Source organism: Lactuca saligna, chromosome 8 (genome assembly GCF_052625555.1).
Source record: "Lactuca saligna cultivar CGN05327 chromosome 8, ASM5262555v1, whole genome shotgun sequence".
Lineage (NCBI taxonomy): Eukaryota > Viridiplantae > Streptophyta > Magnoliopsida > Asterales > Asteraceae > Lactuca > Lactuca saligna.
The window spans coordinates 256,144,882-256,289,060 of record NC_136424.1 but is presented as its reverse complement, the minus strand read 5'-3'; positions in this window follow the sequence as shown (position 1 = coordinate 256,289,060).

The following is a 144,179-nucleotide window of genomic DNA, read 5'->3' as shown; positions in this document are numbered from 1 at the left end:
CCGATTTCCGCGATTTCAGGTGAGTTCATACCCCTTAATGAACCTTTCAAATGTTTTATATGTTTTAGGGGGGAGATACAACTTGAATATACATGTTTATGAAAAGTTATACAAAACTATTTTTCAGATTTCAGAGTTAATCACATGTGATTCCCAATCTATAGTTCAAATCACATGTGATTTATCGCTATGCTTTATAAATAAGTCAATTGTTTTCAAAACTATCTTGGATTAAGAAACAAGTTTTAAATGTTCCTGTCGTACAATACTTTTGTTAAATAAAACTCCTTATGAGAATGTAATCATACTAATATATTTATATATGTAAGACTTGAAAGACTTAGGACCGATAGCTCACCTTATTTCCTGTTTCTTGTTTGATTGTGGACTTAGGGTAGTAGTTATCCATCCGACTGTCATTGATTTCTTAATTATATATCTCATATATTAGTACAGATTATGAGTACTTCTTAATTCATTAATTACCTGAATCACTACTTGACTAGAACCACATACACTAAATTAACTATAATGGGTATAGTTAAGGACTCTATCCCTAGTTTCCACTATTACTCTACACTACTATAATTCTCTATATTATGAAGCAATACACTAATAAGAGAATGCAATACAAGTTATACGAAAGATTACTACACTATAATACAAGAGGATGCACTAATCATGAGATAACTCACTAATCCACTACAGGATACTCTATACGCTATTCACTATGCCCGAAGTTTTCCGACAGGAAGACGACACTATATGTATAGATCTATACGGGGCAGACGCTATTACATCCCGACTGATAACTTCAGTCCGAGCCGCTCAGGCCCAGGGATGCTTTTACTCTACTACACTATGCATGACTGGGAAGGTCATGGGGATCCGCTATTACTCACACTATTGGGAACATACAAGAAAGACACTATAACCGCACTAAAATACTAAAAGAAAGATGAAGTAATATCCTAAAGTAAATAAGTATCTAATACTAAAGGATGCTGCACCACTATCATATACTCTAAGAATAACTCACTATATTACATTACTTAATGGTGAGTCACTATTACACTTCTATGATAAATGACATTCAAAGATAGAAACAGCATATTTCTTAAAGATTTTCACTTACTATACAGTTCTGGAAAATATGGGATTTTCTAGGTTTTACCACTATTTATGATTTCAAACTTCAGTTTTCATACTAATGACTCTAATGCTTTTCATACAAGTACTCACACTAAAACTCTTATGAACTCACCAGCTTTATGTTGATATTCTTTTCAAAATAACTTGTATCTTCAGGTCAAAGATAGACAGGTACAGCAGCAATTTTTGGAGAAGATGGAGGACACAAGACCCATCTCTTATTTTTGTTTACTTTTGGTGTTTGTCAAACATTACAAAACACACTTGTAAATACACTTACTATATAAATGAAATGGTTGTATGTTTCTTGCTTTTACTATTATACAATTGTGATGATACTGTACACTACGTCATCCACCCCGAAACGTATTCCGCCGTTATCGGTTTTGGGGTGTGACAGATTGGTATCAGAGCATTGTTTATAGTGAATCAAGTATATCAACCTATAAAAGATATACGAACTATAAACACTTTGGGACTAAAACACTCTGACCAAGGATATATACTGTTAAGCATCTAAAAGATTTAACTAAGTATATATACACACATCACTATAAAACACAGAAGCCAGTATCATCCTAGAACGAAACAAAAGTATTAAGATTGTCGGATAGCACAATTGAGCTTAGAGACATATAGTCACATTTAGGGGGGATGTAGCCTGATCAACTACGTCTTCCTGGGAGTGACTAGCATGTGCCTAAGTTTGGTTGTGGTATTGCAACAAGTCTAAAACTTACCAACACTACCACAATAACGTTAACATTAGAATACTATAGGAGTATTTTGTACCTCTAAAAACATACATCTGTGAGAACTAAAAAGGGTCGTTACTGATGGAGCAATAGTTGCTAAATGGATACTTTCCGGTTACATGTGACTAGGGCGTTATAGACTTAGAATCTGTGATCTTTGCTTTACTTCCTGTTCCTTGTTTGGTTGTGGATTTAGAGTTAGGGTCACTTATTCGACGGACTATCCTGCCCCAATCACATGTAATTAGTATGCATTATGCAAGTATTGGTCCAACTCGTGACGACCGTCTTATAAGTAATTTAGGTTAGTACGCCTATTAACCTTCTTTTCCCCTCTTCTCGCATAGATACCATGGCTGGCTTCCACCCTCCTGGCGACCCGTACTACCCAAACCAGGGTAATGGGGGATGGCTCAGTGAAGAGTCGGACGATGATCACCCAATCCCCTTGGATGACCACTGAGCAGAAGGCTTTCCGGATAACTCCGACTCCGAGCCAGAAGTTAATAACCTACCCCCTGGAGTCCCAAACCCCAACCCCTGTCCGACATTTCAGGGCCCCACTCCTACGTGGGCCATATCTTTGCACAGATGGAGCGAAGAACAGGGTCAGCCCACGCCATACAATGGAGACCGAAGTTTCTACAACATAAACGAAGGTGGATCAGCAGATCAGGTTCTGCCCATCATGATCCGAAGGATTGCCAGGAATGTCGAGCAAGGTCAAGCTGCAATAGGTCGAGTTGTGGAAGTGGATGCCAACTCAAATCTCAACACAGTTCGCATCCGTCAACTCGAAGAAGCCATGGACATGACAAGGAGGACTAACGAGGCTCTGCAGCACCAGCTGGCTGCATCCCGAGCTGAAGTTAGAGAACTCCGTGCACGCCAAAGGACTCATGATCGACACCTTCAAGAAGTTATGCGTCAGCTAGCAGAACTGAGGATTCACCCGACAAGTAACCGTCGCCAGTAGAAGACGTCTAGTTACCTCTATCTTTTGTTTAATGGATTAACCTATCCACTCTATGTTTCGTAGATCTATTATCTGTAAACATTCCTAGCTTGAAAGTACTCTAGTCAAACCTCTAAACTGCCAAACCTTTTCTCTATGGTATGATGTAAGACCTATTGCTAGGTCAAATTTTCATGAACTTGTGTTGCATCATGGATACCAATATATTGGCAGTTGATTTCTCTATTGCTATAACTCTCATCTTGATCTTGGATTATGTTGATTTAGTCCACGAAACACTCTATTTATATTCGCAATAGACCCTTACTATTTCTATCATTTCTATACTTCTTCCAGTAAAGGATGCCTCCATGAAAGCGTCCCGCTAGAGGAAGACCTGCAACTCAAACCCCTACTCCACCACCCCCTCCTCCACAGATCGATCCGGTGTTATTTCAAATAGCGGTAACGGCGGCCGTGACAGCAGCCATGGCCCAAATGAATTCTGGGGATGCGAGCGGTGGTAACTCCAGGTTCGGTGAAGTCCATCATCGAGTGCAGGGATGTACTTATAAGGATTTCATGAACTGTAAACCCACCTTCTTCGATGGTACTGGAGGAATTCTGACATTATCTCGATGGTTCGAAAGAACAGAAGCTGTATTTGAGATGTGCTCTTGCCCCGAGGAGAGCAAAATCAAGTTCGCTACCGCTACCCTTACCAACAGGGCCTTGACATGGTGGAACGGCCATGTTAGTTCACTTTCCTTGGTCACAGCCAATGCTATGGGCTGGGACACTCTGAAGGACCTCATGAAAGGAGAGTACTGCCCTAGGGGCGAAATTCAGAAACTTGAGGAAGAACTCTGGAACCTCAAGATGAAGGGGACCGATATAACAGCTTATACGGCCAGGTTATGCGACTTGGCAGCCATGTGCCCCAATATGATCCATATAGAGAACAAGAAGATTGAACGGTACATCTGGGGTTTGGTGCCCCCGTATCAAGGAAATGTTCTAGCTTCACGCCCTACAACTTTTGATAGCGCCAAGGAATTGGCCCAGAGTCTGATCAACCACGAAATCTCCTCCACTCCGGCGACAGCAACCACAACAACCACTGCACCGCCCGCTTCATCTGATAGAAAGAGGAAGCGATGGGATAAGATGAAAGGCAAGAAAACTCAAACCTCCTCAAAGGACCAACAAATTGTGGCGGTCCATGCTGCCACCACCCCGACTACTCCAGCTGCTCCAGCCCCGCCAAAAGCTTACAGTGGAAACTTGCCCAAGTGTCCCAAGTGCCCTTTCCACCACAACGGCCCCAGCCGTGAACTGCAGTGTTCCAACTGCGGTCGAAAAGGCCATACTGTCCGATTTTGTAAGGCCCCTCCCAAACCTATCACGCAGGTTCCTGGTACGAGAGTGACCCCAACTTGTTATGGCTGTAGAGAGGCGGGTCATTTTAAGAGAAACTGTCCAAAGGCCCCAAATGCTGGAGGAACTGGAAGGCTACTCGCTATCGGTCACAATGAAGCGGTAGCAGATCCCACAGTAGTCACGGGTACGTTTCTTCTCAACAACTCCTATGCCTGTGTCTTATTTGATAGTGGTGCAGAAAGAAGCTTTGTAAATCATAACTTTAAACACTTACTCAAACAAATCCCTCAACCACTAAAAGAAACATTCGTCGTAGAAATGGCTAATGGGAAAACAGAAAGCTCTAGCGAAATCTACATAGGGTGCACTCTTATGTTAGACGATCACTCATTCCCAATCGATCTTATGCCAGTCTCAATCAAAAATTTCGATGTCATTGTTGGTATGGATTGGTTGAGTCTCCATTGCGCCGATATCCAATGTTCCGACAAAGCCATTCGCCTGAACCTTCCAAATCACGAAACCCTCTTGATATATGGAGATAAGCCGAGTACGAGGCTTCGTATCATCTCCAGTGTTCAGGCTCAGAAATACTTACGCAAGGAGTATCGCGCCTTTCTTGCCCGTGTCGTTGACACTAACCAGAAATCGAAAGATCCAAAAGACATTCCCGTAGTATGTGATTTCCCTGATGTCTTTCCGGAGGATCTTCCCGGCCTACCTCCCAAACGTCAGATTGAGTTCAGAATCGACCTAATTCCAGGAGCTACCCCCGTAGCTAAGTCGCCCTACCGTCTAGCGCCTGCCGAAATGCAAGAACTATCCGGTCAACTCAACGAACTGCTCAGCAAGGGCTTTATAAGACCGAGTTTCTCACCTTGGGGAGCTCCGGTCTTGTTCGTGAAAAAGAAAGACGGATCGTTTCGGATGTGCATCGATTATAGAGAACTCAATAAACTCACGGTTAAAAATCGCTACCCCCTCCCTCGTATCGACGATCTGTTTGATCAACTACAAGGAGCAAGTTACTTCTCCAAGATTGACCTTAGATCTGGGTATCATCAGTTACGGGTACTCGAGGAAGATGTTCCGAAGACAGCTTTCCGAACCCGCTACGGACACTTTGAGTTCGTAGTGATGCCCTTTGGACTGACCAACGCCCGCGCAGTATTCATGGACTTGATGAATAGAGTGTGTCGTCCATACCTGGATCAGTTTGTCATCGTCTTCATTGACGATATCCTCGTTTACTCTTGGAACGAGGAAGAACACAAGGATCACCTACGACAAGTCTTGGAAACGTTGCGATCCGAAAAGTTATATGCGAAGTTCTCTAAGTGCGAGTTCTGGATCCGAAGAGTCGAATTCTTAGGTCACGTAGTTAGTGAAGAAGGAATTCATGTGGATCCCTCCAAGATTAAAGCTATTGAGAACTGGTCAGCACCGAAGACTCCTACGGAAATTCATCAATTTCTAGGCCTCACTGGCTACTACCGTAGATTCATTCAAAACTTTTCTCGGATTGCGAAACCTCTCACTATGCTGACACAGAAAGGAGTACCGTTCGACTGGGAGGAAAGACAGGAGAAGGCATTCCAAACCCTGAAGCGAGCCCTATGCACCGCACCAGTATTATCCCTTCCCGAAGGGACAAAAGATTTTGTCGTATACTGTGATGCATCCAACCAGGGGCTCGGTTGTGTCTTGATGCAACGGGGTAAGGTTATCGCATATGCCTCGAGACAGCTAAAGAACCATGAGGCGAGCTACACTACGCACGACCTCGAATTAGGAGCGGTTGTCTTTGCGCTAAAAATCTGGAGACACTACTTATATGGGACGAAGAGTGTGGTGTACACTGATCATAAAAGCCTTCAACACATAATGAACCAAAAAGAACTCAACATGAGGCAGCGTCGATGGGTCGAGCTACTTAACGATTACGACTGTGAAATTAGATATCACCCGGGAAAAGCCAATGTAGTAGCAGATGCACTGAGCAGGAAGGAGTATACTGGTCGAAAGACCAAGTCGTTGACGATGACTATTCATTCGCATCTCTCCACGCAGATCAAAGAGGCTCAGCTGGAAGCCTTAAAGCCCGAGAACGTGTTGGGAGAATCTCTACGTGGAATGGATAAAAATTTGGAGGTAAAGGGTGAGGGAGCCTACTACTTCATGGACCGGATCTGGACTCCACGCCATGGAGGTTTTAGAGATTTGGTTATGAGGGAAGCGCATAACACTCGCTACTCCATCCACCCAGGTTCAGATAAGATGTATCTGGATCTCAAAAAGCTATACTGGTGGCCAAACATGAAAGCAGAAATCGCCACATTTGTGAGTAAGTGCCTCACTTGTGCGAAGGTCAAGGTTGAATATCAAAAGCCTTCAGGACTCCTTCAACAACCCGAGATACCAGAATGGAAGTGGGAGCGGATCACAATGGACTTTATAACCAAACTTCCCAAGACAACGGGTGGATTAGATACTATTTGGGTCATTGTCGATAGGTTGACTAAGTCCGCACATTTCCTACCCATCAAGGAAACGGACAAGATGGAGAAACTCACTAGAACATACATTAAAGAAATAGTACGACTATATGGCATCCCTATCTCTATTATCTCAGACAGAGATAGTAGATTCACCTCTAGGTTCTGGCAATCGTTGCAAGAAGCACTAGGGACGAGGCTGGACATGAGTACAGCCTACCATCCGCAGACCGACGGATAGAGTGAGAGGACGATTCAAACCTTAGAGGATATGCTGCGAGCTTGTGTAATTGACTTCGGTAAGTCATGGGACACACACTTACCTCTTGTGGAATTTTCTTATAATAATAGTTATCATACGAGCATCAAGGCAGCCCCATTCGAAGCCCTCTACGGACGCAAGTGTAGATCCCCTCTGTGCTGGGCTGAGGTGGGTGACACTCAACTAGCTAAAGGAAGAGTTCCTAATAGCTCTCTCACTGGTCCGGAGATCATTCGAGAAATGACCGAGAAGATTGTACAGATACGCGAACGACTTAAAGCTGCTAGGGATCGACAGAAAAGCTACGCCGATAAACGAAGAAAACCCTTGGAATTCTAGGTGGGAGATCGAGTCATGTTGAAGGACTCACCCTGGAAGGGCACGATACGCTTTGGAAAGCGTGGAAAGTTGAACCCAAGGTACATAGGGCCTTTTGAGATTCTCGCTAGAATCGGCCCCGTAGCTTATAAACTCAACCTACCTCACAAACTAAGCAACATACACCCTACCTTTCACGTCTCTAACTTGAAGAAATGCCTGTCAGACGAGACGCTCGTAATTCCCCTTGACGAGATTGAGGTCAATGAGAGCCTCAACTTCGTGGAAGAACCTGTTGAGATTATGGATCGAGAAGTAAAACGAACGAAGCAAAGCCGTATCCCAATTGTGAAAGTTCGGTGGAACGCCAAGCGAGGATCGGAATTCACTTGGGAACGCGAAGACCAAATGAAACTCAAATACCCCCATCTCTTTGCGTAGTTGTACTGTAACTCTTATATGTATAAATTCTAAAATTTCGGGACGAAATTCCCCTAACGGGGGAATGATGTGACAACCCCAAATCTATTCCCGTTACAAACCCTATTTTCACTAACGGAATGCGTCATTATATGTTATTTCTCGGTATTGTTCGGGTCATCAATAAATAAATATTTAGTTAATTATATGTTCCGGCATTATCATGAGTAATTATAACGTGCAAATGTTAACCCCGTTTAACTAAATAAAGTTATATTACTTTTCAACCACTTCACCCGGGTAAAAAGTTTTAACCCCGTTAAACTTTAGCATCGAGTAGCCGTGTATCGAGTATAATACCCGAGACATATAAAAACACTTGAACACTTCAATTGGACTCTTTTACCACAATTACACCTCTCTCTCACTACTTTCTCTCTCTAGACCCGAAATCGACTCCAAATCCGCGAATTTCTGACTTCCAAACGTAAGGATCCATCCCCTAACTTAATATAATCATACTTTACTGCTTTTAGAGTCCAAAATCATGAGAATCAAGGACCATAAAGGAGTTTACGGCCTAAGAAGCTCCTTAGGCCGTAAACCCCCAAAATCATGCCAAAGATCAAGTTTTTCCTCATGTTAAGCTAGCATACTAATTAAGGCATGTATCTAGAAGGGATTGGACACTAAAACACATGGATTAGACATGCAAAAAGGATTTTACGGCCCAATCATGTGCTTAGGCAGTAAACACCTCAAACACCCCAAAAACACTTGTTTAAAGCCCCAAAAACTCATCTAGGGTGTTTGGCAATTTAGACTTGACAACAAGGAAGGCTTAAATGCATCAAACAACATCATTTGATGGCAAAAAGAGGAGTTTACGGCCAAGGCTAAGCTTGGGCCGTAAACACCCATATTTTTGTGTCAAACAAGTCCCAAAACCCCTCAAATGCTTGTAAGGAATTTAGTTAAGGCCTTTGGAAGTGTGTTGTACCATTTAACTCCACATTTGGACACAAAATGAAGAGTTTACGGCCAAGGGTGTCCTTGGGCCGTAAACTCCCCAAAAATATATGCCAAATTGTCCCAAACTCACTATATGGCCTTCTAGGATTTATCTAAGGTGTATGAGACTTTGTTGTACCAATAAAACATACATCTTGAAGGGTTTACAAGAGTTTACGGCCCAAGAACAAGTCTTGGCCGTAAACTCCCCAAAAATGTCACAAATTATGATGTTTAATCCCTTAAAATAGTCCAAGACACATACCACTAAATCAAGGAAGTGAAATAAGACCTTAAACATACACTTTGGAGTTCCACAAGAGTTTACAGCCTAACCTAGGGGGTTTACGGCCGTAAACTCCCAAAGGATGGCCTTTGGGCCATAAACTCCAAGGGAGTGAGCTCGTGGACCCTCCCGTAAATCATTCATGACTTTGTACCACTATCGGGAACCCCTTCTAGGCCTTAAAACCCCGAAAACGATACTAGAATGTCCAAATACTATAATGAAAAGCATAAGATGATTAACTTCTTGTAAAATACATATTTCATATGACATTAGGGTCCTAGGAGGTGCTCAAGAGGTTATTGGGTACCAAACGCTCAATCGACACTTTTACCCGATTTACCCGATTTACCCGATTTCCGCGATTTCAGGTGAGTTCATACCCCTTAATGAACCTTTCAAATGTTTTATATGTTTTAGGGGGGAGATACAAGTTGAATATACATGTTTATGAAAAGTTATACAAAACTATTTTTCAGATTTCAGAGTTAATCACATGTGATTCCCAATCTATAGTTCAAATCACATGTGATTTATCGCTATGCTTTATAAATAAGTCAATTGTTTTCAAAACTATCTTGGATTAAGAAACAAGTTTTAAATGTTCCTATCGTACAATACTTTTGTTAAATAAAACTCCTTATGAGAATGTAATCATACTAATATATTTATATATGTAAGACTTGAAAGACTTAGGACCGATAGCTCACCTTATTTCCTGTTTCTTGTTTGATTGTGGACTTAGGGTAGTAGTTATCCATCCGACTGTCATTGATTTCTTAATTATATATCTCATATATTAGTACAGATTATGAGTACTTCTTAATTCATTAATTACCTGAATCACTACTTGACTAGAACCACATACACTAAATTAACTATAATGGGTATAGTTAAGGACTCTATCCCTAGTTTCCACTATTACTCTACACTACTATAATTCTCTATATTATGAAGCAATACACTAATAAGAGAATGCAATACAAGTTATACGAAAGATTACTACACTATAATACAAGAGGATGCACTAATCATGAGATAACTCACTAATCCACTACAGGATACTCTATACGCTATTCACTATGCCCGAAGTTTTCCGACAGGAAGACGACACTATATGTATAGATCTATACGGGGCAGACGCTATTACATCCCGACTGATAACTTCAGTCCGAGCCGCTCAGGCCCAGGGATGCTTTTACTCTACTACACTATGCATGACTGGGAAGGTCATGGGGATCCGCTATTACTCACACTATTGGGAACATACAAGAAAGACACTATAACCGCACTAAAATACTAAAAGAAAGATGAAGTAATATCCCGAAGTAAATAAGTATCTAATACTAAAGGATGCTGCACCACTATCATATACTCTAAGAATAACTCACTATATTACATTACTTAATGGTGAGTCACTATTACACTTCTATGATAAATGACATTCAAAGATAGAAACAGCATATTTCTTAAAGATTTTCACTTACTATACAGTTCTGGAAAATATGGGATTTTCTAGGTTTTACCACTATTTATGATTTCAAACTTCAGTTTTCATACTAATGACTCTAATGCTTTTCATAGAAGTACTCACACTAAAACTCTTATGAACTCACCAGCTTTATGCTGATATTCTTTTCAAAATAACTTGTATCTTCAGGTCAAAGATAGACAGGTACAGCAGCAATTTTTGGAGAAGATGGAGGACACAAGACCCATCTCTTATTTTTGTTTACTTTTGGTGTTTGTCAAACATTACAAAACACACTTGTAAATACACTTACTATATAAATGAAATGGTTGTATGTTTCTTGCTTTTACTATTATACAATTGTGATGATACTGTACACTACGTCATCCACCCCGAAACGTATTCTACCGTTATCGGTTTTGGGGTGTGACACTTGAGTTGAGCGAGAATATGGCCCTTTAGCTCGAAAGTAGCGGTTGCGGGAATTGCGGGTTGCACAAGTCCCAGGCCGGTGTCATCACGCATCCACTTCTTCCATTCCCCCATGGGGATTTCATCGATATTAGCCATAGCGGTAGCTAAATTGTCTTCAAAGTCGGATGTGTGCTCGTATGTGGGTTCATCTTCTTCCTCGGTCTCGTACTCGGTGTCTTTTTGAATTGGGTCTTCGATTGTCAGCGAGGCACTGGATGCTCCTGATTTGTTGCTCCTTTTCTTGCTGAAAATGGACTTGAGGTTTTTGAGTGGTGAGTTCTTTGAAGAAGCGGATTCTCCAACGGTTTTGCCTTTGCTCTTTCTTAGTGCGGTGTCCGGATCTTCAAGAGGGGAACCAGAGGTGTATCAGATCCTCGGGTCATGAAACAACTGCAAACAAAATAGAAAACACGTAAAAAGAACAAAAAAAAAAGTATAATAAAATTAAAGTTGAATTAGCGTCGTACTCGCCGAGTCTGGGCGAATGCACTCGACGAGTTCAAGGTAAAATCAGTTATATATATATATATATATATATATATATATATATATATATATATATATATATATATATATATATATATATATATATATATATACTACCTAATGACTTAAACAGAAATTAACTTTGTATAAGATAAATCTCACACAAAGGATCGATTGAATTAGATTTTTAATGCTAATATTAGAACCGTTCCCCGGCAACGGTGCCAAAAACTTGATGTGTGTGAAACTCACTTAGTTTTAAACCTACTTTTAATTATCAAATAACACACAAAAGGCAGTGAACCTATCAATTGTGGTATAGCTAAATAAGCAGGGTATCGAACACACTAATTTTATCTAAGTTAATTAAGAAGTAGGGTTTTTTTCTCTAGTTTTACAAGACTAGAAACTTACTAACTATTACTAATTTGAGACTAGAAAATAACGACTTAACTAGATTCAATAATTGGAAAGGAACTTCTGTTTAGTCCAACTTGGTTAACTCTATGGTTGATTTCAAGGTAATAGTGCAATGGATTAATTCTTTCGTTGGTTACCGATTCAAGTGATTAGATTTGTGTTCACTACCCTAATCCTTAGCAAATAAACTAACTTAAACAGTGGCCAATTGTCTAATTTAATTATATTCACTAGATTAATTATTCGGGTTAAGTTAGACTTGCCATAGTTAACTAATTTATTCTTTTTAATTAACTTCTTGTTTGATGGTCATCTTACAAGCTTGCACATGAATTTACTCAATTTTCTTATTAATTCTAGTTTCATATTCATTAATCCTAGACATATAGTATAGTGATCACATAACATATGAGGTCAATAATCAATAGATGTTCATGATAATCAATTATCTTCCTATTAACAGAAAATTAATTATTATTCACACACAAGGTTCTTTAGCAAGCTAAAATAACAAAAATTCACCAACTTGGAATTAATCCTACCAATCAATCAAACCGTATTGTCAACTTTGTATCCCCAAACAGAAGTCTAAAGGTTTTAGTTCATAATTAAAGTAAATAACAGCAAACAAACAAAGTCAAGTTGTTTAATCATAATGATAAAACAAAAGAATAAGTGGAATGATGAAATTTTGCCTTAACTAGTCTCCGGAATTGAATTCTAGCTTCCTTCGTCGTCTTCTAGGGTTTTTCTGGCTTCTCAATCGTAGCAAAGTACTTCTGAATCATCCCAGAGCTCCCTCCAATCGATCTGTGCAATTATCTTTAAATATACGAATCGACTCGTCGAGTCCCTCTCACATTCCCCGTATTGCGATAACTCTCTGGGATCCCGAGTCATTATCTTCCCGATTCTTCGATTGGACTCGCCGAGTAGGCGATCTGACTCGCCGAGTAGGTGCCATTTTTAGTGTTTTTCCTTCTTTATTCCATTCTCGATCTTCTAACTGTTTCTCCGACTTCCTTTCGCTTCCGAGCGTCATCTTTGTACTGAAAAACATAATTTAACACTTTTAAGTACCTTTTGTCCATAATATGCGATAATTAAGCTAATAAATGAATAAAATGTATACTTAATATGAACTAATTATGCACATATCACTTATCATGAGTCTCGCGTCTCACGAATGCCTCACAACCCAAAATCTTGATGTGGTCTAGTTTGGGTACTTTACCAGTTCACAGCTCATTAGGAGTTTTGGCAACATTCTTTGTAGGGACTAGATTAAGGATATGGGTGGCAGTCTTTAAGGCATACCCCCAAAATGAGATTGGTAGCAAAGCTCAACTCATCATGGAACGAACCATATCCAACAAGGTTCGATTACGCCTCTCAGCCACAACATCCAACTGCGGTGTCCTGGGAGGTGTCAATTGTGAGACAATCCCACATTCCCTAAGATAGTCGAGGAACTTTGAACTAAGATACTCACCACCTCAATCAGATCGAAGCATCTTAATGTTCCTGCCCAATTGATTCTTGACTTCTTGTTTAAACTCTTTAAACCTTTCAAAAGTCTCTGACTTATGCTTGATTAAGTAGACATATCCATATCTACTATAATCATCAGTAGAAGTCAAATAATAACGATTAACATCCCTTGTGGCATGTTTGAAGGGTACACACACATCCGTGTGTACGAGATCCAACAAACCTTCACCCCTCTCACAAGAACCTGTGAAGGGTGACTTTGTCATTTTTCCATGTAAGCATGATTCTCAACTATCATCTGAATTTAGGTCAAATGACTCCAAGACTCCATCCTTTTGGAGTTGGCCTATGCATTTCTTGCTTATATGTCCAAGACAACAATGCCATAATAATGCTTTATCCAAGTTATTATCATTCACAGAATCAATACACAATACATTATTTCCTAAGTTATCAATCACAAATACAGTTACATACACACCATCACAAGGTAATGCTTTAAAATAAAGAACATTATTAATGAAAGCATTAATCGAACCAACTTCAATATCAAATGAAAAGGTAAAACCTTTTTTATACAATGCATGAAAACAAATAATATTTCTTGCCATTTCTGGCAAGTAACAACATTTATTCAAATCTAAACTAAACTCACTACTTAGCGATAAAGTATAAACTCCAATCTTGGTGACAGGTGAAGCTTTCCTATTCCCCATGATCAAGTTTATTCTTCCTTTCTCCAGATTCTCACTTCTTCTTAGTCCCAGAAAATCAAAAAATATATGAATACTACAACCGGTATCAAGGACCCAAGAGTTAGAATAGGGTGAGTTATTAGATAAGATAGTTTAAATACCTGCATGGCTGGGTTTAACTTTCCCATCCTTTACATCTTGCTGGTACTTTGGGCAATTCTGCTTCCAATGTGCCTTTTCATGGCAATAGAAGCATTCAGCCACTTTTGGATCTGCAGAAGGAGTGACGAAACCTTTCTTGGTTCCATTTGAAGAGGAGCCTTCAAGAGTCTTACCCTTGGTACCCTTCGAGGGGCTCTTCCTCTTGTTACCCTTCCCATTCCCGATTGCCAAGACAGGGGCAGAGTTGGTAGGAGTAGGAGTAACAACCGATATACCCTTAAGACCACTTTCCATGGTCTTTAGCAGTCCTTGAAGTTTGCTGAGTGTGACCTCTTCCTTATTCATGTGATATGTCATGCGGAATTGATCATAGCACGAGGGTAAGGAGTGGAAAATGATATTTATTGCAAGCTCCTCCGGGAAGTTCATGTTAAGCTTTTGTAGGCGGTCCACAAATCATTACATTTTCTGCATGTGGACTGTGATGGGTTCACCATCCTTCATCCAGGTTGTTATCATGGAGGAGATTATTTCATACCTCTATTATCGGGCACTTTGATGGTATCTTTCCATCAAGTCTTGATGCATTTCCAAAGGGTATAAGTCCTCATATGACTTTTGGAGTTCTGCTATCATGGCGACCATCATGATGCATGCCACTTTGGTGGCATGCCTTTCATGTGCCCGGAAGCCAGTGATCTTATGGTGAGTTGCAATGGTCTCATCAATCTCTTTAAGCTCCTTATCAAGGACATATTCCGTGTCCTCGTAGCGGGTAATTGTCCTGATGTTTCTGATCCATTCATTGAATTTGGATCCATCAAAAGTGACTTTCCCACACAAGTTCATAATGGTAAAGGAGCCATTAGGATTAGAGCCAGAACCATCATTGTTTGAAGACATCTGCGCAAGAAGAAAGACAAGTTTAGTTTAGATATAAATATATTATCCTTAATAAAACACCCAAATGTAATATTAAGGCTAGGACCCAATCACAATATATTATACTTAGAAGAGGCATGTCGTAATCTAAGTAATAACATATTTGAAAGGTAGGTGAATGACGATTCACCAATTTCCACCAAAAATGAAATATTAAAATATTAAGTTTTTAATTTGGTTCTTAGAAATTCCTCGATTCTTTTGAGATTCAATAAACTTTTCAAAGGCATGTTTCAATATCGAGTGTGTCCTCCAAGTTTTGTGACTGGGATACCGAGGATCACAAAACGAGGTGTGAAGTAACAATGCAAATCACTTAGTACCCTTAATGATTATGACTCAATGGATGTGCCGGTTAACCACATACGCTCCACCAATACTATGATAAACCTCAAGTTACCCTTTACCTACCTTGTTAAGTCCAAGTTAATGTGTCGGTTGACCACACACGCTCCACTAACGACGTAAACAAAGTGTAAAGTGTAGTTTCATGGATTAGCACCTTATTCACATTTTCCTAAAGTAACTACGATTGAGAATTTAATAAAACATTTAGTTACTTTATAAGATTCATTATACTTTTAATAAAAATTTATAAGTCCTTGTCCTATCCGTTCGGCTAACGACCCTCCACCGATCAAGGAAGTGGTGGGTAAGAGTGGACACCCATTAAGTTTCCATTTTATAGGCAAAAACCTTATACCCCCCTTATAGACCGGCTTCGTGAATGAGGTGTACTAGCGGTAAGACGAATTGATCTTATACATACATATATATTATTAACTGATAATATTATAAAGTATAAGGGTTGAATTTTAACTTTTAAAATTCTAAGGGTTGGAACAAAAGTTTTAATCATAACTTTACTTGTTCCAAAACTTGAGGGCAAGTTTTGTAAACTTTGAAAACTCTTCATTTATCATAACTTATGAATTGATTTGAGAATTAAAAATGAAGACTATTCATTTTTATAACTCTTGTGTTCTTTTAATGGCTTTTATTAAAGTGTGACCTTTGGTTTTCCATAACTTGAGGACAAGTTAAGCACTCCATTAATGTAACATTCGGATTCCCAGGTATATTATTTATTCATTTATTTTTGGAGTTTGTGGAGGGACTCGGTGAGTTGATGCTCAGACTTGCCGAGTAGGGTCGCGAATTCTCATTCTGATTGATGACCGGACTCGACGAGTTTAAGGTTGGACTCGGTGAGTCCGCGCTATTTAATGAAATCCTAATTTCTCAGGTTTGAGACCTATTTAAAGGCCCTTAGGGCCGTCATTTTCATCTATCAGTCCCTTGAGAGAAACCCTAGAGCACTTGAGCGTTTTGGGAGAGAGAGAAGGCCATTGTTGACCTTTGAAGCATTGTTTAGCAAGGAAAAGGAGGTTCTAGCCAAGAGGAAGCAAAGGAGGTGGACTTTCTGTGGATTTGGAGCTCAGAGCATCACGTTTGAGGTAATATCTTGGCTCCCCTTATGTTGTTATGATGATCTTAGGGTTTTAGGGTTTCTTGGACCCTTTATTGGCTAGATTTTATGTCCAATTCGTCCCTATTTGTGATGAGGTTTTAGATCTGGATCCATAGAGGTCCACAGAGCTTTACTCATCAAGCTATATGAAAAAAATGGGAGTTTTGGCCATGGGTTATGATAAATAGGGCTAAAACATCATATAGGACAAAGACTCATCGAGCGTAGGGAGGGACTCGACGTACCAAGCGGGACAAAGAGTTAGTGGACACGTGTGTACTCGCCGAGTCGCCAGAGTGCACTCAACGAGTTGGGTCAAAGTTTGACCGTTGACTTTTGTTGACTTTTAGAGTTTGGTCAACAATGGGATCTTTGAGTCAAGAGGGGGGTAAAATAGTCTTTTACCCTTCTGAGGGTGCCAATAGAGGGTTGAGTCTAGTCTTGGGAGCTATATTTATGAGAGTATTTACTTTATGTGAATAGGCGGAGGCTAGGCAACATTTCTACCGAGTCAGAGATTTACCGAGACGTCTGAGGTGAGTCTGCTCACTATGCCTTACCCGATAGGGTAATTATGTGTGACCGAAGGGTCTTATGTGTATGATATATATCTGATGTAAGTTATATGTGATATGATATGTGATATGAGTATGATGTGGGCCAGAAGGTCAAGATGATATGGACTGGAAAGTCAACTGAGTCTGGGATGGAAATCCCCTGAGACACTCGGATCGGAAGATCCTATGGCCTGGAAAGGCGTATGTCCAGTATGTGGTATTTTGGGGAACTCACTAAGCATTTATGCTTACAGTGTTATGTGTTATGTGTTTCAAGTACCAGTGATGATCGCGGGAAGGCGCCGACATGATTCGTACACACGCACATTGAAGTTTATATATATTTTGATCTTGGGGTTTGTACTGATACAATGTTGACAAAATGCTTTTATTGATGCTTACAAATGATATATTATGGTTTCCAAAAGTGAAAAAAAATTATTCAAATTTTTACGGTGTTACAAGTTGGTATCAGAGCCTTGGTTTGAGGGATTCGGATGCATCTTCGGGAGTATTTGAACTCAAACAGAGGATTTGAGGAATAATAATAAAGTAAAATTTTTGAAAAAGAGTAAAAAGAGTTTTGAGACAAATAGAGTAGAGCCTTGTGTACGATCAGCCAGCGCCTGAACGGTGATTTCCCAAAATACCCTCATAATAAGTGTTATCAGATATGCTATGTTATGCTATATGATGAATTACGATATGCATGCTAGAGTAGACTAGGTATTCTTATTAGGACTTGAGTGGCCTGATATATGATGCGTTAGTCTAGGAGTTTTGCTGCTAGAAATGCTTAAGAGTGTTTGGATAGCAGCGAGGTGCTTATGAGAGATTTGCAAGTGAGTAGCACATGATAGAGAGATTAGAGCACTTGGGATTTGGGGCTCAAGGAGGAGGACTTGGGATGAATGATGATGCAGTATGGATGGTAGTATTGGGCCCATACTACTGAAGATACCGGGTTGGCGTGCAGTCCAAGTAAGAATCCTTAGGGCACTAAGGAACAAGTGGGGTGGAGTTATCGAGTGTGATTATACTCAAGTGGGTCCCTAATATTCTTATGTTGTATTTCATAGGGAGATAATGGTTGGGACACGCCACACACCAGAGATCAACGGGACGAGTGATGAGGAGATCCGTAGGATCATTCACGAGGAGGTGACTGCGGCCATCAGGGCTGAGATTCCAGAGATGTTCGGGTCTAGTAAGACCACCTTGATTGAGACTTTTAATGAGCGGTGTGCTTCTTTTTCTGATGTTGTTGTTGCCGCAGCCACTGCGGCCATTGTTGCTGCCAGGCCGCAGGGGGTGACACGTTGTTTTACCGGAACTCAGCAACACAAAGCCACCAGAATTTGATGGGACTCAGGATCCGATAGCCGCGATGAGGTGGATTTATGACATGGAGGGGTGCTTCTACACATGTTCATGTCCGGAGCATCTGAGAGTTCAGTTCGCACTGAACCAGCTTCGCTTGGGGGCGAAGGACTGGTGGAAGTTCGTGACAGCGCAGTATTCCTCAGCAGAGCTTGTTGCGGTGACCTGGGAGAGGTTCACCGCTATGTTTCATGATTAGTATGTTCCCCTGGTGGAAAGGAAGCGTTTGGCTCAGGAGTTCTTGAAGCTCAAGCAGGGTACTAAGTCAGTTACTGTGATTACCCGGATGTTTCATGAGAGGGCGATGTTCTGCCCTTAGCACGTGTCGACCGAGCAGGCACGTATGAGCCGATATCTAAGCATTTTGAGGAGAGACATCCGTGAGTTTGTGGCAAACTCATCATACCGGACATTTTCTAAGCTTCAGGAAAATGCCCGGAAGAGGGAGATTGAGTTGGAGACGCATGCCAGGGAGGAAGCCGAGTCTCATAGGATGGATCGGCGGCCGGCACATTCTCAACCGGTAGCCTAGCGGGCCAAGCCCGCCGATTCGAGGTCTGGGACTCAGAAGCGATGCACTAGCGTAAAGTGCGGCAAGGGTCATGATGGAGTTTATAGGGCTGGTGCTTGCTACAAGTCTGGCAAGGAGGGGCATATCACCAAGGATTGTCCCAAGGGATTCATGGTCTGCTTTCATGCAACCAGACTGGGCACCGGAAGGCGGAGTGTCCACAGTTGCGAGGGACGACACGGGGAGCATCTCAGGGATCTGCCCCTACTGCTATGAGAGCTAGTGAGAGTTTTTTGGTGAGATCTGAGGCGCCGAAGGCACGAGGGAGGGTGTTTCAGCTGACAGCGGAGGAGGTCCGTGCAGCACCTGACGTCGTGGCTGGTATGTATTCTATCATGTATTCATTTTTTATATTGAGATATTGTGCTTATATTATGTTATGCGTAGGTACTTTTCTTGTAAGTTTTGTACCTAGCCTAGTGTTATTTGACTCAGGTACGAGTCGGTCTTTTGTATCGTTGGTGTTTATGCAACACATTAGTATTAGTCGAGAGGCGTTGAGTAAACCTCTGAGAGTTTCCATAGCGGATGAGAGAGTGGTGTATGCCACCGAGGTGATTCGAGGTTGTGTACTTGAGATTTTCGGGGTAGAGTTTCCGATCGATTTGGTTCCCATTACAATGGGAGATGTCTGTGTCATCGTGGGTATGGACTGGTTGAGCTGATTTGGAGCGATCATCGACTGCGAGCGACAGTTGGTGACCATGCGAGACCCTAGTGGGGGAGTTCTTACAGTGTACGGCGAGGGTACACGTTCTGGGTCGGTATTTTGTTCAGCCGCCAGGGCGAGGCAGAGTCTTCAGCAGGGATGTAAGGGATTTATAACGTATGTGATGGACACGAGGGTTAATTCAGAGAGACCAAGGTCAGTGGAAGAGGTTTCGATAGTGCGTGAGTTCTCGGATGTATTTCCAGAGGAGTTGTTGGGTGTGCCTCCCGTGAGGCAGGTAGAGTTCAGTATCGATATGGTCCCGGGGGCTGCACTTCTCACCAAGGCGCCCTATCGCCTTGCGCCTCCCAAGATGCAGGAGTTGTCCTTGTAGCTTCAATAGCTGCAAGGGAAGGTATTTATGCGGCCAAGCAGTTCTCCGTGAGGAGCACCTATCCTTTTCGTCAAGAAAAAGGATGGTTCACACCGGATGTGCATTGATTATCGGGAGTTGAACAACCTGACGGTTAAGAACCGTTATCCGTTTCCAAGGATTGACGATTCGTTCGATCAGTTGCACGAAGCATCTTGGTTCTCCAAGATCGATTTGAGGTCTGGATATCATCAGGTGAGGGTGTGAGATGAGGATGTACAGAAGACAGCGTTCAGGACTCGTTACGGGCATTAGGAGTTCATGGTGATGCCTTTCGGACTCACCAACGCACTAGCAGTGTTCATGGACCTCATGAAAAGGGTATGCAGACCGATATTGGATCGCTCGGTGATCTTATTCATCGATGAAATTGTGGTGTATTCAAGATCTAGAGAGCAGCATGAGGAGCATTTGAGGGAGATCCTCGGGGTTTTGAGATCGGAGAGGCTTTATGCCAAGTTCTCCAAGTGTGATTTCTGGTTACGAGAAGTCCAGTTCCTGGGACATCTCGTTAACTAGCAAGGGATATTTGTCGACCCGGCCAAGATTGAGGCAGTGATGAGTTGGGAGGTGTCGAGGTCACCCACGGAGATCAGGAGTTTCCTAGGACTGGCAGGCTATTATCGGAGATTTATCAGGGATTTCTTCAAGATCGTCGTGCCACTCACTAAGTTGACCCAGAAGGGTGTAGCTTTTGCTTGGGGTCCAAGGCGGTGGGCCTCCTTCGAGACACTTCGCCAGAGACTATGCGAAGCCCCGGTGTTAGCCCTTCCAGAGGGAATGGAGGATTTTGTGGTATATTGTGACGCGTCAATATCAAGGTTGGGAGCAATGCTTATGCAGAGAGCGCATGTGATAGCATATGCATCAAGGAAGCTGAAGCCTCATGAGGCAAGGTATCCTACCCACGATTTAGAGTTGGGGGCAGTAGTGTTCGCCCTCAAGATCTAGCGTCACTATCTGTATGGAGTCCGGTGTACCTTATACACGGATCACCAGAGCTTGAAGTACTTGATGGATTAGCCCAACCTGAATACGCGACAGAGGAGATGGATGGATGTGGTAAAGGATTATGATTGCGAGATCCTGTATCACCCGGGTAAGGCTAACGTGGTAGTCGATGCCCTGAGTCGTAGGGTGGAGAGTGTTCCGATGCAAGACATTTGTATGAGATTGTCGGTGATGACTCCGGTGTTGGACACCATTCGAGGAGCCCAGGCTGAGGTCGTGAGTCCAGAAAACCAGAAGAGAGAGCGAGTTATCAGACAAGTATTGGAGTTCGTTACCGATAGCCGAGGGCTTATGACTTTTCAAGGTCGGATTTAGGTACCGTTTGTGGGCGGGACGTGTACCATTTTGATGGAGGAGGCTCATAGATCGAGGTTCTCGATCCATCCCGGGGCCACTAAAATGTACTTGGATCTGAAGAAGGAGTATTGGTGGCCCTATATGAAGAGGGACGTCGCGTGGTTCGTTGAGAGGTGCCTAACCTGTCGTAGGGTTATGGCCGAGCACCAGAGACCGCATGGTAAGTTGCAGCCATTAGAGGTTCCCGAGTGGAAGTGGGAATAGATTACCATGGATTTTATCACCAAATTGCTGAGGACTACTAGCGGTGTTGATGCAATTTGGGTGATTGCGGACAGATTGATGAAGAGCGCTCACTTCCTTGCTATCAGTTAGAGCTCTTCCGTTGAGAGGTTAGCAGAGGTGTACGTGAGGCAGGTGGTATCCCGACATGGAGTGCCGATCTCCATTGTCTCAGACCGAGATATGCGTTTCACTTCCAGATTCTGGAAGAAATTTCACGAGGAGTTGGGTACTAGGCTGCATATTAGTACCGCATACTACCTACAGACTGACGGACAGAGCGATCGAACAATTCAGACGCTCGAGGATATGCTCCGGGCATGTGTGTTGGATTTCGGCAGGAGTTGGGATACGTGTTTTCCCTTGGCGGAGTTTTCCTATAACAACAGCCATCATTTGAGCATTGGTATGCCACCCTTTGAGCTGTTGTATGGGAGGAGGTGTCGGACCCCCATTTGCTGGGGAGAAGTAGTACTGAGATCATACTTCAGACGAATGAGCAGATACAGTAGGTCAGGCATAGGTTGTTGACTGCTCAGATTCGTCACAAGAGTTATGCAGACAGGCGCCGGTCTGAGCTCGAGTTCCAGGTTGGCGACTTCGTACTCCTGAAGGTCTCTCCTTGGAAAGGAGTGATCCGATTCAGGAAGAGGGGAAAGTTGGGGCCCCGATATATTGGTCCTTTCAGGGTGATCCCGAGGGTAGGAAGGGTAGCCTACCATTTGGAGGTACCTGCAGAGTTGGGTCAGATTCATGACACCTTTCACATATCTCAGCTAAGAAAGTGTATTGTCGACGAGTCGGCAGTGGTGCCATTAGAGGATATTCAGGTGGATGTGAGCCTGAACTATCTTGAGAGACCGGTGGCTATTAGGGATCAGAAGATCAAAGTTCTGAGGAACAAGGAAGTGCCTCTGGTGCAGGTCCAGTGGCAGCATCGGAAGGGGTCAGAATTAACTTGGGAACCGGAGCGTAAAATGCGTGAGCAGCATCCAGAGTTGTTTGTAGAGTAATACTTCGAGGGCGAAGTCTGATTCTAGTGTGGGAGAATCGTAACATCCGGATTCCCAGGTATATTATTTATTCATTTATTTTTGGAGTTTGTGGAGGGACTCGGCGAGTTGATGCTCAGATTCGCCCGAGTAGGGTCGCGAATTCTCATCCGGATTGATGACCGGACTTGGCGAGTTTAAGGTTGGACTCGGCGAGTCCGTGCTGTTTAATGACACCCTAATTTCTCAGGTTTGAGACCTATTTAAAGGCCCTTAAGGCCGTCATTTGCATCTATCAGTCCCTTGAGAGAAACCCTAGAGCACTTGAGCGTTTTAGGAGAGAGAGGAGGCCATTATTGACCTTTGAAGGATTGTTTAGCAAGGAAAAGGAGGTTCTAGCCAAGAGGAAGCAAAGGAGGTGGACTTTCTGCGGATTTGGAGCTTAGAGCATCACATTTGAGGTAATATCTTGGCTCCCCTTATGTTGTTATGATGATCTTATGGATTTAGGGTTTCTTGGACCCTTTATTGGCTAGATTTTATGTCCAATTCGTCCCTATTTGTGATGAGGCTTTAGATCTGGATCCATAGAGGTCCACAGAGCTTTACTCATCAAGCTTTATGAAGATCAATGGCAGTTTTGGCCATGGGTTATGATAAATGGGGCTAAAACATCATATAGGAGCAAATAGATGTTGGTTGTGCATCAAGATATGGACTTTACTTGACATTCATTCTTGGGGAGGCTAGATCTATGTATTAGGGCCATAGATCTGACCTCAGGAGGTCAATAGAGTTTGTGCATGGCATGAACTCGACGATTTGTTCTTGAGACTCAGCGAGTAGGGTTAGGGTTTCATGTAAATCACTTAGTGAGTAGACTTGCCGAGTTGGGGGATAACTCATTGAGTCAGAAAGGGATAAGAGGACAGGAGTTCGAGGCGATACTCGCCGAGTTGTTCTTGAGACTCGACGAGTTGAGTCGAGGTGGCCCCGCGATTCGTGCCAGATGTGACTCATCGAGAGTAGGGAGGGAATCGACGTACCAAGCGGGACAAAGAGTTAGTGGACACGTGTGTACTCGCCGAGTCGCCAGAGTGCACTCGACGAGTTGGGTCAAAGTTTGACCGTTGACTTTTGTTGACTTTTAGAGTTTGGTCAACAATGGGGTCTTTGAGTCAAGAGGGGGGTAAAATAGTCTTTTACCCTTCTAAGGGTGCCAATAGAGGGTTGAATCTAGTCTCGGGAGTTATATTTATGAGAGCATTTACTTTATGTGAATAGGCGGAGGCTAGGCAACATTTCTACCGAGTCAGAGATTTACCGAGACGTCTGAGGTGAGTCTTCTCACTATTCCTTACCCGATAGGGTAATTATGTGTGACCGAAGGGTCTTATGTGTATGGTATATATCTGATGTAAGTTATATGTGATATCATATGTGATATGAGTATGATGTGGGCCGGAAGGTCAAGATGATATGGACCGGAAGGTCAACTGAGTCTGGGATGGAAATCCCCTGAGACACTCGGATCGGAAGATCCTATGGCCTGGAAAGGCATATGTCTAGTATGTGGTATTTTGGGGAACTCACTAAGCATTTATGCTTACAGTGTTATGTGTTATGTGTTTCAAGTACCAGTGATGATCGCGGGAAGGCACCGGCATGATTCGTACACACGCATATTGGAGTTTATATATTTTTCGATCTTGGGGTTTGTACTGATACAATGTTGACAAAATGTTTTTATTGATGCTTACAAATGATATATTATGGTTTCCAAAAGTGAAAAAAATTGTTCAAATTTTTACGATGTTATAATTAAAACACATTATGATCATCAATTAAACTACCAAGTAGGTTACAAACAATTCCTATAATCATCTAATCTTCATAAGTTCAAGAAAATGAATATGAACATTTCAAGAATCATAAATTACTCTCAAAACTTGTAATTTTTGATAATTGCCATTGTAAATGGATTAGCATAAACATTACACCATCTAAAACAAGTTTTAAAACACCAAAACAGTTTAGGGTAATGTTTCTAGTCCATTTCCAGCAACAAAAGTCGAAAATCTGCTGTCAGGGCCTCCTACTCATCGAGGGCATGAACCTGTTCGATGAGTAGGATGAATTTACACTTGGATTCGTCGAGTCCCCCCATGGACTCGGCGAGTCCACTGCCCAAACAGCAAGTTGTTTAGATTTTTAAACCATTTTTGCGCAAACAACAAACAAAAAAGCCTAGGCTCTGATACGACTGATGGATTTTGAGCATTCTAACATTTCCTAAGTGTACGTGCAACCCTAATAAACCTTGGATCTATGTTTGTCTAAAATTCATGAAAATTTGATTTCCAAGGTTCTTGATTCTATCTAGCATACATGGGGAACATTTAGCTTAAATGTAAGACAGAATAACATACCTTTTTGTTGCTTTTGATACCTTGAAATCTTGTGAGCTTAAAACCCCAAGTGTGATGCCGCAAATGCTTTAAACAACACCAAATGTTATGGAGTAAACTTGGAGAGAAAGTGTAACACTCAAAAATCAGCTCTATCCCTCAAGAATGCATGCATAGCCGATTTTAGGAAACATGAGCTTTATATAGTATGTTGCATTAGGGTTACACCATGTAAACCTAATGTAACATGACTCTTCATTTTCATGATCCATGGGTTAACTCAATGGAGCATCCATGGAGCATCCTATAGGTGAAACCCAACTTGATAATCCATGGAGCCTCTTAGCCCACTATATAAGTTATGGATGATTTACATAATCAACCCATATATTTTATTAGTTATCTTTTGATCACTTAATTCATTCTCGATCAAACTCATTAAATAATATTATTAATATATTAGAACTTATAATATATTAATAAACAATAAGTGTTATTTCTCTCATTTAGTTTATCCAAATGCATGGTCCCATGCAACCCAAATGGACCATGCCGGGTCGGGTCAAGTACATACTAGAAATAGTTATGGACTTAGACACCTTATCCAACATATCCATGGGCTACCATATGGGTTAAGACCAACATGAAGGACTATTTATCACAAGCCCACATAAATAAGAATGAATGATTTACATAATCAATCCCCATATATTTAATTAGTCTCTTTTGATTACAAATTTAGTTCCAAATATTAAATAATATGATTTCATATTAATATATTAGAACTTATAATATATTAATATAAATCATAAATAAGCTTTTCTCATTTGTCTATCCAAAATGGACCATGCTACTCTCGGGTCGAGTACATACCAGTAATAGTTATCGGCTTGCACATCTGTCCATATGTTGTTTCCCGATTTCCGATTTATGATGACTAGCTAATTGAACAAATGAAATCAGTCTAGGCTTGGCCAAACACTTAGGGGTGTCATCACAAAATCATCGAGGGGCCCACAAATATCGCTTTTATCCCTCTAAGGGTAAAAGCAATGGATAAACTTCGACCCAAATGCTCGCTTTCACTTACTTATCAAATCACACACAACAATATGTTTTATAACATCCAAGTTACTGGTGCGTTTAGATATGTCAATGTGCAACCGACTTGCAACTAAAACTCACAGTTCTCCGTTTTAAGAATATAAGATATTATCGTCTCATGATCACTCGTGATAAAATCCGTGAAGTGGTTCAAATAAGCGTGGGTTGAATCCAATACTCGAATCTTATTCCAGGAGTACTCATGAACACTGCAACCACTTTGTACCAGACAAACTACAGACCCATTCATTACAGTCTTGCCTCAATACATACATCCAAAGTATGATCGACTGTGAATGGTTTCAATAATCTAGTTATTCGGGAAGTCAAAACATGCAAAGGGAAACACAAGAACAATACTAATCATATATGGCTCCGAACCTTTTGAGCCATATTGATTACTCATTATTCATTGTTTGATGTTTCATATAATCAACTTAATACTTGAATTGAAACAATAGTCATGCCATGCTCCAAGCATGCACACTATGTTTGTCCAAACAATAGTTATGTCATACCCTAAGTATGCACATTATGTCTGTCTATGATCCTTACTTTGTGAAATAGATCAATTGAACATGATTCCAATGATGCTCATTTCACAATACCAAATCCTTATTGTAAATGTAAGAATATCAAATTCTTATCATTTACTGTAATCTGTTAGATTTTAAACTCATATGCATTGATCCTCTTGTAATGACTATGCATAAAAGTCACAAAGTCTTGGAAACAGACATTACAAAGTATTCCAATGGAGATCAATTCCATGGAAACGAAGTCTCACATTCAAAGTACATTCCTTTGAACATCATTCTTGCATTAAGTTTTTCTAACTTTCTCATCTATTCTTCAACTCCCAATATGGAAACATTCCATATTTTCCATATTACAATTCATTATTAACAGACTCCTGTCTATTCATAATAATGTCAATATGGTCCATCCATTACTATACTTCTAATTGTCCTTAAGCAACCAATCCTTGGCAAACCTTAGATTGTCCTTAACAGTTTCTCAATCGCTTTCATTATAACCGATTCTAGTCCTTTTTCCCTCTTAATTCCCTAGGCATTTGGAAAAATTAGAACACGAAAATATTATAGCATATGCAATCGATCGTATACCCGAAGCATATGGGAAACGATTCATAGTGTCTAACATAAGGACATGATACTTGATCAGACTTTTGCTATAATATTTCTATTTGTTATGTTCTCAAAATTTTGATTATGAAGAGGGATGTCATAATCATAATCAAATTTTGAGAATGCAATTAACATTTACATATACAGAATTTCCTTATTTTGAACCATTCCAACATAACATTCGTATATATTTTTGACTAAATGTGATTAAAATATCAATCTATGCTTTTAGAATTGAAATGAAGTATAATTTCCTCTCCCTTAATTATAGCAAAACACCTTTTCAAACTCTGCAACTTGCAAATTGAAACTTTTGTTTTCTATAATTAACATTGCTAACTTTCCATATTTACCATAATTTATTATGCTCCCACTAGCATAATAATTACATCCTTATTAGCATAATACTTATGCTCCCACTAGCTTTGACATGTACTCAGAAATCAGCTGGACTTCAAGAAATCAACACTTTATTAATTTTCATTACCAAAGTTCAGATTTTTGACAGCAGACGCTTCGATAAGACCTTATCTAGGCTTCTTAAACTTATACACATTTCATTAGATAGCTCGCATGTGTGTCTAAACAATTTAAGAACTTATAGCAATAAGTCTCTAATGTTTAGACCTTTTATCATTTCTCACAATTCGAATTATGAAAAGGGTTGTCGTAATCATAAGTAAATTTGAAAATGCAAATATCTCAACTACTATCTCCTTAAAATCTACTTAGTGAAAGCGTTTTCTCACCATCATTTTCATGAATCGAAGAGAAACCTTATGACACTTATATTTTATAGTGTATGTGTTCATATCCATGTGAATTTTTCAAAACCATAATAACAACACAAGGTTAGTGACAAATTCAAACTCATATGGACTGAACAATTAAGAACTCATAGAACTCGCATGCATAGTCAACTTTAACTGGAATAGGCACAGAAACAAGAATGTGTCAACACGATAGGTTGCAAACCTCAAGTTGTGTAATAGTGATAAACAATAGGCTTTATGCTTCATTAGTTCTTGAAACTTTCAAGACCTTTAAGACTCCCACTATCCTCTTGACATATAAGATTCTCTTGTCAAGAATCATTCCTTGACAAACAGATATTCAAGTGTTAGTGCGGATTCTTATCAAGATAAACACTTCATACCATTGGTCTTAGTTGGTCTTTGTCCTTACCAAGACATCATAACTTACCAATTTCAAATGTACAAGAGAAAAAATATTTTACTCTACATTTGATGAGTGTTTCAAACTTTTTTATAATTATGTCACTCAAGGTTAGAATCTTGGAGCATGACTTTAAGACTTGTTTTTGGAACGAAGTATGAGTCATCTTCTTGATTTAACCACTTCAACAATTCATGATTCCTCTTCTTAGCAATAAGAATGCACTAAGATGTCCTTACAGGATCAGTTGTGATATGGTTTCGCATAATCATTAAGATGATGATAAAACATGATACTAAAGTACTCTGCCATCTTTTCAGATTGGAGAAACTTTTACCTTTCTGCCTAATTTGATTCTTCTCATTCGTTCTACCATACATTGAAACTTTTCCAATGTTTCCGAATTATACTTAAACTTGTAAGTATAACCATATTTACTAAATTTTAGTAAATCATGACGAATAGCCTTATCGATCTTTGGGGTGGACTGTGACCCGTGCACAAGAATGTGTACTTGATCCCTTAGGCCTTCACTTGACACAAATATACATGTGATCAAGGAATTAGTCTTAATTTGCCAAAGACGAAAATTCTCATTCATCATACAATACAACTTGCATGATTCCAAGTTTCTGTCCAATTGAAACTTAGGTGATAAGAATATTTCCTTATTTGGTAAATTTAGACACTACCACAAATGAAAGAATGAAATTCATATTTCCAATATTGCTAGAAACATACAAACATCAATTTTTTATAAATGTCATTGCAAGGAGATATAAAATAAAACAAAATTTTATTTATTTATAAAATGCGGAAAAAACTTTTTCCATACAAATGCAATTACAAATGAAAACTATTTTATTACATATTTCCTAGAAATCTATCATAACTCCTAAGCAGCGGCTCAAAAATCTGATCTTCGAACCATGCCATTGAAATCAATCTTCGCGACCAGATTCGGAAGACTCTTCTTTTATGCTTCTTTCCTTTTACATGATCCTACAAAACATCAAAATAAAAAATAGTCACATCATGTATTAAGAATCATCAATTAGGAACTTAATAGAGTTAGATAGTGGACTTACCTGAAGCAGAGTAAAAAATTTCTGATTCTACCTTCTCTCAGATCTTTTAGGTAGTCAGGGTAGCTTCGCAACCAATGATCCTTCTCTTGGTAATAGAAACATATAGACTTTTTGGGAATGGTACACGGGACAATCTCAAACTTAGCCTTTCTCTCTACTATTTGGTCAAACGGGTTGACCATGGCCAATCCCTTTCCAATGGGAAGAGAAAGCTTTTCTGGATTTCCAATGTTACCATTCTCAATGTCCATGGAAGTTTGAGAAGTAGAACTTCCACCCAAATTTGCTTTTCTAGTGCGCCAAATCATTGCCGATTCAGCAGTAACAAGCAAATAGGTAAAATCAATAAGGGCCATGTCTTGGTCTGCCACATAGTAGTCCTTAATGAACTCACTATATGACTTAGGAAGTGATTGAAGAACCCAGTTAATAGCCAATTTCCTTGAGACTTTGACACCCAATACTCTCAGCCTGTTAATATGTGACCTTATCTCTAAGACGTGAGCACACACAGGCCTTCCATCTTCATGTTTCATTGCAAGTAGGGCTTGAGTGACCTTGAAATTTTCAATTCTTTGAACATGTGGGTTAGGGAGAATTATTGGCGGAGGTGGAGGAAGTGAAGTATGACTTCCACGATCCAACCGTGGGACATCATCTTCAAGAGGAAAGCTTGTTCTAAAAGGATTTGGGAAGACCAAAGTTGTCCGAACTAGACATCTAAAATGGGAGAAATTCAAGTTAGTTGACTTAAGTCCTTAATATAACACCCAAATGAAATATTAAAGCTAGGACCCAACAGAATATTTTACAATTTGGAAGAGTGATGCCATAATCCAAACTGCTAAATATTTGAAGGTAGGTAAATGAAGATTTACCATTTTCCACCACGAAAAGCAAAAAGTAAACTTTAGGTTTTAAGTGAATTGAAATTCCTAGATCCTTTGAGATACATTGAAAACTTCCAATGACATGTTTAAATCTCGATTGTGCCCTTCAAGTTTGTGACTGGGATGTCGAGGATCACAAACAAGGTGTGAATAACAATGCAAATTAGTTTGGTACACCCAATGTTACAACCACCTAATCAATGTGTCGGTTAACCACACACACTCTATTGATCTATAATTAGCATCAAGCTACCCTTTTCCATGCACTGTCAGTCCAGATTAGTGTGTCGGTTAACCACACGCGCTCCACTAATGGCTTAACAAGGTGCAAAGTGCAATTTCATGGGTTAGCACCAAATTCACATTTTCCTAAAGTAACTAATACTGGAAATTTAATAAAGGTTTAGTTACTTTATATTTATCATTAGACTTTTAATGAAGGGGGAATTAGAGTCATATCCTACCCGTTCGGCTAACGAGCATACACTAGTCAAGGAAGCGGCAGGTGAGAGTGGACACCCATTAAACTGTCATTTTATAGACAATAACCTTATACCCCCCTTATAGACTCGCTTCATGAATGAGGCCTACTAACGGTAAGACTAACTTTTACTCTTATACATACATACATACATACATACATACATACATACATACATACATACATACATACATACATACATACATACATATATATATATATATATATATATATATATATATATATATATTAAACCTATAATATTATAACAGTATAAGGGTTGAATTTTAAACTATTTAAAATTCTAGGGTTTGGAACTAAAGTATTCAAAAGTGTAACTTTACAATGTACAAAACTTGAGGGCAAGTTTTGAACAATTCAAAAACTTTTGGAATCCACAGCATATGAGTTTAATATAGGTTTTAAAGACTTAAATGAAGAAACTTTTGAGAATCCATAACTTGAGGACAAGTTATAGAGGTCATAAAACAATTTATGGGAAAAAGACTCTTCAAGTTTATAACCTATAGCTTTAATGATTCTTTAGAAAAAACTTTTGGTTTTCCATAACTTGAGGACAAGTTATGGAGTCCGTTAAAAATCATTAAGATCACCAATTAAACTAACAAACATGTCAAGAAAAACTATGATCTAGATTAAACTCATATGAACAAGTCAATTCAAATTAAACAATTTTCATGTAATTAACCTAACCATTAAACTAATACAAAACATGAAACTTTTGACAATTTTCTTTTGAATTGGATTAGTATGATTGTTACTACATCAAAAACAGGTTTATAATTTGAAAAACAACTTAGGGTAATGATCCTAGTCCAATTCTAGCCAAAAACCTCGAAAATTTGCATTCTGGAGCACCAACTCGTCGAGTGTATGAACAAACTCGACGAGTTGGTCAGTTTTTTCCTTGGAACCGGTGAGTCCATCAGTGGACTTAGCGAGTCGATCAGTGGACTCAGCGAGTCCACTATCCAGAACAACAGAAAATCGATTTTTAAGGCATTTCCAAGCATGTAGCGTCAAGTATAATTGAAAACAACCCTAGGCTCTGATATCACTCTTGGGTTTTGAGCATTCTAGCACTCCTATGGTGTACACGCAACCCCATGTGCTTTGGATCTATGTTTTCTCTATTATACATGCATATATTCAAAATTCGAAAGCATCATCCTAACTAGCATACGATGGAGTATCTATACTACAAAAGTCTAGTTAGATGACATACCTTTAGACGGAGCTTGAAGTCTTGAACCTTTAAGAGCTTAGTTCCCCAAGTGTTGCACCTCAAATGGAATCACATAACACCACCAACAATTGGAATAACTTGAGAAGAGGTTACTTGGTTCACTCTATGAAATCGACTTTGCCCTCTTTGTGTATCTACTAGTCCATTTCATGAACCATGGGCTCCTTTATATAGTGTGGCTCGTTTAGGGTTACACCATGTAAACCCTAATGTGCATGACTTTCCATTTCCTTCATGATCTATAAGTTTTAACCTCCATGGAGTATCCATGGGTTATCACATCTGTTAAGCCCAACATGGAGGACGATGGATCACAAGCCCACATATATAAGAATGAATGATTTACATAATCAATCTCCATATATTTAATTAGTCTCTTTTGTTCACCAAATTAATTCCAAATTAATTCTTGATCAATAATAATTAAATAATATGATTTCATATTAATATATTAGAACTTATAATATATTAATATAAATCATAAATAACATTTTCTCATTTGTCTATCTAATTGTTCTGATGCCATGCAACCCAAATGGACCATGCTACTCTCGGGTCGAGTACATACCAATAATAGTTATGGGCTTAGACATCTACTCCAACAAAGGCAACCACACCCTCATTATCACAGAAAATCTCCATATGCTCCTTTATGGCAGGTACAACTCCAATGTCTCCAATGATGTTCTTTAGCCATATTGCCTCCTTCGACGCTTCGCTTGCTGCTATGTGCTCTGATTCATACAATGAATCAACTACAGTCCCCTGCTTGGAACTTTTCCATGTTACTGCTCCTCCATTTAGGGTAAATACCCAGCCTGAATGAGAGTGAAAATTATCTCGGTCAGTCTGAAAGCTGGCGTCACTATACCCTGTAACTTTCAAGTTAACACTCATACCAAGGGTAAGGATCCAATCCTTAGTCCTTTGTAAGTACTTAAGAATGTTCTTTACTGCAATCCAGTGAGCTCTACCAGGGTTCCCTTAATATGACTAACCATGCTCAAAGCACAAGCCACGTCAGGGCGAGTACACGTCGTAGCATACATGATCAAACCAACGGCGGACGCATAAGGTATTCGACTCATTTCTACTATCTTATCCTCGGTAGATGGACTTTGAGTCTTACTCAACTTGTGTGATAATAGTCAAATTCTGGTCAAGTCTAAGTCGAACAAAGTCATCGAGTCAAACCGGTCAACTCAATTAAACCTTGTATATTAGCATTTGTGTTATGTAATTACTATATAACTCACTATTTTAATGAGAAAACATCACTTGGAAAATTCGTGTCTTTAATTTTCCCTAGCCTTAGTGCTAAACAATGAACAAAAACAATAAAACAATGTTGCATACTCATCGGGAGTGTGTAAGATCCTAAAACATGGCTTAACGGGGTTCACGGACCTTGCGTTGTGGAGCCAAACACTCATAATTGTCACACATGAAATCTCTCTCAATTGTTTTCACTCTATCTCTCCAAGAATGTCAAATCTCTCCCAAATCTCTCTAAGTATGTGAAATCTCTCCCAAATATCTCTTTGTATGATAAATCTCTCCAAGAATGTCAAATCTCTCCCAAATATCTCTCTGAATGCCAAATCTCTCCAAGTATGTCAAATCTCTCCCAAATCTATCTAAGTATGCCAAATCTCTCCAAGTATGACAAATCTCTCCCAAATCTCTCTCAAAATCTCTCTCAACTTTCTATGATCACTCGGGGCATCCCGACCCTCAAATTTGGCGAAAACACCCCAAAAACGGAAGTCTACGCGAAAAACAGACTTAAGGAGCCGAAACTCCTTTTAGGAACCGAAACCCCTCTCAAGGAACCGAAACCCTCTCAGGAACCGAAACCTCTTAGGAGCCGAGACCCTCTCAACCGAAATGGACTGAGTGCTCTGTTTATTTCGGTCTCCTGATCATTCCAAACCGAACCTGACTTTCGGCTCCCCTTCTCACCTTCGGTCAGAGGAGACTCCACTTCGGTACGACAGGCGAACCTGCGCATCCGAGGACTTGAGCTTCTGTCCGAGGAGCAAGCATGCGCATCCGAGCCCCACTCTCGGTTCCTCCTCCTGCTCTCGGTTCCTTCTCATGCTCTAGGTTCTAGTGGCTAGGACTGAACCCTCGGCCAGAACTTCGGATTTTGATAGTTTTCACCCGATTTTCGATGTCTTTAGCATTTTGAGCCTGTTTTTCGAGATTTTAACGTGGAATTTTCTCACAAACTCATATTTTAACATAATAAGCCCCAAATAATCATATTTTAATTATATTTTGGGGAAAATCCTTGTCTAAGAATAAAATCTAGTAGGTAAGATTTATGGGTGGAGTGTTGACTTTGCCTTAGTGTATGACACAAGCAACCTCCCCATACCTCCATGGTACAACCCCTTGTCCTTCCACCATACCTAAGTCATGCTAATGTACTTTATCATCATTTCCAACCATTTCCCACATTCTTAGAGCTGGAACATCCACCCTCTCTCCTCACTTCACTCATTTTCTCTCATTTTCACCACAAGATCAAACACTTTTCTCTCAACTCTTCTCTCTCATTTTCCAGATTTCCAAGGATTTCCTTCTATTATTGGTAAGTATCTTCATTATCCTTATGATTTTTACACTTCCTTCTACTCAAATCATAGATTGCTTACACAAATATCGTCATATTTGTGTTAGATCTTCGAATCTTCAAGCACCTCCCAAATGTTCTTGAGGTGAGAACTTCTTTTCTACATCATCCATCTACTGAAATCACTCAAGGTGAGTTCATACCCCTACATTTTCATGTTTTCTCAAGTTTTTAGGGTGGGGGGGGGGGATACAAGTTAAAACACCAAGAACATAACTAAATTTTTCTAACAGCCCTCATCAGAAAAGTTTGACTCCATTCACGGACTGTTTTAGGCAACATAAAAATTTTTATTTTCAAAACTATTTTAGGTGTAAGTAGTTCCAGTTCTTAGATTTCAAATGACTACTTTCATATCTCTATACGATTTTTCTACAATTTATGGTGATTTTTACAAAACTGTTGATCATTTCAAACATCAATCCGGACCGGTCTGTGATTATGGACTTGGTCACACAAGTTAGAGGTCACTAAAAATTATGGAAAAATTTATGAACCAACTAGACTCATTTTCCAAACTCTCATAAGTTACAGAACTTGATTTGGATATCTTATGAGTTTTCTACAAATTTTACAATAACAGTTACAGAAAATGTTATTAACAGAAAAAGACTATAAATTTCATTTCACCTTGTAACATGTTGAGCAAGGTATATATATCATTATATGATTATGTGTTGTTGCAATATATGACATTTTTGTATTCGTATCTAGATATACAACAGTTAAGAAAGGGATTTTTACTAGATAATGCATAGAAATAACCACGTGTTATAATTAAAGTACACCCATTGCATACAAATGTTTTATTAAACTATGTTAAGTATAGTTTATGTATTTTACTATTTCAACCCTTGTTTTGATAAACTATAATAGGTATAGTTTATGATACATTACAAATACATATATTTCAGAAGGGTACATTTATACAAAAGGGAACTTTCATTACGTTAAGTGTAAATTCGTTAATGACTTTGTGAGACATCCCCTTCGCATTAATCATAAGTCATGTATTGTAACCAGAGTCTCCTAGAGGGAGAGCGTGATAGTTGTATATAGATCTATATTGGGCATGACAAACCCACACCTGAGCTGCATGCAACAGCTAGATCAGCAGGTCTGAGGTGACAAATGTCATAACAGTTCCAATGCCTGAAGAACGTTGTTTTCAGGCCATCTAGGTCATAGCATGGTTATAATAGCTCACAGAAAGTATTAACAAACATAAGAATTTACGGGAATTTCATTGACATCATACGCGTTATGTTGAATTAAACTCATATTATTTTCTGTAAATAAGGAAGAATACTTATACGTTGCGGTCTTTGTATATTTTTAAGACTATATTACATATTTTTAAGGAAAATTATCGGAATTTTCTAGAACAACCATACATTTACGAGACAAGGTTTTCATAAATTGCATACAAAAGCTTATGAACTCACCAAATATTTGAGGATGGGACGTTAAGGCATCAAACATTTCATATTTTGTCAACATATTGTAATTGATTTTGAAACATTTAATTCCTACAATGATGTAACTTTTTCAATTATATATATGTTGGTTGTGCTTGCTTAAATCACTATTGCATTTGTTGTTATGATACTACACATGAAGTCCTCCACCCCCGGACGTTTCCGCCATCCTTGGTTTGGGGGTGTGACAACTTGGTATTGCTTTGGACCGGCAAATCCCGTTTCATGGAATTCTCCATGCTAAAACGTTTCAACACCTTTATCCAAGTAAGTACTTTGACGAAGTCTTATTAGTCTTTTACTCCTATTTCTCAAAATCCTTATCCCTAGAATATAAGCAACTTCTCTGAGGTCCTTCATAGAGAAACACTTCCCAAGCCAAGTGTAACATCCCAAAATTCAAGACCAAAAAATTCATTTTGATTAACTTATTATAAAACCAACAGTATAAGAAAACATCCATAATAACATATCATGTCAAAACGCAAGTGTCAATAATCGAAGCATGTTATCATAAAACAATATCAGAGTGTAATCCCAAAGATCTCATGTGCGGAAAACGTAGTGTGATGCGCTGCAATCGCCGACTCCTTTCCTTTGAAAATGAAGTAGCTGAAACCAAAGCTGAAAACTATAAGCATGAAGCTTAGTGAGTTCACTTATCATACCACATACCATACAATCACAAACTGTCAGGCATACCGGGGTTCCCGACCTACCCCATGTCAGTCATATCTGGGTTCCCGATCTACCCTGCTGAGCATAACAGGGTGCTCAACCTACCCCTGCTAGGCATACCAGGGTGCCTAACCTACCCCTGTCAGACATACTGGGGTGTCCAACATACCCCTCCGGTTTATCTTAACCGGTTACGGGGACAATTTCACCCCTTACTACTACCACATAAAAATATAACATAATCATACTGTCAGACATACCGGGGTGTCTGACCTACCCCTTGGCCCTATCGACTAGATATTAGGACTATTCCCCTTGCTACCACTATCACATAACATCATATCATGAATATACTGCTACACATGCATGGGTACTGACTACCCCTTCAGTATCTTTCAACCAGTATCTGAGGACTATTTCACCCCTACTACTACTAACACATATATCAGAGCATCCTAGCACATAGAGCATATCAGATAGTTCCAAACCAGACAATTATCACAAAGACAATCATCGCATACATAGTCACATACTGGTGGGTCGATATTAGTGCCTTAGACCCACCTCTACTGGAATGTAACTCACCTCATGCTGTTGAAGTCCCGCGGACACAATCCCAGCTGGTGGATGACAGATTCCCAAACTGTCAATATCAAAACATCACCCAATTAATAATTGGGTTCCAACACAAAAATCATAAGTCCAAGTTTGGCGCAAAAGACTGTTTTACCCTTATCTTAGCATGATTTAACTGAAGGCCCAATCAAAAGGCCCAAAAGTTAAACTATGAATCAAAGCCCAACATATGGCCTAATTTTCCAAATTGGGCCCAAACCTTTACATGGTCTTATTCTAAGGCCCAACCATTTAGTCGAGTCCAAACATTTGTCATTTCTAATGGCCTAATATCTCATAATCATAAAGGCCCAAACTATGGTCTAATTTTTCAAATTGGGCCTAAGCCCTTTACATGGGCCTTGCCTTAAAGCCCATTAAATAATTCTAGTCCATATGCTTGATTTTGGATGACCCATTAATAGCCCAATCATCAAGGCCCAATAGAAAGGCCTAACATAAAGCCCAAGTGAAATTAGGGTTTCATATAAAATGACAATTAGGGTTAAGTGTTTCTCACTTAACCCATTAAGGACTTAATCCATTAAGTCCATCATCTATTTGGTACGTATGCTTCCATCCTTTTGTCTGTAAGGTTTTAGGGAATTTAAAATATAGATAGGGGAAGTGTATTGATTGTAATGTCAAGCTGATTTTTCAAGGTTTTGCTGATGTGATATACCCACTGTTTGTCATCGGAGGTTAGGTCGGAAAAGGGGTTTATCAAAGCCATCTGAAACCCACAAATGGTTTAAATCATTCAAGTGTTCTCAACATCGTATTTTTGACTTTAAATGATTGCATATTACTTTGACTTTAAATATTGAATACTTTGAATAGGTAGAATGCTAGGTAATTGGAGTTAACCTGGAAACATGTTAGTTTGGAGGTCAAACCCCTATTTAACACATATGAAAATTGAATTTTAAGGATCTATTACGCATAAAATAAAATAAAATAAAATAAAAAAACTTGAATGACTAAATATATAAATTCATCAAACTTTATTGTGTTACATTGTCAAAAAATGGGATATGTATTTCTTTTTATTTAATGTATTTCTACAAACAATTTACAAACAATTTTGTATTATTCAAACGAGAAATATAATCATACCATATAATAATATAACTACTAATGTTAAATAGTCTTTTATTATTATTTATGACAAAATCAAAGAGCTCAAAGTAAATAAAAAATTACTAATAACATGACATGTATTAAGAAAACGAAAAATCAATATCCTTAAAATAATAATAATAATAATAATAATAATAATAATCAAATAGATATCATATCATATTATTTAATAAATAATTACATACTCCTGTACCATTTCAGTCTTGACTTTTGACTGGAAGGCGATACATTCCCGCCAAAAATCAATCATAATCTACCCATTTGACCGGATATATACACAATCAGATTCGACTTTCTAACTAGGATGACCCAATCCCATCTCTTCACTCTAAGCCCTAAAAATTAGAAATCTGTTTAAAATTCATACACTCTAATTCATCCATTCCAGCTCGTAATCATCAACATATCATCAAAGTTCATTCCATTTGTATTAAGATTTTGTTAATGTTCTCGATTTTGTTCATGTTCATAACTTCATTTTCAAACTCGAAGTTGAAGAAATTTCACAATCTGGGGCCTTTAAAGTTAATTTTTTATCATGATACCTTACAAATTGTGCAGTTGACCCATGTACTTACAAACTTTTGTTAGAGATTAAGCAATTTTTTTTCTAACATCAGGTATTTTTTTGTTACGACTCTACTAGCAAACAAGTTAATAGCAACAGCACCATTGCTCCAAAGACGTAATTACAACAAGGGAACTGCAGGGGAGAATGGTTCTCAAAGTCCCAAGGAAACAATATACTTAATTGTTTGTGTGTGTTTGTGTTACTATTTCAGAAAGATTTTTCGACTCTTATGTGCCTCTTTGTATGAAGTGTTTGGGTCCGAATTACTAATTACTTGTCAGGGCATAAAACATATCTGTGATTGTATGTGTGTAGGTATGTGACTGGCTATATGAAAGTATGAAATTAGGATGCTATGAAAATGAATCAATGAAAATATGATGCAGGGTAAATAGAGATAGTGTTAAAAGTAATAAAAGATAAAAGTTATTCTGGTTAAACACATGTTTGGTGTTATGGTTGAACTGAAGGGTAAATAAGAAATTTTGAATAATGATTGATTTGCAGCTTTTTTACCATTATTTTGGTAGTGGATTTGGCATGTGTATTAATTTCAGCTAGCATATTGTAGTTATAAGTATGGATCAAATTCACATATTATAACTCAATGCCTCAGCCCTCAAATCTCAATACATTCTTACTTAATTCATTTCTCAAAAAACATGGTTGTTGAAAAACAAGTTATGTCCTTGAGTCATAAATGAGGGTTACAATTAGAAAACGGGGTTATGTAATTTTATAGCTAAAAGACTTGGTTCCTTTCTTTTAACGGGTTTATTTAATTTGAACATATACCTTGGTTTCTTATCTTTAACCGGACCTTATAACACTTCCCTTTATAATACCGGGTTTTTGCATAATAGAACCCGTTTTTTTTCAAAACCCGGGTCCTATGTAGTGTGTATTATGTGCCTTTTGTAGTAGTGACAATATCCTAATAAAAAGCTGAAAGTGTAATGCTATTATTATTTAGAATTTTAAAGTAGAATGACTTGGTAAGAAAATAATTAAAAGTACGATGTTGTGATCTTAGTTTTAAAAGGCATAAAGCACTTTGAGGCGATTAGCCACCTGGGACCCTCATTTTTTGAGGCGTTTCAAATCAAGGGATTCATATACACGAGGCGCTTATATTTGCAAAATAAATTTAGAGAATCGTACCTCATAGAAAAAAACAGCTTAATAATCAATTAGATGCATTATGTGTCACCACGTGCACTACATTGTCCTCTCCTATCTCTTCCACCATATCATCAAGCATTTTAAATAATCTGTTTGTGGAACTCTAAGCTCATGTGTGCTTGGTGGTATGAATCTTGTAGTTTATGATCAAATTCCTAGATAATTAATATTTATGATCAAATGTCTTAGGCGCAAGAACAAGAACAAGACATTCACATTAGGAATATACAAAATTTAAGGGCCAAAAGCGTCATATCCATACATATACTCACAATATTAATAAAATGGACGATGAAATGACATTTTTTTAAATTTAAAATACAAAAGAAACTAAAAATAACTAATAATTATTGTATAAAATATCACCTGATTGACAAAATCACACAATTTAATTAAGTAAAAAACCCAAAAATCTTGATAAAAACCAAATACTTTGAAATTCAGAGCCCTAAAGAAATGAATTTGGGCTTCACAATCCTGTTGAGAAATTTCCATGGAGTTCTCATGGCTACGTAATTCATTATATAAAAGTTATGCCCGTGTACAGTTAAACCACTTCCTCCACATACATGAACTTTTAGCTTGTTGCTCAACCTTAGCCTCGACCTTCACCTCAGCCACGATAGGGACCTCAAGTTCATCAACCTTATCCTCATCTTTGTTGGTGATTTTGATCATCAATGTTATTTAAGTGTAATGAGATTACTTTGTGTTAACCAAAAATGATCTTGATAAATATTAAACAAGTAAGGAAGGTGTGGAGTACACACTTGTTTAAGTTTGATCAAGTTTCAAAGTACACTGTCATTTAAGGGCGAAGCCCCTGAACGAACGGGGGTCCGGGGGCAGCACCCCTGGGAGCAGGGTCCAAGGGGCGGCAGCCCCTGGCGGGGTCCAAGGGGCAGAGCCCCTGGCTGGGATCGAGCTGCCAGAAAATTGATTTTTCAGATAATTGACTATTGGTTTGACCCTTATCCATATATCCGTTTTATGACAGTTTTTATGGTTTTATGACAGTTTAAAGCTGTCATATGACAGTTTTCAGACAAAGATATTAAAGTTGGTTTTGGTCTCATTTTCTGGGACATATGAAAATATCATCAAACATTCTCGGTTCTTGTCTCTCTGAGTCTTATCCAATTGAAGATTTGCGAGTTCCACCAAGTACTTCGATTTGAAAGTGATAATCACAATTCTCAGAATTTCCAAGCCTTTCTACACCCAAATTTCTAACATAAATCGAAGTATTCTGTGATCATGGCAAGTGGCAATTTTGTGAAGGATATGACAAGCAAGTTTGACAAATTGAACAAGTTTGAAGGGCAAGATTTTCGTAGATGGCAGAAGAAGATGGACTTTCTCCTTACCACTCTGAAAGTGGTATATGTTCTGAGTACACCCATGCCAGTCTTACCAGAATCTGTTGAAGATGAACCTTTGGAGGCAACAAGAAGGAGATCAAAGTGGGAAAATGATGATTACATATGTCTTGGTCATATTCTCAATGGTATGTCTAACTCTCTTTTTGATATCTATCAAAATTTCGAATCTGAAAAAGAACTGTGGGATTCTCTTGAATCCAAATACATGGCTGAAGATGCTTCTAGCAAGAAGTTTCTTGTCAGTAACTTTATGGGTTACAAAATGATTGACTCTAGGGCTGTTATGGAACAATTCCATGAAATGTTAAGGATCCTGGGACAGTTTGCTCAACACAATCTGAAAATGCATGAAGCCATTTATGTGGCTGTGATTATTGACAAACTGCCCCCTTCCTGGAAGGATTTTAAACACAATCTGAAACATAACAAAGAGGAATTAACTTTGACTCAACTTGGAAGCCATTTACGGATTGAAGAGTCCTTAAGGACTCAAGAACTTGATAACAATCCCAAAGGCAAGAACCAAGTTGGTTCCTCTTCTATGAACATGGTGGATGGAGAAGGATCAAAGAATCAAAAGAAGTCTAATGGAAAAAGGAAGTTTAAAGGAAAGGGTGACAAGTCTTCCAACAAGAAGGCTAAAGTGGTGTGTTGGAATTGTAACAAACCGGGTCACTTCAAGAAAGATTGTCGTTTGCGTAAAGTGAACAAGGATGGTGCAGGACCAAGTGGATCCAAGGATCCAAAGAAGCAACAAGGTCAGATTTCTATATTCATGAAGAATTCTAAATATATTCAGAATTATATTTCTGTGATTTCTGAAGCATTTTATGTGCAGGATGATAATGTTGCATGGTGGGTTGATTCGGGAGCAACAAGTCATGTTTGCAAAGATCTACATTGGTTCAAGGACTTTCAACCAATTAATGATGGATCTGTTGTGAAGATGAGAAATGTTGCAACTGAACCAATCAAGGGCATAGGATCTGTTTTACTTACTTTTACTTCTGGGAAATGTTTGTGTTTGAAAAATGTTTTATATGTTCCAGGGATTCGTAAGAATCTCGTGTCTGAAATTGTATTAAATAATTGTGGTTACAAACAAGTATTAGAAAGTGACAAGTATATCTTTTCAAGACATGGTTCTTTTATAGGATTTGGATATGTATGTAATGGAATGATTAGGCTAAATATTAATTATCTTTTTATTGATAAGTCTGTTTGCATGGCTTCTACTAGTACTAGCAATAATTTTAATAAATATGAATTTTGGCATGCTAGACTAGGACACATTCATTACAAAAGATTAAAAGACATGTCTAAAATGAGTTTAATTCCTTCCTTTGATATGCAAAATAATGAGAAATGTAAAACATGCATGCTAACTAAAATCACTAGACAACCTTTCAAAGATGTTGTTAGGGAAAGCAAGGCGTTGGATCTAATACATAGTGATTTATGTGATTTCCATGCAACACTATCACACCCCAAAACCGAGAACGGCGGAAACGTTCTGGGGCGGAGGACGTCATGTAATGTATCACAACAATGTAAAGTAGTAAAGAAGCAACAACATCATCAATTGCATTAATAGTATAAGTCTCAAGTACATGTGTGTTCTTTCATAATATACAACAATAAAATGAATAATCAGAAAATAAGATGAGTCTGGAATGCTCCGTCTTCACAAAACCTGGTCGTCGTACCTGTCTATTTGCGACCTGAGAATACAAGTTATTTTGAAAGTGAGTATCAGCAAAAAAGATGGTGAATTCATAAGTATTAATGTGTTTTTGATTTGTAAAACTTGTAATGAAAGACTTGATATTGTTCTGAAAGAAAGTTCGTATAAGTGTGGAAATGTTTGTAAGTAATCGAAACCGTTTGGTAAACCCTAGAAATCCCTATGATTCCTATCAGTATAGATGAAATCTTCTACCCAGACCTAGTTGTTTTGGAAGTAGTCTTCTACCAAAACCCAACTGTTTGACAATTATTATTAATATAAGAAATTGTATCCTTTGGTACTAGGATACTCAAATACGATTCACCTCATTGGTTATGTGGATGAGTCACAAGATACTGGTAATAATATAACTAACTTACGTATTATCCCATTATACTAGGATAACTAACTTTTGTATTATCCCTTTATACTAGGATAACTAACAGTGTTAACTTTAGACATCCGTAGATGTACATTTACCTCTATTGCTAACAGCTGAGTGTAGGAATAGTTAATCCCTTAAAGTATACCTGTAATGGTATCAACCGAAGACATCCGTGGATGTACATTTACCTCTGTAGCTCATAGAGATTCTAGGAATGGTTAATCTCGTAAAGTATCCTTTGGTACTAGGATATAAAGTCCAATATATCTCGTCGATGATGTGTTTGTATCACAAGGTAAAGATATAAAGGAGAACTATATAACACTATCTAGACATATAATATGTAATAGAAATTTTCCATATAATGTCTATGTAAAAGTATTCATGTAAGAGTATTCATGTAAACGTACTCATGTGTGACATCCCCAATTTCACGGCCAGAAAAGACCGATTTGTTTATGCTTTGTTTTATAAAATCAGAGTAATCTTTTGATTAAAAAGAGTTGCAGAATTTGTTCCCAGAATAAAATATGATAACCATTTATCAAAACATTTCTCGAAAAGAATGTATTTTCATTAAATAATAAAACCTTGGGATGTCATGTTCGATACAGACCAAAAGCATAAACAATATAAAATAGACCTTACAATAGTTATTCAACTACTGGTCTATAATCCAAAATCTCTCGTCAAGTCCACCAACTTATACCCTTGTGCCATTACCTGTAATGAAAAGAAAACTGAGTGGGTCAGGCTTGGGAGCCTGGTGAGCATATAGGGTTTTCAACCCACAATAATATAATTATTATATGTAATCAGCAAACAATCAACCCAATTACCCATCCCCATTATCTTCTTAAGGTTTTACCCTAAGAACCAACTATCCTTCATTCATTTATTTGTAAGGAATTTGACACGAATTCCATTACTGCCAAAGCTTTATTTATCAAGTACTAAATCCATAGTTATCTGGTGCTAACTCCATAGTCACCAAGGTTCACTTAACAAGCGCTAACTCCATACTCGCTAGGGTTTACTCAACAAGCGCTAACTCCATAGTCGCCAAAGTTAGTCAACGTGTGCTAACTCCATAGTCGCCAAGGTTTATACAATAGGCGCTAACTCCATAGTCACCAACTATTCCATCTACCTATGTTCTACCCAACAATTTTGTAGATATAAATACTTACATAGTTTAAATCATTTAACACCTGTATAAAATCCAATTTCCATGCCCATCTCAAATAGACAAATAATATATAAACACATAGCACGTATTTCATAGCAAATACATCATATTTATGTGCTAGAAGAAAGTAACTACACACTCACACATATAAACAACAATAAACTTAATACACTCAAACCATACTTGTATTATTATCGTGTTTATGAAAGGTAGTATACACTCACTTGATCAGAAGATTATCGGACAGCACTACGACTTGCAGATGTAGTATTCTTCGGTAGATCTGGAAGATCTCCACAAAAAATCGAACTTCTCGCGGGCAGAGCTTCGGCTCGGGAACCGCACTTCTCGGGATCTTCGGGATCTCGGGACTTGCTTCAGGGCTCGAGAATAATACCGGGGCTTTGGGGTATTTCTGGCACGCAAATTGAGGCAAAACGGGAGAGAGAATGGAGAAAAATAGCAAAGAAGCCGGCTGCCCTCGCATCCTATTTATAGGAGGCTGGAGCCTCGGAGTACGCGGGGCGTATGCGTCCGAATTCGTCACTGCATGCGTCTTCCGAAGCCACTTGATGCGAGTGTCGACATCCTCGGTGTACGCGGGGCGTACTTTGGATCGGACCGCTGACTCCTCTTCGGATAATGCCGGGGTTTAATAATTAATTTTAATTATTAATTATTTAATAAACTTCGGAAATTCATATCTCCTTCATACGAACTCCATTTTCGACGTTCTTTATATCCACGCGAAGGTGAGACAACGCTCTACAACTTTAGTTTAGACTCCGTCGACTAATTTTGATTTTATTTTTATTATTTATTTTTAATAGGCCGGGACATAAAATTTCGTTATAAATTCATAACTTCTTCGTTTGACGTCCATTCTCGCCTAACTTTTTATCACTTTGATACTAACAACGAGATCTTCGATTCTCATGTAGATCGGTAAGGCTAAATATCACTTTAACGTAAATTCACTTTTTACGTCATTCAGCGTTGTGCCGGTTCTGTCGCAAAACTTTAACAAGTCATAACTTCTTCGTTATAACTCGGATTTTGGCGTTCTTTATATGCATGGAAACCTTGTAACATATACTACAACTTAGTTAGGATTATTCATCCTATATAATATTCTATCAAAAAGTCATTTTTGATGCTTATTGTCTCTAAATTGACTAGCCCTGATCTACGGGCGTTACATCATGTAAGTGTATCTATGTAAAAGTATCCCTATAAATATATCCATGTAAGAGAAATCTCTGTTAGAGTATCCTTTCATATAGCATGTAGTCTAGACTCATGAATGAACTGACTCTGGTGTAATTTCTTGTAATAGGAATAATGTTTTGTATCCCCTAAACTATTCCTATAATAGTTTACTAGAATGTAATTGATGAGTGTCCAAGTAGATTTATACACTCTTGCTACTTAAGAGCGTCAGAACAGAATTAACTGATGGAACATTTATGACTATATATGTACACATGATATATAACTAATATTTAAACGATCTTCGGACGGGTACCCGATATCCCACCAGACCACATCCAAATCGAGGAAAAGGAAATAGGGTGGATAGCCTTCCTAAGTCTTTTAAACATTTCTTATATAACTATACATGTAGAGGCATGCAATTTATAATATAAAAGCATAAAAGAAGTTTTGTAAAACCGTTGAAAAGTCTAATAAAGAATTTGTGACTTGATGTCAGTTTATAAAACGATTGAAAGTATTTTGTTTGATAAGACAGTTTAAGTACACGGAAAACCACTGTTTGAAAACACCTTTGTAACCGAGTTTGAAAGGAAGCTTACAGTGTGTAAGACAGTTTTATAAAGAGCTTTAATCATGTAAAAACGTTTACGAAAGTCATTTGAAGTAATATGTTTAGTAAAACTGCTAAACTTGTAGTAAATCCATTTGTATACTAGTTATAAATCCTATATGATTGATTTATTACAAGTCTCCCAAAATATTGATGTTTTTCGTGCCAAAATAATCGTATGTTTGTAGTACCAAAGATGGACACATATACATACAGTATAAGAAGAGTATTTGATTCATATATATATATATATATATATATATATATATATATATATATATATATATATATATATATATATATATATATAACAGCACTTTTCATTTCAAAAGTTATGATGTTATCGTGATATATTTTTCTTACAAAAGCTTCCCTATAATTGTTATAAATCTCATATGATTCCGTTGATAAAAAGCGTATAATGAACTTTATTATATAACACACGACAATAATCGAGTATATAACTTGTATCACCCCCCCCCCCCCCCCTTAAAAGCATATAAAAGTATTTATAAAACATTTAAAAGTATAGTTTATAGGGGTATGAACTCACTTGATTGATTGAAGAAAGTGTGACGAAAACCGAGCAGAAATTCTACTCGAGAAAGTGGATCTCTCGAGATTCTCGGGAAATCTCGGGAGTCTCGGGAGTGTAAACCTTTCTTCCCACCTTGGATATCAAAATCGGGCCTTTGGGATGACTCCGAGGGTTGACACGCAAAGCTTCGGCGCGAGAAAGGAAGGAAATTAGCAAATATGGCCGACACCCTCGCATCTCTATTTATAGGGGTCTGAGAGGTCTCATTACGCGGGGCGTACGAGAGTACGCGCTGCGTACTCATGCGTTATGCATAAGCGCATCCTCGATCGAAACATCGGAGCGACGTGGACGAACCGGAGCCTAGCATCCGAGTACGCTAGGCGTACCGACTATTGGAGCGCTGACTCGTTCTTCGGATAATATCGGGCCTTAATTAAATTTATATTTTAATTAATTAGTAAACTTCAAAAATTCATATATTTCTCATACGAACTCCATTTTCGACTACGATCTACAACTTTCGTTTAGACTCTATCGGCTAGTTTTGAATTTATGTTTAATATTATATTTTTAATAGGTCGGGACAGGAAAAGTCCATTAAAGCTCCATAACTTCTTCATCCGATGTCCGTTTTCGTCAGACTTTTTTCCGTTGCGCTAGTATTCTTGAGCCCTTCGATTCTCATTTAGATTGTGTCGGCTAAAAGTCTCTCGATCTCTATTTCGAGTTTTTACCTGTCTACTGTTATATCTGTAACTTAGAAAAATTACAACTTCCTCATACAAAGTCAGATTTGGACGTTCTTTTTATGTACGTTTACGGTGTGATGATATCTAAAACTTTCATTTAGATACCTAAGGCCAAAAACTATTGTATTGAAACTTTGCATTTTACGTTTATCAGTATTGCTGGTTTTGCCGAGAATCTTCGATTGGCCATAACTTCTTCATTATAACTCGGATTTTAGGCTTCTTTATATGTATGAAAACCTTGACACGATTCCTACTACTTTATTTAACCCAAATAAGGTTTTAGGAAAGTTAAATTTTGACATAAATTTGACTTGCGTTCCATTATATTGCCTCGAAATATCAGGTTGTTACATCATCCCCCCGTTAGAGGGAATTTCGTCCCGAAATTAGAGTTTAAATAGAATTGATAAACATGCTACGAATAGAAGTTTTATTTGCTTCTCATGTTTCTTAAGTGAACTCGGTTCCTCAATTGGCATTCCAGCGAACCCTTCACTATCGGTACACGACTTTGCTTCTTTCGTTTGACTTTACTGGCATGATAACTCTTCTTGGTCGAACGTATGTTGAATGTTTTTGTGGACTGTGATAATAGTACATCTTGTACCTTATGAGTATTGTCTCTAGATCTTCAAAGTAATTACCGCTGCCCTTGACTCAAGATCATGTGTTGTATAGTTAACTTTCTGCGTCTTAAGCTGTCTTGAGGTATAGGCAGTGACCTTTCCTCTTGCATAAGAACGAAACCAATTCATACTGATTATGAATTCAGAACCTGGTGGTTGATTAGATGTCGTGAAGATCCAAAATAAGGTATGGTTACTCATGAATTAAGGGAAAAGGATAGGTACTTTTGTTCTATCTGTCTTCCTTGTCCCAATCGACAGAAAGGGCATGTGTTGGGCTTCTAAGTTTTTTCGCATGGCAGCACGATCACTCGTAGTCTTGGGCAGTCTCTGTCCTGATGTTCATAGTAGAACCCATACCATGTTCATCAATCACAGTCTTGGGTATACGAGTCGTATATAAATAAGCTTGAAACTGTGGGTCTTTGGATTGAACTTGACGTACTGCATGAGTGGTACTTCGGGGCGGTTTGCTGAGTTTTTCTTCGGAAAGGATGAGAAACATGAGGTGCTCTATGCACGAGTACTTTGGTGTTCTGGTAATGACGGCTTCACTGGAAAGACGATTTCGGAGGAAGAGATGTACGTATGAAGTTGTTTTTGTGAGGATCAAATTGAATCAATTCGTATGATAATGTTGGAATCATTAGGAAACTTAAAGACATTAGGTTTGAACATAAGACGTTTACAGACAAAACACAACCGTGCAACCACCAATAGAGTTACAGTACTTTAGACTACTACAAGACTATAGCTGCGAATAGGGTATACTAAAAGGCAAGTATACGCAGCAAGAGTATCCCTATACCAACGGGATCCCGCAAAATATAAGACTCTAGTTGCACTAGTTTTACACATGCTTTAAAAAGACATACATAATACTGACGATTGGAAGTGAACCTATACTATAGTAGGGTCCTTCGTTGCTTCATTCCATTCTGAGGTCAAGCTCCTCCGGATTCGTCGTCGTCCTTCTCTGTTGGACAGTCCCTCTTGAAGTGTCCCATTACGCCACATAGATGGCATATTCGAGAGATTTCAACATTGGTGTTTTGAAGTAATGTGTTGGGTCCGAGTCCGGCAGCACTTGGTAGTATGTCCGTTCTTGTTGCATTTAAAGCAGTGTGTTGGATATTATTCCTTTTATATATCAGCTCAGATACCGATTTGTTGGAAATATAACAATCTGATCACCACAACAAAAGGCTCGGTTACCAGTGATTGTGTGATAGATATATCAGTTTAAGATATAAGATATATATATATATATATATATATATATATATATATATATATATATATATATATATATATATATATAAGAATAAGAATTGCGGAATAATTATAAATATGAAAGCTGTAAATGACTGAAAGCTATAATAATATAAATGACTGTATTTAAATGACGTAAAGCTATAAATAATATAAATGACTATATTTAAATGACATAAAGCTAAAATAAAGTATATAAATATATAAATATATATCAAGTAGGTTCGTCAATAAATTGACTAAACTGGACTCATGGAGCGACTAGTCGATATTTGTTCTTTGAATGGACTAGTCGATATTGGGACTCTTGGAGCGACTGGTCGATATTTGGTCTTTGAATGGACTGGTCGATATTGGGACTCTTGGAGCGACTGGTCGATATTTGTTCAAAGATCAATCCGGCCTTAGATAAGTAACAAAATATCATTTAAAGCTCGATTTTATGTAAAACAAGTGTTTACAAAAGGGTACAAAATATATGGGTTTATGTATTTGTATTTGAGGTATTTTTGGGTAAAAACATGCACACGGGTCGTGTAAGATAAGGCACAAGTGACACGGGTCGTGTAGGAGGGTTTTGGAGGGTTTTCTTGATGAATGATGCTGACACGGGGCGTGTTGATTTAGCCTTGCTGAACACGGGGCGTGTTCATGATGCTGATGCTGACACGGGGCGTGTTGAGGTTCAAAAGTATGAAGAAGGCAATCAGAGAGCAACACGGGGCGTGTTGATTTTGCCTTGGTTTTTAACACGGGGCGTGTTGATTGTGTGACAGATATATCAGTTTAAGATATAAGATATATATATATATATATATATATATAGATATATATATATATATATATATATATATAGATATAGATATATATATATATATATATATATAAAAAGAATAATAATTGCGGAATAAGTATAAATATGAAAGCTGTAAATGACTGAAAGCTATAATAATATAAATGACTGTATTTTAAATGACGTAAAGCTATAAATAATATAAATGACTATATTTAAATGACATCAAGCTATAATAAATTATATAAATATATAAATATATATTAAGTAGGTTCGTCAATAAATTGACTGAACTGGACTCATGGAGCGACTGGTCGATATTTGTTCAAAGATCAATCCGGCATTGGATAAGTAACAAAAATTTCATTTAAAGCTCGATTTTATGTAAAACATGTGTTTACAAAAGGGTACAAAATACATGGGTTTATGTATTTGTATTTGAGGTATTTTTGGGTAAAAACATGCACACGGGTCGTGTAAGATAAGGCACAAGTGACACGGGTCGTGTAGGAGGGTTTTGGAGGGTTTTCTTGATGAATGATGCTGACACGGGGTGTGTTGATTTAGCCTTGCAGAACACGGGGCGTGTTCATGATGTTGATGCTGACACGGGGGGTGTTGATTTAGCCTTGCTGAACACGGGGTGTGTTGAGGTTCAGAAGTATGAAAAAGGCAATCAGAGAGCAACACGGGGCGTGTTGATTTTGCCTTGGTTTTTAACACGGGGCGTGTTCGTGTCAGAGTTAATTTCGGGATTTTTGTGATTTGAAGGTAAGTTTTGTTTGTGATGTTTTGGCTAGGGTAATGGTGTTATGGTGTTTTGAGGATGTTTTCAAGGTTGTTTAGAGGTTGGAAGGAGGTTGATATAAGGTGGTAAAGGTGGTGAAATTTCTTATGAAGATGATGATGAATAGTGATGGGTTTTGAGGTTGATCTTGATGCAAAAGGTTTTGGGTTGTTTCATGGTTGTGTTTTGGTGTTTTGATGTAAGGAAAGTGTTTGGTGGTGTATGATGTGATGATCAAAGGTGGTGAAGATGAAAAACCTTTAGTTTCAATGAAGAAGATGAAGATGGTTGATGGTGTTCTTCATTTAGCTTCTTGTTTGATCTTGGTGTTCTTCACTTGGCTTCTTGTTTGATCTTGGTGTTCTTCATTTAGCTCCAGGGATTTGTCTTTGTTCTTGAGGAAGATGAAGATTTGTGATGTTCTTGGGAGTGTTTGTAGTTTGTAGAAGTGTTACAATATTACAAATGAACACACACACACACACTACATACTCACGTATACATATATGAGAGAAACAAATATCTTCTTCACTTGAGTGTTTTTTGAAAGGAATTGGCTGGTGTATGCAAGTTGTTTGTAGAGCTAGGAAGTGTAAGTTGTGTGTCTTGACTTTTCCTTGTTGACTTTTCAACTTGTAGACTATTCAACACATATACATATATATATATATATATATATATATATATATTACATACATATATAACACATACATATATATAATACATATATATACATACGTATATATATATATATATATATATATATATATATATATGTATGTATATTGGTGAAACTTTTTAGTCACACAGCTAATTTTCTCGTCTATTCGCGTGCTTTCGTATATTCCGTTTTATCACACATTCATGCAACCTGAAATAACTGGTAATATTTGTTAGATTGTATAAAAACAGTTCATCTTATTTCAGTTATGGTCACATACAAGGTTACATAAGAACATTTTTCAACAATTTCCCCCTATGTGATCATTGCTGAAATAAGGACATGTATGATATAATCATATTGACAGTTTAAATTTTGAAGATTCGAGATAAACGATTTGTCAATAGATAAGATATATATAAAACCATAGCAATTGATTTGAAAGTTTGTGACTTGGTTTAACATATCTTATGTAAAAGTTTTTCAGAAATTTGTTTCCGAATCAAAGTCTCGGGTTCGGTTATCAAAGGGTAGCCATATATGTATCTAAAGAAAATTCTTAAGATTTTATAGCATTATTAATGACGACAAGTGGTTTAACAGGTTAATTCAGATGAACGCTCATAGGTATAGCTCACACTTAACTTGGGTGTTTGGTTGTTCTGGCAGCAGAACAAGTTAATGATCACTAAAAACGAGTGATATCTCTCTCTGACGACTCACACTCATATTGGAGGTGCTCAAATATGCTTTTCCTGAAAGGTTACTTAGTCTCATTATTAGATAATCAATCACATCAGACTGGTTTCGACATTACTCAGCGGGTTTCTTCATTCATACCATTTAAGTTCACTCTCTCTCCGTCGGGAAATACATGTAGAGGGGTTTAGCAATTTTCATAGTGCAGTTTGCAACTAAGAATCTTCAGTGATGAAGGCTACTATATCCCGGGAAATCCATTGTTGTTGCAGCTTTTTCTTTGATGGTATCCTTTTTGTTGATCAATATCTATTTGTTGTAAAAGGATATTTTGTTTTAGCATCGAGAATTTGCTACATTTGAGAAAATTGAGATTTTTGAGAGTATCTATCTTGCGGGATTAAGATATCCCTTTTTGTGAAAAATGGTTAAAAACAGATCACGAGATCTTTTGATGTTTGCTTTGAAATAACCATTTGGTTGAACTTTGTTTGAAAATACCAAATGTAGAGTTTTTTTTTGTTTTGTTTGGTATTTCTTCGGTGAATGATTTAGCTTTCTTGTTGATTCTTCTTTATCTTGTTTCGTCTTTTCTTGTTGATGGATCACGGGATCTCAAGACATCATTTTTGGTTGGCTTATATCTAGGTAGGGATTAGTGGCATAAAAGACAGTTTGTCTAGTATGTAAGAAATGCATGTATCGTCCCTGGTCATTTTGATATCTAAGCAAGAATGAGACCGTGACAAGGTATAATCGGATATACCTTATAAGCAATAGTGACCCACCTAAGCTCACAAGAAATGAATTCCACAATGATTCAGATTGATGAGGCACAAATTCTCACATGGGTTTTTGTTTTTATCTGAACCTCCTAACCTTATGTCCCTTTTTTAAAATTATCAATAATGAAATAAAATTGAAGGAAATAAAGTTATGTACATTATGAAAAGTAGGAGATTTGTACCTTCACTCCAATTGAGAATCAATATGACTTAAAATCTTCATCGAGCATAAGCATCAGAAAATTAAGTCAAAAGACGATTAATCACAAGGTTCTATAAAAGCTTATTACGGCAAGTCTTTTATTATATTTTTGAAGATTTGTTTTTCTGAATGTTTTTGGAAATATTGGTTATTTCAATGTTTTTGGTTTTTTTTTAAAAGAAAGCAGTTTTCAAATGTTTTTGAATTTTCTTTTTGAGTGAAAGTAAACACACTTTTGTACAAACAAAAAGTAAAAGTTTAAGGATGGATGTTATCTGGATTTAACATTCCTAGACGGCCTAGGAAGTATTGAAACTTCGTTTAATCGAGAGCCTTAGTGAAGACATCGGCAATTTGATCTTCAGAGTTGATGAAGTGTAGTTTGATTTGACCCTTTTGAATGTTGTCTTTGATAAAGTGATATCGAATGTTGATGTGCTTTGTCATGGAATGGTGAACGGGATTGTGAGAAATGGAAATTGAATTGGTTGAGTCACTAAATATGGGAATTTGTGAGATTTTGAAGCCATAGTCATGTAGTTGAGTTTGCATCCATATTACTTGTGAACAACAGCTGGCGGCCGTGACGTATTCAGCTTCTGCTGTTGATGTGGACACACAAGTCTGTTTCTTTGAAGTCCAACTCACTAGTCTACCTCCTAGGAATTGACAGCTACCAGATGTACTCTTCCTATCTAGCTTGCATCCTCCGTAGTCTGAGTCGGTGAAAGCATTCAGCTGAAATTCGGATTTAGCTGGATACCAAAGGCCAAGTTCGGGAGTGCCTTTAAGGTATTTGAAGATGCGTTTCACAGCAACTACATGGGATTCCATAGGATTTGCTTGGTATCTGGCACAGACACATGTAGAAAACATGATGTCAAGTCTGCTGGCAATGAGGTACAAGAGTGATCTGATCATTCCACGATATCTTTTCTGGTCAACGGGTTTGCCATTTAAGTCTGCATCAATTTTGTATCCAAAAGCCATTGGGGTATTTGCGGTATTGGATTTTTCCATTGAAAAACGAGTGAGTAGGTTTTTGACATAATTCTCTTGGTTGATGAAAATGCCATCAGTTGACTGTTTAATTTGAAGTCCGAGAAAAGTAGTCATCTCCCCAATCATGCTCATTTCAAATTTGCTCTTCATTAGATCTGCAAACTTAACACTTAAAGATTCATTAGTAGAACCGAAAATAATGTCATCAACATATATTTGTACGATTAACATATGTTTATTAAAGATTTTATGAAAGAGGGTTTGATCAATTGATCCTCTTTTAAAACCTGATTCTTCAAGAAAGGTTGACAACGTGGCATACCAAGCTCGAGGTGCTTGTTTCAAGCCGTAGACAGCTTTCTGCAATTTAAAGTTGTGATCTGGAAATTTGGGATCTTCGAAACCTGGTGGTTGTTGGATGTATACTTCGCGATCTATCTCTCCATGTAGGAATGCACATTTAACATCCATTTGGAATACTTTGAAATTCTTATGTGCAGCATATGCAAGAAAGATGCGAATTGCTTCAATTCGGGCAACTGGAGCATATGTTTCATCGTAGTCAATTCCCTCTTGTTGTGAATATCCTTTGACTACAAGACGTGCCTTGTTTCGACAAATGATTCCTTGATCGTCAGTCTTGTTTCTGTATACCCATCTTGAACCTATAACAGTAACATCGGGTGGAGTAGGAACAAGATTCCATACGTCGTTTCTTTCAAATTCTGCTAGCTCTTCTTGCATAGCTTTTACCCAAACTGGATCTTTTATAGCAGAATGTATGGTTTTGGGTTCAGTCGTGGATAAGAAGGCTCCAAATAAACATTCATTTGTGGATACGCCTCTAGTCTGAATGCCTAAGTTGGGATCTCCGATGACTTGGTCTGTTGGATGATTTCTGGTCCACTTTATTAAACGATTCTCTTCCGCTATAATAATTGGAGTTTCAGTATCCCATTGTTCTTCTCCGGGTGTTTCATCTTGGAATAGGTTTGAAGGTTCCCCCATAAATGATGCATCGGGATTGTTTTGGCTATTTGGGGATGGGGTGTTTAAAGGAGGATTTGGTGTTTATTCCAAAGAGGAAGTATGTGTTGGTGGTTTCCCCTCGAATTGATTTGCATCATTTTGGTTTGTTTGTGGAATTACTTCACTGGGTGTTCCTGTAGGGTCAATTAAAGTAGTTAGAAGTTCAGAATTGTAAGCGGTTTTTGGTTGTTCAAAAAGCAAATCAAGATCGATTTCAATGTCTATGTCAGGAGAAGGTGTTTGTTGAATTGGATTTTGAAAAATATTTTCAATCATTTTTGAACCAAAATGTTCACGATCCAATTTCCTAACATAAAATTCATCGAAATGAACATCGGTAATTTCTTCAATTACTCTAGTATGTTTATTTAGTACTCGATAAGCAGCTGAAGAAAAAGAGTAACCAAGGAAAATTCCTTCGTTCGACCTTGATTCAAATTTTGAAAGGTGATCTTTATTATTCTTTACGAAGCATCGACAACCGAAAATATGGAAAAATTTGATGTTTGGTTTTCGGTTGTTAATGACTTCATATGGTGTTTTATGAAGATGTTTATGGATTAAGGAACGATTTTGAGTATAGCAAGTTGTGGCTATTGCTTCTGCCCAGAAGTATTGTGGCAGATCAGCGAAGATAAGCATTGATCTTGCAGCTTCAAATAGAGTTCGGTTCCTTCTTTCGACAACACCGTTCTGTTGTGGAGTGTATGGGGCTGAGAAGTTGTGTTCAATTCCTTTGTCTTTGAGAAATGAATCTAGAGTATTGTTTTTGAACTCTAAACCATTATCACTTCGGATTCTTCGAACAGGTCGTTTCAGCTTCAGCTCGATTTGTTTGATGAAGTTGATCATCTCTTCAGGTGCTTCTGATTTTAGTCTTAAGAAAAAGACCCAAGTAAAGCGCGAGAAACCATCAACGACAACAAGAATGTACTTTTTCCCTTGTATGGTTTGGGTTTTGGTAGGGCCACAAAGGTCTATGTGCAACAACTCTAGTGGTTCGGATACACTAGATTTTGAGATGCTTTTGTGAGTGGATTTGGAAAGTTTTCCTTTTTCACATGCAGCACAAAGAGTTTCGTTATCAGGCTTCCGAAGTGGTAGCCCTCGAACAAGATCATCGCCGATTAATTTGTTGATGTACCCAAAGTTTAGATGGGAAAGGCGGCGGTGCCATCACCAACTAATATCTGCTGGGGCTTTACATAACAAACAGATATCGGGTTTACCATAGATAAGATCCATGTCAAGTGGATACATATTTCCGGCACGGTCAGAATCAACTATAACATCTTTGGTTTTGGCGTCCATGATCAAGCTTCGTTGTTTAGTAAAAAGAACTTCAAGATTGTTATCACACAGTTGAGAAACACTGATGAGGTTGTGTTTCAGGTCATCGACGAAGGCAACTTTCTTTATGGTAAAATTACCATTTGTTATGTTTCCATAACCTTTGATTTTTGCTTTCATGTTGTTGCCGAAGGTAACATCTTGATTGGTTTGTATAGGTTTGAAGTCACGTAAGTAGTTCCGGTTTCCTGTCATATGCTTGGAGCAACCACTATCAATATACCATGTATCATCATTGGGTTCTCCAGCATTAAGTACCTGCAATCAGACAAAAAGTTTAGGTACCCAAATCTGAATGGGTCCTGGTTTGTCAGTTGTTATTTTGGGTGCTTTTCTTAATGAATTTCTTTTATCATTTGACTTCACATTATTGTAATGGTTTGGTTTATGATGATGGAATGGTTGAGGTTTGATTTGATCTATCAATTTTACCCAAAATGTGATTTGTTTTTGAAAACCTGTGGGTTGATAAGATCTGTGATTTAGTGAAAGATATCCTAGATGTGAAGGTTTGTTTGAAAAGTTTTCTTCATATCTGGGATGTGATGGGCGATTTTGAAAAGCTTTTTGATGATGATGGTTTGAAACTTTCTGATGTGATGGTTTTTGAAAGTTCCTTGAATGATTTAAAGTAATATCTTGAAAGCGGTTTTCAAAAGGTTTTTGAAAAGATTTTGGTTTTTGTTTGGAAACCTGTTTATGAGGTATGACGTAGGGTTTAACTGGTTTCTTTGGTTGTTTTTCAAAAATGTTTGGCTTGATTAGTGGGGTTTTGTTGAATTGAATGGACTTTTTGCTTGTTTGTTGTTTCTTGGAGTATTTTTGTCCCAGACTAGTTTTTCCAACAATTGATGAAGTCATTGTAGGAAAAGCAGTTGGTATTGAAGTACTACCATCCTCATAAGAGGAATTTTCTCCATTCAAAAAGTTTTTGAGTTTAGTGGTTCCATCGGTATGTTTGATTTGGTGAGTTAAAGAACTTGCAGAGTCTGTTTCAGAATTTACAACTCTTTTGAAAGACTTTTTGGAAACGCTGAAAGCAGTATCATCTGGACTACAGTTGATAACTGTTTCATCATCTGAATCTTCCTCATTAATAGATGTGAAAAGATTAGGTAGAGTAGATTCAGAGTTTTCACAATTCGTCATGTTTTCCTGTTTTCCTTGTTCAATTTCAAAGGATTCTCTTCCAATTCCTAGTCTATAATTCGTATCAATTTTGCTAGTTCCCAAGGTGTTTGCCTTGGTGAAAATATCATCACTTAGCTTTCTGGCAACTTTGATAGAATCCATACTCCATATCAGTCTTTTATTCTCGGTTTCAAGAGAATTGATTTGTTTTAAAGAATTAGTCAACTTTTCATTTAAAACATTGTATTTGTCAGTTGATTCTTGAAACTCTTGTTTCAACTGAAGGATTTCCATTTCTAAAACATCTTTTATTTCAGAAGAAATGACTGACTGATTTTTTAGTTCCAAATCCCTTTTCTGAATTAGGGTCTGATTTAATTGTTCCAAGACGTGATTATAATCTTCTGATTTTCTTTCAACGTCTCTTTCCAATTTTCTTTTCGTTCTTGTTGATTCTCCAAATTTGAGTTGCAAGGTTTGTAACTCAGATTTGCAAATATCATAATTGACCATTGTGTCATGATATGTTTTGAGATCAACTTCCAGACTAGTCTCAATTTTGGTTATGTGGGACTCAAAAATTGTTTTGGAAAAACCAAGTTCAGAGATCATAGACCATACCTGTTCTATGACGTTTGGAGCTCTTGAAGGTATTTCAACACCAGCTACGAAGCAGAAGTTTGATTGTGTTGGTTCGTGTTCAGCTTCGTCATCAAAACTTGGCCAGTATTCCACACTTGGTTCATGGATTGCCATCAATGCTCTTTGCTTTTCTTGGTTTTCTAGTTTCTTCAATTCATCGGCTCTTTGAGCATAGTATGCTAAGTCTTTGATTTTGGTTTTGTTTTTGGCTCGACATTCTCTGCCATAGTGATTTGTTCCTTTGCAGTTGTGAAAAATGATCACTTCTTCATCACTATCATCCTTTTGACTTTTAATCGGAAGTCTTTCAGGTATTTGACTTTGGGTTTGTTGGGAAGGTTGAGAATGGTTTTGTTGGAATCCAAAATTTTGGTTGTTTTGATTGTTGTAACCTTGATTTTGGAAACCTCTGTTTTGATTGTGAAAACTGTTGTTTGGATTGTGATTATGACCTGAGTTGGGATTGTTTTGAAATCCCTGGTTTTGAAAACCTTGGTTTGAGTTATTTTGGAAAGAAGGTCTTTGAGAATTTTGTCCAAAGTAAGGTCTAGGTTGAAAACCTGAGTTGTTATGACCAAAAGATGGTCTTGGTTGAAAAATTGAGTTATTTTGTCCAAAATATGGTCTTGGTTGAAAATTTGGTCTAAAATTTGATTGACCATGATTTGGGATAAATCTCTGGAGATATGTGTTTGCAACCAACGCACACAGTTGTTGATAATCTGCTTCATCATTTGAATCAGACTGGAAGGCTTGGTTTTGAAAAGTTGTAGACACAAGTGCAAGTGGTCCTCCAAAAGCTGTAGTGGTTGGTGGGTCAATCGAGGATTCATACGATTGAAGTTCTCCATACAAGTTGTACAAAGTTTCAGTATGAATAGCTGGATTTCCCTGAATAATGAGTTTAACCATTTTCCAGCTTTCGAAAAGATTGTTTAAAAACTGGAGATTTATCTCGTGTTGTGTCTTTTTGATACCCAAATTGTTCATTTTAACCATAATCAAATTGAACCTATCATGAGCATCATGGATGGTTTCTGATGAAAGCATTTTGAAATTATCGAATTCATTCAAAACAGATGTTCTTTTGTTTCCGATAATTCTTTTATTTCCACAAAAACAAATTTTCAAATTCTCCCAAATTTGATTTGCGGTTAACAGTATAATGTCATCCATTTGACTTAGAATACTGTGAGGTATTCCAGAAACAAGTTCATTTTTGGCTTGGAGTTCCAACTTTTTTGTAATTTCAGCTTGAGTGGCTTGATTTGTAGCAAGAGTAGCCATATTTTCTGGAGTAACAAATGTTCCTTCTACACACTTCCGGACATCTTCATTTATAGCATTAAGATGAAGATTCATACGGCCAACCCACGAATTATACTCTTCAGGAATAAGTATGGGTGCCCGTGAACCAGATCCTAAGCTATTTGCAATGGAGATAGAGTTCATGTTGGAGTAATTTGCCAAAGACATTTTTTTTTGAAAGGATTTTGAACAAGTGATATTAAAATGAAGTTTTTAAAGAAAAGCTTATGGAAGGTTTATAAACGCTATAACCAAAAGTTTTTCGACAAAAATTTCAAGGTAAATCACACAAGCTCTGATACCAATTGTTGGATAGTCAGATACCGATTTGTTGGAAATATAACAATCTGATCACCACAACAAAAGGCTCGGTTACCAGTTATTGTGTGACAGATATATCAGTTTAAGATATAAGATATATATATATATATATATATATATATATATATATATATATATATATATATATATAAAGAATAATAATTGCGGAATAAGTATAAATATGAAAGCTGTAAATGACTGAAAGCTATAATAATATAAATGACTGTATTTTAAATGACGTAAAGCTATAAATAATATAAATGACTATATTTAAATGACATCAAGCTATAATAAAGTATATAAATATATAAATATATATTAAGTAGGTTCGTCAATAAATTGACTGAACTGGACTCATGGAGCGACTGGTCGATATTTGTTCAAAGATCAATCCGGCATTGGATAAGTAACAAAAATTTCATTTAAAGCTCGATTTTATGTAAAACATGTGTTTACAAAAGGGTACAAAATACATGGGTTTATGTATTTGTATTTGAGGTATTTTTGGGTAAAAACATGCACACGGGTCGTGTAAGATAAGGCACAAGTGACACGGGTCGTGTAGGAGGGTTTTGGAGGGTTTTCTTGATGAATGATGCTGACACGGGGTGTGTTGATTTAGCTTTGCAGAACACGGGGCGTGTTCATGATGTTGATGCTGACACGGGGGGTGTTGATTTAGCCTTGCTGAACACGGGGTGTGTTGAGGTTCAGAAGTATGAAAAAGGCAATCAGAGAGCAACACGGGGCGTGTTGATTTTGCCTTGGTTTTTAACACGGGGCGTGTTCGTGTCAGAGTTAATTTCGGGATTTTTGTGATTTGAAGGTAAGTTTTGTTTGTGATGTTTTGGCTAGGGTAATGGTGTTATGGTGTTTTGAGGATGTTTTCAAGGTTGTTTAGAGGTTGGAAGGAGGTTGATATAAGGTGGTAAAGGTGGTGAAATTTCTTATGAAGATGATGATGAATAGTGATGGGTTTTGTGGTTGATCTTGATGCAGAAGGTTTTGGGTTGTTTCATGGTTGTGTTTTGGTGTTTTGATGTAAGGAAAGTGTTTGGTGGTGTATGATGTGATGATCAAAGGTGGTGAAGATGAAAAACCTTTAGTTTCAATGAAGAAGATGAAGATGGTTGATGGTGTTCTTCATTTAGCTTCTTGTTTGATCTTGGTGTTCTTCACTTGGCTTCTTGTTTGATCTTGGTGTTCTTCATTTAGCTCCAGGGATTTGTCTTTGTTCTTGAGGAAGATGAAGATTTGTGATGTTCTTGGGAGTGTTTGTAGTTTGTAGAAGTGTTACAATATTACAAATGAACACACACACACACACACTACATACTCACGTATACATATATGAGAGAAACAAATATCTTCTTCACTTGAGTGTTTTTTGAAAGGAATTGGCTGGTGTATGCAAGTTGTTTGTAGAGCTAGGAAGTGTAAGTTGTGTGTCTTGACTTTTCCTTGTTGACTTTTCAACTTGTAGACTATTCAACACACACACACACACATATATATATATATATATATATATTACATACATATATAACACATACATATATATAATACATATATATACATACGTATATATATATATATATATATGTATATTGGTGAAACTTTTTAGTCACACAGCTAATTTTCTCGTCTATGCGCGTGCTTTCGTATGTTCCATTTTATCATGCATTCATGCAACCTGAAATAACTGATAATATTTGTTAGATTGTATAAAAACAGTTCATCTTATTTCAGTTATGGTCACATACAAGGTTACATAAGAACATTTTTCAAAACAGTGTAACGGACGACAACTATCCAGATGATGGAAGCTGCACTTATTGCATTTCGGTAGGTTTCCGGCATACAGCCTAGCTGGTGTAGGGACAATTAGGATACCAGAAGGGATGGTAGTAGGGGTATAGATGTCGTGGTTGCGAAGGTTTCCACATGTTGTTGTCTTTTGCTCTCCCCTTGGGGTGATTTTCCTTTAGCTTTAGCCCAGAACTTTCGTTTGTTATTTTTGGGCTTGGGATTCGGGGTTTCGTGGTAGTTTGTTGCCCGTTGAGGTATTTGATTGTGACTTGGATTGGAGTTATTGTTAACAATCCCGCTAACATTCGCGTTGTTAGCGTTAAGGTGGGTCAGAACAGCTGACACGGTAGCCGAGACTGCAGCTTGAAAGGTAGCTGCATCAATCTGAAGAGTTGGTGTTTGGTTGATGGGTTGATCGTTTTTCTTCTGCGACGTGATTCTGTTACATGGAAAGAAAATGAATTTGTGAGTGAGAATGGTTGAACCTGGATGGACTTAGATCGCTTAAGTAAAGAGTAGAAGTATGTTCTTGAAGTTTTGACCTACATCTCTATGATGCAGTCCTAGTACAGATTAGAAGTATGTTCATGATGGTTTAACCTACATCCCTATGATGCAGTCCTAGTTCAGAGTAGACGTATGTTTGTAGAATGGTCTTTAGATGTTTTTCATTCAAGTTGAGGCATTATAGGTTGGTGGATAATATGATCCAACCTTTAAAAGAGGCTTGAAAATGATTTTGGAGTTAAATTACCATAGTCCAATAACTTGACTAGATGGGGTTTCAGATAGACTCCAATGGTAGTAACATGAAGGTATTTGAACAAAGAGTAACACGGTGGTTAGTCGACTTTCGAAATCATTGATGTTTAAGATGTAATAGGTTTGGGGAAATTGACCTTGTGGTAGGTCATACATCATATCTGAAGTAGAAAAGTCTTTGACAGCATACAAACTTAACTAAAAGTACTTATAGTACAAGGTAGTCACATAAAAAGTAGTACACAAAACATAGACAGGAACATGGTTCTTTAAAACAAAGAAGGAAGTAAGGTATCTCCAACTGGTGATGGTCACCTTATGGTGAACCCTTAGGTGACGTTTCATATCAAGCAGGCATCTCTCGTACACCCTCTGGCGTACTTGGAGCTCTATGACTTCAGCTCGGGTTTCAGATAGTGCTTGCAGCAGGGTTTCATGGTTTCTCTCAGATCTCTCACTAGTGATCAAGGTGATTGGTGTGAATGGTATGCATTCTTGCATTGGCATTAACCTCTTTGATACGTTGAAAAGTCGTCCTGTCTTGAATTTCGTTTCGGGCAACTCTATGGGTTTGAATTGGCAAGATTCGGTCTGTTGAGCTCCCATTGCTCAGGTCATAAGAGTTTTGGTCACCATTAAATGGCATGGGTTGTTCTTGCTCTTCGCTCCCTGTTTCCACGCATTCTACCCAAGAGCGTCGGGCTTTGAAAAAGTCGGACGAGGGTTAGGAATTGGAACGGGAGCTGTCTAGGGTAGGTTCTCAACCTTGGGTTCGAAGTTATCAACATCCGAAAGGTTTTTAGCATGGTGATCATTCAAGGGATTGGATGATCACTCTTCGGTTCTTTTTCAAACCATCTAACATTGTCTTTGTTCGGGAAGTACGGGTTGTCGTGGGGATGGAGTCCAGCCATGTTATCTACACTAGAATTTGGGTAAAGAAACAATTACTAGACGAACTATCTAGATAAATATTAGATAATCTTCATTAGTTACATCATTATTTGTAAAGTGCATACCAGTTATATGTAATCAAAACAGGACCGACTTTGGAATAAGTGAACTCAACTCCAAATTCACAAGGAACAGGGGTAAAGCAGAATTTCACAGATTCTAAGTCTATGACATCCTAGTTACATATAACCTTAGTATATCCACTTAGAAACCATCAACTTAGTAATAAAGATCTTTTTTAGTTCTCAAGTAAGTAATTATAGTAACACAAAATACTCCTATAGTATTTTATACTTAGGTTCTGTAATAACGTTCTCATTGTGGTAGTGTTGGTAAGTTTTTAGACTTGTTGCCACATCACAACCATTCTTGGGCATATGCTAATCACTCCTCGGACCAGCAGAGTTGATCAGGTTATGCCATTCCCAGGACTGACCATACATCCCCAAGCTTGCTTGTGATATTCAACAATCATAATAATTTTGTTCTTGTCATTGTGACACTGATTTTAGTATGAATGCAGGCACATATACTTAATTAAATATTTTATTATTTAAAAGTATAAACTCTAAGTCAGAGTATTTTTAATCCCATTGTATTTATAGTTAGTATATCTTTTATGGGTTGATATACTCAATTCACTATAAACAATGCTCTGTTACCGATCTGTCACACCCGAAAACCGAGAACGGCGGAAACGTTCTGGGGCGGAGGACGTCATGTAATGTATCACAACAATGTAAAGTAGTAAACAAGCAACAACATCATCCATTGCATTAATAGTATAAGTTTCAAGTACATATGTTTTCTTTCATAATATACAATAATAAAATGAATAATCAGAAAATAAGACGAGTCTGGATTGCTCCGTCTTCACAAAATCTGGTCGCCGTACCTGTCTATTTGCGACCTGAGAATACAAGTTATTTTGAAAGCGAGTATCAGCCAAAAAGCTGGTGAATTCATAAGTATTAATGTGTTTTTGATTTGTAAAACTTGAAATGAAAGACTTGATATTGTTCTGAAAGAAAGTTCGTATAAGTGTGGAAATGTTTGTAAGTAATCGAAACCGTTTGGTAAACCCTAGAAATCCCTATGATTCCTATCAGTATAGATGAAATCTTCTACCCAGACCTAGTTGTTTTGGAACTAGTCTTCTACCAAGACCCGACTATTTGACAATTATTATTAATATAAGAAATTGTATCCTTTGGTACTAGGATACTCAAATACGATTCACCTCATTGGTTATGTGGATGAGTCACAAGATAATGGTAATAATATAACTAACTTACGTATTATCCCATTATACTAGGATAACTAACTTGCGTATAATCCCTTTATTCTAGGATAACTAACAGTGTTAACTTTAGACATCCGTAGATGTACATTTACCTCTGTTGCTAACAGCTAGGTTTAGGAATAGTTAATCCCTTAAAGTATACCTGTAATGGTATCAACCGAAGTCATCCGTGGATGTACATTTACCTCTATAGCTAATAGAGATTCTAGGAATGGTTAATCCCGTAAATTATCCTTTGGTACTAGGATATAAAGTCCAATCTATCTCGTCGATGATGTGTTTGTATCACAAGGTAAAGATAGAAAGGAGAACTATATAACAGTATCTAGACATATAATATGTAATAGAAATTTGCCATATAATGTCTATGTAAAAGTATTCATGTATAAGTATTCATGTCAGAGTATTCATGTAAACGTACTCATGTAAGTGTATCTATGTAAAAGTATCCCAATAAATATATCCATTTAAGAGAAATCTCTGGAAGAGTATCCCTTCATATAGCATGTAGTCTAGACTCATGAATGAACTAACTCTGGTGTAATTTCTTGTAATAGGAATAATGTTTTGTATCCCCTAAACTATTCCTATAATAGTTTACTAGAATGTAATTGATGAGTGTCCAAGTAGATTTATACACTCTTGCTACTCAAGAGCGTCAGAACAGAATTAACTGATCGAACATTTATGACTATATATGTACACATGATATATAACTAATATTTAAACAACCTTCGGACGGGTATCCGATATCCCACCAGACCACATCCAAATCGAGGAAAAGGAAATAGGGTGGATAGCCTTCCTAAGTCTTTTAAACATTTCTTATATAACTATACATGTAGAGGCATGCAATTTATAATATAAAAGAATAAAAGAAGTTTTGTAAAACCATTGAAAAGTCTAATAAAGAATTTGTGACTTGATGTCAGTTTATAAAACGATTGAAAGTATTTTGTTTGATAAGACAGTTTAAGTACACGGAAAACCACTGTTTGAAAACACCTTTGTAACCGAGTTTGAAAGGAAGCTTACAGTGTGTAAGACAGTTTGATAAAGAGCTTTAATCATGTAAAAACGTTTAAGAAAGTCATTTGAAGTAATATGTTTAGTAAAACTGCTAAACTTGTAGTAAATCCATTTGTATACTAGTTATAAATCCCATATGATTGATTTATTACAACAAGTATCCCAAAATATTGATGTTTTTCGTGCCAAAATAATCGTATGTTTGTAGCACCAAAGATGGACACATATACATACAGTATAAGCAGAGTGTTTGATTCATACATATATATATATATATATATATATATATATATATATATATATATATAACAACACTTTTCATTTCAAAAGTTATGATGTTATCATGATATATTTTTCTTACGAAAGTTTCTCTATAATTGTTATAAATCACATATGATTCCGTTGATAAAAAACGTATAATGAACTTTGCTATATAACACACGACAATAATCGAGTATATAACTTGTATCCCCCCCCCCCTAAAAGCATATAAAAGTATTTATAAAACATTTAAAAGTGTAGTTTATAGGGGTATGAACTCACTTGATTGATTGAAGAAAGCGTGACAAAAACCGAGTAGAACTTCTACTAGAGAAAGCAGATCTCTCGAGATTCTCGGGAAATCTCGGGAGTCTCAGGAGTGTAAAAATTTCTTCCCACCTTGGATATGAAAACCGGGCCTTTGGGATGACTCCGAGGGTTGAAACGCAAAGCTTCGGCGCGAGAAAGGAAGGAAATTAGCAAATATGGCCGGCACCCTCGCATCTCTATTTATAGGGGTCTGAGAGGTCTCGTTATGCGGGGCGTACGAGAGTACGCGCTGCGTACTCATGCGTCATGCATGAGCGCATCCTCGATCGAAACATCGGAGCGATGTGATCGAACCGGAGCCTAGCATCCGAGTACGCTGGGCGTACAAGGGTACGCGGGCATACCGAGGATCGGAGCGCTGACTCGTTCTTCGGGTAATATTGGACCTTAATTAAATTTATATTTTAATTAGTTAGTAATCTTCAAAAATTCATATCTTTCTCATACAAACTCCATTTTCGACGTTCTTTATATCCACGCGAAGGTGAGACTACGATCTACAACTTTTGTTTAGACTCCGTCGGCTAGTTTTGAATTTATTTTTAATATTATATTTTTAATAGGTCGGGACAGGAAAAGTCCGTTAAAGTTCCATAACTTCTTCATCTGACGTCCGTTTTTGTCAGACATTTTACCGTTGCGCTAGTCTTGTTGAGCCCTTCGATTCTCATTTAGATTGTGTCGGCTAAAAGTCTCTCGATCCCTATTTCGAGTTTTTACCTGTCAGATTTGGACGTTCGTTTTATGTACGTTTATGGTTTGATGATATCTAAAACTTTCATTTAGATACCTAAGGCCAAAAACTATTGTATTGAAACCTTGCATTTTACGTTTATCAGTATTGCCGATTTTGCCGAGAATCTTCAATTGGCCATAACTTCTTCGTTATAACTCGGATTTTAGGGTTCTTTATATGTATGAAAACCTTGACACGATTCCTACTATTTTATTTAACCCAAATAAGGTTTTAGGAAAGTTAAATTTAGACATAAATTTGACTTGCATTCCATCATATTGCCTCGAAATATCGGGTTGTCACAAACACCTTCCCTTGGAAACAAAAAGTATGTTGTTACTTTTATTGATGATGCATCTAGATATTGTTATGTCTATTTGCTACATTCTAAGGATGAAGCACTTGATAAATTTAAAATTTATAAACAACAAGTTGAGCTTCATAAAAATGAATTAATAAAAGTCATGCGTACTGATAGAGGTGGTGATTATTATGATCCAATTTATTTTGAATCAACTGGAATAATACATCAAACCACAGCTCCTTGTACACCACAACAAAATGGTGTAGCTGAAAGAAAGAATAGGACTTTGAAAGAAATGGTTAATTCCATGTTGTCTTATTCTGGATTAAGTGAAGGGTTTTGGGGTGAGGCAATGTTAACTGCATGTTACATCTTGAACAGAACTCCAAATAAAAGGAGTAAGAATACTCCTTATGAACTTTGGTGTAAAAAGGTACCAAATTTGAGTTATCTCAAAGTTTGGGGTTGCAGAGCAGTTGTAAGGCTCACTGAACCCAAAAGGAAAACATTGGGTGAGAGAGTTATAGATTGTATCTTTATTGGATATGCCGAGCATTCCAAAGCTTATAGATTCTATGTTTTAGAATCTAATGACTCTGTTTCTGTTAACACTATTATAGAGTTAAGAGATGCTATCATTGATGAAGAAAGATTTACATCTATACCTAGACCAAGGGACATGATTCAACAATCTTTCAACAAAAACACAACTCAAGTTTGAGATGATTCTGGGGGTACAAGTTCTGTGCCTGAACTTAGAAAGAGTACTAGAGCTAGAAAAGCTAAGTCGTTTGGATCTGATTTTCAACTTTATCTAGTTGAAGGAACAAGGAATGAGACTATATGTCAACATCAATATTGTTTTAATATTGAGGAGGATCCAAAGACTTTTAGTGAAGCTATGGGTTCTAGGGATGTTAATTTCTGGAAAGAAGCAATTCAGCATGAGATTGATTCTATCATGCATAACAATACTTGGGTATTGTCAGATTTACCTCCTGGTTGCAAGGCATTGGGAAGTAAGTGGATCCTCAAAAGGAAAATGAAAGTGGATGGCACAATTGATAAGTATAAAGCCAGATTGGTTATCCAAGGCTTTAGGCAGAAAGAAGGAATTGATTTCTTTGATACTTATGCTCCTGTTGCTAGAATTTCCACTATTAGATTATTGTTAGCTCTTGCAGCTATACATAATCTTGTGATTCACCAAATGGATGTGAAAACTGCATTCTTGAATGGTGACATAGATGAGGAAATCTACATGAAACAACCTGAAGGATTTGTTATGCCTGGTAATGAATATAAGGTGTGCAAATTGAAGAAATCATTATATGGTTTGAAACAAGCACCAAAACAATGGCATCAAAAGTTTGATGATGTTGTCTTGTCTAATGGTTTTGCATTAAACCAAGCTGACAGTTGTGTAAATAGAAAATTTGATACTTCTGGTAAAGGAGTCATGATTTGTTTATATGTAGATGATATGTTGATATTTGGTGCTGATTTGGAAGAAGTTGATAAAGCTAAGAAATTCTTATCATCTAGTTTTGATATGAAAGACATGGGGGAGGCTGAGGTAATTCTTGGTATAAGAATTAGAAAAGGAAAAAAATGGGATTTCAATTTCTCAATCTCATTATATTGAGAAGATATTGAAAAAGTTTAACTTTGAGAATTGTTTTGCTGTTAGCACTCCTATAGATCCTAGTCTTAAGCTTCTACCTAATAAAGGATCTCCAGTGTCTCAACTTGAATACTCAAGGGCTATTGGTTGTCTAATGTATGCCATGATTAGTACTAGACCTGATATAGCTTATGTTGTGGGAAGAATTAGTAGATATACTAGTAATCCTAGTTCACATCATTGGCAAGCTGTGAGTAGAGTATTCAAGTATTTGAAAGGGACCATAAATTATGGTTTAACTTATAGTGGATATCCTTCTGTTTTGGAAGGTTATTCAGATGCCAGTTGGATTAACAACTTAGAGGATCACTCTTCTACTAGTGGTTGGGTGTTTCTTATTGGAGGAGGTGCCATTTCTTGGGCATCCAAGAAACAGACTCGTATTACTAACTCAACTATGGAATCTGAGTTGGTTGCATTGTCTGCTGCTGGTAAAGAAGCTGAGTGGCTAAGGAATTTGATTTATGAAATTCCATTATGGCCCAAACCGATATCTACCATTTCTATAAGATGTGATAGTGCTGCAACTTTGGCTAAGGCTTATAGTCAAGTATACAATGGAAAGTCTAGACATTTAGGTGTTAGACATAGCATGATTCATGAGCTCATCATGACTAGTGTGATATCTGTGGAGTTTGTAAGAACTCAGTTGAATTTGTCCGATCATCTAACCAAACGGTTAGCAAGAAATCTTGTGCACAAGGCGGCTGTAGGGATGGGTTTGAAGTCCACTTAAAATCTTTTATATTGAGATACCCAATTCCCATCTAATGTAATATTAGATGCTGATTTCAATGTGGAAAGCTTGATATTTGAAGATTGGAACACATTTTATCATCATCCCAAGGTATGTGTTCAGTATTGCAAGTTAAGAAGGTTGAAGTTTTATTTCTTAATAGTTCTTTGAAAAATTGCATTTTCAGGTGCAAGAACAAAAGAACTACCTATATAAGTATGAATTTTAGCTGCTTCAAGAAGTTGGGACTTGACTTTGATATACTTATTGAAGGATGGGACACAAGCTAGTAAATTATAGTGTCAAGTTAGAACTTATGAGAATGTAAATTGTTGTGTGTATTATCTTCATGTATTCACTATGAATAGAATGGGTTCAATCCGTAGTGACACCCTAATATTCGGATATTTGGAATGAATAATATACTAATGTGAAATTCAATCGTCACGACATTTCATTTATGCATAAATTTGTTGTTGTTATGTTTCATTTTAAGTTAATCAAGATTACACTTAAATGGGGGAGGTTTGTTGGTGATTTTGATCATCAATGTTATTTAAGTGTAATTAGATTACTTTGTGTTGACCAAAAATGATCTTGATAAATATTAAACAAGTAAGGAAGGTGTGGAGTACACACTTGTTTAAGTTTGATCAAGTTTCAAAGTACACTATCATTTAGGGGTGAAGCCCCTAAACGAACGGGGGTCCGGGGGCAGCACCCCTGGGAGCGGGGTCCAAGGGGCGGCAGCCCCTGGCGGGGTCCAAGGGGCAGAGCCCCTGGAAAGGATTGAAGGGGCAGAGCGGGGTCCAAGGGGCGGCAGCCCCTAGCGGGTGCCAAGGGGAAGAGCCCCTGGCTAGGAGCGGGGTCCAAGGGGCGACAGCCCCTGGCGGGGTCCAAGGGGGAGAGCCCCTGGCTGTGCACAAGGCGACTGTAGGGATAGGGTATGTTACTATATTAAAAACTGCATCAGAAAATTGATTTTTCAGATAATTGACCATTGGTTTGACCCTTATCCATATATCCGTTTTATGACAGTTTTTATGGTTTTATGACAGTTTAAAACTGTCATATGACAGTTTTTAAACAAAGATATTACAGTTGGTTTTGGTCTCATTTTCTGGGACATACGCAAATATCATCAAACATTCTCAGTTCTTGTCTCTCTGATTCTTATCCAATTGAAGATTTGGGAGTACCACCAAATACTTCGATTTGAAAGTGATAATCACAATTTTCAGAATTTCCAAGCCTTTCTACACCCAAATTTCTAACAATCTTCAAGGATGAGATCATTGCAGGTAGATGTTCCAATTTCCTGTCTTTCAATATTACAAGGTTACAAATCCTTTTATTTTCTTAAATCATGGACTAATTAACAAATTTGATGAGAATATTAATGTGATGAGAGAAAGATGTGGGTTAAAAAACTATACCTCGTGTATGTGAGCAACTATGGTTGGTTTCCTTTGGGATAAAGCTGTAAACAACATTTTATCTTCAGATGAAAATAGAAAAAAAAATATTACGTTAGCTATCATTTGCGTGCATCCTGTTGTAGAAAGCAGTTTATAGTTAGTCTCCTCAATGCGTTGGGTAAGATCAAATATTGAAATTTATGTGATCCAAAATATCAAAAACTTGATCAATGGATCCCACAAATCGACCCATTTAGGTGGATCAATACTTGGATCGATCCGATTAAAATTTAAAACTAATTTCATATTTTATAGATATAAACTTTGATTTTAATTAATGAACTCTTGGCACACAAAAACTAGATAAAAAATAATACATAGGATACAACAAAAATTATTTAATAAACAGAATGATATCTGTAACAGCCTGGAATTTCAGGTATCACTTTAAAACTATTTTTGGGGCATTTTAGGAAGGGACTCGGCGAGTTGGTGCCTGACTCGCTGAGTAGGACCACAGACTGGGTCGCGGGTTCGCGACTGGACTCGACGAGTCCAGAATAGACTCGGCGAGTCGACGCTGTTCAGCAGAAACCCTAGCCGTTTGGTATGGATCGTATATAACGCCTCTTAGGCCGTCATTGTCCGTTTTTTTGGCCGATTGTGAAGAAACTAAGCATCTGTGGACGTCTAGAGGAGAAGGAAGGGCTATTGGGACCTTGAAGAGATTGTTAGGCAAGAAGAGGAAAGGTTTTGGCCAAAGGAAGATCAAGGGGATTGAGTTCTGAAGTTTGGAGACACAGAGAATACGTTTTTCAGGTAATACTTCAGATCATTCCTGTTATTTTGATGTGTTCACGGATTTAGGGTTTATGAAACCCATTTGGTGATTAGATAGGTTATAATGTTGTTACCCAAGCGTTTATACCCCAGTAATAGAATGTTTAGAGGTCCAGAAAGTCCCATGATTGCATATTTCGGGACCATGCGTATTTCAGGAAGCAGTTGATCGACTGCATGGCATGGACTCGCCGAGTCCAATGATCAGACTCGGCGAGTAGCTTGAAGATCCACTGGGACTCGCCGAGTTGTTCTTCAGACTCGGCGAGTAGCTTGAAGATTTACTGGGACTCGCCGAGTTGTTCTTCAGACTCGGCGAGTGGAGTTGGGGTGGCCCCGCGATTCTTCCACGAGGATCTCGTCGAGTCAAGTGGGGTACTCGACGAGTAGAAAGGGGACAACAGGGAAAGATGGGGAGGACGTCTAGACTCGCCGAGTCGCCCTTGCACTCGAGGAGTCCGGTCAAGTTGACCGTTGACCAGAGTTGACCTGCATGTAATTTCGTAGGGTCAGTTGTCTTGAATGATAAGAGTATTAATAAGGGTATATGGTATTGTAGGGAGTCTGCAGATCGGCGGATCGAGTGCGAGTAGTTTCAAGAGTTGATAGCTTACATTACCACGAGGTGAGTCTTCTCACTATACTTCACCCAGAAGGGTTTGACTGTGAGACCGGAAGGTCGTATATGATATGTGTTATTTATGCTATAAATAGAAAGGTAGTTGCTATGCATGATATGTATGTTTATACGGGCTGGAAGGCAATATGTTATGTGACAGGAAGGTCAGGTATGATGTATGATAAATGTGCTATGTGTGTTGTATTAAATGTATTATATGTTGTAAATGTTATGGGCCGGAAGGCATTATACTATGGGACGGAAGGCAATATGATACGGGCCGGAAGGCAATATGTTATGGGCCGGAAGGCGATTATGTTACGGGCCGGAAGGCGAAGTGTTGTGGACCGGAAGGTCAAGGCCTGGAAAGGCCTATATGTGTAAGTCGTATACTAGGGAACTCACTAAGCATTTATGCTTACAAGTTGTTATGTATGTGTTTCAGGTACTAGCGAGGACCATGGGAAGGCGCCGGCATGGTGCATACACACTGCTGCTATTTGAGATCCTGGGGGATTTTATATATGTATTTGATATGAAACATGAAATAAAGGCTATTGGTTGAATGAAATTACTTTATTTTAAATGAAAATTTTATTTGAAAATTTGCGTTGTTACAATATCTCTAACGCCCGTAGATCAGAGGTGATCAATTTAGAGATGATAAGCGTCAAAAATGACTTTTTGATAGAAGATTATTTAGGATGAATAATCTTCACTAAGTTGTAGTATATGTTACAAGGATTTCGTACATATAAAAAACGCCGAAATCCGAGTTATAACGAACAAGTTATGACTTGTCGAAGATTCGCGAGAGAACTAGCACGACACTAAATGAAGAAAAAAGTGAATTTATGTTGGAGCGATTTTTAGCCATAGTGATCTAAACGAAAATCGTAGTGTTCGTTAAACCGAGAGGGTGCATAAAAAAAATGCCCAAATCTGACTTCGCATGAAGAAGTTATGATTTTCCGAAGTTTCAACTTAGCGGTATGCAACCCAAACACTCAATTTGAGATCGAGTGATTTCTAGCCGAAACAATATAAACGAGAGTTGAAGATCTCGTTAATAGTAGTGCAACGGTAACAAGACAGAAGAAAACGGAGTTCAGATGAAGGAGTTATGAATTTCGAACGGAGTTTTCCTATCCCGACCTACTAAAAATGATATATTAGCAATATACTAAAAATAGAGCGAAAATTAGCCGACGAAGTCTAAACGAGAGTTGTACAACATAATCTCACCTACGCGCCGATATAAAGAATGTCGAAAACGGAGTTGGTATGCGAAAGTTATGATTTTCTGAAGTTCGGGGCGCGAAACCCCGAGACTGTCAGAGACCACGACGTGAAATCAGTGGTCACGACGTGGCATGTCTTCTGACGCCTCCTGGAGTCTGCCAGACCCAACTTGCGATGACGCATGCAGTGACGATCAAGCCCACGACGTGAAAGTACTGTTCACGTCGTAGAAAATGAGAAATTTGCCCTATAAATAGAAATCAAGGGCCAGCCGATTATGGTTGGTCCATCTCTTCTCTCCCACTCCTGATACACTCTCTAAGCCATATTTTAACCCCTGAAGCCCCGGTATCAACCCTGAGACCTGAAACAAGTCCCGAAGCTCGAAGATCCTGGGAAGAAATGAGTTTCCGAGCCGAAGCTCTGCCCGCGAGAAGTCCAGTGTGTGAAGATATCTCGGTTTCACTGAAGAATACTAACATTGCAAGCCGTAGTGTTGCCCGATCATCTTCTGATCAAGTGAGTGTATAGTTACTTTCTTCTAACACATAAATATGAAGTATTTGCTATGAAATACGTGCTATGTGTTTATATATTGTTGTTTATTTGAGATTTTGGTGGAATGGATGAACTCTATAGGTTTTAATGAGTTAAACTCTATATGTATTTTGTAACTACAAATATGTTGGGTAGGACATGGGTAGATGAGATCCGTGAATATGGATCAGATCAAGAGGTTAATTTTAGATCCGTGAGTAGGGATCGGATCAAGAGGCTAGTTTTAGATCCGTGAGTATGGATTAGACCAAGAGGTTAGTTTTAGATACCAGATTATGAATTAGGTAAAGAGATAAAACTTGTTTGTAACGACCATAAAATTCCAACCAATTTAAACTTTTCAAAAACAACCCGATTTCATTAAATCATTATAAAAAGGTTTTCAATAAAATTATTTCAGAGTCTTCCCAGAATCACATCACAAAACATAATCATGAGGAGCGGTACGATCATGCCTTTGCCTTGCCACGGTCTCTAGAAGAACCTGAAAAACATTAAACCACAACTGTAAGCCCCAAATCTTAGTGACATATCCCCAAAATACCAACCACATATAGCATACACGCATAGCATGCCATAACATAACAGAACACGGAACAGCCATGCACTTTGGGTCTACTGTGTAACTGGTCCGCCGCACCGGCCTTCAGTCCACCTGGTCCACCCTCCGAGTCTAACCACATACGTCGAGTCTACAGTGTGATTGGTCCGCCCGCACCGGGCCTTCAATCCACCTGGTCCACTCTCTAAGTCTACAGTATGATTGGTCCGCCCACATTGGGCCTTCAATCGGCCTGGTCCACTCTCTTAGTCAACAATATGACTGGTCCGCCCGCACTAGGCCTTCAGTCGGTCTGGTCCACTCTCGGAGCCTCGGCACATCTGGTTTGCCCTCTTGGGGCCTACAGCCTATACGGACCACTCGCTGGGCCTTCGGGATAACCGGTCCGCTCTGGGTATGTTGGCCTACAACACAAAGCAGGTCCCACCTCAACCCAACCCCAGTCCAACAACTATGTGCACATAAACATTCAATCATATAACATATCACATCCAATCAAACCGATCTAACAGATCACATAGCATAACATCATCCTAACTAGGATACCGACCTAACCGGTCACTAGCATATCATCATCCTATATACCAGGATACCGACCTTAACCAGGTCTCTAACATATACCATCCTAACTACCAGGTTGCAACATAGCAAAGCAATAACATAACAACGATACCGGGATCACAATCCGATAAAGGGCCGGCCTTGGTGCCGTAGACCCTGTTGATATAGTGAGGATAACTCACCTCGCAACTGCTGACTGAATAGATAAACCCAAGCTGCTCCGACCACTGATACGATCTCCAACACTGGCCAACACCAAAACTCTGAACTCAAAACAAAAGCCAAAAATTATCAAAATGACCCTGGAAATCAACTGGTCAACCCTTGGTCAAAGTCAAAGTCAAAGTCAACCCATGATTAACTCTACTCGCCGAGTCAACCCGATGACTCGCCGAGTCCCCACGTACAGAACTTCCCCAATCCGCGACTCAACTCACCGAGTCCAACAACTTTGTGTCCTTTCACACTCGACTCACCGAGTCATCCCTTGACTCACCAATTCACAACTCAACCAGAAGAAAGGTTAGGACCTCACGACCAGACTCGCCGAGTCCAAGAACAGACTCGCCGAGTCCAAGGCTATCTGTAACCAACTCGCCGAGTTCCTGCCCATATTCAACCAACTCGCCGATTTGTTCTTCCAACTCGTCGAGTTCTAGCCTATCTTCAAGCAACTCGCCGAGTACACCCTTGTGACTCGCTGAGTACCCCTAGATCTGAAACCGTACAGAGGCTTTCCAAGCCATACTGAGGCTTTCCAAGCCATGCAAAAGCTCTAAACCATAAATCTACTCTTTTACTAGCCATCCATCACGTAAAGTGGCAAACTTTACGTGGATCCAAAGAGATCTAGGCATTTTACACTCTAGGGCTAGGGTTTGGGACAAAAGAGCTTCACCAAATACTCAAGAATCGGGACTTTATGACATATTGGACCATCACAAGCTTATATATGAAGTAGCATCCTCAGATCCAAGCTTCTATCTCAATTTAGATGTCATATCAACCACCACACATGAACCCATGAAGAAAATAGCTTAAGGATATGGTTCCTTACCCATGGAATGAGCCCAACCAACTATTGATTCCTGATCTTCCCAAGCTTCCTGATACAAGCCTCCAATCTTCAAGCTTAAATCACCAAAGATCCTTCTCCAAGCTCTAGTTCACTCAACAATGGGGGTCTCCTCACGAATTTAGGGCTTCTAGAACTTAAGGAATGGTAAAAAGGCTGGGGAGAAGATATGATGTTCTTTATATAGGGCTCAACCCTCGAAACTAGGGTTTTCTCCACTCAGCACCAACTCGCCGAGTCCATCCATGCTACTCGCCGAGTTGGTCACTGAACACGCGACTAGAGTCGCGACCCTACACGCCGAGTCCACTCGTAGACTCGCCGAGTTGCCCTTTCCCATTTACACTTTTAGCCCTTCAACTCTAGTCTTGATATTCTGGGATGTTACAATTCTCCCCCATTTAAATTAGGCTTCGTCCTCGAAGCCTACGGCAACACGACTCCAGAACTACTATCGCAATGCACCATCTGGTATTAACCAGACCAGGTTCCTCAAAGCACAACCACCCAAACCCAAACCTAATTTTCCTGCCCGCGGTGTTCTGATCACCGCCTCAAGCCGGCCACCGGCCTCGTCCTCTGACAACCACACTTACCAACTTATCAACTGAGTATCATTCCATGATACATCAGTCGCTCCAAATCACAACAATCACTCGACTCATACGAGTTCAAAATAACCATGAACCACCGGAATTCCCGGTCTGAGCCCAACTTTATCCACTCCATGCTGACAAGATGACACATCCTTCAGCCAAAGAACAACTCCCATGACTTTTCCGCTGCAATCTCATACCCATGCTGAACTGGCTCTAGCATCTTCGGGTTGGGAAAACCCGATACACTGACAATACCTACAAACATCCCCTAGGATGAATTTGTACCACATACACAAATCCTTGACCAAAATCAAACTGGAAATCCAAGATTCCATCCCTGCATTGCTTCCGAGCCTTTTGGCTCTACACCCACGGAAATTTCTTCCGTGACCTCAACAAACATCCAACCCGAATGTGATTACATACCACAGCCGCAGACACACTACTCATCAACCATGATTAGAACACCCCAAACATAACTCTACACTACTGCTTTCACTTCCGTGAAGTTATACTCCCTCTCGGAGCTACATTCCTTTCCCTTTCCTTACCAAGGAAATCCACTTGGCCGTCGTGTCACTATAACAAGTGTCACGATGCTCACCCAATACTACACCATTCTCTTATAGCATAATCGCTATCCTATGCACCACACATGCTCTAGATCCGCTAACAAGGACTCTCAAGTCCATGCTCTACCTTCCACTCACCATGATCAATACCCGGGGCCAGACCTTCTGACGCTAACACGTCGCGACATACTCAATTCATTTCCTTTTACCGATGTATCAACACATGCAGAGTCTTCAGCATGATTGGACCGCCGTTCCAGGCCTTCAACCCATGTGGACCACTCTCGGAACCTTCAACAGGTCTGGACCGCCCTCCAGGGCCTTCAGCCTGTCTGGACTGTTCTCCGAGCCTTCGGCCTAACTGGTACGCCCACCGACCTTCAGTCTATCCGGACCGCTCAAACAACATTCAACATCCCGAATTACCCCTCCAGGAAAACTCTCCTATGCATATTGTTCTAACCCTATAGGGTTCCGAACTCTATCTCCATCTTACATACTCAATCCCGGCCCGATCCCAGGCCTTCCACAATCAATCACCCCTGGTCTGTATCCCGCCCCGCATACCTTCCACTTACTCATACTAGCCTATACTCTTGGCTGACATAACCACTGCTGAATCCCAAGCAGCTAAGCAACCTCTCATGCCTATCGACCTTCCGAAGAATTTTCCAATTCTCCCATACTTAGGGCACTGACTATCCACCACCGGTCGCCATCACCAACCTCCCTCAACAACCCTACACAACACAAACACTTACACGCGAACTGATTCCCACTAGAACAAGCAACCTTCACAAAATTACATATCAACACAAATCATCTTGGCTTGAAAGAAACCCGATCTTCAGCAACCACTCCTCAGACTGCAGATGATACCCGACATTCGGACTAAAAGCCAAATTCCCACTAATAACCCTCATGAATAATAACTAAAGAAATTCCCAACACCAAACCCTTAACCATACCATAACCCTCAAGGAACAATGAATATAATACCATAAACCACACAACGAGACTAGCAGATATACAATCCTCCAAAATAATCACAGAATAACAAGACATCAAAAGAGAAACATACCCGCAGTTGCATCCGGCACTGCCCTGACCTCCTCTGTTGTAAGCTGAAAAGCACGACCCTAAGCCCTTACGGCCTCCGCTCTACCCTGACCTCCACCCGTAATCCTCAAAGTGCCCGGTGTTGGAGCCTACACCGGTCCTGCAGCAACCTGTGGACAGTTGACCCTCAAGTGTCCAACCTGATGGCAATGACAACAAATCCTCAAATCCCAAACCGGCGCTGTCTACCGACAATCCCTCGCATAGTGCCCCTCATTTCCGCACTTGCGGCATGCACAACCGGACATGAAAACTTCGGTGTGACCCTTCCCACACTTCCCACAAGTGTGGTTGCTCTGATCTCGCAATCTAGAATCAACGGTCTTGGACCGTTTCAGCGCCGGCTGCGACTGCACCGGAGCCTGCCTCTGCTCTCGCAACTGTAACTCAATCTCCAACTCACGCCGCCTGGTGGCCTCCTGCAACTCTAACAAGGTCTCACACCTCTGCGTAGACACAAACTGCCTAATGTCCCTCTTGAGCATACTTAAATATCGGGTCATCTAAGCCTGCTCTGAAGCAAAGTCAGGGCAAAACATCGCCCTCTCAGTGAACATCCTGGTGATCTCCGTCACCGACTCCGAATCCTGCTTCAGCTCCAGGAACTCCTGAGCCAATCTTTCCCTCTCAACCCGCGGAACATAACGAGTGCTGAACATCTCCCGAAATGGATCCCATGAAACCGCAGCTCTCTGCGCATCTGAATACGACCCCGTGGTCAATCTCCACCAATCCTTCGCCCCGAGCCTTAACAGGTTCAGAGCACACCTCACCCTCTGATCAGCAGGGCATGAACACGTGAAGAAACACCCGTATACGTCCGACAACCATCTCATAGCAACAACCAGGTCTTGAACCCCATCGAAGGTAGGAGGCTTCGTATTATCGAAGTCTCGATACTGAAAACCCAGACCAGCTCCTCCCCCTGCCGCTGCTACAGCCGCTGTAGTCGCCACGGCAGCCATCTCTGTGAGGGCCGCATAGCGCTCATCAAAATACTCAACCACGGCGGTCTTGATCGACCCAAACAGTTCCGACAACTCAGCTCGGAACAACGCAGCAACCTCATCATGCAGGATCTCACAAATCCTCGCATCTAACTCGCATGTGCTCAACTGACCAATAACCTCGGGCGGTACTAACCCGCCCTTAACTCTCTCTCGTGCTCCCGATCCTAACCCGGATCCACTCTCAGCATGCCTCGGAACCTCCGTACTAAAAAACACCATAAGATCTCAGATACATCCCACAAACCCGGGAACCAACTCCCAGCCAAACCCTAGAGGTCATGGTTTCTTTGATACGCGTATGGGTCCTGTGCTTTCAATAGTACGGGCCCATACTACCTTCCACACCTACCCATATTTGTATCAATTATACCATAGCATCCTAGTGAAGAACATACATAACAAGAACTCAACCCTCACTACTAGAGGAACACTGGAAATCTCCTACAAAGGAAACCTTAGGCTAACAGGCATCATGAATCAGGCAACATTATCATGAAATCCTGAAGATCCCCAGCCTAGTACTAGCATGCTGTTCTATGAAAGCTCAAAACAAATATCATGTATGGAATTTTGGGGTTACTTACTGGCTCCGATTGATCGTACCTCCGCGTCCTCCTTCACGCATTTTGAAAACCATTTTAAATTCTCTTTTGAAAACCCTCCTCGATTTGAGACTGGATTCACATGAATGTTCCTCCAATTCACTCAAACCAAGGCTCTAATACCAACTTGTAACGACCATAAAATTCCAACCAATTTAAACTTTTCAAAAACAACCCGATTTCATAAAATCATTACAAAAAGGTTTTCAATACAATTATTTCAGAATCTTCCCAGAATCACATCACAAAACATAATCATGAAGAGTGGTACGATCACGCCTTTTCCTTGCCACGGTCTCCTGAAGAACCTGTAAAACATTAAACGACAACTGTAAGTCCGAAAGTTAGTGAGATATCCCCAAAATACCAACCACATATACCATACACGCATAACATGCCATAACATAACAGAACATAGAACAGCCATGCACTTCGGGTCTACTGTGTGACTGGTCCGCCGCACCGGTCTTCAGTCCACCTCGTCCACCCTCCGAGTCTAACCACATACGTCGTGTCTACAGTGTGATTGGTCTGCCCGTACTGGGCCTTCAATCCACCTGGTCCACTCTCTGAGTCTACAGTATGACTGGTCCACCCGCATTGGGGCTTCAGTTGGCCTGGTCCACTCTCTTAGTCCACAGTATGACTGGTCCGCCCGCATTGGGCCTTCAGTCGGTCTGGTCCACTCTCGGAGCCTCGGCAGATCTGGTCCGCCCTCTTGGGGCCTACAGCCTATCCGGACCACTCGCTGGGCCTTCGGGATAACCGGTCCGCTCTGGGTATGTTGGCCTACAGCAGAAAGCAGGTCCCGCCTCAACCTAACCCCAGTCTATCAACCATGTGCACATAAACATTCAATCATATAACATATCACATCCAATCAAACCGATCTAACAGATCACATAGCGTAACATCATCCTAACCAAGATACCGAACTAACCGGTCACTAGCATATCATCATCCTATATACCAGGATACCGACCTTAACCAGGCCTCTAACATATACCATCCTAACTACCAGGTTGCAACATACCAAAGCAATAACATAGCAACGATACCGGGATCACAACCCGATAAAGGGACGGCCTTGGTGTCGTAGACCCTGTTGATATAGTGAGGATAACTCACCTCGCAACAGCCGACTGAATAGATAAACCCAAGCTGCTCTGACCACTGATACGATCTCCAACACTGGCCAACACCAAAACTCTGAACTCAAAACAAAAGCCAAAAATTATCAAAATGCTCCTGGAAATCAATTGATCAACCCTTGGTCAAAGTCAAAGTCAAAGTCAACCCCTGACTGACACTACTCGCCGAGTCAACCCGATGACTCGCCGAGTCCCCATGCACAGAACTTCCCGAATCCGCGGCTCAACTCGCCGAGTCACCCCGAGACTCGCCGAGCCCAGCAACTCTGATTCCTTTCACACTCGACTCACCGAGTCATTTGTTGACTCACTGATTCACAGCTCAACCAGATGTATCCGAATCCCTTAAACCAAGGCTCTGATACCAACTTGTAACAACGTAAATTTTAAAACAAAGTTTTCACTTTTGCAAACATCAAAAACCATCGTTTAATATTCCCAATTCAAACGTGAACAATGTTATCATAACAAAATACATCCCATGATCATAAAAACAGTTTCTCCGATAGTGTGTACAATCACGCCGGCGCCTTCCCACGGTCCTCGCTAGTACCTGAAACACATAACACAACAACTGTAAATATAAATGCTTAGTGAGTTCCCCAAAATACAACTTACGTACATATGCCTTTCTAGGCCCTGACCTTCCGGTCCGTGTGTCTAAGGGGACTTCTGTCTCGACTAGGTAAACCTTCCAGTCCTACCTGCGTCAAGCTTACGGTCCACATCACAACACCTTCCGGCCCATAACATATACGCCTTCCGGCCCATAACATAATGCCTTTCGGCCGATATCAAGCACATCATACATGGCACATATAAACGATTAACTTGTCACATAATAAAACCTTTCCGGGTACAATATAGTGAGAAAACTCACCTCGTGGAAAGTCTAAGATCTCGCGTACTCGCTAACTCCAAATCCCAACGACGACTCTAGCTCGCCTAATCATAAAAATATCATTTTAATAATCAAATACTTCCACAATTAAACTTTACCCCTCATCATCATTCCTCAGAGGGTAAAAGACCATTTTACCCTTCCTTGACCCAAAGTCTTCATGTTGACCAAAACCCTAAAAGTCAACAACCTTGTGAGTAGGTGGGGCGTACTGCTTGATGTACGCGGGGCGTACATTGCCAACCCATGGATCGGGGTCTCCACCCAGTACGCTGCGCGTACTGGGAGTGACGCCCAGCGTAATCATCAGACTTTAACATACTTCATTTCTGGTCTTAATCGGTTAATCCATTACTCCAACTTCTAGATCCGACTCTGTTGATGCATCTATACCCATAAAGTCGAGACCTTTAAGCCTTGGCATGGCTGTAAAGGCTCCAACACTTCTTAACATCATTCTATTCCAACTCAAGGACCTTTACCTCATGCGTGGAGTAACATTCATGTCCAAGATATCATTTTTATGAGTCTACAACTCTAATAGTCCAGAAATATGATGGATCTAAGATTATGGAGACCAGTTGCACAAAAAGTCTCCACCTTTGGGACTAAAACCCTAGAAAATGGTACTTGAAGCATATAACATGAACCATATGTCAAGATCCGAACTTTTTACGTGATAATGAAGCTTCAACCTTTGCAAAGCTCAGATACACACTTGAACACCACTTCTAGCCTTCCCAATGAGATCTTCTTCTCCTTTGCTACCTTGGAATGGCACCACCAAGCTTAGAATACTCACAAAATGGCCTAAGAACGAATGCACACTCTCTTTAGGGTTTCTCTCCAAGGGATGGTGGCTGAGAAGTGCATCTACACATTCCTTTTATAGCCCTCCGAATGGATTATGGTTTTTAGGTCTGGACCGGTTACGCCCAGCGTACTCAAGGGTGAACGCGTCCAAATGAAGCGCGCGAGTACGCGCAGCGTACTCCTGGTACGCCCAGCGTACTCGCCTAACATGCAAGCCCTAAATGGCAACAAAGCAAAGATGCAGGGATAAATAGAAAGATACCTGGAGTTCGGGCTCCCATGTTAGCTCGGACCCCTTCCAATGTTGCCACTGCACTTGTACCAAGGGTACCTCCTTGTTCCTCAGAACCTTAACCTTCCGATCCCTGATCGCCACTGGTCTCTCCACATAGTTCAGGCCTGCATCCACCAGAATATCATCCTTGTTATGGATCCATCCTTGTTATGGATCTGCCCCAACTCAGCAGGTAGATCCAACCGGTAGGCTACCCTGCCTACCCTAGCAATTACCCTAAAAGGTCCAATATATCGGGGTCCCAACTTTCCCCTCTTCCTGAATCGTATCACTCCTTTCCAAGGAGAGACCTTTAGGAGCAAAAGGTCACCAACCTGAAACTCGAGCTCGGACCGATGCCTGTCTGCATAACTATTCTGGCGCCTCTGCGCGGTCAACAATCTCTGCCTAACCTGCTGAATTTGCTTGGTCGTCTGGAGTACAATCTCCATGCTACCCATCACTCCCTAGCAGATAGGGGTGCGACACCTCGTCCCATACAACAGCTCAAAGGGTGGCATACCAATGCTCGAATGATGGTTGTTGTTGTACGAAATCTCTGCTAAGGGTAAATAGGTGTCCCAACTCCCTCCAAAATCCAAAAAACATGCTCGGAGCATATCCTCAAGCGTCTGAATCGTCCACTCGCTCTGTCCATCCATCTGCGGGTGGTATGCGGTACTGAAATGCAGCCTCGTACCCAACTCCTCATGAAACTTCTTCCAAAACCTGGAAGTAAATCGTACATCCCGATCTGAAACAATCAACATCGGAACCCCATGCCGCGATACCACCTCCCTCACATATAATTCTGCCAACTTCTCCACAGAAGAGCTCTCACTTATGGCTAGAAAATGAGCACTCTTCGTCAATCTATCCACAATCACCCAAATCACATCGAATCCCCTCGCAGTCCTCGGCAATTTGGTGATAAAATCCATGGTAATTTGTTCCCACTTCCATTCGGGAATCTCCAGCGGCTGCAATTTACCGTGTGGACGCTGGTACTCGGCCTTAACCTGACGACAAGTCACGCACCTCTCCACGAACCATGCAACATCCCTCTTCATACAGGGCCACCAATACTCCTTCTTTAGGTCCAAATACATCTTAGTAGCCCCGGGACGAATCGATAATTTCGATCGATGTGCTTCCCCCATCAAAATAGTACGCGTACCGCCCACAAACGGTACCCAAATCCGACCCTGAAAAGTCATGAGTCCCCGTCCATCCATAACAAATTCCGATACCTGACCGACAACCCGCTCCCTCTTCTGGTTTTCTGGTCTCGCAGCCTCAGCCTGAGCTCCTCGGATGGTGTCCAAAATCGGAGTCATCACCGTCAACCTCATAAAAATGTCTCGGATCGGGGCGCTTTCCGCCCTACGGCTCAACGCATCGGCCACTACATTTGCCTTGCCCCGGTGGTACAGGATCTCACAATCATAATCATTCACCACATCCAACCATCTTCTCTGTCGCATGTTCAGATTTGGCTGATCCATCAAGTTCTTCAGACTCTTGTGGTCCGTGTATATGGTACACCGAACCCCATAAAGATAGTGCTGCCAGATCTTGAGGGCAAACACCATAGCCCCTAGTTCCAGGTCGTGGGTGGGATATCTCGACTCATGAGGCTTCAGCTGCCTCGAAGCATACCCTATAACGTGTCCCCTCTTCATAAGCATCGCCCCCAACCCCGATATCGATGCATCACAGTATACCACAAAATTCTCCATCCCTTCCGGGAGTGCAAGCACTGGGGCCTCGCACAATTTCTGACGAAGCGTCTCGAATTAGCACTGCTGCTCCGGTCCCCATGAAAATGCAACACCCTTCCGAGTCATCTTAGTAAGTGGCACGGCGATCTTGGAGAAATCCTTGATAAACCTTCGATAATAGCCGGCCAATCCTAGAAATCTCCTAATCTCAGTGGGCGATCTCGGCACTTCCCATCTCAATACTGCCTCAATCTTGGCCGGATCGACCAGTATCCCTTTCTGGTTAACAAGGTGCCCTAGAAACTGGACATCTCATAACCAGAAATCACACTTGGAGAATTTGGCATACAGCCTCTCCGATCTCAATACTCCAAGAATTTCCCTCAAATGCTCCTCATGTTGCTCCCTAGACCTCGAATATACCAAAAATATCATCAATGAATACGATCACCGACCGATCCAGCATCAGCCTGCACACCCTGTTCATAAGATCCATGAACGCAGTCGGGGCATTGGTGAGCCCAAAGGGCATCACCACAAACTGGTAATGTCCATAACGAGTTCTGAATGCAGTCTTCTAAATATCTTCGTCCCGAACCCTCATCTTATGATAACCCGACCTCAAGTCTATCTTAGAGAACCAATATGCCCCCTGCAACTGATCGCACAGATCATCGATCCTAGGTAACGGATACCGGTTCTTGACCGTCAACTTGTTCAACTCCCGGTAATCGATACACATCCGGTGTGAACCATCCTTTTTCTTGACAAAGAGAATCGGTGCTCCCAAAGTGAGCTACTCGATCGAATAAACCCCTTTCCCAACAGCTCCTGAAGCTGCAAGGATAACTCCTGCTTTTCTGTTGGAGTGAGGCGATAAGGCGCCTTGGCGATGGGCGCCGCTCCCGGAACCAGATCGATACGGAACTCCACTTGCCTTTCCGGAGGCACGCCTGGTAATTCTTCGGGGAACACATCCGAAAACTCACATACTACTGGAACCTCGTCAACCAAAATTGGCCTCCCCATGGCCACTCGAGTGTCCATCACATAGGCTATGAATCCACTGCAACCTTGTTGCAAACTCTGCCTCGCCCTGGCAGCTGAACAAAACGCTGACCCACACCGGGTCCCCTCGCCATATACAGTAAGCACTCCCCCACTAGGGTCTCGTATAGTCACCAGCTGTCTCTCACAATCAATGACTGCCCCAAACTTACTCAACCAATCTATGCCCACGATGACGCAGACATCCCCCATCGCTATTGGAATCAAGTCTATAGGGAACTTGACACCAAAAATCTCGAGCACACATCCTCGAATGACGTCAATGGCGTATACCGCTTTCTCATCCGCTATAGAAACCCGCAGGGGTCGACTCATCACCTCCCGATCAATACCGATGTGCTGGCTAAAACCCAAAGATACAAAAGACTAACTCGCAACCGAGTCAAATAATACCAAGGCAGGTACATAATTCACAAGAAAAGTACCTACGCATATCATAATATAAGCACAATATCTTAGCATAAAAGTAAATACACGAAAGAGTACATACCAGTTACGACATCGGGCCCCACACAAACCTCCTCTGCAGTTAACTGAAAAGCTCTCCCACGACCCTTCGTAGCCTCGGCTTTCATCGGCTAAGTCTCAGTAACCCTAGCAGTAGGCGCAGATCCCTGGTGTAGCTGAGGCCACTCGGCCTTCCGATGGCCGGTCTGGTTGCAATGAAAGCAAACCATAAATCCCTTGGGGCAATCCCTAGCAATGTGCCCCTCTTGCCACACTTATAGAAAGCACCCGATCGACAAGCCCCCTCATGACCCTTGCCGCACTTTCCGCAAGTGCTGCCCTTCTGACCTCCTGTCCTCGAATCGGCGGACTTGGTCCGCTTGGCTGCCTGCTGGGACTGAGCTGGCCGCCGATCCACCCGCTGAGACTCGGCCTCCTCCCTGACCTGAGTCTCCAACTCGATCTCTCTCTTCCTAGCATTTTCCTGGAGCTTAGCGAAGGTCCGGTATGACGAGTTCGATACGAACTATTGAATATCCCTCCTCAGTTCACTCAAATATCGGCTTATCCGAGCCTGCTTGGTGGACACCTGCTTAGGGCAAAACATCACCCTCTCATGAAACTTCCGAGTGATCACCGTAACCGAATCATTACCCTACTTGAGGGTCAAGAACTCCTGAACCAACCGATCCCTCTCCACCGGGGGAACATACTCGTCTTTGAACATAGAGGTAAACCTCTCCCATGTCACGGCTGAATGAAGTTCTCCGTCACGAACTTCTACTAATCCTTTGCTCCCAGGCGGAGCTGGTTCAAAGCGAACCGTACCCTCAGATGCTCCGGACATGAATAGGTGTAGAAGCATCCCTCAATATCAGCAATCGCTCTCATCACAAGGATCGGATCCTGCATCCCGTCAAACTCGGGTGGCTTCGTGTTGTTGAACTCCCGGAATAGCAACGAGTCACCTCCCTGTAGTCTGGCAGCAGCCATAGCTGCGGTAGCTGAAGCGGCTGTGGCCTCAGTCACCGCGGCGTACCGCTCATCAAAATGTCTCCATTAGAGTGGTCCTAATAGACCCAAACATCTCCGGAATCTCGGCCCGGATCGCCGCAGCCACCTCCTCGTGAATCATCTGATAAAGCTCCTCGTCACTCACACCGCTCGTACCAGGTCTGTGGTGTGGTCCAACCATAATGCCTCTGAAATACAACATAAAAATATCAGAGACTCCATTGAGCTTAATCGCACTTGATAACGCAACCCTACTCGGTCTCCGATGCCCAAGGATTCTTACTTGGGTTGCCCAATGACCCGTTGTCTTCAGTAGTACGTGCCCAATACTACCAACTACACCGCATCAGCATTCACCCCAAGTCCTCCTCCCCGAACCCCGGATCATGAGTACTTTATTCTTGCTATGCACTAGCTACCCACTCGCTCTCAAAGCCTCTCATAGCAGCAGTTCCCCCTAGACTAAGGCATCACAAATCAGGCCACTCTAGTCCTAATATGAATACCTAGTCTACTAGCATGTGTATCATATCATAACATATCTCATAACACATATTGTAAGAGTATTTTGGGGATTTTACCATTCGGGCGCTGGCTAACCGTACATACTGTTTCTCCTTTGGTTGTTTCGAAATCCCTTATCAAACTTTTATTGCTTTTATTATTTAAATTTTCCTCAAATCCTCGGTTTGAGTTCAGTTACGCCCGAAGGTGTATCCGAATCCCTCAAACCAAGGCTCTGATACCAACTTGTAACAACGTAAATTTTAAAACAAAATTTTCATTTTTGCAAACATCAAAAACCATAATTTAATATTCCAAATTCAAACGTGAACAATGTTATCATAACAAAATACATCCCATGATCATAAAAACAGTTTCTCCGATAGTGTGTACAATCACGCCGGCGCCTTCCCACGGTCCTCGCTAGTACCTTAAACACATAACACAACAACTGTAAGCATAAATGCTTAGTGAGTTCCCCAAAATACAACTTATGTACATACGCCTTTCCAGGACCTGACCTTCCGGTCTATGTGTCTCAGGGGACTTCTGTCCCGACTAGGTAAACCTTCCAGTCCTACCTGCGTCAAGCTTACGGTCCACATCACAACGCCTTCCGGCCCATAACATATAAGCCTTCCGGCCCATAACATAATGCCTTCCGGCCGATATCAAGCATATCATACATGGCACATATAAACGATTAACTTATCACATACAATGCATATAACTCATAACATATCCGACCTTCCGGTCACACAATAAAACCTTTCCGGGTACAGTATAGTGAGAAAACTCACCTTGTGGAAAGTCTAAGATCTAGCGTAATCGTTAACTCCAAATCCCAACGACGACTCTACCTCGCTTAATCATAAAAATATCATTTTAATAATCAAAGACTTCCACAATTAAACTTTACCCCTCATCATCATTCCTCAGAGGGTAAAAGACCATTTTACCCTTCCTTGACCCAAAGTCTTCATGTTGACCAAAACCCTAAAATTCAACAAAAGTCAACCTTGTGAGTATGTGGGGCGTACTGCTTGATATACGTGGGGCGTACATCGCCAACCCATGGATCGGGGTCTCCACCCAGTACGCTGCGCGTACTGGGAGTTACGCCCAACGTAACCATCAGACTTTAACATACTTCATTTCTGGTCTTAATCAGTTAAGCCATTACTCGAACTTCTAGATCCGACTCTGTTTATGCGTCTATACCCATAAAGTCGAGACCTTTAAGCCTTGGCATGGTTGTAAAGGCTCCAACACTTCTTAACATCATTCTATTCCAACTCAAGGACCTAGATCTCATGCATGGAGTAACATTCACGTCCAAGATATCATTTTTATGAGTCTACAACTCCAATAGACCAGAAATATGATGGATCTAAGCTTATGGAGACTATTTGCACAAAAAGTCTCCACCTTTGGGACTAAAACCCTAGAAAATGGTACTTTAAGCATATAACATGAACCATATGTCAAGATCCGAACTTTTTAATTGATAATGAAGCTTCAACCTTTGCAAAGCTCAGATCCACACTTGAACACCACTTCTAGCCTTCCCAATGAGCTCTTCTTCTCCTTTGCTACCTTGGAATGGCACCACCAAGCTTAGAATACTCACAAAATGGCCTAAGAACGAATGCACACTCTCTTTAGGGTTTCTCTCTGAGGGATGATGGCTAAGAAGTCCAGCCACACATTCCTTTTATAGCCCTCCGAATGGATTAGGGTTTTTAGGTCTGGACCGGTTACGCCCAGCGTACCCGAGGGTGAACGCGTCCAAATGAAGCGCGCAAGTACGCGCAGCGTACCCCTGGTATGCCCAGCGTACTCTCCTAACATGAAAGCCCTAAATGGAAAAAAAAGCAAAGATGCAGGGCTAAATAGAAAGATACCTGGATTTCGGGCTGTTACAATCCAGGAGTATGGATTAAGACTAAGTTAATTGTCCCTAGTTCGGGAGTATGGATTGGGCACAATTATTGATCTGGGAGTATGGATCAGATCAGGATTAAGGTAAAGTTAATTGTCCCTATTTCGGGAGTATGGATCAGATAAGGAAGTTAGTTTTAGATCCATGAGTATGGATCAGGTAGTTTAGATCCGTGAGTATGGATCATTGGAAAAGGTTGATGGGTTTTGGTCATAAGACATCCTATGTGCTCATACAAACCCTAATGCTTGGATCTAGGTTTCTCTATTGTACATGCTTTGAATCCAAGACTATAAACCCTAATTCTAGCATATGGAAATCGACATTAGCATATAATTAGGTTTAAGATGTTACCTTGATTGTTATGTAGCAATAACAATCCCAATTCCTCCTTGAATTGACTTTGGAATGCTTAGAGTCACAAGTGTCACTCCTCTAATGGCTTACAAACACTAAGAGCAAATGGAGAAGGTATAAAGAGAGAGGAGAGAGGTTAGAATTCTTCCTTAGGACTTCTTAGGAAGAGATACAAGAATTCATGAGCCTTAGGGTCTTTATATAGGTGTAGAGATAGGGTTTCAGTCATTATCCATATCTGGTTGCTTATCCACAAAGCAACCCATAAGATAATCCTTGAATCCTTATCATAGTCGAATTCTAAGGCCTTATCACCTTAAATTCGTCCAACCTAATAATAAGATAATCCTTACCTTATTTTGTAACTATCACATAATTACAAATCAGCCCCTCTAGTTTAATTAATTACACTTGATCACAAAATGAATTCCTAATTAGTTATTGACCAATATTAATTAAACAAATATGATTTCTCCTTTAATATATTATTCTTATAACATATTAATAAATCATAATAACCTCTCTCTCTTTATTTATTTCTCCAATCAAGTTGCTTTGGTGAAGGCAACCCAAAAGGACCATGCACCATCGGGTCAAGTACATACCAAAATAGTTATAGACTTAGACACTAATCCAACAGTCTCCCACTTGGATAAATCTAACAACTATTCTGCGTATGACTTCAGATCCTGATCTGCAATCGTAGCTTTCCAAAGCCGCTATCAACTCTGATCCTATCAGATACGCGTGTCCTTAGATAACGGATCATATATTCATCCATTCTAGATATCGTCTAAGATATGATTTTTAACCATTCTCTTTGTACTATATCTCGATTTCCGATTTATGACGACTGACTAATTGAACAAATCAAATTAGCCCTAGCTCGGCCGAGCATTTACGTTTGTCATCACTAAACCATCGAGGGGCCCTAAGATATCGCTTTCATCCTACTTTGGATAAAAGGAACGGATAAACTTTGATACAATGCTCGCTAGCACTTACTCACCAAATTACACACAACAATATGTTTTATAACACCAAGTTACTATTGCGTTTACATATTATCAATGTGCAACCGATTCGCAAGATACAACTCACACATCTCGGTTTCAAGAATATAAGATGTTACCGTCTCACCAATCACTCGTGATATAATTCATGGAGTGATCCAAGTGAGCGTGGGTTTAATCCAATGCTCAAATAATATTCATAAGCACTCATGAACATTGCAGCAACATTTGCTTATGTCTAATACTCTTCTAGACTATCCACACACCAATTCACGATAGTCTTCATTCATATCTACTTCCAACATATGAATGACTGTGGCTCGTTCGAATAATTCGATTCTTCTTAATAAACTCAATTATTCTGGAAGTCAAAACATGCAAGGTGAAACACAAGAATAATACTAATCCCATATGGCCTCGAACCTTTGATTATAAATAAAACCCCTTTTATTTATCACCATATCGATTACTCATTATTTGTCGTTTCGGGTAATCAACTTGTTACTTGAATTATTACACTTGTCCCATGCTCCTAGCATGCACACAATGTTTACCTATGGTTCTTACTTTGTGAAATAGACAAAATTGAATACATTTCCAATCATTCTCATTTCACAACTCCAAATCCTTTTTCTTAAGTGTGAGAATATCAAATTCTCGCTACTTATAGAATATGCCAGATTCTAACACTTTATGCAACGATCCTTTCGTAATGTCACTGCATCAAAGTCACAAAGACTATTGCCAATGATATTACAAGTTCTCTAACGGAGATCGTTACAAGAAAATCCTTAGATATGATGTCTCTCACTCAAAGTACATTTCTTTGAACATCCTTTTCATATGACAACTCATTCTTAATAGAATCTTATCTATTCATAATAAGGTCGATATGGTCCATTCAATACCATGCTTCCAACTACTCACAAGCAACCAATCCTCGTCGAACTTTGGATTGTCCTTTGATGGTTGTTTAATTATTTTAGTCAAAACCAATTCTAGTCCCTTTTTCCCTCTAAATGCGCTAGACATTTGGAAAATTTTAGAATAGTCAAACATTAAAGCATTTGCAATCAATCTTATACCCGAAGCATATTGGACACGATGCATACTGTTTTATTTGCTATGTTCTCAAAATTCGAATTGTGAAGAGGAATGCCGTAATCATAATCAAAATTTTAAGAACACACTATGTACCTTTGACTAAATCTATTAATGTTTCACAACCTAATCCTTTATATTTGAAATGAAGCATAATATTATCTCCCTTAATTATAGCAAAACAACTTTACAACCCTTACGACTTTGCAAGGTATAACTCTTGTTTTTCTATAATTAATATTGCTAACTTGCAATACTTTCCATAATAATCATACAATCATAACTTTTATGCTCCCAATATCATGATGATTACTATAAAATATCACATTTATGCTCCCACTAGCTTCGACATGTATTCATAAACATCTTAACTTTCAGAAAGACAATACCTATTGAATTTCTTAAGTCCATGTTTCTAATACTTAGTGCTTTGATAATCTTTTATCAAGGCTTCTTGAACTTATACACCTTTGCCTTAGATAGTTCATATGTGTGTCTTAACAATTAAGACTAATTGCCAAACCTCACAATTCAAATTATGGAAAGGGATACTGTAACCATGATCGAATTCGAGAATGCAATTTTACAATCACTATCTTCTTAAAATCTTTCTTAGTGAAAGCATTTCCTCACAATCATTTTCATGAAGGAGGAAATCTTATGACACTTAGATTTAAATGGTGTATTTGTTCCTATCCATGTGAATTTGTTAAAACCAAAGTTTACGACAAATTCAAACTCATATGGACCGAGCTTTTTTTAATCTTGATTTCTTGCCTTATGGTAGCACAGCTGCCCACCATGTCTTCCAAGTAGTTAAGCAGCTCACCTTTTCCTATCAATGTACCTTTGATTGATTAAGGTGCCTTGCCTTTTATGCGTTCAAGATGAGAACTCATACGACTCACATGCATAATTAACTCAATTGGAACAGCACAGAATCAAAATATTGTCAACACGATAGGTTGTAGACCTCAACTCATGTGCTAGTGATGATCGATAAGGTTTATTTGATTTGTTCTTGAAACCTTTCCAGACCAATAAGACTCCCACTGACTCCTTGACATATAAATTTTTTTTTTTCAATAAACATTTCTTGACAAACAAATATTCAAGAGGTAGTGTAGTTTTTATCAAAACACTTCATAAATTGGTCCTAGTCGATCTTTGTCTTATTCAAGACATCACAACTTTCCACATTTGATGAATGTTATAAACCTTTAATACTTTTCACTCATTGTCACAATCTTAACTTTAAGACTTGTTATTGGAATGAAGTATGATAGACTTCTTGATCTAACCATTTCTTCAATCCTTGATTCCTCTTCTTAAACATACAATTGTACTAAGACTCACTTAGAGGATCAATTGAGATATGATTCTTAATCATTAAGACCTATCATAAAGCATAAAAGCTACTCTCCCTTCTTCTTAGAATAGACAAACTCTTATCTTTCTGCCTACTTGATTCTTCTTATTCGTTCTACTATTGATCTAAACCCTTTAATCAATTCAGAATTACACTTAATCTTGTAAGTATAATCATATTTACCAAACCTTTAGTAAATCATGACGAATATCTTTGTTACTCATATGGTGGACTTTGATCAACACACAACTTTGTGTGCTCGATCTCCTAGTCCTTTCACTTGACACTTTGTCAACGAATTTGTCTAATTTCCAAATATGAAATTTCTCATTCATCATGCAACCAAGTTGCATGATTCCAAATTTCAGTTCAATTGAAATTTGGGCGATGAGAAACTCTCCCTGTTTGGTAAATTCTCGACATTTCCATAAATAATATAACTAAGAATCATATCCATTCGTTGTAGAAGTATGCAAACATCAATTTTCATAACGATTTCATTGCAAGGAAGTAAACAAATAAATAAATAACTCAAAATTTATTTTATTTATAAAAGCAGCGGAAAACATTTGTCCTTACAATGCAAAATCTATTGAAAACTATGTAAAAGGAAAATTTCTAACAACTCTATCATAACTATCTATGCTCAAAATCCAATCTTCAAGTCCATGCGATCGAGATCCATCTCTTGTGATTAGATTCATCTTGCTCTCTTATCAAGCTTCCTTTCTTTTCACCGATCCTGCAAAACATTCAAATGCAATCTTATCGCATCATGTATTAAGAATCAATGAATAGGAACTTAACGGAGTTAGATAGCGGATTTTACCTGAAGCGTAGTCATACTTTTGACTCTCTTATCTCTTAGATCTCTTAGGTAAATAGGGCAACTTCGTCTCCAATGCCCCTTCTCTTGGCAATAAAAGCAAATTGACTCTTTTGGAACAACACATGGAACTACTTCAGACATCTCCTTTCTCTTATGATCAAACTTTTCTATCATTGCATGTCTTTCATTGCCATTGTCTATATCCATAGAGATCTTGAAGGCAGATTCACTAATCAAATTTGGTTTTCTATTGCGCCAAACCATTGCTGATTCAGCAGCAATAAGCATATAAGTGAGATCAATAAGGGTCACGTCGTGGTTCATCATATAGTACTCTCTTACGAACTCACTACACGAGTTAGGAAGTGTCTGAAGAACCGAATCAACAGTTATCTCTTCACCGACAACGGATCCCATCATTCTTAACTTATCAATGTGTGACTTCATCCCTAAGACGTGTGCACACACCGACTTTCCTTCTTTATGTTTACTTGCCAAAAGGGCTTGAGTGATATTGAACCTTTCAATTTTACAATCTTGTGGGTTAGGGAGAGTAATTTGAGGAGGAGGAGGAAGTGAAGCATGATTTCTTGTTCCTTGATCGAATCGTGGAATATCATCTTCATGTGGAATGCTTGTTCCACGGGATTTGGGAAGACCATAGTTGTCGAACTTTGACATCTACAAAACGGGAGAAAACAAATTCAAGTTAGTTGATCGATTGAGTCCTCAGTAAATCACCTAAATGAGATACCAAGGCTAGGACCCAACATAATACGCTACAACCTAGAAAAGGGATGTCGTAATCTAGTTGCAGAATATTTGAAGGTAAATGAATGACGATTCACTAATTTCCACCATGAAAAACGAAAAAAAAATTGAAGTTTTAAATCTATGAAAACTCCTAGATCCTTTGAGATTCATTGAACTTTCAATGGCATGTTTAAATCTCGATATGCCCCTCTTGTTTGTGACTGGGATCCTGAGGATCACAAAGCGGGTGTGAATAACCATGCAAACTTACACGGTGCCCTCACATGTTACAGTCACCTATTCGATGTGCCGGTAAACCACACACGCTCCACCGAACTATGACAAACATTGAGTCACCCTTTGCTACCTTTGCTTAGAGCCATTTAGTGTGCTGGTAAACCACACACGCTCCACTAACGTCTTCGCAAGGGCACAAAGTGTAATTTCATGGAATTGCATCAATTCACTTCTGCCTAAGTAACTAAGATTGGGAATTAGAAAAACATTTAGTTACTTTGTATTTCATTATACTTATAATGGAAGGTTTCGTCCTATCCTACCCGTTCGGCTAACGACCCTCCACTAGTCAAGAGTGCGGTGGGTAAGAGTGGATACCCATTCAATCGTCATTTTATAGGCAATTTCCTTAAACACCCCTTATAGACCAGCTTCATGAATGAGGCCTACTAACGGTAAGATTAACTTTTACTCATACATATATAATGTTAGACTTTTAATGTTATATATACAGTATAGGGTGTATTTTACACTTTTAAAATACTAGGTGGTCAAATTTAACAATTATACTTTTAATTGAATTAAATTGTAAACCTAAATTTTTATGGATTTATTAAACCTCCTTTAATTATACATCTTAATCAATTAATGAAACCATAAGGGAGTGATTTGAACTTTTCAAAACATTACTAGGGTTTTAGAATTTATCATTCCTAATCAACTTTTAATCAACTTTTAAATTCCAAGACTAGAGGGCAAGTTTTGAAACCTTTTTCAAAACATTAGGGTTTTAACTATTTAAATTTCAAAACTTCAAAACTTTTGGGTTCAAATTTAAACTATAAAACCTAAAGGGGAAAATATGAAACTTTTCATAACAACAAGGATCAAATAACAAATAATTTTAAATTAACATTTAATCACATAATTATCTATATTTGATTTATTTAATGATTTCTTGCATAACAATTTATCAATTTACTCAAAATAATTAATCAATTATCTTATAAGGAAACAATTATCTTATTAATTGATAAATATCCTCATTTAGATCGAAAATATAGTCAAATATATCATATAATCGGATTAATATTGATCTAACATGATAAGGTAACTATCCATATGCAAAAACAGCAAGAAATCTCGAGATAAGCATTATCTGACGAGTTAACTCGTCGAGTCACCCTGGACTCGGTGAGTTCAGCTATGGACTCGGCGAGTCTAGCCTCTAAAACATCAAAAATCGAATTTTTTAGGTACACAATGCATCAATACAATTGAAACCATCCTAGGCTCTGATACCACTGATGGGTTTTGGTCATAAAACATCCTATGTGCTCATACAAACCCTAATGCTTGGATCTAGGTTTCTCTATTGTACATGCTTTGAATCCAAGACTATAAACCCTAATTCTAGCATATGGAAATCGACATTAGCATATAATTAGGTTTAAGATGTTACCTTGATTGTTATGTAGCAATAACAATCCCAATTCCTCCTTGAATTGACTTTGGGATGCTTAGAGTCACAAGTGTCACTCCTCTAATGGCTTACAAACACCAAGAGCAAATGGAGAAGGTATAAAGAGAGAGGAGAGAGGTTAGAATTCGTCCTTAGGACTTCTTGGGAAGAGATACACGAATTCATGAGCCTTAGGGTCTTTATATAGGTGTAGAGATAGGGTTTCAGTCATTATCCTTATCTAGTTGCTTATCCACAAAGCAACCCATAAGATAATCCTTGAATCCTTATCATAGTCGAATTCTAAGGCCTTATCACCTTAAATTCGTCCAACCTAATAATAATATAATCCCTACCTTATTCTGTAACTATCACATAATTACAAATCAACCACTCTAGTTTAATTAATTACACTTGATCACAAAATTAATTCCTAACTAATTATTGACCAATATTACTTAAACAAATATGATTTCTCCTTTAATATATTATTCTTATAACATATTAATAAATCATAATAACCTCTCTCTCTTTATTTATTTCTCCAATCAAGTTGCTTTGGTGAAGGCAACCCAAAAGGACCATGCACCATCGGGTCAAGTACATACCAAAATAGTTATGGACTTAGACACTAATCCAACAAAGGTTAGTTTTAGATCCATGAGTATGGATCCGGTGAAGAGGATAGTTTTAGATCCGTGAGTAGGGATTAGGTAAAGAGGAAAATTTTAGATACGATAGTTTAGATCGTGTCGCTGTGAGGATCGATGGGGTGGGATAAAAGTTGCCTTTATATGGTGAAATTGTACAAGGTTGAATGTTCTATATATATAAATATATGTTATAATATTGTGGGATGAAAACCCTATATGCTCACCAGGCTCCCAAACCTGACCCACTTAGTTTTCTTTGTATTACAGGTATCAATACGAAGACATATTTCACTGAGAGATTAAAGGAGATGTAAATCACTATTGTAAATAAATCTATGTTCTGTCTTTGCTTATGTGTCTGTATCAGAACATGACATCCCGAGATTTTGTTATATAATGAAAATACATTTCTTTAAAAAATGCTTTGATAAATTCTTGTCATATTTTGTTTTGGGAATAAATTCTGCAACCGTTTTCTATGAAAGATTACTCTGATTTTTAAAAACAAAGCATAAACAAATCAGTATTTTATGGCCGTGAAATTGGGGACGTCACAGTTGGTATCAGAGCATTAGTTTAAGCGAACTAGGAATTTGTAGGATTTCTAGACTTAAACTTAGAATGCTAAGTAATGATCGTGAGGAGTATGTCTAAAATATTTTAGGTAGTACACCTAAATTGACACAAGCACTAGTTTATTTTAAGGATGATTCCTAAAATGGTTTTATGTGCTAAATGTTTTGACTGATAGCTATATTGATGCTATTATTTGTTCGGGTCTATGGTCTGTTGACGACCGGATCTAGAAATCTTATGTGTGTAGGATTCTAAGTGTTTGACTACGATATTAGAACTAGTATGTAAACGTTTCGGAGTGATAAGGATGATTTAATTATCTATCGTGTTTGAGTATCTGAATTCACCATATCCGGTGTGTAGATCAAAAATGGTAAGAACCGGAAGTGGAGTTGGAAATGTGAACGAAGACACAAATCTACCACCTATGATTGAGTGAGTACTTGTTGTAGACCCAGCACATGAGCGAATAACAATAGCTGGTGTACAATTAATGATTCAGATGATGTTGGATAGTCAAATGGATGAAACTGGACGTCTGCTTCGGCAGAATCGAGAAGAACTTCCAATGCCGATTGAACAGCCCGAGTTGAATGAAAGGCATTCAGAAGGAGGTAACTTCAGTGGGATTGTTGGTCAAACCAACCCACTGTTGGTCAGACAAAAAAAACAAGCGGGAGGAATTGATGGGCTTGGATGCAAGTACAAAGACTTTTTGACTTGTAAACCATCGACCTTCACTGGAAAAGAGGATTCGATCGGAGTGATGGATTGGATCTCAGAAAAGGGGCTAGCCTTCATGACGTGTGGTTGCAGAGACAAGTTGCAGATCATGTTCGCAGTACGTCAGTTCAGAGGTGGCGCTGTTCGTTGGAGGAACACTGTGGGAAGACCCTAATCCCTAATGAGCCACTGCAACTGACTTGTGCAGAGTTCTTGGTCCAATTCAAGCGCAAGTATTGCTCGGCCCAAAATCTTCTATAATTGTAGAACAAGTTTCTGACATTGGCAAAAGGAAGCATTTCAGTTGATGAATACACTAATTCCTTCACAGACAAGATGGAGTTTGCTTTGTGCATCATCCCAGATGAGCTGACTAAAGTTGACCGGTACGCGAAGGGACTCCCATGGGAGTATGCGGTGCCAGTGCATCAGGCACTTACTCTAGAGACAGCTATCTGGGCTACTAAGTCTGTGGAAGATATGATTAAGGGAAGAACCACCAGCATGGTTGAAGTTGGTGAGAAAAGAAAGTTTGAAGGATCCTCAAGGTCCAATGAGAAGAGAAAATTTTCGAAGACTGGTTTGAAGAAGTTCGAAGATGCACAATGGTGTGATAAGTGCAAGAGGAAGCACATTAGGAGATGCTCTAAAGAAATATCCTGCTTCAAATGTGGGAAGACTGTTCATTATGCCAGTGAATGCACAAACAAAAAAGAAGCCTACTTTAAGTATGGCGAAGAAGGACACTTCAAGCAAAACTGCCCAAGAAGGGAAGAGATTACAAAGCCAAATGTGCCGCCAAAGCCAAAGGCAAGAACATTTCAAATGAACCTTGATGAAGTAGATGATAACGCGAGGAATCAAGGATGAGGATTTTATATCCAAAGATCAAGTTATGAAGTAGCAGTGTGAATAGTAACTTATGGTGTAGCCTATTAGAGGCATAGTATAGGGTGAACTTGAACTTTTGTGTAATAGTTTCAAGAAAATAATATAAACCCTAGTTCTGTTATATGGTGTGTTGAATAATTGTATGATTTTCTTTTATGGTGACTTGGTCGACTGCAGGACAATACTTGGGACAAGTATGAGTAGGTGTGAAAGGTAGTAGATACAAATACTACCAGAAGCACATGACTCACACTTGATCCGGGAAAGTCACAAGGTAACCAAGAAGCTATAATTGATTCCATTTTATCCGAGTGTGCCATTACCCTTTTTTTGGTAATGACCAGTTAGATGGTTGTTATTCCGACCCTAGTGGTCATATAAGTTTGAGTTCGACTGCGAGGAGTATGTTACATGATCTAGAGGACCAAGTTAGATGTAACATCTGACTTAAGTCCGAAGGTTGAAATTAATGTGATCGATAGTATCGCGCTCCTTGTTAAAAGAATTTTGCAGGTAGAAATGCTACATGCTGAAATGTGGATATATCACATTAGAATATGAAGGAAGGTATATTCCATTTTGGAATTTAACTTTAAAAAGACTGAGTCTAAGCATCACATCATGCAATGAGAGGTCAATAGAGCACGACCCATCGGTCTGTTGCAATAGATAAACGAAAGTACTTATCCTAAGATGAAGATGGAGTCCACAATAAGGACTTATTTTGTAACTTGAAGGTTATGATTGAAAGTACAACATAATACGAAAATCAGATGCATGATTGAGCATCGCCTACAGTCAGGAAGCCCTAGAGTTGGGAACTCATTCGAAGAAAACATAGAAGTTACGGTTATTACCTAGGATGAAGAAATAACATGTGAAATTATTATGCAAGTCCTATTTCGTTGATGATTGCGGGACGTTAGTCATCCTAAGGGGGAGATAATTGTAACGCCCGTAGATCAGGGATAGTCAATTTAGAGACGATAAGCGTGAAAAATGATGTTTTGATAGAAGATTATTTAGGATGAATAATATTAACTATGTTTTAGTATATGTTACAAGGATCCATACACATAAAGAAAGCCGAAATCCGAGTTATAACGAAAAAGTTATGACTTATCGAAGTTTCGCAACAGAACCGGCACAACACTGAATGACGTAAAGTGTGAATTTACGTTGGACCGATTTTTAGCCTTAGTGATCTAAACGAAATCTGTAGTGTTCGTTAAACCGAGAGGGTGCATAAAAAGAACGCCCAAATCTGACTTCGCATGAAGAAGTTATGATTTTCTGAAGTTTCAACTTAGCGGTATGCAACCCAAAAACTCAATTTGAGATCGAGTGATTTCTACAAAAAACAATATAAACAAGAGTCGAAGATATATTTAATAGTAGTGCAACGGTAAAAAGACAGACGAAAACGGAGTTCAGATGAAGGAGTTATGAATTTCGAATGGAGTTTTCCTATCCTAACCTACTAAAAATGATATATTAGCAATATACTAAAAATAGACTCACAATTAGTTGATGAAGTCTAAACGAGAGTTGTAGAGCATAATCTCACCTACACGCCGATATAAAGAACGTCAAAAAAAGAGTTCGTATGCAAAAGTTATGATTTTCTGAAGTTCGGGGCGCAAAACCCCAAGACTGTCAGAGACCACAACGTGAAATCAATGGTCACGATGTGGCATGTCATCTGACGCCTCCTGGAGTCTGCCAGACCCAACTTGCGATGACACATGCAGTGGCGATCAAGCCCACGACGTGAAATTACTGTTCACGACATGGGAAATGAGAAATTTTCCCTATAAATAGAAATCAAGGGCCAGCCGATTATGGTTGCTCCATCTCTTCTCTCCCACTCCCGATACACTCTCTAAGCCCTATTTTTACCCCCCGAAGCCCCGGTATTAACCCCGAGACCCAAATCAAATCTTGAATCCCGAAGATCCCGAGAAGAAAAGAGTTTCCGAGCCGAAGCTATGCCTGCAACAAGTGCGGTGTGTGAAGATATCCCGGTTTCACCGAAGAATACTACCATTGCAAGCCGTAGTGTTGTCCGATCATCTTCTGATCAAGTGAATGTATAGTTACCTTCTTCTAATACATAAGTATGAAGTATTTGCTATGAAATACGTGCTATGTGTTTATATATTGTTGTTTATTTGAGATGTTGGTGGAATGGACGAACTATGTTGGTTTTAATGAGCTAAACTATATATGTATTTTGTAACTAAAAATATATTGGGTAGGACATGGGTAGATGAGATCCGTGAGTATGGATCAGATCAAGAGGTTAGTTTTAGATCCGTGAGTAGGGATCAGATCAAGAGGCTAGTTTTAGATCCGTGGGTATCGATTAGACCAAGAGATTACTTTTAGATACGAGATTACGGATCAGGTAAAGAGATAAAACTTGTTATTAGTCCAGGAGTATGGATTAAAAATAAGTTAATTGTCCCTAGTCTGGGAGTATGGATTGGGCATAGTTATTGATCCGGGAGTATGGATCAGATCAAGATTAAGGTATAGTTAATTGTTCCTATTCCAAGAGTATGGATTGGGTATAATTATTGATCCGGGAGTATGGATCAGATCAGGAGGTTAGTTTTAGATCCGTGAGTATGGATCAAGAAGTTTAGATCCGTGAGTATGGATCATGGGAAAAGGTTAGTTTTAGATCCATGAGTATAGATCGGGTTCAGAGGATACTTTTAGATCTGTGAGTAGGGATCAGGTAAAGAGGAAAATTTTAGATACGAGAGTTTAGATCGTGTCGTTGTCAGGATCGATGTGGTGGGATAAGAGTTGCCTTTATATGGTGAAATTGTACAAGGTTGAATGTTCTATATATATAAACATATGATATAATATTGTGGGATGAAAACCCTATATGCCAACCAGGCCCCTAGCCTGACCTACTCAGTTTTCTTTGTATCACAGGTATCAATACGAAGACATATTTTACTGAGAGATTAAAAGAGATGTAAATCACTGGTGTAAATAAATGTATGTTCTGTTTATGATTATGTGTCTATATTGGAACATGACATCCCAAGCTTTTGTTAGATAATGAAAATACATTTCTTTAATAAATGCTTTGATAAATTCTTATCATATTTTGTTTTGGGAATAAATTTCGCAAACGTTTTCTTTGAGAGACTACTCTGATTTTTCAAAACAAAGAATAAATAAATCGGTCTTTTCTGGCCGTGAAATTGGGGACATCACAATATCTACCTTTATCGTAGGTACGGTCTCCAACTAATTTACGATATTTCATGTAAAAAATATTAGGGCTTGTAGTGGAGATCTGGATACCAACTAGGATCGTGAGAACACTTTCCGAACTGATATTTCTACCCTATGCCTGGATTGCAAGAAATTCAGCCTAAGATAATCCAAATGGACACTTACGATTCTAGGAACAGAAATCGTAAGCTAATTTGATAGAGATATTCTATGAGAATTTGATGAAAACGAGAGCTAAAATTCGTCACCTTCTTCTAAAGAGGAAGAACCATTTATATATTAAACGAGATTAGGGTTTCATTAGGGTTGGGTCGTCATTAGTTGTTTTGGAAGCAAGTCAGGATAATCTGGATTAGGGTTACCTAAAATAACGAGTTTCGTTAGTTTTATCATGCCCGCTGACGTGGCAGCGGGACCCCAGCTAGGGGCTCTACCCCTTAGACCCCGCTAGGGGCCCCTTTGGAAACTCCGGACCCAGGGGCGTTGCCTCCGGGCCCCCAACTAGTCATCGAACCGGATTCTAATTCAATCTTATACATGCGAGCACTCCGTACAACCCCCGTACATATATTAGCGTACAAATTATGAAGCTCCTTAGCCCACATGTTAGTTCCTATTACTTAAAATGACATGGTGACACTAAAATCACCAACATTTCATAGCTGTTGTGACATCATTTGTAGTCATTCTCACTATGCTTAGGATGTATTCTCCCGTTGTTAGCTAATATTTGGTGAGACCTCCACCAATGATGTGATTCCATGACTTGTAATAACCCAACACATCTTCTTCATTGGTGTTTTCATCATCTATATTGATTTGAGGTACGGAAAAAAGCTTGAAAAACTTACCATGGTGACTTATAATAACCCAACACATCTTCTTCATCGGTGTCAAATCTCTTCTAGTAATACAAACCAAGTCACCACCTTCCATCTCATTCATCCCAAAGATCCAATGGCTTAACACCGCGTAAGACTCTTCACGTGCACTAACATGGGCAACGCAATGTTCATACATCCAGGTGCGGTTTTTTGTTATATTATGAATAATGATCAATTGAAATCGATGTGTGATGACATAGCAGAAATTAAATCCTCTAGGTTTGTTAAGAGATGATGAAATGGTAAATAATACTGAAGGCCCATTGCTTCTTTGTGTAATACAATTCGGCATATCTTTTCCCCTATAAATTGTGCTGAATATTCCAAATTCATAATACATCTGCCAAATTAAGACAACCGGATTAATTAATCATCGTAAATTATATATATATATATATATATATATATATATATATATATATATATATATATATATATTGTTGGATTAGTGTCTAAGTCCACAACTATTTTGGTATGTACTTGACCCAATGGTGCATGGTCCTTTTGGGTTCCCTTCATCAAAGCAACTTGATAGGATGAATTATGGAGAGAAAGGATTAAATATGATTTATTAATATATTATGGGAGTAATATATTAAAGAAGAAATCATATTGTTTAATTAATATTAGTCAAGAATTAAGTTTGTGACTAAAAGAGATTAATTAAACTTAAGGGATTGGAATTGTAATTATAAGATAATAGTAATTGGGCTATGGATTGCCTTATAGTATAAGGTTGGACGAATTCTATAGGAAAACCCATTGGAAATCGTCCAAGGCCTTTAAGGAAATGAATCCATGGGTTGCTTAGGGCTTAAGCATCCAAATTAGGGTTTCCTTGTTGGATAACCCTAATAGCCTCACTATTTAAAGAGCCCTTATACCCCAAAAACGTGGAAAAGCTTCTTTATAGGGTTTCCACACGTTTTGGGCAGCCTCCTTCTTTTCTCCTCTTCATCCTCTTGCTCTTGGTGTTTGTGAACCATTAGAGGAGTGACATTTGTGACTCTAAGCTTTCTAAAGTCAATACAAGGAGGATTTGAGATTGTTATTACTACATAACAATCAAGGTACGATCTAAACCCTAATTATATTTTGTATTGATTATCATATGCTAGATCTAGGGTTTATAGTCTTGGATAAATTGCATGTACAATAGAGAAACCTAGATCCAAGCAGTAGGGTTTGTATGAGCACATAGGATGTTCTTATGACTAAAACCCATCAATAGTATCAGAGCCTAGATTGGTTTCTATTGTATTGATGCCTTGTATGTTTGTTCAAGTTGAAAATTTCGTTTTTTGTGAAACTGCCTGATGAACTCGGCGAGTCCATATGGGTACTCGGCGAGTGCAAGCGGCAGAAAGAGGGGATTTTGGGATTTGCTGTTTTTCTCATGGATAATTGCCTTGTCTGTTTTAGGTCATTAAAATCCGATTTTAATCATATTTGTGAGTATATCCTTGATTAAACAAAAGATAATTACCAATTGATTAGATAATAACTTCCTTATATGATAAAGATTGGATTATTTGTATTAATCGGGTAACTTATTTTGCAAGAAATTGAAATTAGGTCAAATATAGATAATGATGTAATTAATTGTTTAATTTATATTATTTGTTATTTGATCCTTGTGTTATGAAAAGTTTCAATTTTCTCCTTTAGGTTTTATAGTTTAAATTTGAACTCAAAGGTTTAGTTTTGAAATTTAAATAGTTGAAACCCTAATGTTTTGAAAAGGTTTCAAAATTTGCCCTTAAGTTTTGGAATTTAAATTTTGATTAAAAGATTAATTTTGATCTATATTTAAATTCTAAACCTAAATGTTTTGAAATGTTTCAAAACTTGCCCTCAGGTTTTAGAATTTTAAAGTTGATTAAAAGTTTAAACTAGGAATGTTAAATTCTAAAACCCTAATATTGTTTTGAAACATTCAAATCACACCCTTATGTTTTTATTAATTAATTAAGGTGTATAATTAAAAGAGGTTTAATAAATCCATAAAAAAATTTGGTTCACAATTTAATTGAATTAAAAGTATAATTGTTAAATTTGACCACCTAGTATTTTAAAAAGTGTGAAATACACCTTATACTATATATAACATTAAAAGTCTAACATTATATATATATATATATATATATATATATATATATATATATATATATATATATATGTATGAGTAGAGTCAGTCTTACCGTTAGTAGGTCTCATTCACGAAGCTGGTCTATAAGGGGTGTTTAAGGAAATTGCTTATAAAATGGCGATTGAATGGGTATCCACTCTTACCCACCGCACTCTTGACTAGTGGAGGGTCGTTAGCCGAACAGGTAGGGTAGGACAAAACCTTCCATTATAAGTATAATAAAGTACAAAAGTAACTAAAAGTTTTACAAATTCTCAATCTTAGTTACTTAGGCAAAAGTGAATTGATGCAATTCCATGAAATTACACTTTGTACCCTTGCAAAGACATTAGTGGAGCGTGTGTGGTTTACCGGCACACTAAATGGTTCTAAGCAAAAGGTAGCAAATGGTGACTCAATGTTTGTCATAGTTCGGTGGAGCGTGTGTGGTTTATCGGCACATCGAATAGGTGATAATAACATGTGAGGGCACCATGTAAGTTTGCATGGTTACTCACACCCGCTTTGTGATCCTCGGCATCCCAGTCACAAATTAGAGGGGCATATCGAGATTTAAACATGCCATTGAAATGTTCAATGAATCTCAAAGGATCTAGGAGTTTTCATAGATTTAAAACTTAAATTCCCTTTTCTAGGTTGTAGCGTATTGTGTTTGGTCCTAGCCTTAGTATCTCATTTGGGTGATTTACTAAGGACTCAATCATCAACTAACTTGAATTCATTTTCTCCCGTTTCGTAGATGTCAAAGTGCGACAACTATGGTCTTCCCAAATCCCGTGGAACAAGCATTCCACATGAAGATGATATTCCACGATTCGATCGAGGAACAAGAGATCATGCTTCTCTTCCTCCACCTCCTCCAATTATTCTCCCTAACCCACAAGTTCGAAGGCTTGAAAAGTTCAAGCTCACTAAAGCCCATTTGGCAAGTAAACATAAAGAAGGAAAGTCGGTGTGTGCACACGTCCTAGGGATGAAGTCACATATTGATAGGTTAAGAATGTTGGGATCCATTGTCTGTGAGGAGATGGCTGTTGAGTGGGCTCTTCAGTCACTTCCTAACTCATATAGTGAGTTCGTAAGAGAGTACTATATGATGAACTGCAACGTGACCCTTATAGATCTCATCAATATGCTTATTGCTGCTGAATCAGCAATGGTTTGGCGTGAAAAAAAAAAAGCAAAGTTGATTGGTGAATTTGCCTTCAAGACCTCTATAGATATAGACAATGGCAACGAAAGACATGCTATGATCGAAAAGTTTGATCATAAGAAAAAGGCAATGCCTGAACTAGTTTCATGTCATGTTCCAAAAGAGTCAATTTGGTTTTATTCTCAAGAGAAGGGGCATTGGAGATGAAGCTGCCCTATTTACCTAAGAGATCTAAGAGATGGGAGAGTCAAAACGTATGGCTCTGCTTTAGGTAAAATTCATTGACTAACTCTTTTAAGCTTCTATTCTAGATTCATAATACATAATAAGATTGATGTTTTGTAGGATCAAAGAAAGGAGAGGAAGCTTAAGGGAAGAAGTGAGCAGAATCTAACCGTGAAAGAATGGATTTCGATCGCATTACTTGAAGATTAGATTCTTGAGCTACTACTTAGAGTTCGAATTAGATTGCTAAGAAAGATGCATTAGCGTAGTTTTTCAAAGAATTTCATTGTAAGGACAAATTTTTTCCGCAATAAAATAAATTTTGACTTTATATTATTTATTTATCCTTGCAATGGCATGTATGAAAAATTAATGTTTGAATATTTCTATTATTAGCAATAATGGGTTTGATTCTTAATTATGGAAATGTCGAAAATTTACCAAATAAGGAGAGTTTCTCATCGCCCAAGTTTCAATTGGACAGAAACTTGGAATCATGCAACTTGGTTGCATGATGAATGAGAAATTTCATATTTGGAAATTAGACTAATTCATTGACAAAGTGTCAAGTGAAGAACTAGGAGATCGAGTACACAAAGTTGTGTATTGATCCAGTCCACCATAAGAGTAACAAAGATATTCGTCATGATTTACTAAAGATTTAGTAAATATGATTATACTTATAAGATTAAGTGTAATTCTGAATTGATTGAAAAAGTTTAAATCAATGGCACAACGAATAAGAAGAATCAAGTAGGCAGAAAGATAAAAGTTTCTCCATTCTAAGAAGAAGGGAGAGTACCTTTTATGCTTTATGATAGATCTTAATGATTAAGAACCATATCTCAATTGATCCTCTAAGTGAGTCTTAGTACAATTGTATGTCTAAGAAGAGGAATCAAGAATTGAAGAAATAGTTAAAATCAAGAAGTCAATCATACTTCATTCCAAACAAGTCTTAGAATTAAGATTGTGACAATGAGTGACAAGTATTAAGAAGGTTTATAACATTCATCAAATGAGGAAAGTTGTGATGTCTTGGATAAGACAAAGACCAACTAGGACCTATTTATGAAGTGTTTTGATAAAAACTACACTAACTCTTGAATATTTGTTTGTCAAGAAATGTTTATTGATAAGAGAATCTTATATGTCGAGGAGTCAGTGGGAGTCTTAATGGTCTTGAAAGGTTTCAAGAACAAATAAAAATAGACCTTATTGATCATCACTAGAACACGAGTTGAGGTTTACAACCTATCGTGTTGACACTATATTGCTTCTGTGTCGTTCCAATTGAGTTAATTATGCATATGAGTTCTATAAGTTCTCATTTGAACGCATAAAAGGCAGGCACCTTGATCAATGGAAAGTACGTTGATAGGAAAGGGTGAGGTGCTTAACTACTTAGAAGACATGGTGGGTAGTTGTGTTACCATAAGGCAAGAAATCAAGATTAAGAAAGTTTGGTCCATATGAGTTTGAATTTGTCGTAAACTTTTGTTTTGACAAATTCACATGGATAGGAACACATACACCATTAAAATCTATGTGTCATAAGATTCCCTCCATCATGAAAATGACTGTGAGGAAATGCTTTCACTAAGAAAGATTTTAAAAGGATAGTGATTGTGAAAAATTGTATTCTCGAATTCGATTATGGTTATGGTATCCCTTTCCATGATTTGAATTGTGAGGTTTGGCAATTAGTCTGAATTGTTTAGACACACATATGAGCTATCTAAAGGAAAGGTGTATAAGCTTAGATAGAGGATTGTCAAAGCATTAGGTATTAGAAACATGAACTTAAGAAATTCAATAGGTATTGTTTTTCTGAAAGTTAAGCTGTTTCTGAATACATGTCAAAGCTAGTGGGAGCATAAGTGTTATGTTTTATAATAATAATCATGATAGTGGGAGCATAAATGTTATGATTGTATGAGTATTATGAAAAGTATTGCAAGTTAGCAATATTAATTATAGAAAACAATAGTTATACTTTACAAAGTTGCAAGAGTTGAAAATTTGTTTTTCTATAATTAAGGGAGAGGATATTATGCTTCATTTCAAAATTTAAAGGCTTAGGTTGTGGAATGTTAATAAATTTAGTCAAGGATCAATAGTGTGTTCTCGAATTTCGATTTACGACATTCCTCTTCATAGTTCGAATTTTGAGAACCTAGCATATAAAATATTATGGCAGAAGATTGATAAAGTATCAAATCTTTTTGTAAGACATTATGCATCGTGTCCCATACGCTTTGGATTTAGGATCGATTACAAATGCTATAATATTTGACCATTCTAAAATTTTCCAAATATCTAGCGCATTTAGAGGGAAAAGGACAAGAATCGGTTTTGACTAAGATAATTAAACAACTATCAAAGGACAATCCAAAGTTCGCCGAGGATTGGTCGCTTATGAGTAGTTGGAAGTATAGTATTGGATGGACCATATCGACATTATTATGAATAGATAAGATTATATTAAGAATGAGTTGTCATATGGAAAATATGGAAATGTGTCCATATTGGGAATTGAATATTGAAAATGTATGTCTAGATTAGAAACGTTTATGCAAAAGGATGTTCAAAGGAATGTACTTTGAGTGAGAGACATCATATCTAAGGAATTGTATTGTAACAATCTCCGATAGAGGACTTTGTAATATGATTGGCAATAGTCATTGTGACTTTAGTGCAGTGATATTACAAAAGGATCGTTGCATAAAATGTTAGAATCTAACATATTCTATAAGTGGCAAGAATTTGATATTCTTTCACTTATGAAAAGGAATTTGGAGTTGTGAAATGAGTATGATTGGAAATGTGTTCATTTGATCTATTTCACAAAGTAAGAACCATAGGTAAACATTGTGTGCATGTTGGGAGCATGGGACAAGTGTTGTAATAACTCAAGTAAGAAGTTGATTACCCGAAACAACAAATAATGAGTAATCGATATGGTGATAAATAAAAGGTGTTTTATTTATGCTCAAAGGTTTGAGGCCATATGGGATTAGTATTATTCGTGTGTTTCACTTTGCATGTTTTGACTTCTTGAATAATTTATTTGGTTAAGAACAGTCAAATTGTTTGAACGGGCCACAATCGTTCATATGTTGGAAGTAGGTATGAATGAAGACTGTCGTGAATTGGCGTGTGGATTGTCTGAAGAGTATTAGACATAAGCAAATGTTTGCTGCAACGTTCATGAGTGCTTATGAATATGATTTGGCCATTGGATTAAACCCACGCTCACTTGGATCACTCCATGAATTGTATCACAAGTGATTGGTGAGACGATAACATCTTATATTCTTGAAACCGAGATGTGTGAATTGTATCTTGCAAATCGGTTGCACATAGATAATATGTAAACGCACCAGTAACATGGTGTTATAAAACATATTGTTGTGTGTGATTCGGTGAGTAAGTGCAATCGAGCATTGAATCAAAGTTTATCCATTCCTTTTATTCAAAGTAGGATAAAAGCGATATCTTTGGGCCCCTTGATGATTTAGTGATGACAAACGTAAATGCTCAGCTGGGCTAGGGCTAATTTGATTTGTTTAATTAGTCAGTCTTCATAAATCATAAGTCGAGAAATAGTACAGAGAGAATGATTAGAAATCATGTCTTACGATATCTAGAATGGAGGAATATATATGATCCCTTATCTAAAGGACACATGTATCTGATAGCATCAGCGTTGACAGCGGCTTTGGAAAGCTACGATTGCAGATCGGGATCTGAAGTCTTACACAAAATAGTTATTAGACTTATCCAAGTGGGAGACTGTTGGATTAGTGTCTAAGTCCATAACTATTTTGGTATGTACTTGACCCGATGGTGCATGGTCCTTTTGGGTTGCCTTCACCAAAGCAACTTGATAGGATGAATTATGGAGAGAAAGGATTAAATATGATTTATTAATATATTATGGGAACAATATATTAAAGGAGAAATCATTTTGTTTAATTAATATTAGTCAAGAATTAATAAGAATTAAGTTTGTGACTAAAAGAGATTAATTAAACTTAAGGGACTGGAATTGTAATTATAAGATAATTGCAATTGGGCTATGGATTGCCTTATATTATATGGTTGGACGAATTCTATGGGAAAACCCATTGGACATTGTCCAAGGCCTTTAAGGAAAGGGGTCCATGGGTTGCTTAGGGCTTAAGCATCCAAATTAGGGTTTCCTTGTTGGATAACCCTAATATCCTCACTATTTAAAGAGCCCTTATTCCCCAAAAACGTGGACAAGCTTCTTTCTAGGGTTTCCACACGTTTTGGGCAGCCTCCTTCTTTTCTCCTCTTCATCCTCTTGCTCTTGGTGTTTGTGAACCATTAGAGGAGTGACATTTGTGACTCTAAGCTTTCTAAAGTCAATACAAGGAGGATTTGAGATTGTTATTGCTACATAACAATCAAGGTATGATCTAAACCCTAATTATATGTTGTATTGATTATCATATGCTAGATCTAGTGTTTATAGTCTTAGATAAATTGCACGTACAATAGAGAAACCTAGATCCAAGCATTAGGGTTTGTATGAGCACATAGGATGTTCTTATGACTAAAACCCATCATATATATATATATATATATATATATATATATATATATATATATATATATATATATATTCATACACATAAAGTTAACCATATAAAACCTGGATTAGATGTTTCTGTGAGTCTCTCCCATAAGAAAACGTTCGCACACCCCTTTTGTTAAGGAAGTCAACCTTGTTCTAGCATAAATTATGTAATACCTTTTCCTCAACACCTGCCTTTGGTTGGATCTTCACCGTGCCTTCAATTTCACACGATGGAGATGGATACAATGTCCATGGTAATAAGTCGAGTGGGCATATTTCTGGATAAAATATTGTTGGGTTTTCTATGCATCAAATACACTCTAAAACTAGGCAGCGGAAAAATTGAAACAACGATATACCTAAGTATACATGCATCCTATGGATCTATGGCTTCATGGTAATTACGTCAACCCTAGAAAACTAAAACATAAGTAAGAAAACATACCTCTTATGATGCCCTTGATCACTATGCTTGAGATCTTGAACCTCAATGAAGTTGCTTGGATGAAAGGATCCAAACCAAAATTCCTCTAATGGTATCACACCCAATGACACCAAAGAGTAAAATAAAAATAACTAGGAGAAGGGTCAATTTCACAAGCCTAAAGGGGTTAGAAATCGTCCCTAAGAGGGGGAGGAGGAAGGGTTGGTGAATACTTCAAGCCAAGGTGCAAAGAGGAATGAAATGCCTAAGGCCTTATTTATAGCCTTGGATGCCTCCTAGATTTAGTACTCCTTCCCATGTGGGATGGAGGCCTAACCACGAAATTTCACTCCTTTCCCATGCGGGATGGAGTGATTTTCATCCAACCCTAATTCCATAAGGTTATGGAACATTCCTGATTAACCAACTACCGATTAATGAACATTCAACCCTTTAATTAATTAAATTGTTAATTAATTTCCAAAATATATTTCCAATATATATTTCCATTTAGTTTCTAATTAATTATTAACCATAATAATTAATAAACTAATTTATCCTTTATTTATTCTACTCAATTTGGGTCTGAGGGCAACCCAAAAGGGCCCTGTTATTATTAGAAATATTACCAGTAGTTAATGACCTTGGACACTATTCCAATAGTCTCCCACTTAGATAAATCATCAAATATACGAGGACTAATATTTCTCCAATAATCAAGAGAGAGTTAGCCATCCAATGCAACTACCGAACTCTTGATCTAATCATGATTCAACCCTTAGATAAGTAATCAACTATCCCTTCATTCTATGATATCTTTATGAATTCGAAACATGGATAATGGTCAATCTCAAGAATTCAAGATTATGTTTCCTGATATAGATTTGTGATGACAGCATTTGACTACTAAATCGAACACATCAACTCCATTCAGGGCTCGGCCAAGCACTTGATGTTAGCACCAAATCATCGAGGGCCCCATAGATATCGCTTCTCCTATTAAGGGAGAAGGAACGAATAAACATTGACTACATAGTTTTGTCTATTTCATCATGTCACACATGGACATACCCTTTATAACTACAAGTTACAGTTAGCGTTGGAGTAGACCAATATAAGATATTATCGTCTTAGAATTACTCGTGACTAAATCCATGAAGTAATCTCTATGCGTGGGTTGGTCCAATAATTAAATCTCTATTAAGCACTCATGAGTGTTAGCGCAATCTATATGCTATGTCCAATCAATATGGGCAATCCACTAATACTCACGACAGTCTTGAATCACTGTTGGGATTAAAACCCTAAATGAGATTTGATGAACATGATGTGGAAGATAAGAACAAACACAAATATGAAGATTAGGTCAAATGATCACTCAATTTATTGAATTGTGAGGAATAAATTACACTTAAGAAATAAGAATCTAACTCTACAGAAACCTCACAACGTGGCGGCTACGTTTTGCCTCACTCTCTTAACCCTAATTATGAATAATACATTACTATTTATAGGGAAAAGACAAGTCTTGGGCTTTTAACCTACACTTCATCAAGGGGCCCATTGCCATCATCCATGGAGTGCTTTGAAACCCTAAAATCTCCCCCTCAAAGTATGGAATAGATGACAATGTTTTAACTTCCGAAACAAGCATCAAGCAAATAAAACGATCTTGCAACGAGGAATAGATGAAGCAATCCATGAATCTTGATTCTTCAATAGTCTTCAAACACGGACTCTAGGATATATAAATCAAGTACTGAAGTAATGTCTTTAAACTTCATTTTTGAATGTAATCCCAAAAAAATCTTCATGAAAACCAATCCCGCCATAAAAACCCATTTCAGAACAAAGAAACTGAATCACTCCTTGTCTTTGAAGAGCTCCCCCTCCAAGTCACACTGATCTTCAAATAAGCTAATGATATAAGCCACTAAAAATTATCATGTAACAACCCAAATTTTAAGATTCGTAACGCCACTTGATCGAGAAAATACTAAAAGTCGGAGATATAACAAGTCTTAAACTTCTCAAACATAGAAATGTTTTTTATTTGATTGCTAATAGGCTTTATTTTAACATTACTCAGTTGCATCTTGATTGTTAAATAAGGAAGAAAATTCATCGAATGATTTTACCTTTCCTTGAATTAAAGGAAGATGAAATCGATGCAGAAGCATACAACTATGAAAGTGTTGTATCTTCAGACGAAGTGTCTCCATCATATAAAATTGGTCTAGACAAAATTGAATCTTACATAAAGTCCAAGGACCATAAGGACATGCTCAAAAATCTACTTGATGAAAATGATAGATTGAAACTGAGAGCTAAAACTATACAAAAATTTGATTCATTGAATGCCAACTTAAGTTCAGATAACAAAATTGATGTTGAAAATACATCTGAACTTAATGTGGACGATGATCTGAGTAAAATTTCTGTAGAAGATTTGGCAGACTGTTCTGAATTAGCCAAGAATGAACCAAAGTCCAATAAGAACATCATTTCTGAAAACACTGTTGAGTTTGCTCGCTCCACTACCGAAAAGTCCAAAACTCTCAAAACTAAAGCTGTTGTGTACCAAAAGGTTCAAACTACCCCAAATCAAGTTTACACCGTGTCGGGAGTCACTCCACAACAAACTGCAGAGTTAACCGCGATGGTAGAAGAAGACAATGCTGGTGGATGTGATGAATACTTTTGGTCAGCCCCAATCGACAACGCAGACGAAACGAATGATCTTTCTCAGAAAACCTCATGGAGAGTAAAAGGTAGATATATACCTGAACCACTAAATGATCCTACAAAGTATGGTGTTCCGAGCACAAGTGGAACTAAACCATGTGTGGATGAACCAATGCAAACTACGAGTGATACTTCTTCAACAAAGAGTGAATGTTGTGCTCATGCTTCTAAAAGAAAGGCAACCATTCATAGAAATCCCAAACAGGTCGCCGATCGAAAGCATCAACGGAACATAAGATACAAGAAAAATCTCTCTGAAAGAAAACGATTTTGGAACTCTCAGAATCCTGATTTTGTAAGGATTAAAAGAAATTCTAAATTGGAGGACAACTCAAGACACCAGAAGCCCAGTTACGACATGAACCAAAAGAGCGGTTTCGGTCCTTCAAAAGATTGGAACCGAAAGGGTAGTTTCGGTCCCTCAAGTAAATACAACCGAAACAGCGGTTTCGGTCCATCACCCATCAACAACCGAAAGGGTGGTTTCGGTTCATCTTCCAACTACAACCGAAAGGAGAGTTTTGGTCCCTCATCCTTGAACAACCGAAAGGAGAGTTTCGGTCCCTCATCCAACTCCAACCGAAAGAAAAGTTTTGATCCTCAAGCCTCTAAGTCTGATCTCAAAAATCAAGAACCTAACATCTCTCCTAATTCCAAATCTCTAAATTCTAGTCCTTCTATCAAAAACCCTAGTCCTCCTAAGTCAACAAAAATTAAATTTTTCACCATGAAAAGAAAAGATGAAACCATTTTAGTTAAACGCACATATATGGCTGATATTTCTCTTACTATACCGTGTCCTGTAAAAGGCTCACAAGGACCCAAGAAACTTTGGGTTCCTAAATCTGTTTAATTTTTTGCAGGTTATGAGTGACGAGTAGTTTGACGAAGAATGGTATATTGACAGTGGCTGCTCGCGTCACATGCGGGAAGGAAGGAGGAACTAAGGGAGTTTCGCTCTCTAAAAGAAGGCGGTATTGTAAAGTATGGCAACAACTCTTTTGGAACCATTAATGGCCATAGAATGATCACTAATGGCGAATTATCCATAAGGAAGGTTACATACGTTGAAGGGCTCCAACACAATCTCATCAGTGTATCACTGCTAGTGGTTGGTACAGGGTTAAAAGTATCATTTGACAATGAAGGCTCAGAAATAGTCGAGAAGAAGTCAAGCGGCGTTCTATTAAAATCAAAGCGAAAAGGAGAAATGTATCCACTGAACCTCAATCCAATAAAGGGAAAACTAGTAGTTTGTCTACTCACAAAGGCTCACTCTGATGAAAGTTGGCTATGGCACAGAAGACTCTCTCATCTGAACTTCAAGTACATCAACAAATTACTCTTAGGTGATCATGTTCGAGGGCTTCCAGTTCTGAAATTTGATAAAGAACATCTTTGTGCAGTGTGTGAAATGGGAAAGCAGAGTCAGCAGAGCCATCCTTCAATTATCAGCACTAAGGTAATTGAACCATTGGAGTTGCTGCATATTGATATGTGTGGTCCATTGTCCATAGAAAGCATTGGAGGAAACAAATATATTCTAGTTATAGTAGACGATTTCTCAACGTTCACATGGACCTTCTTTCTCAACCAAAAGTCTGAAGCTACACCAAAGCTCAAGCTCTTCATTAAACAAATTGAGATGCAACTAAGAAAGGTAGTTCGTAATATAAGGAGCGACAATGGCTTGGAATTCAAGAACAAAGACTTTGAAGGCTTTCTTGCTGAAAAGGGGACAACTCACAATTTCTTAGCCCCCTATACTACACAACAAAACGGTATTGTTGAAAGGAGAAATCGATCCTTATGTGAAGCTGCTCGCACCATGTTATGCTTCACATCCTTGCCATTATACTTATGGGATGATGCAATTGCGGCTGCGTGTTATACTCAGAATCGATCTTACTTGAATAAAAGATTCTCCATTACTCCTTACGAGATCCTGAACAATCGAAAACCAAACGTGAAATTGGTGTTCAGTTCTAGATGCTTCATTTTCAACTCTAAAGAGAATCGCAACAAGTTCGATGCTAAGGCGGATGAAGGAATTTTCTTAGGCTACTCCTTGAACTCCAAGGCATATAGAGTTCTCAATAAACGCTCGAACAAAATTGAAGAAACATACTATGTCACTTTTGACGATAGTTATGTTAAGAAGTTAAGAGGAATCGAAGATGCATCACAAGACATATTTTCTAAGAATGGTCAGGTTACTATCTCCATCTTGAATCTTTTTGACAAATTCATGCTCTTGTTTGATGAGCCTCAGAAAGAGATTGACTCAGAGTAAACTGCTAAAGACAACAAAGTTGACAATATGCAACAAGTTATAGATGATGCTACTAGAAAAATGGAAGATGCTCAATCCAAAGCAACTGAAGATACAGCTGGAAGCGAACCCTCTGATGACCGTCCTACTATCGAGGGGGAGGGTTCTTCTCCTCATCATGATCAAGATTCTTCTTTCCATGGGGAGAACTCATCGCCAAATACAACGCTCTCCACTGAAATTCCAACCAATGACGGACGTACAAATGCTGGTCCTGAACAGGAATCTTTCTTCGAGGAGGAGAAAACAGTCAGTAACGATGACAATATATCTAAACTCGAAGAAGAAATTAATGCTGAATTGGATCCCATCTATGATCCAAAATTTCCTTCACTTGTGAAATGGACCAAAGATCATCTTCAGGCTCAAATCATTGGGCAATCCTCTGAAAAGGTGTTGACTCACTCTCAAATCAAAGCGAAACAGGCTACTCTATTTTCAAAAGTCGAGTTTTGCATGTTCAATTCATTCGTGTCCAAAATTGAGCCAAATACTGTTAATTCAGCTCTTGATCATTCAGACTGGGTTCAAGCTATGCAGGATGAGCTAAATGAGTTTGAACGCAACAAGGTATGGCGTCTCATTCCAACACCAAAGGATGCTTCGGTTGTCAGTCTCAAATGGGTATTCAAAAACAAAATGGGTATTATGAAGAAACCTTCACTCCAGTGGCTAGATTGGAATCTGTTTGGATCTTTATAGCGTATGCTACTCACAAGAACTTTGAAGTCTATCAAATGGACGTCAAATATGCCTTCCTCAACGGTAAACTTGATGAAACCATATAGTTGAGCAACCACTGGGATTTGTGAACGAGAAGTATCCTGATCATTGCTATATCCTCGACAAATCTGTCTATGGCCTGAAACAAGCTCCCAGAGCATGGTATGAAACTCTTACTCGTTTCTTAAAAATGTCTAATTTCAAAAAAGGTTCGGTTGACCCAACCTTCTTTCGTAAACGAGAAGGCAACCACCGTATGATAGTCCAAATTTACGTGTATGACATCATCTTTGGCTCCACGAATCCTAGCTTAACAGCTGAATTCTAAAAGTTGATGGAAACTAAGTTTGAGATGAGCTCAATGGGTCCAATTAATTTATTTCTTGTATTGAACATTAGATAGGGACCCAAAGGCATTCTTATTAATCAGGAAGCATATACCAAGACTTTGCTCACCAAGTTTGGAATGATGGGAGACTCCAAGGTAAAAGTGTCGATGGCTTTTGGAACGAAACTCACACCGTCATTAGAGAAACCAATAGCTGATACAACGCTTTATCGATAGATGATCAGGTCTTTGATGTATCTTACCGCCGGTAGACCTGATATCATGTTCACTGTATGTTATTGTGCTCGATTTCAAGCCAACCCACGAGAACCTCATCTTCAAGCAGTGAAGAACATCTTTCGCTATCTGAAGCGAACCTCTCGGTCTATGGTATCCAGCCAATTCTGGATTTTTCATGCAAGCCTTTTCAGATGCTGATCTAGGTGGCTGTGGATTAGATCGTAAAAGCACCACAGGAGGATGTCAATTTCTGGATGGAAAATTAGTCAGTTGGCAATCAAAGAAACAAACTAGCTTGTCGTTATCCACTGCAGAAGCCGAATACATTGCTGCAGCACCTTGTACATCTCAAGTCGTATGGATACAGGGTCAACTCCGGGATTATGGCTTAAACATGAAGAAAATTCCATTATACTGTGACTCTGAAAGCGCAATCATAATATGTCACAACCCAGTGCAACACTCGAAGACTAAGCATATCGCACTGAGGTACCATTTTATCAAGGATCACATCAAAGATGGCAACGTCGAAATTCACATCGTCAGAACGACTAATCAACTGGTAGACATATTCACAAAGGCCTTACCTGAAGCAAGCTTCAATAAGATCTTACAAGGCCTAGGAATGATGCAAGCCGAGTCAGTACTGAAATCGCCTTCGCTCCCATAAAGCTAACAAGCGAAATAGAGCGAACCTATATGAACCGAAATGAACCGAGCGTTCGGTCCATTTCGGGTTCGTTCTATTTCTGGTGAAGTCGGTCCATGAACCGAAATGAATCGAGCGTTCGGTCTATTTTGGGTTCGGTCCTTCTAAACTTGCTTATTTTTTTAAGGCATTTCAAATGTATTCTTTTGTATATTTTTTATTATTACTTCTTTTCCACTTCTAAAATAACAAAAATATTTTTTTTCTTTCAGTTCAATTGGTCAATTTTCACAAAAACCCAAAAATATATTTTTTTACTATTTTCCATATTTCTAACGTTTTTCTGTTTATCTAAGTGTTATTCTCGATGGCATTTCTACGACAGGTAAAAAAAATTTCGTTAGTTAGGTGTCCCTAGAAGCATGCTGCTGTATGTAGACTCAAGCCTCAACTGATTCTGAGTGAAGCCTTAATAACATGATTTACACCAATCATTTTTTCCCAATCCAGGCTATCAAGTTCACTCTAATCATGAGCTACCTTACTCTACTCAAACTGAGTTTAGAGTTCTCTGCTTAGACCATCTTTTCTTTAATAAGCAGAGGTACATTCGCTTCTTACACCATCTCCATCGTCTTTCTCCATTATATTTCGTTTCATCACTATAACCCCTAAGACTCTCAGTTTCAAAATCTGTGTTCATGATCTTAGTTTCATGCCACTATGTACTAAGTGAAACCCAAAATTCAACACCTCTAATGAATTGACGGTGAATTCAAAACTTCAAGATCTTACTTGTTACCCAATGGAATCTCCTTTTCCTTTTGCGTGATCTTTATGAGATTGCCTTTCACCAAGGTTTATCTAACCCTAAAAGATCCAGATTTTTTTTTTTTTTTGAGATTTCTTAAATTCTCTCCTCACTATAAATTATTTCTCACCTACTTGTTCAACTATTCACAATGATCTCACAAGTACTTCATTCTCTTTTTGATCTTACGTTAAGTATCGAAACTATGAATTGAAGCGAAAGCCACCCACTTTAAACCTTTAAAAGATGCCTTTCAACACTTCTCAATAAGTTTTTGATCGTTATTTCATGGGTAACCAAGCAAGCACTTCAATGTCTCTCTTGATTTTGAAGGAAGTGATTTTTGCCCATAATCATTCATTTTATGTCTAACAAAGACATCACAGATAATCTGAAAATACTTGTTTTATTTCTTTATCTTTCACACCCTTTGCACGAAAATTTTAATTTTCTAAAACTCTAAGTTTTACACAGATTATCAAGGCACAAACACTCAAGCGTCATCAAGTGAAACGATTGGGATGAAAAGGTAGCTGACTCAGCAAAAACTCAAACGGTTTGGCGATTTGAAAAATGTGATTTTATGAAAAGGCATGAAAAAGGGGAAGCGTTTTTCTCTCTCCTGCGTCATCTTTGGCACGCCAACTGTTCACACATCAACTCAGGCGTGATTTTAGAAATAATCCAAGATTTCAGCCAGATTCTTCTCTCTCTTCCTTGTACGTATAAAAGGAATTGGAACGGTACTCTCTCAACCTTTATCACTTCCAAAAAGCTCTCAAAGAAACTCGACTATTTTATGCAACTGTTCATCATCATTCTCAAGCTCCTACAATGGCAGAATCTTCATCTGTTCATGATACCTCAGTTCGTCAACCCCTACTTACTATAAAACCCCAACAAAACCTAATCATCGATCTCACTCCCTTTGTTTGTGAACCGTACATGTTCTATGTGGTTGAATGTGTAACACCGTAAATTTCAAGACAAATTTTTCATTTAAAATAATCATTTTATTCTTAGAAACACTTGTTTAAAATCTCATTCATAGTCGATTTACAAAACATGATTCCATTTTCACTTGCATAGAAAACCAAGATCCTCCAAAATATGACTCTTTCTCTGGTGTGTACAATCAAGTCGGTGCCGTCCCGTGATACTGAAAGAAACCTGAAAAAAAACATCACACAAAACACTGTAAGCACGAAGCTTAGTGAGTTCCCCAAAATACCATACATAACACATATTAGCCACTCGAGGCTATAACTCTATGGGTCCGTGCACCCAAACTCTGTGAACCCTCAGGCTCTAACTCTGGGAACCTTCCAGTTCCAACTCTATAAACATGCACAACATAAATCACATAGAAATAATGCAGTACAACACATCACGTACATATAGCATACAAATACTCTAAACACATAACTCTGGTTACCTACTCAAGGTAAAGTATAGTGAGAAGACTCACCTGGCAAGCAGAAAGCAGATATCCCCACACTGGAATCTCAAACTCGCCACCGCCTAACACGTAAAGCAAATATTCTCATGAATATAACTCTCGAGACTAGAATAAATCCTCTCATAACACCCTCTCATGGGTAAAAGACTAGTTTACCTCTCTCTTGGCCCAAAGGCCACATCGCTGACCAAACCCTAAAAGTCAACGACCAACCCTTAGTCGAAATCAAAGTCCTCAGTCTAAGTCAACCCCTGACTGACCCTACTCGTCGAGTCAACTCTGTAACTCATCGAGTTCCCATAATCAGAACTTCATTCAATCTGCGACCTAACTCGCCGAGTCACCCCAAGACTCGCCGAGTCCAACAACTCTGAGTCCACTCGCACTCGACTCACCGAGTCATCCCTCAACTCACCGATTCTCGACTCTACCAGAGAATATTTGGGACTCTTCGACAAGACTCGCCGAGTCCAAATGGACTCGTCGAGTCCAAGGCTATCTTCAACCTACTCGCCGAGTTGTTCTTCCAACTCGTCGAGTTCCAGGCCATCTGCAAGCAACTCGTCGAGTCTACCCATGTGACTCGCCGAGTACCACCGTTCTGAATCCATTCAGAAGCACTCCAGGCCATGCAATTGATCCAAAACATAGATCTAGCCTCCTACAACCCATCCATCACGTAAAGTGGCAAACTTTACGTGAATCCAAAGAGATCTAAGCCGTTTGCACATTGGGCTAGGATTTGGGACAAGATGACTCCATCAACCACTCACAAACAGGGACTTTCATGCACTCTAGACCTTCTCCCTTCCAGATCTGAGGTAGCAACCTCAGATCTAACCTCTAAACTCCAATACATCCAAAGATATAATCTCCAACATCCCCAAAATGATGCATCTAAGAAATAGCAGCTCAAAAAAACGAGATATTACCTCAAAGGAATGCCCTAATTGAAATGAGACTCGAATTCAAACAAAGCCCCTTGCTCCAAGCCTTCAATCTCCCAAAATTCCTTCACAAATACATTCTCCAAGCTCCACTCCATCCAACAATGGTGCTTCTTCGTGATTTAGGGGTTTCTGGGGCTCAAGGGGTGATAAAGAGGCTGGGAGGGAAACATAATGATATTTATATAAGGCTCAACCCCGAGAATTAGGGTTTTCTCCACTCAGCGCCTACTCGCCGAGTCCATTACCCTGACTCGCCGAGTCGGCCACTTAACACGCGACCAAGTCGCGACTCTACTCGCCGAGTCCGCACATGGACTCACCGAGTCACTCTTTCCCAATTTACTCTTTTAGCCCTTCAACTCTACTCTTGATATTTTGGGATGTTACAGAATGTCTCAAATACTCTCCACTCGTCGATGCACTGACAAAGGTTGAAATTGTGCCAATGTCGTTCTTGTCCCATGTCTACTCTACGATGTTCTATGACCAGGCCAATGAACGTATCCACTTCGAACTTCACGATGAGAAGGTTTTGTTGTGATTTGATTAACCTTTAATCTATAAAGATCGATTAGATCTTGAACAAGTATGTAAACAAAAACAATATAAACGCAATAGTAAGAACAAGACAAGATGGAATCAAACGTGTCGAATGATTAAACAAAATCCTCAGAAGAGCTCGATTAAGAACATCAACTGTAGAGGATTGGAAGGTTACAGGAACAATCAAAGAAACCTGTTATCGTCTAGATGTATCGTTATTCTCAGATCTCTAAAAACCTTAACCTAATATGCATGCAAGTGTAAACTTATATACAAAACATAAAAGGTTCACGGTTGGACAGGCCCAAACCGGAATACAGAGTAACATAATCAGTCGAGCCCAAAAGACGCAATCTACAAAATAATTTTCAGCCCAACAATCTCCCCCTTTGCGTCAATTTGGAGCGAGACCTTCATTCTCTTTTCACAGCAGAGGGCTTCTTTACCGTTTCAAAAATCTTCGGTATTAAAGCCAGAATATGATGCCTAAAGGTAATATAGCAACGAAGCATGTCATTAAAGTTCTTCTTGTCTGCTGTTGAGTTCTGTTTGCATCGGTGAATGATATTGATAATATGCTCCAGACAATCTGTAGAAAACAGATGTTTGTCTAACAAAGCAAACAGAAACTTATGCTTGTCGCCCCTGGTGAACATAACCGTCAGATTGGAAGAATCAATTTGCCCTATCTTCATTTTATGAGCATCTCCGGTCTTGGAAGTGGGCTTGACGGTCGGTTTCTTGTTCATAACTTTTGCTATTTCCTGATCCATAGTAGCGAGCTCATGGATGTAGGAAGCCAACATTCTTTTAAGATGTTTAAGAATTGGTTCATACTCTCTTTGGTTGGAGAGAAGAATGTTGTATAGCAAAATCCAATCATGCGGATTCAGACTGGGAAGATCTGCCAGAGAAATAAGATGTTCGGTGTTGGCCGTGTTGGATTAATGTCAAAGTCCATAACTATAATTGGTAAGACTTGACCCGACCCGGCATGGTCCATTTGGGTTGCATACCATCATGCACTTGGATAGACTATAATGAGAGAAATAAGACACTTATGGTTATTAATATATTATAAGTTCTAGTATATTAATAATAAGAATAATGAGATTATTTAATTAGTATTGATCAAGAATTAATCTAGGATTAATTATGTGATCAAAAGAAGACTAATTAAATATATGGGTTGATTGTGTAAATCATCCATACTTGTATAGTGGGCTAATGCTCCATGGATTATCTAGTTGGGCCAAAACCCATATGATGCTCCATGGATGCTCCATGGTGTATTTGAACCCATGGATCCAAGGAAATGGAAAGTCATGACAATTAGGGTTTACCCTAATTGTATAACTATATAAGCATCTTATTCTTGAGGAAAAAATCGGCCACTAGTGAGAGTAAGAAAGGGCTAGCCGATTTTCATGAAGTGTAGAACTCTCTCAAGTTATTCCAAGTGTTTTGATGATTATGAACCATTTGAGGTGTCACACTTGGGGCACTAGGCACTCAAGCTTCATGAAGACAAGAACCATTAAAGAGGTATGTATTCTATCTTGTTATATTGATATTTTGTATGCTAGATTAGGATAATACCTTGGATGTTCATATTTGTATGTATAATAGAGAAAACATAGATCCAAGGTATTTAGGGTTGCATGTACACTTAGGAGTGTTAGAATGCTCATAACCCAATAGAGGTATCAGAGCCTAGGCTTGTTTTCTTGTTATACTTGCAATAGAAGCTGAAAAATCGAGTTTTGTTGCTGTCTACCCAGCAGACTCGCCGAGTCCATGAAGGGACTCGACGAGTCCAAGGCAAAATGCATCCAACTCGCCGAGTTGTGTTCATGCACTCGACGAGTTGGACCCTAGACAGCATACTTTCGAGGTTTTTGGCTAGAAATGGACTAGGAACATTACCCTAAGTTGTTTTTGAACTTATAAACTTGTTTTTAATGTGGTAATGTTCATGCTAATCCATTTTCAAAGATAATTGTCAATAGATTCATGTTTTGTATTAGTTTAAAGACTAATTACATGAAAAAGTTTGATTTGAATTATCTTGTTCTTATGAGTTGCTTAGATTAATAGAAAAGTTGAGTGAAAAAAGTTGTTTTCAATCCAAATTAATCTAAGAGTTGATTCTAAAATGTGTTTTTGTAACTTGTCCTCAAGTTATATGAAAAGTCACATTTAAGTCTCATAAAACTCATAAAATTGGCAAAGGTTACAAAAAATGAAGAGTCTAGTTTTAATTAATTGGAGTTATGACTCCATAATTTGTCCTCAAGTTATGGAGGACCAAGAGTCTCTTCATTAAATAAATAAAAAAAAATAATGTAACCTTAATTAATTCCATAAATTATAAAAATAAAGAAAAGTTAATTCTTTATTAGTTTAAAGTCTTCCATAATTTGTCCACAAGTTATGGAACTTGAAGAGTTTTTGGATTAAAACTACTTTAAATACATAAGTTATGGAATTAATTAGTTTTGAATAGTTTCAAAACTTGCCCTCAAGTTTTGGAATTTGTAAAGTTTTCTCGTATGAAGACTTTAATTCCAAGTTAGCCCTTAGAATTTTAAAAGTTAAAATTCAACTCTTATACTTTATAATATTATAAGTTAATAATATATATATATATGTATAAGAGTAAAGTCGGTCTTACCGTTAGTACGCCTCATTCACGAAGCCGGTCTATAAGGTGGGTATAAGGTTGTTGCCTATAAAATGGCAACTTAATGGGTGTCCACTCTCACCCACCGCTTGCTTGACTGGTGGAGGGTCGTTAGCCGAACGGGTTTGACATGACTATAATTCTCCCTTCATTAAAAGTATTAATGATAAATACTAAGTAACTAAACTCTAAATAATACCCAATCTTAGTTACTTAGGAAAATGTGAATAAGGTGCTAATCCATGAAATTACACTTTGCACTTTGTTTAAGTCGGTTAGTGGAGCATGTGTGGTTAACCGGCACACTAACTCGTATTTAACAAGGTAGGCAAAGGGTAACTTAATGTTTATCATAGTATCGATGGAGCGTGTGTGGTTAACCGGCACATCGATTGAGGGGTAAACACTTAAGGGTACCAAGTAATTTGCATGGTTACTTCACACCTTGTTTTGTGATCCGCGGCATCCCAGTCACAAAACCTGAAGGGCACACTCGAGATTGAAACATGCCATTGAACAGTTCAATGAATCTCAAAAGATCTAGGAGTTTCAAAACCAATTAAAACCTAATAATACATTTCGTTTATCTTGGTGGAAATTGGTGAATCGTCATTCACCTACCTTCAAATTGTTTTATAGCTTGGATTACGGCATACCTCTTCTAAGTTATAAAATAGTCTGTTGGGTCCTAGCCTTAATATTTCATATTGGGTGTCATATTAAGGACTTTAAAATCAACTATCTTGAATATCTCCCAAAAAGATGTCTGGTTTAGACATTTATGATCTTCCCAAATCTCTTGAAACAAGCTTTCCTAAATGAAGATGATGTCCCATGGAAATCATACTTCTATCACCTCCTCCAAATTATTCTCCCTACCCCACAAGTTCTTTAAAAGTTTAAAGTCACTCGAGCCCTATTGGCAAGTAAAGGTCTTGGTGTGGTCACATCTTGGAGATGTAGTCACATATTGACAAGCCGGGAGAGTTGGGTGTCAAAGTCTTGAGAAAGTTGGTGGTTCAATCACTTTCTAAGTCACATAGTGAGTTCCTTTGGGACACCTATGAAATAGACTATGATAAGACCCTTAATGATCTTATCTATTGTTAAGATCAACTTCCTGGAAATACAGAAACAGCATTCTCTTCCCAAGGAAAGGGATTGACCATAGTCAACTAGGTTGACCAAATGGTAAAGAGAAAAGGCTAAGTCTGTAATAGTCCCGTGTACAATTATCAAAGAGTCCATATGTTTATATTGCCAAAGAAAGGGTCATTATTTGCGAAGCTGCCAAATTTACCTAAGGATGTTAAAGTCAATAAGGTTGACTCTACTTCAGGTAAAGTCCACTATCTAACTCTGTTAAGTTTCTATTATGAGATTCCTGATACATGATGTGACTGGGTCACATGGTAATGTTTTAAGAATCAAAGAAAAGTAAAGGAACTTAAAGAAAGAATATGTTGAATCTGATCGCGTAGATGGATTTCTATCGCGTAGTTTGAAGATCGGATTCTTGAGCTACTTCTTAGGAGTTATGAGATATTGCTTAGGAATAGATAACAATAAGTTTTCATATGGATTGTAAGGATAAGTTTTTCCGCATAGTTTTAAAATAAAAGAAAATTTTTGATTTTAGTTATTTTAAAATATCCTTACAATGGCATTTGAGGAATAATTGTTGCTTATATGATTCCATTAATAGCAAGAGTGGAAATATGAGTTTGATTCTTTCATTTGTGGTAATGTCTAAATTTACCAAATAAGGAAAGATTCTCATCACCCAAGTCTCAATTGGACCGGAACTTGGAATCATGCAAGTTGTATAACATGATGAATGAGAACTTTCAAGTATTGGAAAAATTAAGACTAATTACTTATTCACATGGATGTGTGAGTAAAGTAATGGACTAAGGGATCAAGTACATAGGCATGTGCACTGATTAAGTCCACCACAAAAGATTGATAAGACTATTCGTCATAGTTTACTAAAGCTCAGTAAATATGATTATACTTACAAGTTTAAGTGTAACTCTGAGACATTGGAAAAGGTTCCAATGTATGGCAGAGCGAATAAGAAGAATCAAATTAGGCAGAAGGATAAAAGTTTCTCAAATCTGAAAAGATGGGAGAGTACTTTAGTATCAGTTTTGTGATCATCTTAATGATTAAGAAACCATATCAAAATTAGTTCTCTAAGGAAGTCTTAGTTCATTCTTATGACTAAGAAGAAGGGATCTTGAATTGTTGAAATGGTTAAATCAAGAAGATGAGTCATACTTCGTTCCAATACAAGTCTTAGAGTCATACTCCAAGATTATAACTTGAGTGACATGTCTTTAAGAAGGTTTAAAACACGTGTCAAATGTAAGAGTAAAAGTTTTCTACTCTTGTACATTTGAAATTGGTAAGTTGTGATGTTTTGGATAAAACAAAGACCAACTTAGGCCAATTGTGTGAAGTGTTTGTCTTGATTAGAATCCACACTATCTCTTGAATGTTTGACAAGGAAGTCTTATATGTCAAGAGGATAGTGGGAGTCTTAAAGGTCTTGAAAGTCTCAAGAACTAATCAAGAATAAAACCTAAAGTTCTTCACTAGCACACAACTTAAGGTTTATAACCTATCGTGTTGACATATTCTGTGCCCATTCCAGTTAAAGTTGGCTTTGCATATGAGTTCTTAGAGTTCTCAATGTGTTGCACAACAACTTGGAAGCAATGGTAGGCCCTTGAGCTACCAGGTGGCAAGAAATTAAGATTGAGTTCAGTCCATATGAGTTTGGATTTGTCATTATCCTTGTCTTGTGACTATGGTTTTGACAATTCACGTGGATAAGAACACATACACCATTAAATCTAAGTGTCATAAGGTTTCTCTCCGATTCATGAAAATGATGGTGAGGAAACACTTTCACTAAGTAGATTTTAGTTAGATAGCAATTGTGATATTTGCATTCTCAAAGTCGTTAGTGGAGCGTGTGTGGTTTACCGGCACACTAACCTGGACTTGTGAGAAGTGGAAAAAAGGTCTAAGCATTATGATTACGGCATCCCTCTTCATAATTGTTTAGACACACAAGTGTTCTATCTAAGGGAAGGTGTATGTTTTTGATTAAGTCTTATCAAGGAAATCTAGTATCAGAAATCTGAACTTTGGTAAGAAAGTCAATAAAGTATTGATTTCTAGAAGTCCAGCTGATTTTTGAGAACATGTCAAAGCTAGTGGGAGTATAAGTGTTATGCTAATAATCATCATGTTAGTGGGAGCATGATAATTATGATAAAGATTGCAAGTTAGCAATGTTAATTATAGAAAACAAAAGGTTTCAATTGGGAAAAAATGTTTTGCTATAATTAAGGGAGAGGAAATTATACTTCATCTCAAATCTATAAGCTTAGATCGTGAGGTTTTAATCATTTAGTCAAGAATATATATGAATTTCATGTTGGCATGGCTCAACATAAGGAAATTCTGTATATGGGTCCATTATTTGCGTTCTTAAATTCGATTATGATTACGGCATCCCTTTTCATAATCTGAATTATGAGAACTTGACAAATAGAAATGGAAATGTTATAGCAAAAGACTGGTTTAGTCTTTATGTGAGACATCATGAATCGTGTCCCATATCCTTCGGATATAGGATCGATTACATGTGCTATATTCATCCTTTCTAAAATTTTCCAAATGCCTGGGGCATTAAGAAGGGAAAAGGTTTAGAACTGGATATGACTAAGAGGATTAAACAATTGTCGAGGACAATCTAAGGTTTACCAAAGATTGGTTGCTCAAGGACAGTTGGAAGTGTAGTGATAATTCTGGAAGGACCATATTGACATAATCTATAAGGAGGCAACTCTTGTTCAGAAGTGATAGTCAAAATGGAATCTGGAAATATTTCAAAGTTAGAATTTTTCCAATCTGTTTAAGATTAGGAAACTTAATGCAAGAAGGATGTTTCTAAGGAGTTGATCTCCTTTGGAATGCTCTGTAATGATTGTTGCCAAGTCTTTCTGACTTTGTGCATAATCATTACAAGAGGATCAATGCATATAAGTTTAGAATCTAACAGATTTCAGTAAATGGCATGAATTTGGAATTCTTGCATTTGCAGTAAGGATTTGGGAGTGTGAAAAGAGAATCATTGAAGATTATGTTCAATTGATCTAGTTCACAAAGTAAAGATCATAGACAAACATAGTGTGCATACTTAGTGTATGGCATGACTAGTGTTTAGAAAAACATAGTGTACATGCTTGGAGCATGGGACAACTATTGTTTTAAATTCAAGAATAATGTTGATAGCTGAAACAATATAAAATGAATAATGTGTAATCATATGGTGATAAATAAAAGGTGTTTTATTTATATTCATAAGTTCTGAGACCATATTGGATTCAATTATTATTGTGTTTCACTTTGCATGTTTTGACTTCCCGAATAAACTAGGTTATTCTTTCGGAATGACTACGTTATTCAAACCATCCACAGTCGGTCATATGTTGGAAGTAGATATGAATTAAGACTGTCATGGGTTGGCTTGTAGAAGTCTAAGGTGTTGGACAAATGGCTACAACACTCATGAGTGCTCATAAGTTCTGAGTATTGGATTCAACCCGCGCTCATTAGAATCACTTCATGGATATTATCATGAGTGGTCATGAGACGATAATATCTTATATTCTTCAAACCTAGAGATATGAGTTGTTACTATGAGTTGATAGTACATTGATTACACGAAACGCATTGGTAACTCGATGTTATAAAACGTGTCTTTGTGTATGATTCAACAAGTAGTAGAACAAGCCATATGAGTCGAAGTTTATCCATTCCTTTTACCTTCGGGATAAAAGCGATATCTGTGGGCCCCTCGATGATTTGATGATGACAAATGGAAGTGCTCGGCCGGGCCAGGAATGATTTGATTTGTTCAATTAGTCAGTCGTCATAAATCGGAAATCGGGAAACAACTAATGGACAGAGAGAATGATTATAATCCATGTCTCAGTCCATATGATATCTAGAATGTAGGAATATATGATCCCTTATCTAATGGACAAGTCATTGACATAGGTCAGCGTTTATCGACAAGGTCAGAGTTCGACAGAAGATTTTGAGAGCTACGATTGCCAGTTGGTTCCTGAAGTCATACGCAATAATAGTTTTAGACTTATCCAAGTGGGAGACTGTTGGATTAATGTCTAACTCCATAACTATAATTGGTAAGACTTGACCCGACCCGGCATGGTCCATTTGGGTTGCATACCATCATGCACTTGGATAGACTATAATGAGAGAAATAAGACACTTATGGTTATTAATATATTATAAGTTCTAGTATATTAATAATAAGAATAATGAGATTATTTAATTAGTATTGATCAAGAATTAATCTAGGATTAATTATGTGATCAAAAGAAGACTAATTAAATATATGGGTTGATTGTGTAAATCATCCATACTTGTATAGTGGGCTAATGCTCCATGGATTATCTAGTTGGGCTAAAACCCATATGATGCTCCATGGTGTATTTGAACCCATGGATCCAAGGAAATGGAAAGTCATGACAATTAGGGTTTACCCAAATTGTATAACTATATAAGCATCTTATTCTTGAGGAAAAAATCGGCCACTAGTGAGAGTAAGAAAGGGCTAGCCGATTTTCATGAAGTGTAGAACTCTCTCAAGTTATTCCAAGTGTTTTGATGATTGTGAACCATTTGACGTGTCACACTTGGGGCACTAGGCACTCAAGCTTCATGAAGACAAGAACCATTAAAGAGGTATGTATTCTATCTTGTTATATTGATATTTTGTATGCTAGATTAGGATAATACCTTGGATGTTCATATTTGTATGTATAATAGAGAAAACATAGATCCAAGGTATTTAGGGTTGCATGTACACTTAGGAGTGTTAGAATGCTCATAACCCAACAGAGGTATCAGAGCCTAGGCTTGTTTTCTTGTTATACTTGCAATAGAAGCTGAAAAATCGAGTTTTGTTGCTGTCTACCCAGCAGACTCGCCGAGTCCATGAAGGGACTCGACGAGTCCAAGGCAAAATGCATCCAACTCGCCGAGTTGTGTTCATGCACTCGACGAGTTGGACCCTAGACAGCATTTTGAGAAATGAAGTGGATTCAGTTTTGAGGTCAGCGCGCAGAGCCTCAAATTTTGTGGTTTCACCCCGAAGGGTAGCCGAAAAAGAGTCTACTGACATTTGAAATTTGGACGCACTAGAGTCAGCGTGAGCTTTGAGAGAATCAAGAAAGATCTGAGTTGTATGAACAACCTCGGAAACTTCCTTGGTGGCTTTTGAGCATGAAGCAGCTGAGTTATCTATGGCGTCAGTTGAACAATCCAAGGCTTCAGTGTACGTCTGGATCGCAGACTCTATGAAAGCTTTGAGCACAGCACCCCCGTAGGCTTTATTGTCATCTAGCAGACTGTCAAGTTTGGCGTGAATTTCCTGAATCTGCTGACTTGACAAAGGGGTATCGGCATCGGTGTCTGTAGGAATCCGGTAGGGGCTATAATAGATAGAGTCGAACTCTTCATCATCGCCCCCTAAGGTAGCACCGGAGTTGGAGGATGGAGAAGGAGATGGGGGAAGGTTGATGACCGGGGTTTCAACCACAGTAGCAGCCCCTGTATTAGATACATTGACCATTACTGGTGGTTGGGAAGTGGTGATGGTAACAGATTCGGTGATAATGGGCGTGGAGATAGAGGATGAAGGTTGAGAAACAGATAAGGGGATATTAGGTTCTGTTGTGGTTTGGGGAATAGATATAGGAACAGAAAGTGTGACCTTCTGTGTGGGTGATTGGGGTGGGGTTGGAATTTTTGGGGAAGTAGGAGCAGTAGGTGATTTGGTAAGTTGGGGAGATGCAGGTGGAGAGGGTGATTTGGGAATATGAGGAGATGCTGATGAGGATGGTTGTTGAGGAGACTGAACGGGAGTTGTTTCGGTTTGAGGAGCAGCAGGTTATGTTTCTGATGGTGCATTCGGTTCTGATTCAGAAGAAGGAGACCCTTTGGCTCTTTTAGCCATCTTCTTTACCTTTTTCGATTTAGACTGAGAAGGTGCCTCTACCTCAGATTTGCGTTTGGAGGACCGTCTCGTTCTCTCCTTCTTTGGTGCGGTTTCTTTCTTCTCCGCCTTCTCCTTTTTGCTCGCCCTCTTGCCACGGTTGGCAGGTTGATCCAGGGCATCAAGAGCAGCATGTTGTTCCTCAGACAGAACCCTAGGAGGCAAGGGTGTTCTGGTGCTGTAGTCAGCCATGATCGTGCTGTGTGGCGTGACGCACCTATACATGGACTCAAGGATCAGTCCATAGTGAAGAAACTTACTTGGATCAGAGACTATGATCTTCTTGGTGTGGTAAGTGGCAATTGAAGCCGTAAGAGCATCCTTCATTACCGGGATGTCAAGGGAATCCATGGCCCTTCTGGTAATAAGCATCCAAAACCTGCCGCACGATATCTCAGAGTACCTGGCAGTTGTGTTGAGACTCTGAACAACTTGAGCCCAGATTATGGACCCATAATCGAGATTAATGTCGTTGTAAAGACCATACATGATGGTCAGAAACCCTTTGCTTGTGGTGTCAGAACCACCACATCTCTCCGCTAAACCCTTAATTAGAAGGGTAAGCAATCCGTTCCATTGAGACGGAAGACAGGATTTCTTGACTTTGGAAATGGAGGTAAGAACATCCATATACCCCATCTTATACATCATCGAAAAAAGTTGCGCCGTGGAGATGAAGTCCGGTGAGATGACGGAGGAGTCGACGGCAAGCCCTAGAAGAGAGCAAAACCATGTTTTGGACACTGAGATTTTCTTGTCGTGAATGGTGAAGAAGATGCGGTCTTTATGTTTGTCGTAGTTGGCCGTGGTATAGACTTGGGAGAGCAGGGACATGGGAACGACCTCCACTTGCATAAGTGCCAACAACAATGGGGAATATTTGAGGCATTCCACCACGTATAGCATGTATGAGTCATAAAGGAATGGGGTCATTTCTATGATCAAATTCTGATTTGGTTTGATTGAGAGCAAAGAAGAGGATGCAGATTGATCTTGTGCGGAAGAAGAAGTCGCCATTGTTGAGTTGTGGAAGAAGATGAACAGTGGTAACTTTTTCAGAGAGAGAATTCTTGAGAGGTAACTGCCAAAGAACACGATCACGCCTTATTTATACCGTTCACAGGAGAGAGAAAATCGTGATGATGAAGAAACCAAAACGTCGCCTGAAAAAGCGCGATTGGAAGTTATGGTGTATCCCAGGAATACGTCAGCACACGTGGGTGTGAAACGAATCATTTGCACGCGCCCAAATCATTTTCGTACCGTTTGAAATTCCTTGTGCCCTTGTTTGGTTACAACTAAAACTTAAAACCATATACCAAACAGCAATCAGAATGTTGGAAAAAAGTAATTTCCGTGCATAAGAGTGTGAAAGATAAAGAAATAAATCAAATGTGTTTGGCATGTGAGTGTTGTCTAGTAAGAAGACAGAAAGCGGAAGATTTCGGGCAAGAATCGCTTCCTTCAAAGCCAAGAGTGACCTGAAGTGCTTGTGTGGTTTCCCGAGAAATACGATCAATTGTCTTTTAACAAACAATGAAAGGCATCTTTTGATAATGGCTGAAGGGTGGCTGAACTCAAACCAAGCATCAAGTCTTGACATAAAACTGAGTGTTGGCAGAGTTACCTGTGAGACCGATGAGATCTGTTGAACAGGTAGGTGGGAAGTATTTCGTGACGTGAATGGTATAGACAGAAATCTCAAGGAAAAATTAAACTGGACCTCTTTGGGAAGAAATGTCTTAGGTGGAGACAATTTCATAAAAGATCACACAAAAAGAAAAGGAGATTTCCAAGTAGTAGCTTGAGTTTATCACTCACCGTCAATTCATTTCAGGTGTTGGATTTTGGGTTTCACTTAGAACGTGGTAAACGAATCTAAGATCATAAACACAGATGTTGTGCAACCATAAGCCTCAGTGGTAAAGACCGAAAGCATCAAGGGTTACTTTGGGGAATCGAAGGCAAATGAAGAAGATGAGGAGAGGGTAAAGAGACCGAACGTACCTTCTGCTACAGAAATGGGACAAAGCAGAGCAACTCATGTTTCAGATGAGTAGAGGAAGATAGATCTTGACCGAGTGTGAGAGAATAGCCTGATTGGGAAGAAACGATAGGTGTTGATCGAATCATTAAGGCATGTTCGAGGTCATAGAGGCTTGCAACAACATACAGCAGCATGCTTCTAGGGACGTCTAACTATTCTGATAAAGATAAAACATACCTGGGTAAACATTATAGAAGGAGATGCTTGTATTCACCTGTGCAAAATGTACATCTACTAGAAAGATAACATGTTTTTGTAATTTTGGAATTTTCTGAAAAATAAATAAAAACAGAAATATAAAATATTTTTGGAATTTTGGAATTTTCTGAAAAATAAATAAAAACAGAAATATAAAATATTTTTGGAATTTTGGAATTTTCTGAAAAATAAATAAAAACAGAAAGATAAAATGTGTACAAAATTAGGAAGCAGAGATAGACCGATCGATCTGTGTATTTCGGTGATAGTTTCAGAATCGAGAAGAACTGAGCGGTCTGTGTTGGTCGGTTCCGTAAATCTTTTAGAGCAGAGAGAGACCGAGCGTGTTGTTTGCTTGAGCGCCTTTAAATTACTGGGATAGAGAGGGACCGAGCGGTCTGGTTGTTTCGGTTCCTTTATTTTACCAGAGCAAAGAGCAACGGAGCGGTCTGTTTGCTTCGGTTCCGTTAAAGCGCCAGAGCAGAGAGCAACAGAGTAGTCTGTTTGCTTCGGTTTCTTTGAATCGCCAGAGCAGAGAGCAACAGAGCGGTTTGTTTGCTTCGGTTTCTTTAAATCGCCAGAGCAGAGAGCAACAGAGCGGTCTGTTTCGTTCGGTTCTTGATTCTTAAATAGAGATTTGAGGATTTGGGACCGACTCTGCAACCATCATACCTAAACCTTGCAATATTTTATTGAATGATGCTTCAGGAAGAGCTTTTGTAAAGACGTCATCCAGTTGATCAGTGGTTCTTACGAAGTGAACTTCGACGTTTCCATCTTCCACGTGATCTTTGATGAAGTGATACCTCAGTGCTATGTGTTTGGTTTTGGAGTGTTGCACTGGGTTATGACAGATCCTAATTGCACTTTCAGAGTCACAATATAGTAGGATCTTCTTCATATTGAGTCCGTAGTCTCGAAGTTGACTTTGGATCCAAATCACTTGTGATGTGCAGGATGCAGCTGCAATGTATTCTGCTTCAGCAGTAGACAACGACACGCACGTTTGTTTCTTGGATTGCCAGCTGACTAACTTCCCGTCAAGAAATTGACAACCACTAGTTGTGCTTTTACAGTCGAGTCCACATCCTCCAAGTTCAGCATCAGAATAGGCTTGAACAAACAAGCCTGAGTTGGATGGATACCATAGACCTAAGGAGGTGGTTCGCTTGAGATATCGTAAGATGTTCTTCACTGCAAGCATGTGAGGTTCGCGTGGGTTTGCCTGAAATCGAGCACAATAACACACAGAAAACATGATATCAGGTCTGCTAGCAGTTAGATACATCAATGAGCCAATCATTTGACGATAGAGCGTGATATCGACAGCCGGTTTGTCTAGGGATGGGGTAAGCTTGGTGCCGAATGCCATTGGGACTTTGACTTTTGTGTCTCCCATCATACCAAACTTTGCTAGGAGAGTCTTCGTGTAAGCTTCTTGATTAATAAAGATGCCTTCGGGTCCCTGTCTTATGTTTAAACCAAGGAAAAAGTTAATAGGACCCATTGAGCTCATTTCAAACTTAGTCTCCATCAGCTTTCTGAATTCAACTGTTAAGCTGGGATTCGTGGAGCCAAAGATGATGTCATCGACATAAATTTGAACTATCACAAGGTGGTTACCTTCCCTTTTGCGAAAGAAGGTTGGGTCAACCGAACCTTGTTTAAATTTAGACATCTTTAAAAAATTTGTAAGCGTTTCATACCAGGCTCTCGGAGCTTGCTTGAGGCCGTACACAACTTTATCCAGAATATAGCAATGATTTGGATGCTTTTCGTTCACGAACCCAGGAGGTTGCTCCACGTACATAGTTTCTTCGAGTTCTCCATTGAGAAATGCACACTTGACGTCCATTTGGAAAACCTCAAGGTTCTTGTGAGCAGCATAAGCCAGAAATATTCTAACAGATTCTAGCCTAGCTACTGGAGTGAAAGTCTCTTCATAGTCTATCCCTTCCTCCTGACAGTATCCCTTTACCACCAGATGAGCCTTGTTCCTTATAACATTACCTTCCTTGTCCATTTTGTTCCTAAAAACCCATTTGAGACCAACAACCGAAGCATCTGGAGGAGTTGGAATGAGGCGCCAGACTTTGTTCCTTTCAAATTCGTTCAGTTCGTCTTACATTGCTTGAACCCAATCAGAGTGATCTAGGGCAGAGTTAACTGTCTTCGGTTCAACTTTTGATACGAATGAGTTAAACATACAAAACTCAACTTTTGAAAATAAGGATGTCTGTTTTGCCTTCAGTTGTGATCGGGTTAGAACCTTTTCAGATACATCACCAACTATTTGAGAAATAGGATGATCTCTGGTCCATTTGATAAGAGGAGGGTAATTCGGATCAAAGGTTGGGTCTAGTTCAGCATTAATTATGTCTTCTGGCTCAGATTGGCTATCGTAACCGAGCGTCATATCATTATGTTCCCCCTCAATTGATGAGCTTTGAATAACATGAGGTTCAGGTGTTTCTTGTGGTACTGAGCTTACTGGTGTTGAGGCCTCTTCGGTTGATGAAGGACCTTCGGTTGAAGTTGTAGAATTTGGCTCCCCCTGGACTTGTGAGCTTGGCTCCCCCTCGACTTGTGAGCTTGGCTCCCCCTCGACTTGTAAGCTTGGCACCCCCTCGACTTGAGAGTTGTTGGAAGGCGAGTCATTAGAGGTTGATCCTTCTTCATGCATTCTTCTTGCAGCATCTTCGACAATCTGCTTCATATGATCAACTTTGTTGTCTGCTGCACCTGCTTCGGAGAGTGAAGCTTTCTCTGGTTCGTCAAAGAACTCCAGAAATGTCTCGTATAAGTTGGCGACCGAGACTGTGACCTGGCCAGTTAGAGGAAAGATTTCCCCAGCGGTGTCTTCTTTAGCCTGTAGCTTCTTGACATAGCTGTCGTCAAAGGTCACATAGTATGTCTCTTCAATCTTTCTCGAATGCTTGTTTAGGACCCTGTATGCCTTGGATGTGAGCGAGTAACCCAGAAAAATTCCCTCGTCGGCGTTGACATCAAACTTGTTGCGGTGTTCTTTAGAATTAAAGATGAAACACCTTGAGCCGAACACATGGAAAAATTTCACATTTGGCTTTCTGTTGTTTAGTATCTCATATGGAGTGAGCGCGAACCTCTTGTTGAGATAGGACCTGTTCTGTGTAAAACAAGCAGCCGAAATAGCGTCAGCCAAAAAATAAAGAGGTAAGGAAGCGAAACTTAGCATAGTTCGGGCAGCTTCACACAAAGATCGGTTTCGTCTTTCGACTATTCCGTTCTGTTGCGGTGTGTAGGGAGCTGAGAAATTGTGACTAATTCCCTTTTCTGCAAGAAACTCTTCAAACTCCCTGTTCTTGAATTCGAGACCATTGTCGCTTCTGATGTTGCGAACAACCTGCTTGAGCTGTACTTCAATTTGCTTGATAAACACTTTCAGCTTTTGAGTCGCTTCAGATTTGAGCTTTAGAAAGAACACCCATGTAAATCGTGAAAAGTCATCAACAATAACAAGAATATACTTGCTACCACCGATGCTTTCGATAGATAAAGGACCACACAAATCGATATGAAGTAATTCGAGTGGTTCAACAACTTTTGTGTTGATTATAAATGGGTGACTTTGACGACTCTGCTTCCCCATTTTGCATGCAGCACACAAATGATCTATGTCGAACTTGAGCAATGGAAGACCCCTAACATGACCTCCAGTGACAAGTCGGTTGATATCTTTAAAATTGAGATGAGATAATCTTCGGTGCCACAACCAGCTTTCATCGGATTGAGCTTTTGACAACAAGCATATAGCTGGGTTTCCTTTGATGGGTTTAAGGTTTAAGGGAAACATTTCACCCTTTCGCTCTGACTTGAGAATCACTTTCTTTGTCTTTTTCTCTATGATTTCAGAACCTTCATCATCGAACGAGACTTTGAGACCTGTACCTCCAACAAGCTGAGATACACTAATGAGGTTGTGTTGGAGTCCTTCCACATAAGCCACCTTCCTTATAGTAAAGTCCCCATTTGTTATCATCCCGTATCCCTTTATGGTGCCGAAGGAATTATTTCCAAACTTGATGTTGCCACCATTTGCAAGAGACCTGTATTCCCTAAGCTCCTCTTTCCTCCCTGTCATGTGACGTGAACAGCCACTATCGATGTACCATTCTTCATCGAACTGCTCATCACTTATAACCTGCAAAAATTAGACAGATTTAGGAACCCAAAGTTTCTTGGGTCCACGTGAGCTTTGCATGGGAACGGGAACAGTAAGAGTGATGTCAACAAGATAAGTTCGTTTTATAAGAGTTGTTTCATCTTTCCTTTTAATGGTAAAAACTTTTATTTTGTTAGGATTGGGTGTGTTCGGTTTGGACTCTGGTTTGGATTCATTGACCTTCTACTTTCCCTTTTGTTCAGCTGACGAATGAGATTTTTGAAAACAAGCGGAATTAGCTTTAGAGCAAGATGGAGACGAATTGGAGGAAGTAGAAGAATTAGAAGAATAAGAAGAATTAGAACGAGAGGGTTTGGATTGAGAGGATTTCCTGGCTGGAGACTCTAGGTGCCCCTTTTGCTTTTGATCGTTGGAGGGACTGACCTTAGAGTTTTGTTCTCTTTTGACTTCAGAACCGAACCTTTGCGTTCGGTTGGAGCTGTCTTTGGAACCGAACCTTTGGTTTCGGTTGAAGTCTTTTCAGAACCGAACCTTTGCCTTCGGTTGATATCTTCTTGTGAACCGAACCTTGGCTTTCGGTTTTTGTGACTTTCAAGCTTTCCTACAGGATTGTTTTCATACTTCAGATTCTTGTCTTGGTGTGAGAAATATGCATTCTGGGAATGCTAGAATTGTTTCCTTTCAGAAAGGTTCTTCCTGTATCTATTTTTCCTTTCTCTCTTCCTATTCCTCATCTGTGTAGGTTGATGATGAACATTTGCTTTCGGTTTCGGTGTCTCCTTGGCTGGTTCCTTTTGAACTGCACGAGTTTTACTTTGAGCTGAAGGAGCAGAGGGAATGTCTTCCTTTACCAAACGATCATTCTTCTGAGGAATATCTTTTGTACCACTGGTGCTTGGCTCATCGAAGTTGTCCGGCTTATTCAAAGGTTCAGGTATGTATCTTCCTTTGCTCTTCCAGGAGGTTCTTTCAGATAAACCAATGGTTTCGTTTGCATTATCTATTGGAGCTTCCCAGAAGTACTCATCACAGCCATCAGCATTGTCTTCGTTTACAATAGCTGTGAGTTCAGCTGTTTGATGTTCGGTTACTCCTGTCACCTTGTATACTTGATTCGGAGTGGTCCTGACCTTTTGATACACAACTGATTTCTCAACTAAAACTGGGGACCTTTGATGGGACAAACGAACGAACTCTACTGAATTTTCAGAAATAAGATTCTTGTGGTTTTCAGGTTCGGTTTTAATAAATTCTGAGCAGTCAACCGTGTCCTCTACAGAAATTTCACTCATGTTTTCGTCCTCATTAAGCTCATATGCATTTTCAACATCAATTTTGTTTTCTGAGCTTACGTTGGCGTTTAAAGAGTCAAATTTTTTCATGGTTTCGGTTCTCAGTTTAAGTCTGTCATTTTCATCCAAAAGATTTTTAAGCATGTCCTTGTGGTCTTTGGATTTAATAAAGGACTCAATTTTGTCCAGTCCATACATGTAGGTCGGATTGACATCATCAGACGATATCACACTCTCACAATTGTAGGCTTCGGCATCGATTTCATCTTCCTTAAACTCTAGGAAGGGCAAAATCATGCGGTGGATCTTTTGGCCTATTTCACAATCCAAGTGAAGCTGAGTAATATTAGAGTATAAACGTTTAGCTATTAAACAAAAAACATTCCGCTGTTTTAACAATTTTAAATTGTCTCTTTGCAAATAAATGTTTTCGTCTCTAACTTTAACTAATTCCGACTTCTTTAACTCGATCCACATTCTCCGCTCCTCACTTTTTGATGCCACCCTGCTCAATTGATCAGTTAGGTTAGAATTGGTGACTCGAGTTTGAGTTAAGCTACTATCTAGATGAGAAATTCTTGCATTAACGTTTTTTAGTTCTTTCTCATATGATGATGAGGGTACTTTGCATGAAATAAAAATAGATTGTACCTTCTTTATCAGTTCATCGAGCTCACTGAACTATTGGCTGAGAGGTTTGGACGTAAAGCACATGTCCTCCTGTACCTTCGGTCCATTGCTTCCTCCATCGGTGTTGTATCCCCGCATTTGAGATACATCAGTCACCATGAAGCATCTTCCTCCACTGCTTTCCTTCTTAGCCACATAAGCCTTTCCATGGGTAGGCTTCCTCACTTCATCGTCTTCTGAGTCGGTAGACCAAACATCTGTGCTACCGAACTCGTCACCTTTAACCGAACCCTGCACAATAAGAGCATTAATAGAAGGGTTAGCGGTAGACTTCTTCTTTCTCAACTCATCCAATCTTTTCTGCAACACATCTTCCTCATCATTTCCATCATCTTTTTCAGCCATCTTCTTAAGGACACAGTCCTTGGCATAGTGGTTTTTCCCACCACAGTAGAAACAGCTTACTCCGGAATCACCATCCACCTTCGGTTCCTTCTTGTGCTCCTCAGCCTTCGGTTCATTGTTCACCTTTTCAGAGCTATAACTCCCCTGCCAGTTTCGGTTTTTGTTGCTGGGGAATCTCTTCTTTATGAACTTCTTAGGATTGGAAACCATCATGGCATAATCCTCAGACGTGAGATCATATTCCTCCAGGTTGAGGTCTTCATCCTCCATCACAGCTTTACTTTTAGATAGGAGGGCCAACGAACCAAGACTAGTAACGACGTTCTTTTCTTGCACCACAATCTTCTCTTGGGACTTAAGAATACCCACCAGTTTCGCCAAAGAGTATGATTTAAACTGCTCATGAGCTTTGACTGTGGAAACTACTGCTCTCCATTCAGACCTCAATCCGTTCAAGAAAGTAACCTTCTGTTCGATAAGCTTCCTTTCAATATCATGTTTAATCATCTTGCTGAGAAGATGATTAAAACGATCAAACGTCTGGGTCACCGTTTCTTCGGCTCCTTGCCTGAATTCTCCAAACTCAGATAAAAGCAAAGTTTGAATAGAA